Below are 142,907 nucleotides of genomic sequence, written 5' to 3'. Positions count from 1 at the left end.
AGTAATTTACAATCAGTAAACTATACCAGGATGTGTTAAGTTACAATTAACCTACTTTGGACACCATATTAAAATAAAGGGGCAGGGCTTCCCTGGTGGCGCAGTGGTTGAGAGTCCGCCTTCCGATGCAGGGGACACAGGTTCGTGCCCCGGTCTAGGAAGATCCCACATGCCGCGGAGCGGCTGGGCCCGTGAGCCATGGCCGCTGAGCCTGCGCGTCCAGAGCCTGTGCTCCGCAACGGGAGAGGCCACAACAGTGAGAGGCCCGCATACCACACAAAAAAATAATAATTAAATAAATAAAATAAAACAAAGGGGCTCCTAAAGGCTACCTGGGAGTAAAAGCTACTAAGTGCTTTATTTAACATTAAAAAGCCAACTGCATTTGGCTTAGAGTCTGCCAATATTCAAAGCAGCATAGAAGTTCTATCCATTTCTTCAAAGGTTCCTTCTAGAACCAGGGATCTAAAAAGACATTTAAGATAAACTAAGTAGTTTATGGTGGTCCAATGATTAAGACTCCGCGCTCCCAATGCAGGGGGCCCCGGTTCAATCCCTGGTCAGGGAACTAGATCCCACATGCCGCAACTAAAGATCCCTGCATGCCACAACTAAAGGAGCCTGCATGCTGCAACTAAAAATATCACGCATGCAGCAACGAAGATCTTGTATGCCGCAACTAAGACCCGGCACAGCCAAATAAATAAATTTAAAAAAAAAGATAAACTAAGTAGGAAGGCCTGACGATCAGAGGGTTGAGTTGGCCTTCTGAAGCTGTTGGTTCAGTCTTCCACATAAAGGTGGAGTTACCATCGCCCCACGATGATAACTAAATATTACTCCCCTCCGTAAAGTATCTCCTAAGATTAAACTAACATTAGGGGGGAAATCTCTTTTGAAAGGAAAAATTTCATCTGTAACTAGATCTCAAATTTCAAGCATCAACTTTATGTACAACATGAAAATGAATAGTAGCTAAGACCAAAAGACGAATATGATTCTTTTACAGGCAAACTCAGTTTCAGAAACAACATACACCCCCCCCCCCCAAAAAAAAAACAAAGTAACAAAAAACTCTGCCTAAAAGCAGTTTTGATAGTTCAGTTATACCTAAAACACTATGGGTTGTTTTAGTTCCAGAGGAGTAAGCAAGGTCGTATAGGTGACAAGAGACAATTTAGGCCGATGCATCCAAGTTCAATACTCAGACGCCTGCACCTTCTGTAATAAGGCAACTGCCAACCTCTTCCCCACACCTTCTTCCTGGTCACCTTACAAATGGAATCATAATCCAAAATGCATTTGCATATTTGTTGTTTGGAACACAAAACACTGTCCCACAGAAACAAAGTTATAAAGAGATGAAAAATTCCTACGTAAGCCCCCAAACCCCAGTTGATCTACAATCCTACAAAACCTAATGACCCTTTATAATTTTGTTTCTGAAGGAAAAGAAGTTAGAATGTCTAGTCAGGGATACCATTAGTAACAAAGTAATCCCTCTACTCCTGCCCATCCCAGCTCCTACAAAGCACTAACAGCTCTTCTACTCCCAACGAAAGAAAGGGCCTCCAAGGATGTGGATAATGCTTCAACCGGCCTCAGTGCAGCAGTTTCCAAAAAAAAAAGGAGTCTGTGTACATCTGTGTGCATTTTGGGAGTGGGGTCTGGTGGGAAGCTTTAGGGGTATCATCTTCTTTCAGGTAAGAAAAGCTTCTGATCCCTTGTAGAGCAGTTCCCAGAGGGCAAGAGATCCTACCTGTGTTTGAGCTATATGTAAACCAGATGTTAAAAGTAGGAGACAGCCTGTATTTTATTTTACTTCTTTAGAAGCCCTGTAACTGCACTGTCCAATAGGATAGCTATAAGCCACACGTGCTATTACTGGGCACTTGAAATGGGGCTAGTGTGACTGAGAAACTAAATTTTTATTTCATTTTAATCAACTTAAATGTAAACTTAAAATTGATGATGCTCAATTTGGTTATTGGAAAACTTTCAACTACGTTGGAACAACCTGGGTATGTGAATCTACTTTATCAACTAAAAGTTTTATGAAAACTGAACACTTCATGTATTTCTGGTAAAAATTTTGCATCTAAATTGAGATATGCTGTGTGCGTAAAACACACACCAGATTTTGAAGACTCAGCAGCAAAAAAGGAATGTAAAATGTTTCCTAAGTTTATATATTGATTACATGTTGAAATGGTAATACTTTGGATATACTGGGTTAAAGAAAATATGTTATTAAAATTGCTTTCACCTGTTTCTTTTTACCTTTTTTAAAGGTTACTTCTAGAAAATTACATTTATATTTATACTGGACAAGCTGCTTGTCTATAACATAAAAGATTTCACATATTCCTATAAAACTCTTACAGTATTCTAGTTCATATGTGTCTTATCTGTAACAATTGTAACTTTCCTTCTATGCTTTGCTTAGAAGAAAAAATATTGAAAGCAATTCTAAGCTTTTAAATTAAAAAACTTAAAATATATAGTTTTACTACACTTACTGAAACGTCAGAATGAAATTACACTATTTGAGTTGAAAGCGTACAGCTTATTGTTTTTAAAAATTACTATTCTGTCACATAATCTCTATAGAAAGGTATGTTTAAGAAGATTAAATCTAGTGATTCTTTAATGTAACTACCCATGATTATCCACCATCTGTTCAAAGAATGTGAAATTCATTTTGAGTCATATTAAGATCCTATCCCAGTGCGTATTTCAAAGGAAGTCCATGTGAAGTCTGACCTCTCTGATTTATTCTCTGAAAAAGTTTTAGTGATCCAAATAAACAATGTGGTGTATTCAGAGCCATACTGATCTATGGAAACGGACAGAGAAGAAGCAGATCTGAACATATATGAGGACTTGGTATACATTAAGATGGATTTTCCTATCAATGGGGAAAAGAGGGAGCTGGTGGGAAGTGGTGGATTTTTTCCGGATAACTGGCGAAGTCACTTGAAACTGATTTAGGTGGAAACTGTTAATACCTGTGAAACATTTAGCTCAGTGCTGGCACACAGTGAGTGAGTGATCAACAAATAATATTGTTATTTTCAGGAAAACTAATAAAGCTACATTCCCACCTCACTTCTTACACAGTAACAGATTCTAGATGGATTGAGAGACAATGAAAAAAAAAAAGAACCATAAAATATTCTAAAAGAAAATACAAATGAAAATTTTATCATCTTTGGTCGGTATGATTTTTGTAAGTATGTCTTAATAGCCAGATCAGAGAAAAAAAGATTATTAAATTAGATTACGTAAGAATTTAACATTTTTGTACTGCAAAAAAAATAGTATACTAAGTTGCAAGTCAAAAAAAAAATGGAGAAAATTACTTGTAATATGTAAGACAGAAAGATCTCTGAGGAAAACTCAAGCATATGTAATAAAAAAACAGGCCAATTAAAAAAAAAAAAAAAAAAAAAACAGGCCAATTATATAAAGAGGCAAATCACAAAGAGGAAACAAAATGGCCAGGGAACTTGTGAAGCACTGCTAGAAATCAAAGAAACACAAACAAATATGAGAGACTAGCAAAGAGAGAAAGGTTGTCAACACTTAGTAATGGCAGATGTGGGAAAATGGCCATTCCCTTCATGCACTAGTTACTGGTGGGCATGCAGACTGGGATAGGCTTTTTGGAGGGCAGTTTGGCACTATCTATGCAAATGACTCAGCAACTCCACTTCTACAACTTAATATTAAGGAGATGGTCTGGTAAATGTGAAAAAAACCCACTCAGCCTAAGGATCTGTACTACCGTGTTATTTACAGAAGTAAAAAACTGGAAACAACTATCAATTATTAATGGATTAACTAAATTACAGTAGGGTTATACAATGGAATACACACCTTAAGAATGTTGAAGTAAATTGGCATTTATTAGTTCCCTGGGGAAATAAGCCCCTTCTGAGTCCCCAGATAACAAAATAAGAGGTTTGTTTTAACAGTACGTTTGAATTATTTGTTACTTCTTCTCCATACTCCCTCATCTCCATTATCTGTGTTAACAGAGAGATGGTTGTTTACAGTAGAGGTTTGTAACCTGAGTCCACGAACCTCTTGAAATGTATGCAGATTTTTATGTGCATGCATATTTTACTGGGAAGAGAGTCAATGGTTTCATTAGTGCCTCAAAAGGTCTCTTAGTCCACAAATGGTTAAGAACCACTGGTGTATATAATTTAATGGGTCAAGTTGTTGTCTAACTGCCTTAAAAAACGTATTAGCTCACTGCCCATTAGCAGTAAATATTTACTTAGTATTTACTAAGTCTTGCCTTGATTGGTAGCCCAATTACCGTAAAATTTTGGAATAAATTTCTTTACTCACTTTGGAAGTATTTTTAAACACACACACACATGCTCACAATCCCCAAAAGCCCTCTAGCAGCTAAGAAACAAAAAGCGAATTAGAGAGCTTCAAACAAAATTATAATGTTAACTTTTAAGAGAAGTAATCATTTTTTACAGTCATTTGAATCTTACATACATTTGAGCTCCTTTACTGAGATAATTTTAAGATTTATGGACTTAGAAAAAGACTCACCTTTGTGAGGACAGCCAAGTTCTCAAAAACAAATAAAGGCTAGATAGAACACTATCAAGTAACTAGTTCTAAATGAAGAAAGCAATAAATCATTTCACATATTAATTTTAAAATATTCTGTAATTTACTGATGCCATATTGTGAAATATATAATGCTAAATTTGAGGTCCCAGTTTATATAATTTCTAAAGTATCTCATGGCTTGGTGAAGATGATTCAGATACAAAAGGGAAGAAGGGAATTATTCTAACTGGTCACAATAATATCACAGTGATAAAAGAGATTACAGGGAAAATCAGCAACTATAAATGAACTGAAACCAAGGGAAAACATAATTTTGGATTAAATGAGATTATCACATTTTCAGGAGGCAGAGGAGGTAAGAAGTGATAAGCAAAAAAGAATAATAAAATCAACAGGATTTATTTATGAAGGCATATTGGGCAATATACGTTTATAGCTTTATCTTTAATGCACAAAAATAATTATCTTCAAAAAATAATCATCATCAGACTTCCTTGGTGGTCCAATGGTTAAGACTCTGAGCTTCCACTGCAGGGGGCGTGGGTTCAATCCCTGGTCAGGGAACTAAGATTCCACACGCTGCTCGGCCAAAAAGATAAAATAAAAACTTCTATTTAAAAAATAAATAAATAAAATAATAATTATTATTATCTTCATGAATTGGAATGAACTACTTATGGATTTAGGATTAAAAAACACCAAAAGGTACTATATGATCTCTTTTATGTTTCAGTATTCCCAAAACTGACTTAAAATAAAATTCTGTTATAGGAAATTCCATTACAATAAATTACAAGGCACAATCGAAGTTAAGGTAGATTTTTGCTGAGTTGAGTTTTACATAAAATATGTAGGTGTTCTGCTGGGATCAAAAATACATATTTTTTTAAGATTGTAATTTTATTTGTTGCAAAGTAATAAGACCTACAGAGCTATGTACCACAATTCTCCTAAAGCATCAACTTGTAATTTATTTTCATTTTTCTTCCTTAAACTCCTTAAAATGTTAAAATGCTTTTAAAGCTAGATTTAGCTACAAAGAAACTATTTAATTTGAATTTAATTAAGGCAAAACACAGTCTCTTGTATTAGCAATGACATATACCCAAAAGAAAGTGTCTTTCACCAGAGATTTACTTTACCAGATATTCCCAAATGAATGTCATAATAAACACAGAGAAGTCATTAAGCATGACTAATGGAATTACAAGAAAAAGAAATCTATAAACCTAGCAACCTTTGTAGGTATCATCATGAGCGAGAAAGCAGTATAAAAGCAAATGTGGAGGGACTTCCCTGGTGGCTCAGTGGTTAAGAATCCACTTGCCAATGCAGGGGATACGGGTTTGATCCCTGGTCTGGGAAGATCGCACATGCCGCAGAACAACTAAGCCCATGCGCCACAACTACTAAGTCTGCATGCCACAACTACTGAAGCCTGCGTGCCTAGAGCCCATGCTCCGCAACAGGAGAAGCCACCGCAATGAGAAGCCTGCGCACCACAACGAAAAGTAGCCCCCGCTCGCGGCAACTAGAGAAAGCCCGCACGCAGCAACGAAGACCCAACGCAGCCAAAAATAAATAAATAAATAAATAAACAAAGCAAATGCAGAAAATATATTGAAATAATAACAATGTTCAGGGTTGCAAGAAGTTAAATGAGACCATTTTTTTTTCAGAAGTTGAATAAAAACAAACACCTTCAATATGAAATGAATGGTAACCTAGCAGAGCACATACACAAGTAAAATAATATAATTTATTTATTATATTTATAAACAGTATAATTCTCCATCAGCTTATATATAAAAATATGAAACATTCCACCAAATATAGGAAATAACTCAGTCCTCAAGTTATTTTAACTCTGAAAACATTAAATACAATTTAAATGATTTTAATACCGTTCATCAAAAAAGATGTCATATAATCATACCAAAAAAGTATATCATGCCAAATATTTAACATAAACATCACAAACTGCTTGTTTTTCTGCTCCTTAACTGAAAACAAAAACAGGTTTCTCATTCTGAGATAAATCAATATGCAAAAGCCATTTAAAAAATAACTTTTCCCCAGCTTTATTGAGATATAGTTGACATATAACATTGTATAAGTTTAAGATGCAGATGTAATGATTTGATATAAGTATATATTGTGAAATGATTACCTCAATAAGGTTAGTTAACACATCCATCGACTCACACAGTTACAACTGGCATTTGGTGAGAACTTTTAAGATCTATTCTCTTAGCAACTTAAAATATACAATATATCAATAGTATTGTTAACTATAGTCACCATGCTGTAAATTACATCACCCGAACTTATTCATCTTAATAACTGGAAATCTGTACCATTTAACCAGCCTCATCCATTTCCCCACTGTCCTCCCCTGGAAACCACCAATCTGCTCAGTTTCTAGGAGTTGGGTTTTTTTAGATTCCACATGTGAGTGAGGTCATACAATATTGCCTTTTTCTGTCTGACTTATTTCACTTAGTATAAGGCCATTAAGGTTCATCCACGTTGTCACAATGGATTTCCTTCTTTTTATGGCTGAATAATATTCCATGTGATCTCTCTCACATTTTCTTTACCCATTCATTAAAAATAACTTTTTTCTTGATTACAAAAGTATTTCCTATTCATTATTACCTATTTATTACAGAAAAATGGGAATACACTAGGAAGTGCACACATACATACATACATCCAAAATCCCACAACCCAGAAGAAGTCTTTTTTTAATGCCTATTCTTAATGCCTATATGTACATATATATTTCTTTTATGAGTTACTTCATAAAAGCTACTGCTTTTTTTTTTTTTTGAAAGCTACTGCTTTTATATTTGTCCTGTTCAAATTTACCAATATAATTGGAATGTAATGTTCAGTTCTGTCCCAACTAGACCTTTCACACTTGGATAGTAAAAATTCAAAACCATAAATTTTGACGTTACTTTTCTGGAACAAAATTTCAAATGTGCGCTTAAGGTAACAAGTTATCCTAAGGACGCGTTCCTTTAAAATTATGTGTTTTGCTCTGGTATTGCAAAAGAAAAGGATTATGCTTCATGGCCAACTCAGCATGTTCACTGCAGCCATACCATTCAGGAAGCCAAATATTTTCTATTTTGTTTTGATACCTTCAATGGTTAAGGAGTAAGGCCAATCTCTACACACATTACAGTGCATTTAGTATTTTTACTTGATATTTAAATTCACTTCAAGAAAAACTCATCTTTAAAATATGCCCACATTCAGGGTCTCCAAATATTGTTACCCAATTGAAAAATTAACAACAAAAGAACGAGGAATATTTGCACTGCATCCCTGTGTATTAGACCTTCCATACCTTTTGGAATAAGACTCTACAAAGTCCATTTCTCGCTATCATTCTTTCTTACTTTCTACCAGAAACAGATCACAAATCCTAAAAACATAAATCCATGGGCTGAAGTGACTGTTTCATTTTGTAAAGAGCTATATATTTCTGTAGATACATAGTATGCTACTTTTTTCAAGCCTAAAAGAGGATCAAAAGATTTTTACACACATGAAACAACAGGAAAAATAGAATTAGCATTATTTCTGAGAGAATATTTTACCTAGTTTAAACCATTAATGAATATATTGTAAAATGCTATATTATGAAGCTGATAAATCCCAATTTTTAGTACTTTAACAGATTAAGTGCTGAACAGTTTTTCTTTCTTTCTTTCTTCTTTCTTTCTCTACAATGATATTTTAAAATATAGTTTATTTAAAACATTTCCCCAGGTTTGGATTTTTAAAAATCCCACTCTTTACAAAAACATAGCGATTTACTACCAGCTATAGGCTCTGAATTTTAGACAATACAAAATATTTTTTCACAAACTTTCTCATTGACTCTCACCTAAAGGCTGGAAACTCCCACTGAAGGCTTTTTAAACTCATCAGACATATATTAAAAAAAACAAGAAAAACACCTTTAATTGTAGGATCTCAGTGACACAAACATAAGGAAATTCTGAGTTATAGATACTTCACATTAAGCTTTTTCCACTGACATTGTAACTTTTGTCAACATTCAAAGAAAATTCAACCCTGGTCAAAGGTGACAGTTTGACAACCCTGGAAGCTAACATCCTCTGTTTATTTGAGCAAGTTCATACTCTCTGCTCAGGAAATTGAAGGTTTTTTTCATCCCTGACTTGATCTCTCAAATTCAAATCACTGCACTTTAGGGTTGTGAATTCTGTCTCCAAGACTTAATGTCACAATCCACCTCTAAGAAAAGTGCTGATAGAAAACAAGCATCAGATATGAAAAGGAATATATTTCTGAGACTAGCTTCTAATGGTCTTTCCACAGCTCTAAACACACAATAAATTCAGTGGCCTTAAAAATTATCCCCCCAAATTAAAATTCTTAAGTCCTTCTAGCTCAAAAATCACAATTACTAGCTTTAAAACAAGAACAGGACCATAAACCCCTTCAAAATAAAGTTGTAAATAAAATGTGCTGGATACTTGCATTCTCAGTCAACAAACATGCAGGTCTCAAACCACACTGGCAAAGAAGATCCTTTTGTTTATAAATAGAAGCCAAAGAGACAGCTTATAGCCCTTCTCCTGTGATGTACATGGTAACGCTAGTAGGACAACAAAGGACAACTTATAGTTAAAATTAAAACTTTCTCAGGACTTCCCGGGTGGCACAGCGGTTAAGAATCCGCCTGCCAATGCAGGGGACATGGGTTCCAGCCCTGGTCCGGGAAGATCCCACATGCCGCGAAGCAACTAAGCCCATGCGCCACAACTACTGAGCCTGAGCTCTAGAGCCCACGAGCCACAACTACGGAGCCTGCATGCCACAACTACTGAAGCCCGCGCGCCTAGAGCCCATGCTCTGCAACAAGAGAAGCCACCGCAATGAGAAGCCTGCACACCGCAACAAAGAGTAGCTCTCACTTGCCGCAACTAGAGAAAGCCCGTGTGCAGCAACGAAGACCCAACACAGCCAAAAATAATAAAATAATTTAAAAAATGAAATTAAAAAAATTTTTTAAATTAAGACTTTCTCTGTTTTAATATAATTTCCATCAGGAATATATAAGTTGGAAAAACACCTATCATCACCATCATAAACTTCAAAAAAATTCCAAATATACATTTAAAAATTTCTATTAAAGAAACACAAGAGGGCATTTTGGGACACAAATTAAGAACTATAAGCCCTAAAGAAATCAAATGTCTCACTGCAAAGCTGCAGTTGCCTGCTCTCCTTCGCAGTGCAGTGGGTAGCAATGCAGCCTCTGGAATCAGCTCGGCCTGGGTCTGGATCCAGCCCTGCCATTAGCAGTAATGTGACCTTGGACAAATTACTTAACTTCTCTTTGGCCACTTCTTCATCTTTCAACTGAGGATAATACCCACCCCTCTGAGGATCATGAGTTAAAACGTGGCAAGAGCTTATAACAGTGTCTGCTTGGCACACTGTAAGTGAATGATGTTAGGTATTATTTTTATTCTCTTTCTACTTTTAGGTTTGGGGCATAATTTGAAGTATTTTAAAATTAATTTTCTGATCACTTTTTGAAAGATGGCATAATAATTATTATATAAATAATTAGTACACCTTCCCAGATGAGCTTACGGTAAGTAGAGCTATAGCCCAGGGTGGTAAATAGTTTTTTATACAAATCATGGATGTGACTGTTACTGGTAGCTTTGGCTTGATTTCCCATATGCAAAAAAAAATCCCCTACTAGGAAAAACAAGCAGTATTAGAGAAAACTTGAGTTTGTCCTGTTATCATTGCAGGGTAAAGCCAAAGCCACTTTTACTAGCCTGATGGGCGTTGAAAATATTAGTCACCAAATTAATCCCAACAAATAACAATAACTGAATGGCTCATTGATGTATTTCCCCTTGTCTTCCCCAATCTTTCTCTAACTAGTCAGAAAGGGAAGTTTTCATATCTTCTGAGAATCTCATTACTGCTCTCAAACCATACTCTATATCTTAGTATAATTAAAAAATGAGTCAGCATAAGGCACCTCAAAAAACTAGCAGTGAATAGAATATGGAGATATTTCTCTTCATAACAGAAATCTGGAAACGAATTTTTTAAAGAGTTAATCAGAGTGCCAAAGGCAATGGAGGCACAAATGGAGAATGACTGTTAGATTTTGCAAGCTAGCTTCCAAAAGATAAATGTTCTTTATCAATCAATATATGTATTTTTCACCTTAATAGTACTACAATACATGAGAAATGGAGGTAATTATTATAAATAAACTCAATGAAGAAAATATCCAGTATATGACATATAACTCCTCCTTTCTTGACTATGGGGTCGGGGGGAGGGATGGGAGGTCAAGATACTCTACATATTAACCTCATTTGCAAACTGCATTACTATGCAACACGCTAATGCAGTATTGCCTTTAGTGATGTGATCCAAAAGAAAGTTTAGGAGAGAGAAACTGCCCCTACACTGCAAACATGTTCGAATGCCAATTTAATTAGGAGTCTATTTAGTCATTACACTTCTTAGAATAAAGTTAGCTGAAGGCTAGGAAAAGGCCACTTGCTTCAATCACTGAAACAATACTATCCGTACTCCTTTCAAGGATATTCTTCCCCGCAAGGCTCCAAATAACTCATACCCCAACATTTGTATTAAAAGGGACCTACCACGTAAAAATTATCCAGGAGGGTCTAGGAAGAGTTTTATGGCTGAGGGTGATTCCTCCAAGTTCTACCACCACCATACCCTGAATTTCTCCTTGTGCTTATTTAACTCCTCCATGATATTGTGTGCCTTTTAGGTGAGGTCAGAAAAACGGCTACAGTCACTGCTAAATAGATGCTATAGCTTATAAACCTATGGCAACCCCTCTTGAAAGCACTGACATTCAAAGCTACACGTAACGCGTTTTCACTCTATCTTAGTGCTATGCATTTTTTAAAAAATTATTATTTATTTATTTATATTATTTATTTTATTTATTTATTTTTGGCTGTGTTAGGTCTTCGTTGCTGTGTGTGGGCTTTCTCTAGTTGCGGCGAGCAGAGTCTACTCTTCGTTGCAGTGCGTGGGCTTCTCATTGCCATGGCTTCTCTTGTTGCGGAACACGGGCTCTAGGCGCACGGGCTTCAGTAGTTGTGGCATGAGGGCTCTAGAGTGCAGGCTCAGTAGCTGTGGTGCATGGGCTTAGTTGCTCCACAGCATGTGGGATCTTCCCAGACCAGGGCTCGAAACCGTGTCCTCTGCATTGGCAGGCGGATTCTTAACCACCGCACCATCAGGTAAGTCCCAGTGCTGTGCATTTTCTAGGTACCTGGGAGGAAAACAGAAAGCAGCAGCCCCATTTTTCTGTTAATTGCACCTTTGCTGTGGTAGTTAAGATTCCTTCCAAGGCAGCTAAACCTTGAAGGGAGCTGGGAGGATTTGGGACGTCTTGCCTTTCCAATTGGGTACTCGGTAGAGCTGTCATGAAGCAGTACAATGGGTCAAAGACAAACCACGTGGCATCTGATGCTCGTCTTTATATGTTTAAGATAAAAATGTGACACCATGAGAAGGTTAACATGTGGACCTAATTTTGAAAATACAAACAGGAAGCACCCCCACCCCAATATTACCATTTTAAAAAAAAGGAAACCAAACTTCAAAGATACCTTCCAAGGAAGTCACGGGTGTGACCAAACTAACAAAAGTAATAAAACGTCATCTAAAACCCTGAAACCACCAAAAGTGAGGGTCTCCTTCAACTAAAAGTTGAACACGTGTAAATTACTCCTCTCTTTGATTAGTAAAAATAGAACACATTTAGATATGTAAAGTCCTCTCCAAACTGGCTTAGGTTTTTTAATAGTAAAAGGATCATCACTAATAAGAAAACATCCAATGTAAACAGGCTACTTAAAATAAGGACATGACAATTAACAGAAGGCAATTAAAAAATTTAATCACTGTGATGCTCACAATTTAAGTGCACAAGAAACTGTCTAATCAATGGAAACTAGATTGTTAAATTTGACTTTCTTATTCCTAGAAATAAGCATAAAACTGTTGTGTTTCCAACACTACAGAGGAAAAAAATACTTCTGATTTTAGAACGGCTCTATTAACAAAGCTCAGATTTAAAGAAAAATCTTTTCCTTTAAACACCACACAAAACTGGGGACAGTGATACTTTCGAACAAACTTTTAAACATTATTTTTATTAAGAAGTGCCAGAGTCAAGGTATTTTGAAACTTTATCATGCAGTAAAAGGATATTCTTCTGAAGATCTCAGTAACCTAGAAACGTCCTAACTTTTTAAAAGAATAAGTTTCAAATGCTCAAAACACATTAAGAAAAAACAGAAGGTTTTCTGCTTCCTTTCGTAGGCATAATGTGGTAATCTACACTCTAATAGAAGGGAGGAAATATGTGTCACTGGTAGTCCAGAAATCTGTGAATAGTTCATGAGATACATACATGTTTGTAGGGCACTAGAAGAGTTAAGCTTCCTCTGATTCTACCTTCAACCTGCAACCTACTCTTGAGCATGTTATTTCCCTATTTAGAACACCTTGCTTTTATAATAAGACTACCTGTATTACCTACACAAAAATAAGCCAAATGAACCACCACAAGCACATTTATAAACATATACTTAACACAAATCACAAATGCTTTCAATATAATTTGAAATAATTTTAACGTAACAATATAACTTGAAACAAATGGACGTAAGTACCCAAAGAGCAACAAGTGATGCTTTTTACTAGTCCTGATGTGGTTTTTGCATATGTAAATTAAATTTTTTAAAAAATCAATTGAGAGCAAGAAAATGGAGATGAAACGAGAAGTTGGGGCACAGTAGGAAGTGCTGACCGAAATATACATGTTGTAACACTCCAAACAAGGATAACACTTTTTCCCCCTTCCATCATATATATCATGAAGTACCCATTTAAGAAACACAGACACCTTAAATTTCTTAACACGATCCATACTAACAGCCTGTGGGCAAAAATGTGAATCCTGACCAGTGAGAAGGGGGGGATAATTTATTTAGTTGGGTATACAGCAAAGATTCTGTGCAGGTTAGCTCCAAGTTATGCAATAACCAAACTGCTTGTGATAGAAATCAACTCTTGTGTTTTTTTCTGATGTTTTGCTTTTTAAAAAAAGATCTCTCCATTCCTTCCCTGTGTGTCAACCAGATGCTTGAAATTTTCATCTTCCAAGGGCTACAGAAAACAAGTAATCATACTAGATAACACTTACCTGACCAAAGGTGTGGTGCTGTTTTGGTTAGACCAACAGACGTCGCAAACCGTCACATAATAAATTTTCTTAAAATCTGCAGCCCCCTTCTCCCATTTACAATATCAGTTCTAACTGTGATCTTCCAAGAGATGGAAATTGGTACCAAAACAAACAAAAAAACCCCAAAGCCTTGAAAAAAAGTCAATCAACAGAATTCCACCATTTGATATTATCAGAACTGATCTAATGTTCGTAGTGTTATGAAATTAGAAAAAAATGACTGGCACACTAAATAAAATACATCCTCTTCTAAGAACTACAGCCAATGAATAGGAACAATGTAACCAACATAATATAAACAAATAAACAATAACAGAAAAGTGTTGAGGAAAGAGGCAAAGTTCTATTATCTTAATTGAACGATAACAAAATTGAGAATAGTATACTCAACAGCTGAAAGCTTATTATGGCCCAGGCGGCTATCCAAGCCCTTTGGAAACCTAAGATACAAGCGGATGATAAACACCATTTGAAGACTGAGAAAAGGACCTAAGCTCAGTTTAATAATTTGGTGACACACTAGCCCTTTCAAGGGGCATTCCCCGAGGACATTCCAGAGACAATTTATGGAACTGTGTTTAGGCAAATGTCTACTGCTTCTCTGTGCTTAGGGAAGAGCACTAATCTGAGAGTCTTCAGACCGACATTTCAGTTTCTGAAGTACTAAACAGCTGCGTGAATGGAGCAGGCCAATCGCTCCACCTATCTGGCCTCAGTTTCCTCATTTGTACAATAAAAGAATGGAGCATTACCGTCGCGGTCCTTTCCAGCTCTAACATTCCACGACCCACTTTGAGCACTATTTATTTGATACGACGGTATCACATACAATGACAGGATCAGAGGGGTCGAGAAGAAAAAGATCTGCCATGGCTCTTTGGGAAAGAGAGGATCGCTATCTCTTTTTGCCCTTAAAATTCTTGTGGTTCTCATTAAGCTCCTCTTCCTAAAAGCTGGCGCTTGTTTTTCTCCCTCGCCTTTTCCATCACTGCTGGCTACAAGTGTCTGCAAACGCCTCTTGCTCCACACAAGTTCTTTCCTCTTTGATCTGCCTGACCATCTTGCCAGATTCCTTTAGCCTCAGACCAGCTTTGGTGACACAACGACTCCCCTTCCGACGCTGTGTATCTACCCCCAACACCAGGAGCACTTTTTAACTCTTTATCCCTGGCTAGAAAAAAAGAACGCACTGCGTCCACAGCCACACGCAAAAGCCGGGGCCTGGCGGGTCCCTGATGAGGGATTCTGCACCCCCGAGCCTGATCGAAACGTTCGTATTTGTCGTCTGGACTCCTTATAAGGCGCTGTTCCTTGAAGCTTGGCTAAAACCCCCCACCCCATCGGGCACCACCGGTCTCATCCCACCCCCAGGAGTCGCAGATACCCTTTTCTCCTTTTGAAAAAGGGAGAAAAGCGAGGAGCCGGCGGGCGCTATTCCGAACTGCAATACGAAGGTGTGAGGGGGCCGACGGCAGCCCACCCCGACACACGCGCACGCACGGTCTCTGCCCTCTGCCCCTTCCGGCCCGCCGCTGCCTCCGCACGACGCCCCTCGCCCGCCCCCAGCCTTCGCCCCCCGTGGCCCCCCTCACCCAGCGGCGCGGTCCCCGCGCCCGTCCTCCCGGCCCAGGGAGCGATGGCGGCGACACAGCGCGGCCCTGCCGGGCGTCTGGGCGGCCGGGGCGCGGGGCCCCGCCCGGGCCGGCTCCCCGGCCTCCCTCCGCGGGCCCCGCAGCTCCTACCTCGCTTGGCCCCTCGGGCGCCAGCGGCTGCCTCCCGTCCGCTCTCTGGCTCGCCCGCCCGCTCGCTCGCTCGCTCCCTCCCTCGGCCGGACCGCCGCGCTTAGTCTCCTGCGCTCGGTCCAGCCCGGGGTAACGGCTCCGGCCGCCGACTCTCCTCTCGCCCGGGCCCACGGGGGCGCGCGCGCCGCTCGCGCGCGGAGGCCCGGCCGCGCGCGTCGTCCGCAGCCTCGAGCGCGCCCCGCGCCAGCGCGCGCCGCTTCCTGGTTCCGCCCGGCGCGCGCTCGCGAGCCCCGTGGTCCCTCGCCCCCCCCCCCCCCACTCCGCGGCCGCCCTGGAGAGGCCCGGAACCCCCTCAGCGCGCTCTGTGGGGCCGGCGCCGCGCGCAGCCCCTCTTCGCGGAGCGGGGGCGGCTTTGCCGCTTGGCTCTCGGGCCGGGGCCGCGGGCCGCGAGCACATGCTGCTTTGTTTGGGTGGGGTCTGCTGGCCCGACTGTTGTGGTCTTGTTGATTGGCATCCCCCTCTGCGGCCCGCCCACCTCCCTTCGCCCGGGCTGAGGTCCGCGTTTTGGGTCCAGTCCCTCCCAGGCTGAGGTCAGAAGTCCATCGCAGACCCATCAATAATTGCCCCGGGTTTGCTCCCTGGAGGGCGTTTCAGCCTGGGCTTCTGCTGCTTACCACACGGAAGAGCAAGAGGAAAGCCTGAAGGGACACAGCAGGAGTTTACAACTGGCCCTTGCCGAGTAGATCCATCCACTGTTCCAGAGTGAATCTACGGGGGACAGGGGTGTCTGAGACCATTTCCCTCTCTGGGGAATCTTGCTAGCTCCCACCAGTGGAGCTACGGGAGGGACTCTCTCCTCTATCTGGAGAAAGAAGAATAAGCAGGATCAGCTCTGTAGGATCCAGAAGAAAGGGAGTCTCTGAGGGCCTTTTCCATGTAATGGGGAGGGGGTGCAGTGTCTGAGAAGGCAGCCTGAGTCACCCACTCTCCTCTCGCTACATTTGTGGAGCTGACCAGTGGTTTCCCTGGCAACCCTCCAAGGGCCAGCACCAAAGCAAGACATGTCAGATCTCCAGAAACCCAGTTGCAGGGGCAAAAGAAGAAGGACCCCACAGATGCACACAGAGCGTCCCTTCCCTACAATCTGATAATCTTCCTGTCCAGAGATGACCAAGATCTGCAAGTCCTCTTGTTCTCCCATAATCCACCTTTAGCAGCTCTTCCCAGCAGCCTTCCCTTCACCTCCAAAATAACACCAGCCACAAAGATCTTTGTGTCTGCAGCTGATCACAAACTCTTTCTCCCCCACCCAGGCTACTGCTTTTATCCCACATTCTGAGCCAACACCTGGCACGGTGCTTTGCACAGAGTAGGTACCGGGAGCTTGGAGGCCAGAGCACGAGGACAGGCTGGAGCAGGAAGCTGGACGGAAGCACCAGCCCTGAGCTCTCTGGCAACCCCTCTGACAGTTACTGTCCAGGAGGTTTCAACACTTAGGCACACCACATTTCTCTTTCCTGTAAACTTTCATACCTGCACACATGCCGTTCCTTCTGCCTGGAATGTCCTCCTGCCACTCAGTGTGTGCCCTTAGGTGACGCTTGCTCCAGGCAGTACGAACCTCGCCCTCCCTGTTTCCAACCACACGTTTATGCCCCTATTATGGCACCTCTCGTGCTGAAGGACAATTTCTTGTTTACATGTCTCTCTACCCCAATGGCACACAATATCCCATTCACCTTTAAATGCTCCCACCCCGTGCCCAGCCCGGAGCAGACACTCAATAAATATTTGAAGAACAAACCCTACACTCTAGGAATAGAAATGGAAACCAGGAGAACTGCATAGTAATTAAAAGCACAGAATCTAGAACCAGACTCATGGTCAGCTCCTTGAACCATGCAACCTGGAGCAAGCTTTTTGCCTTGATTTCCTCATTGTAATATAGTGACCTTAATAGGACCTACCTCAGAGCATTGTTGTGAGAATTAAGTGAGTTGGTACATGTAAGGTGATTCGAATGCTGTAGAGCACTATAGGGCTGGTAACTATTATTATTGTTTTTAGTAACAGCTAAGATTTACACCCCTCTTCCTAGGACTGGTCAGGTCTAGGATTCAATCCAGTTGCCTTAGCTGCTGGTCATCAGTGGCAGCAGGGTGCGAGTCTGAGTGCTGGGAGGGCGGGGCAGGTACATCTCATAGCACATCTGTGACTGACTACTAGGCACACAGCTAGATCTGGCTGGCTGTGTGCATAGACACCAAGGACAGAATGTTCTGGTGACTACCTCCACCGAACAGGAATGTTGTCAACCTGGGAGAGGAAGGCCCATCCAACACCTACCTCTCCCTACTTCCAATTCACATGAGGTGAGACCCTACCTGGGTCTCCTGGCTCTCCCGGGGCCTCAGGGAACATAGTCCCCTAAGTTGAGGGGACAGCAGACTGAGATGTGACACAGAAGGAGTCCTAGAAAGAAAGAAACGGAATGGGAAGGTAGGATCCAGAAAGACTCTACAGAGAGCCCACATGGGAAGCTGCCAGAGACATAGTTGCAAATACAGAGATGTCCACTGGTCAGAGAGTTGGGGTCATCTCTTAGCCCACCCTGGCCTGACCCGTGAGAGAGAGAGGCTTGAGGGAGAGCCTGGAAGTCTGGTGGGCAGCCCTGTCCAGGCGTCCCTTCTACTCTGCACCAGCCTCCTCTCCTTGCTCGCATGTAACAGCACGTGGCTTCCACAGAGAACAGCCCCCATGCTTCCCATCCTCCCTCAGCCCTGCCCAGCCACAGGGAGATCGTGAGGCTGTTTTCTGGAAATGTAGCTGAAACCACAACCACGATCCCCTCTGGCCAGAGACCCACACTCATGTGGCTTCTCTCTCCAGAACTCTCTGTACCTCGGGAATCAGATTGGTCCCTACCACACAGCAGCCACAAAAGGACACCTGCGGGAACTTTCCTTCTTCCATAGGTGGGTGCTTCCTCCCTATTAAGTCAATACAGGCCCCTGGAGCCTCGGGCACTCAGCAGACAGGAAGCAGAGACATCTCCAAGGCCCCGGAATAGAGGTTTGTCATAGCCAGTGGTTCATGGGGGCTCTGTCAGTACCAGGGCTTACTTCTGCCAGAGCGCAGGCAGAGAAAAGAGCTGAGTTTTACAGTGATATCTGGTTCCAAATCCCAGCTCTGCCACTTTAGCTGCTGTGTGACCTTAGTCAAAGTACTACACTTCTCTGAGGGCCTCAGTTTCCCTCATGTGTAACTCATAGAAGGTATAAGTTATGTTTGTAAACGTATAGACTCTTTCTGGGAGTACACACAAGACTGTAGTAACTGTAGTTGCCCTTGTGGAAGGGACCTGAGGAACGGGAAAGGAGAGAGACTAACTATTCACCGTATATCCTTTTAAATCTTCTGAGTTTTGTCTCATGTCCTATGCTACCTATTAAAACATTGGGAACATGAACATTTTTTCAAAGTAAAAAGTAGAGAGAGAGCGTTTGTGAAAGCATCATGCCTGGCTTGTGCAAGGCACTTGATAAATGAGTATTCTCTTTCTTTTCCGCAGCCATCTTGCTGGGCTAGGAGGGAGCTGGCAGCGGGTGTGGTGGTTGGTATGTGGGATGTGGGTGAGGGATGTGAATTTCCTTGCAGACCTGGAGATTCTTTCGCACTCCCTGTCTTGCTCCTCTGAGCCTCATCTGTCTGGGCTCCCTTCCAGCCAGAGTTAAAGGGAGGGCTCTCTGGAAAGCCCGAGGCACCACCACCCCCAACCCCCGCCTCCTGGGACGGGGTCATCGTGCCCTTTCCATCCAGAGTCCTGGGGCAATGCTGTAGCATCCAGAGAGGGTGGGGCTGACACATACGAGGGAGCAGAGTGTCACTCCAGCCAGTAGTTTCCTGACTTGCCAGGTGGGTTAGGAACTCAAAACCCAGCCCAGCACCAGGCAAAGATGAGGCTACTGCTGCCATGGGTGGGAAAACAGGTCAGTAGGACCAGAGCAGGCAGAGGCCAGGGCAGTGGAGGAGAGAGCCTTCTGGGTGCTGTGAGTCAGGATGTGTGAAAGGGAAACAGGGGTCTGCACTAGAGAGAGGGAACCGCTGAGCTGTCAGAGCTTGGGGAAGCCCCGTGCTGTTTTAGGGAGCTTCATTAATCCAGCAGTATTTATGAAGCCACTATGACAAACCAAGCAGTAAGACACAGGGCTTTAGGCAACTAGTTAGAGCCATAAGAAGAGGCCTGCCATACAGGATTGAGGCGCTCCAGGAGGGCAGATACTGGCTAAGGTCCCTGAGCAACTACTTACTATGCGCTCGGCTCTGTGAGTGAGTCTTCACAGCAATCCGAGGAGGTGAGTCTTGCTGTCCTTTTACAAAAGAGGCCACTCAGCTCAGAGAGGCAGACTCATGTGCCTGGAGTCACACAGCAGAGCCAGGTCTGCCTTTCAAAGAAGTAAAGTAGTTTCAGGTCACACAGCTGCTAAGTTGGCAAAGCTGGGATTTGGAACGAGACCTAACCCAGCTCTTTTTGCTGCCCACACTCTGGCAGAATCAAGCCCTGGCACCGACAGAGCCCCCTCTGATCCACTGGCTGTGACAAACCTCCATTCTGAGGCCCTTCCTATCTGTTGAGTGTCTGATGGCCAAAACCTCTGCGTTTTCCCCTCTGCCACACTGACCCTATGAAAGACGAGGAGGATGTCACCAGATGGCTAAGGGAGGAATGGCCTTCCAGGTAGAGGCAACAGAGGCAGCAAAGGCTTGGAGTTGAGAGAGGTCAGCGCGTTGGGGGAACTGCATGGCTGAAGCACAGAGCGAAGGGAAGGCTGGTGTTTGGGGTCCATCACAGCAGCAAATGAAGACCAGGCTGGTAGCCAGTAAGGAGGGGATGGGGCATTGGGCCAGTCATTTTGACTTCATATACCCCACTAGCTTCTGGGGCTGGGGAGCTGATTCTGGAGGCTGGGAGCAGGCAGGGAAGATGTGGGTGGGTTTGTGCCTGCAATAAACTAGAACGATGGGAAACAGGGCTAGAGAGCAAGGAACCTGCTCAGGTCATAACAAAGAAAAGTGTCAGAGTGATGGGGGATGGGGGGGGAAAGGAGATGCACAACCCCTCTCTCACGTAATGCCCAGAGGGCTTGAGGTCCATACTGGGCAGGCTAAGACACAAAAGATTTCTTGTTGGGCTGGAAGGAGGAGAAACTAGCTCAGCGGGAAGAGGGGCCTGGTAGTTATTGGGAATGAGAATGGGAGCCAGACCTGATCCAGGGCCGCTCAGGACAGTCACCAGGTCCATCACCTGCCCAGCTCAGTGCTCGTGGCCCATCTCTTCTCTCTCCCGGGCCTACCCCTGCTGCCAGGAAGGTGGACTCCTCTCTGCCTTCCTTACTAGGGAACGTGTGCTCGGCCCAGACATTTCACCCCCTCCTCTCCCTGTCCTGCAAGCTTCTCTCCCAAGGCAGGTGGACAGGGCAGCTGGGCAAAGGAAGGCCGGCTTTCCCCCTCCCACTCACTGGGTCAGTCCCGCACCCCTCCCTTCACTCCGTTCCCAGAAACAGAGGACAGTCGCTATGCCTCAGGCTGAAAGGCCTCGTGTTCCCTTGGTGACTTCACCGTAAGTTGACTTCCCTGAAGAGTGGTAGAGGACAGGGGACGGGGCAGGAAGGGTGGACAGGCTGCCCCGGGACCCGAATTCACGCCGAATTCCTCACGGCGCATGTACACTCTCCCTAGGTACCACTCTGTCTTCAGGGACAGGAATGGGCGGCATTTCCATAGGGAGGTACCAGGGTGAGGAGATTCCGGGAGAGGAGGGACACTGGTCTCGGAGGTACAGTATGTGCTGAGCATAGGCCTGTGTCCCCCCTTCCAGGAGCCTTAAGGGTGGGGGCTGGAGCGGAGGTGGAAGGTCCCCACAGAGGCAGGGCGGGGGTGAAGCAGGACGCTCAGGAGCCCACGGGCTTCAGCTTTGGCCATCCCCGCTCTGTTGGAGCACAGAGATACTTCCTGGAACACCTCTAGCTTTCCTGGGAAGGCTCTTCACCCCCCACCTCCCCTCTGGCTCCCACACAACAGGAACTCTCCTTGAAGAAGGGACTTGGAGCAGAGGAGACAAAGGCATCTCTGTACCATCTCCCCCCACCCCCAGGGACGGTTAGGTCAAGGTGACCTCAATCCGTTCTCCCCAAGGCAGGGGCATCAGCAGGGCCTCCTTCACACAGCTAACCTGGTCTCCAAGGGCCAGAAACAGGACTTGGGATCATTGCTCCCTTCCTGTATAACTCAAACCCACCTCTGTGTAACACACAGGTCACACTGCCTCACTCAACAGAGCAGGGGCAGGGACCAGCGTAGCGATGGAGGCGCCACGCTTGGTGCCACAAAACAACCATGGGCTAGAGTGAAGACTACGGTGTGCGCTCGGGGTAGGGAAAATTACAAAAGGTTGTACGGAGATCCTGCCCACAGAGCCGGGCAACTTGGATCCTGGTGCCAGCTGTGCATTTACTGGCCAGACTGCTGTGGACAGGACACTTTCCTGGACTAATCAAAGGGGAAAATTCTGGTTCTGCCCACCTTCAAGGCTGTTGCAAAGATCAATTGAGTTGAAGAGTTCAACCACGTTTGTACATGAATATGCCATAATTCAGTTCAAGATATGTGCATAGAGCGTGAACTACACACTAGGCTAGGGGGTACCATGATTCCTATGAAAATGCAGCCAGTCTTCTTTTGGGGAATGTCTTCCTGTGAGAATTTTTTTTAATCCTTCTTCATTCCCCATGTAATGCTGTGACTTGGAATTGTGGATGAGAGGCAGTTAGGGGCGGCAGCCTGGGACCCCAGCTCAGTCTAGACACGAGGAGGTTTCTGATCTTCCTGAACCCCCCATTCTCTATGCCTCAGTTTGCTCCTCTGTAGTCTGGGCCCGTAAAACCACCAGGGTGCTTTGCTTTGTGGTGGGAAATAGCAGAGACCAAACCAGGGGACTGAAAGCAAAAAGAAACCCCAAATTTGACAGTTCCGGGTAGTTGCGTTATCCGGAGCCCTAACCACAGTCACCTCTGCCCCCAGCCTAACGCTGACACCCTTCCCTCCTCCCCTCTCTTGGTTGGCCTTTGCCCATCCTGGGAAAGCTCCAAAGCTCCTCCCCTCCCACTGCATCTCAAAAGGAGAACAGAGGCACAAAGAAATGGAGAGCAACCCAGGCAGAATCAAACAGAGACCCAGACAGAGACTTAGAGAGAAAGAATCAAATGGAGAATCAAAAAGCAAGAGGAAGAAACATGCAACAAAGGACACCCGAATTCAGGGCCTCACAGAGAGGCCAAATGGGGAGAGATCCAGAGGTGCAGGGAAACAGCTGTCGCCACTGGACACAAGGGGAAGAGGGGGGCATGTGAGAGCTCTGAAGGCACCGGGGCACACCCTTTTAGGCCAATCCCTCCAGTTTTGTTCACGGGCACCCCAATGCTAGCCCTTTTTTTAGGACCCAGGAGGACCCACCCCCCTAGCCAAGCCCCGTCCCATCCAGCCAGGTGCGCAGGGCTCCCAGCTGGAACAGCAGGCCCCAGCAGGCCCTGGGGAGGAGGCTGGAGAGGCGACTGCCTGGAAGTGGGGAGGCAGGGCCCCCACTCTGAAGTTGGCATCCCCATCCCACCCTTTCCAAATGCCCAGATGCGGTTGCATGGCAAGGGTGGTCCTCTGCCTTCCAGACATGGCTCAGAGGACTTGGAAACTCGAGGAATCCGCTCCCACTGACTGACTTAGCCACCTGCTAACAGTGAGAGGCTGGAGGGCACAGGTGCCACATCGGGCAACCCACTGTGTCCTCGTGACACTGACCGGGTCACTTCCCCTCTCCAGCCTCTGTTTCCCCATTTGTAAAATCACCTTTACGTTTTTTTTCCAGCTCTGACACTTGGCTGTCACTCCAGGTGAGCCCCTAGCTGTGTGTCAGACCCTTCCCTGCCGGATCCGTTGCACAGAGTAGAGGAAGGAAAGAGGGAGAGCCATTGTGCTTCCTCCTCCCTAGAGCAAGTTTTCCCCAATTCCTTGAACCCCTTTACAGTTTTCAATTCCTTTCCTTGTGATCCTGCCAACTGAGACCGTGACCACACATGGAAGTGTGTCGGGGGTGGGAAGGGGAGACAATCCAGCTTCTGCAGCCTTAAACTTCGGGTTTTCTCTGAAGTGAAAGAATGAAAGTGGGGAAGTAGTGAGCGGTAAGAAGATGGGGGGGCACATGAAGGGGGGGAAGGAATGGAGAGAAAAGGGCAGGTCCAAGAAGGAATTAGGGTGGGAGGGAGAGAGGGAGAGGAGAATGATTGCCCCCAGTACATGAGGTCTTGGCCCAGCCGGCCCTGAGTGGGCTGCCAGACTGGCCCCTCCCTTGGTGCTGCCAATACCAGCTGCCAGGCATGGGGGTGGCCCCAGAGGAGAGGGAAGCTGGGTAAAGGGAATGGAAGGCTTCCAGGGCAGCCTTGCCCAACTCCACAGGCCCCGTAGGGGGGCTCTCAGGGAGGGGGCTGGGACCCAGGCAAGGCTCAGGGAAGGTGTTCCCTGCTCTGTCAAGGCATATAGGCAGTCCTAAGCTTGTGACGATTCAAGACACCCCTCCCTGGACTTTCTGAAGACAGGACCAGCCTCAGATGTGACTGGGCTGGGGTGAGTGGAGAGGCAGGATCATGTATGGACCATAGGCTGTGGACTAGGCCCTGTGCCCACTGTGGGACCCTACGCAAGCCCCCTCCCCTCTCTGGACTCCATCTCTTATCTGCATAGTTTCAGGGGGTTGAAACATTTGCCTGCCAAGGTTCTTTCTTTTTTCTACTGCAGGCGGGGGTGCACAGTGGCGGGAGCGATGGAAGGAGGGGCGGTGGGGGCCCCCTGGGTGAGTTGTCTTCTCTGGAATCCCCAGTCTTTCCCCTCAATACGCTTTGTCTCTGAGATTACAAAAGCTGTGTCCCCAACCCACACAAACACACACGCAAACACGCGCTAAACTTTTTAAATCTAGAGACTCACAGGATGACAAACGCCAGGGCTGGAAGGCTGGTCCAACCCTTCCCTCCTCCCTTTTTACAGATGAGAAAACTGAGGCCCTGCTTTGGGATTTCCGGAGCCCGGGATTTCCCAGCCCTACCACCCTCATCCTCCAGCCACTCCTGCGCCTCTTGCTCAGCACGGTCCGCGGCAGCTCCGCGGGGCCGCCGGCGAGGGCTGGCTGGGACTCCCGGGTGACCCGGCCATCGGGGCAGCCCCTGTGCTCGGCGCCAGCCCCGCCTCGCTGCCTGGGGCCCGGCCGCGGCCGCCGTCGCTGTGCACTCGCCGGGGAGGTAGCCACCAAGGGCGGAGGCAGGGAGAGAGCGACCGAGGCTGGGAGGGGTGTTGGCGAGAGCTCGCGCGCTGTGTATGGTCTATCAGAGGCAGCTGACCTTTGAGGAGGAAATCGCTGCTCTCGGCTCCTTCCTGTAGTAACAGCCGCCGCCACCGCCTCCGCCGCCGCCAGGAGCCCGGGCAGGGAGCGAGCGTCAGCCCCGCAGCCGGACGGCTCTGCGCGACCAGGTGGGTGGCCCGGCCGCGCGCCCCCGGCGGCGCGCGCCCAGAGGGCGCCCCTGGCTGCTGCCCCGGCCCCCTCACCGCGGGACCCGGAGCCCGACGGCCGTAGGGGTGCAGGGGACGGTCCCCGGGACCGAGAGGGAGTTTCGGCGCAGCGCGCAGCGCGGACGAGAGACGAGGGACGCGGGACGCTGATGCAGGGAGGGGGCCGAGGGTGGACGCCACCCTCGCCGGCAGAGGGCAGGGGGCGCTGTCGGACTGGACAGTGGGAGACCTCGGGGCACAGCTTGGGGGACGCAGCCCAAGAGAGGGAGTGTCTGTCTCCCCAGCCCTCTCTCCTTAACCCCAGCCACGTGCTTATGGTGACAGAGCCGTCCAGTGGGAACCGTCGGTGACGTTGCCCAAACGTTGGGCTGGAATATCCCCCGTTCCCAGAAATGGGGACTCGGGGTTCGAAGCAGAGTGGGGGGATTCTTGCAGCCCTCCCCAGAGGGCCCGTGGGCCTCCGCCATCAAGTTTCTCTTTCAGTTTCTAGCTGTTCCCACCCCGGGGAAGCCCCGGTGGGGCGAGGGGAGAGGAAGAGGGGGAGGGCACCTGCCTTTCGGGAGCCCCTCCCCAAGCCTCAGCGGGTTCCTCGCTGGAGGGAAGGGCGGCCTTCCCCTCCTCACCCTCTCTCTTCCCGCACAGGAAAGCGTGTCTGTGGGAGGGGAGGGGCCGGGCCTGACCGCGGTCCAGGGATGGGTGGGCATGGCAGGGCCAGGGGCAGGCCCAGCCCTCGCCTCTAACAAGGAGGCGCCTCTTCAGCCCTCTGCTCGTGCTAGGTGAACGGACATGGCGGGCTGGATCCAGGCCCAACAGCTGCAGGGAGATGCACTTCGCCAGATGCAGGTGCTGTATGGGCAGCACTTCCCCATCGAGGTCCGGCATTACTTAGCGCAGTGGATCGAGAGCCAGCCGTGGTAGGTGCCCCTGCCTGGTGCCATCCAGGCCCCTTGGCCTTTAGGTCTCCTCTTTGTGGTTTGGTGAGATTCTGGTCCTGTCTGTCCCGCTCTGTGCAGAAGGGGCGGTGTCCTTGGGAAAGGGGAACAGGGAAATGGGAGTCTGGGATTGGAGAGGGAATGTTTCTAGACTCTGGTGCCTGTGGAGCTGCCAGGAACAAGTCTTGTGGGCACGAGCCTTGGATTTCCACGTCCTTCTTGGTGCCTGACCTCCATGCCCAAGGAGGCACCATAGTAGGCTTGTCTCTCCTGCCCTGCCCCAAGGGATGCCATCGACCTGGACAACCCCCAGGACCGACCCCAGGCCACCCAGCTCCTGGAGGGCCTGGTGCAGGAGCTGCAGAAGAAGGCTGAGCACCAAGTAGGGGAAGATGGGTTCTTACTGAAGATCAAGCTGGGGCACTACGCCACGCAGCTCCAGGTGGGTATGAGCTCCGGGCATCTGCAGGGTGCGGTGTCCGCCTTCTCTTTCCAGCACCAGAACCCCTGGTTTTTTTCCTGGTTTGGCCACTGACTCACCGTATGACCCTGAGCTTATCGGCAACCTTTCTGTGCTTCGATTTCCCCCACCCCCTCTTTCTAAATCAGACCTGTCAGATTCCCCTTAGCATATTATAAAGCAAGAGGTGGGGCGTGTTTGTCCCCAAGAGAAGGGGGATGGGTGAAACTGCATTCTGGGCAGATCAAGCAGAAGGGATGGGGGTAGAGCAAGTCAAGATTCTGTTGTCAGAGAAAGGAATACTGACAGGTTCTAGAAATGAGGCAACGAGGCAGCCACACATCCCTCTTGCGGCTCTTTTAAAGGCTTTTCAAAGAGCTGCTGAAGTCGCGTGCAAGAGGAACAGAGTTGTCCTGGAGCCTTGAATTAAGGTCTTGGATGTAAGGTGTAGCTTCTCCTTCACCTGAGGATGCGGGGGGAAGGAATATAGGGGAGAGAGGGAGTTTTTGTGGCAGCAGGAAAGGGGTGAGGGTGGTAATCATAGTTGAGCATTTGTTGGAACTCACTTGAATATTTAGAGAGCCCTTCTTAAGTACCAGCAGCAGGGTGTCAGAAGAATAAAAAGTCCATCCCAGAAGAGGCAGGAAACACGAGAAACTTGGTGGGAAGAGGGGAGCAAAACAGGAACCCAGGGCCAGGACTATAGTGGACCTTGGCATTGGATGCCCTGGGTCTTGAGTCATCTGCTCAGTCGTTTGCCTCTGGACTAGTACTTAATCTCTCTGAGGATCAGTTTTCTCATCTGTGAAATGAGGATAACAGTTTCTGCTTATGTCATAGGGTTTCTATGATGCACAAGGTCAAAGGAGATGGCAGATTGGAAGTGCTTTGTAAACTGTTTCTAATGCACTGCAAACCAAATATGAAGATCTGTGAGGGGAAATCAAGTCAAGGAGAGATAGAGGTTCTGGTGACAGTTCCTGAGGCTTCCCAGGGGAAGCTGAGGCAGGGGCTGGAGGAGAGGAAGGGGTGGGCGTGGCTCTGCAATGGTCACGGTGGGAGCAGAGGATGGCCACTGGCAGCTGCTGTTGGATTCTTTCAGAACACGTACGACCACTGTCCCATGGAATTGGTGCGCTGCATCCGCCATATTCTGTACAATGAACAGAGGCTGGTCCGAGAAGCCAACAATGTGAGTGTCCATGGGTTTGGGGGGAGGTTTTGGGAAGTCCTTCTACCTGCTTTTATATGTTTTATAAACACGGGCATGAGAAAGCACCAAAGAAATAAAAGACATGGGCAAGTATGAGAGGCAGTATCACATGCAGGTGTAGACTGACACCCGACCCCCACTCCCCGGCTTCAGTCCCTGGCTCTACTACTTACTAGCTGTGTGACTTAAGCAAGTTACTTAACCTCTCTGAGCCTCTGTCTTTTTCTATTATAAAGGAGGACAGTCACAGTATCTACCCTGTAGGGTTATTGTGTGATACTATGTGGGCAAAGGATAGACAAACACAAATGAAACGGAAAAGGAAGCCCTAAAAACACACATACACGTCAGGAGATGCGATCTATGTCAGTCAGTGATGGCATTACACATCACCAGGGGAAAGATTTGTCATTCAATAAACGGGGCTGGAGGCAAAAGAAGAAATATCCTCTGGTGTGGTCTATGAGGGGAAGCAGAGCCGAGGTCTATGGCAGAAGAAGTAACCCGGCAAGCTCAGAGAAGCGAGGCCTAGCGAGGCAGAGCAGGGACTCGTCCCCCATGTTCTGAAATCATAAAGGCATCAGACATTGCTGGGACAATGGTACAAATGGTATATTATCTGCAATAAAGCAAAATGAATTTCATGAAATGATATCCCACAGGTAAAGACCACAGACTAGTGCCTGGAGCGAAGTCATATTTATTATTTACTTGTGGTGGAGACTGATTTCAAGAATTTGAGAGTTCATTCAGTAAACATTTATTCAGGTCTTGCTGTGCATCTGACACTGGACTAGGACGGGAAAAACAGATAAAGTCCTGGTCTCCACCTAAAGGGAATTCAGGCGATGATAGATTCTTTAGGTGTCAGCTGAGTGCTAAGCGGGCCTCTTTGGAAAAAGGATCCAACTCAGACTGGAGCAGGCTGGCTGGTGGAGGGGAGGGTGTCCTGAGGAAAAGGATGCCCGACTACAGTGGGGAAAGAGGGAGGAAGGAGGCAGGATGAGTTTTCTAGTCAAAAATAACAGCAGTATATGTGAGGGCAGGAAGGCGCGAGCCACCTTATGACATTCGAAGAATTGTAAGTGTTCAGTGCTACTGGGGAGAAGGGAGCCAACTGGGCAGAAGCCAGGTCACAGAGGGTCAACTGGTACAACTCTTGACTTGGTGCAATTACAGAGCTATCTGTAAATGTACAAATGAGTTCGGCTGCAATTAAGAAATACATGCCTACGATGCAGGTCATGGTTGGGGGTAAATAATTGTTCTCCCAGTCATCAAGCTGTTCTTCAACCCCTCTGATGTCCTGGGCCTTGGGGATTTTGTGGGGCACAAGACAGACAAGGTCCTAGGCCTCAAGGAGTTCACATCCTAGTGCAGGGAGGCAGACAAGAAAGAACATGCAGGCTTCCCTGGTGGCGCAGTGGTTAAGAATCCGCCTGCCAATGCAGGGGACACGGGTTCGAGCCCTGGTCCGGGAAGATCCCACCTGCCGCGGAACAACTAAGCCCGTGTGCCACAACTACTGAGCCTGCGCTCTAGAGCCCGTGCTCTGCAACAAGAGAAGCCACGACAATGAGAAGCCCGCGCACCGCAAGGAAGAGTAGCCCCCGCTTGCCTCAACTAGAGGAAGCCCATGAGCAGCAACGAAGATCCAACACAGCCAAAAATAAAAACAAATTAATAAATAAATTTTAAAAAAGAAAGAAAGGGGCTTCGCTGGTGGTGCAGTGGTTGAGAGTCCGCCTGCCGATGCAGGGGACACGGGTTCGTGCCCCGGTTCCGGGAAGATCCCACATGCCGCGGAGCGGCTGGGCCCGTGAGCCATGGCCACTGAGCCTGCGCGTCCGGAGCCTGTGCTCTGCAGCGGGAGAGGCCACAACAGTGAGAGGCCCGCGTACCGCAAAAAAAAAAAAAGAAAAAAGAAAGAACATGCAAGAAAAAGACCTTCGGTAAGGGAGGTCCTGTTTTAAATTGGCTCATCAGAGAGGGTCACTCTGAAAAGGTGCCACTGGAAGTGCCAGCAGGAAGGTTTGGTGCCAGAATGTTCCAGGGTGATGGAACAACAAATACAAAGGCCCTGAGGCAGGAACACGCTTATGTATTCAGGAACAGAAAGTAGCTGGTGTGCTTGGGCAGCAGTGGCGCTGCGGGTAGGGTAGGCAGAGGCTATCGGCTAGGGCCGTGGAGGGTGTGGAAGGAGTTTGGATTTTATTCTGAGAGCAGGTCATTGGAAAGGCCCTGAAGACTTGGTTGAAGGAATAGATCCGACCAGGTTAGTTAAATGACTGGATCCACAAAGCCCTTGTGGATGCCTCCCCTGTCACTTCACTTGGGGTCTCCAGGATGCCACCTGTGAGCGGTTCACACTTTTCCCTCAGTCACAAGAAGGTCTCGAGTGAGGACACAGATGATGTGTGTTCCCACAGCCTTGTCCCCCACTGTGTCCCCAGCACCTAGCACAGGTGGCATCATGGCACCGGGTCAGCGAATGACTACGAAGTGAGGGGTCATCATCATTAGTAGGAAAACCCAGGTAACTCCTGGGACATGTTGAGTTCTAGTCTCTCCAGAGAGAACTCAGATGGACCCTGTGTGGGATACTCTGGTGGAGGTTAGAACTGCAATAGAAGTTTCTTCCATGCTTTATGAAGATGCCATAGTCCGCCAGGTCACCTGTTTCTCTTCCTCCACCCCCATTCTGGCAAATGACTCTCCTTCTGACTCAAAGTACCCTTCCTTCTTATTCTAGATCTGGCATCTGGTGTCTGTAGTATTGGCATTCCCCAGGGCCTGAGGTTTTCTTCCATCCTCACTGCCCAGTTTACTGCTGCCCACACTCTCCCCTGATATGTCTCCAGGGTAGTTCTTCTTCTGGGATCCTGGTTGATGCCATGTCCCAGAAACACCTTCAGATCAACCAGACACTTGAGGAGCTGCGACTGGTCACGCAAGACACAGAGAATGAGCTGAAGAAGCTACAGCAGACTCAAGAGTACTTCATCATCCAGTATCAAGAGAGCCTGAGGATCCAGGGTGAGGCTGGTGTGGGAGGGCAGCGTGTGTCTGGGGGACGGGAGTGAGACCACTTTGTGAACTCCTGAAGGGTTGGGGCTAGATCCACGTCTGTCTCCCCAGAACCTTATCCGAAGCTTGGGAGGAGTAACGTTCCCAGTGATGGAGCCCCCGCTATGGGCCAGGCTCCAGGCTAAAAGCTTTGCATGCATTATTCACTACAACCTTTACAACAGCCCTAAAAAATAGGTAGTTGTATTATTCCTGTTTTGCAGATGATAAAACTGATGTTCAAAGAGAACACGTAATTTGGCCTGGGTTTCTTTAAATTTATTTTATTTATTTATTTTTGGCTGCGTTGGGTCTTCGTTGCTGCGCGTGGGCTTTTCTCTAGTTGCAGAGAGCGGGGCTACTCTTCTTTGTGGTGCGCAGGCTTCTCACTGCAGTGGCTTCTCTTGTTGTGGAGCACGGGCTCTAGGTGCACAGGCTTCAGTAGCTGTGGCACACGGGCTCAGTAGTTGTGGCTCACGGGCTCTAGAGCGCAGGCTCAGTAGTTGTGGCGCATGGGCTTAGTTGCTCTGCGGCATGTGGGATCTTCCTGGACCAGGGCTTGAACCTGTGTCCCCCACATTGGCAGGCGGATTCTTAACCACTGCGCCACCAGAGAAGCCCTGGCCTGGATTTCTTGCAAGTTGCAGAACTGGATCTTAACTAGAGATATGTCATAAAATCACTATATTTTAACCAATATTCAGTGAATATCTCAATGAATGAATCAATGAATGAATGAATATGGACAAAGTGTTCCCCAGTCAAAGGGAGGACTTAGGTTGGGAGTCCCCTGGTTGAACCAGGCTGGGGAGAGGTGGAACTCCAGGAATGCCCCTTCTTGAGCCTAATAGGAGGTAAAGGTGGGAGGAGGAGGTGACAGTGGAAAATTCTCCTGTCTCCTAGGTCTATAATTTGCTAGTGACTGCCATGATAAGGGTGTAGGGAAAGAAAAATTAACTCAGAAGAAATTCACCCCAGGTACACTTTTAAGAGTCTTGAAATGTGGCTCATCTTCCTTCACTTCAAATTGATCCCAGAGCTGTACCACCCCATCCTAGTGAGAACAAGAAGTATCAAACTGCCTTTTCCTTCACTCTTCTATTTTTGGTGTCTTAAGGTAGAACCATAGGTCATTGATTTTAGACCTTTCTCCTTTTCTAATGTATATATATTTAGAGCTATCAATTTCCCTCTCATCAGTGCTTTAGCTGCATCTCATCATTTTGGATATGCTATATGCTCATTATTCAATTTGAAATATTATCTAATTTCTCTTCTGATTAATTATTTTACCATATACTATTTAGAAGTATATTGTTTAATTTCCAAATATTTGGTGTTTTTCTAGATGTCGTATCATTATTGATTTCATTTTCATTTCATTGTTAAATTCCACTGTTGTCAGAGAACACACTCTATATGATCTCTTCTTGTAAATTTATTGAGACTTGTTCTATGCCCCAGCATATGCTCTGTGTTGGTGAATGTATTTTGTGGACTTGAATGTATGTTCTGAAGTTGTTTTATTTTAAGATAGCAATAATAAATTCAATAATGTTAACATATATAACATAATATATGATGTTAACATAATAAAGTTTAAAAAACCCACACCAAGTTTAGCGAGTAGAGTGGCATTGCTTTACATTTTTGCAAATCTCTTTAATGTTAGGCTTAATAGGAGATAGCTGGAGCTGGCTTTCAATCTGTTGTAACATCACATATCTTGTAACCTCTAGAAAACTCTGCTCTATGCTTATAAGTGAATAAGAGAAAAAAAGGTAAATAAGGTCCTATAACTTTATGAAAATAGTTCTGGCTTGGTGGACCTCCTATAAGGGTCTTAGGAACCCTTCAGGGATCCCTGGTTCACACTTTAAGAATCACTGATATATCTTTATTGACTTTTTTGCCTAATTGTTCTATCAGATGCTGAAAGAGAGGTATCAAAATCTCCTATAGTATTGTGTAATTTTCCAATTATTTATGTAAATATTTCTTTTATGTATTTTTGAAGCTTTGTTATTAGATGCATATACATTGAGAATTATTATGTCATTTTGATTGATTGACACCTTAATACTTATGGAATATCTTTCTTGAGCTCTGGTAACACTCTTTGCCTTGAAATCTACTTTATCAGATATTAGTATTACTCCTCCAGCCTTCTTATTCTATTTTTTACATAGAAACATATTTTTATCCATGCTTTTTAAAATTTGAAATGTAGACAGCATATAGTTGAGTCCAGCTTTTTTATTTATTCTGACAATCTTTGCTTTTAATTAAGGTGTTTAGTCCACTAATATTTAATGTAATAGCAATTGAGGTCCCTATGTTAATATTTATTTTGTTTTGTCCATTTTCAGTATTTGTTCCTCTGTTCTTCCTTTTAATTGTTTAAATTTTTTAAGATTCTATTTTAATTTAACTACTTAAGCCTTCCTCCTACCTTGCCCTGTCAGTGTTTTCTGTACCCTGAGACTAGCACATTGCCTGAATCATAGCAGCTGTTGAGGAAATGTTGGGGGGATAATTCTAGCAGCTCTTCTTCCGATCTGAATCCATCCCAGACTGACCCGAAAGAAAGGAAGGCCCTCCTGCTACATTAGGGAGCAGGACATTTCAGGCTATTATTTCTACCCAAGGCCGTTGACTGGTTGACAGTACTGATGGTCCTGTTCTGGGCTTTTCTGTTTCCTACTTGTGAGGTTGGGTTCCGATTCTGGTTTGGGTTTGTCCCCATCGTGCAATGTCAGTTCAGTCTCATTGATCAAGTGCGCCCATCAGAAACAGACTACTGATCTGTCTGTGCAAGGGAAGTCTCAGCTCCCTCCAGTGGAGCAGACAGCTGCCTCAAGTCTCCTGGCGTCCTTCCCGGAAGCGTCTCCAATTTGCCAGGAGAGACCTAAGTGGGTCACTTGCATAAGGAGGCTGGGCCTGGCGTTGGGATCCCCACCACCTCCCTGTGGGCGGCAGGATTCCGAGGTGGCTCTCCAGATTCTTCTGCTGTGTTCCTTACCTGCTCCGTCCCCCGCAGTCATGTTGGAGCCATATTTCTAAGTTCTCTTCTAGTTCTGGGCCTTCCTGGCTGTCTAGGGTTGCGTTAGTGTGTCCTTAGTTGCTTTTGTGCGTCCATAGGGCAGGGCCTCGGTCAGTGTGACATGGCCCTCAGAGGCCTGCCGGGAACTTGACCAAGACCTGCTGACCGACGCTCTCATCTTCTTGACTCAGCCCCAGTAAGACCGTGGGACGTTCCAAAAGCCTATTGGTGGGGGTAGGAATGCCAGCATCTAGGATGGTGATTGCCTGTGGAGGGAGGGATGGGGATGCCGGCAGGGGAGGGTGTACAGGTGCTTAACTGGGGAAATGTTTACTTCCTTAAGTGGGCTTCTTGATACACAGGTGTTCCTTGTATCATCCTTTCTATCAGTACTTGCCTGGGTCTTAAGTATTATATAACAGATTTTTTGAAAAGGCCTCGTCGGTGAGGCCTCGTTACCTTATTCCTGCCATCGATGAGATGCCTGACAGCTGGTGTGGAGAGAAGCGGCCTCCCTCTCTTGAGAGAATCTTGCTGCTTTCGTGTCCCCAGTGGCCCTGGACACTCTGTCTCTCTCCCTCTTCCGGCTGGTCTGCTGAGCTCACGGTGACCCAACCTGGACAAACATGTTAGGCCCCTTCAGCACCTGGAGAACCCCCCCCCACCTCCCCGAGGAGAGGCCCCTTCAGCACCTGGAGAACCCCCCCCCCACCTCCCCGAGGAGAGGCCCCTTCAGCACCTGGAGAAACCCCCCCCACCCACTTCCCCGAGGAGAGGCCCCTTCAGCACCTGGAGAAAACCCCCCCCCCACTTCCCCGAGGAGAGGCCCCTTCAGCACCTGGAGAAACCCCCCCCCCCCACCTCCCCGAGGAGAGGCTGCTGCGCTCAGCCCCGCGGAGCAGGGCCTTCCTGATGCGGCTCTGTCCTGTGAGGTTGGGGCTGAGAGCTGCTCCATGAGCCTTTAATCCCGTCCTGTAACCCATTGACTGTGAGGACTGACTCTCACCTGGAGCTGATGGTGCCAGGCAGCTTCCTGAGTATTTTCTGTATCATTTTTGCTCATTTAACGTCACAGCAGCCACTGGGGCAGGTGCCGTGATTCTCCCATTTTACACCTGGGGAAGCTGAGGCAGGGGAGAGTGAGGTGATTTGCCCGAGTTCACCCACCTTCTAAACGGCGAGGACACACTTCAGACCAGGCAGGGTGGCTCTAAGCCGGACCCCGCGTGGGGAGAGGAGGGCTGGGCGGGCAGGGAGGCCATGGGCTGGCTCCTCCCCAGCTGTACCCCGAGCTTCCGTCTCCCCACTCCCCAAGGGGAGCTCAGAGTCGGGGGGCCAGGGGACGGAGCCCACTCATCTTTGGGGGCTGTGGAACCCTGACGGGCCACTTGTCAGCTGTGTCCCCTCCAGGGTTTTGCCTCCAGAACAGGTGAGTGCGATTCTGCGGGGCTCCCTGCTGGACCCGGGGAGGTCATGGTCGTGGGTGTCCTGTGCCCTCCTCCAGCTCAGTTTGCCCAGCTGGCCCAGCTGAACCCCCAGGAGCGTCTGAGCCGGGAGACGGCCCTCCAGCAGAAGCAGGTGTCCCTGGAGGCCTGGCTGCAGCGCGAGGCCCAGACGCTGCAGCAGTACCGCGTGGTGAGTGGGCTCTGCGTCCCTCCCCTCCCGGGCGTGGACCTGAGGGAGGGAGAGAGCCAGGAGGAGAGCGGGACCCAGCAGAGCAGGAGGCCAGAGCCTTCCCCGCTGTGTGGGCACGCAGGGCAGAGCGGGTCGGCAAGGGGTGAGGGGAGGCCCTGTGGGTGTTCTGAGAGCCCAGAAGGGCCGCTCCGCCCGCCCGCCCCGCAGGAGCTGGCCGAGAAGCACCAGAAGACCCTGCAGCTGCTGCGGAAGCAGCAGACCATCATTCTGGATGACGAGCTGATCCAGTGGAAGCGGCGGCAGCAGCTGGCGGGGAACGGAGGGCCCCCCGAGGGCAGCCTGGACGTGCTACAATCCTGGTAATGGTAATGGGGGGCCAGGCGGGGGCGGCAGGGGCTCAGCGTGGTGCCACTGGCTGCTGTCCTGCTCCTGTGTTTACGTGAGCAGCCGGCTCCCTCTGACGGGGCACGGGTCTTATTTCACCAGGGGTCTGGTTCCTGATGCAGACTTTGGTGCCCCCGTCCTGTGCCACCTTCCCCGGGAGGGGCGTCCCTGGGTGAGGGAGTGGGGTGGGGCCAGGTGTGCAGAGCGACGCTCAGGCTGGTTGGACCCAAGTCAGGTCGCTCCTCCTGTGAGTTTCTTTGTGTTTCTGGGAGGCAGGGCAGCCGTGCTCTGCTCAGTGGACAGGCCGGGCGGCTAGGGCGCCGAGCCTTCCTGGGGGTGGAGCTGGGTCTGGGCCTTCTCCCCAGCCTGGGAGCCTTCTGGCTTCTGGCCTGGAGGAAGAGGGTGAAGGCTTTGTCCTTCCCTTTGGCCTCGGGGCTCCCGTGCAGGTGTGAGAAGTTGGCGGAGATCATCTGGCAGAACCGGCAGCAGATCCGCAGAGCTGAGCACCTCTGCCAGCAGCTGCCCATCCCCGGCCCCGTGGAGGAGATGCTGGCTGAGGTCAACGCCACCATCACAGACATCATCTCAGCCCTGGTGACCAGGTGATTGCTGCCTCTTGGCCTCGCCCAGGCCCCATCCGGTTGGCCTGGGTCGTGGGCAGCAGGGTCTTTAGAGACAGGGCGCTCTGGCTTGAACCCTTCTGTCTCTGCCTCACACCCTCATCCCACCCCCCTCTGTCGCCTGTTGCTGTGGCCTCTTGCTGTTCACCTTGCCCGGTTTCTCTCGTGGACACTGTATGGGCTTGTTCCCCGCGTTTCAGCTGTTGAGTTCATCTCACTGCCTCCCCTCCTGCCAGCTCCCCCGACTCGCAGCGGCCCCCCCGGGACCGGGGGCTGTACCACAAGCCCTTCCTTCGCCTGCTGTGCCCCGCGCAAGGCGGCCTCGGCACGCGGAGGGCGGGACCGGAGCGCCGTGCCCTGAGGCGTCACCTGGTCACTTGTGTCCCCGCAGCACGTTCATCATCGAGAAGCAGCCCCCTCAGGTCCTGAAGACCCAGACCAAGTTCGCAGCCACCGTGCGCCTGCTGGTGGGCGGGAAGCTGAACGTGCACATGAACCCCCCCCAGGTGCAGGCGACCATCATCAGCGAGCAGCAGGCCAAGTCGCTGCTCAAGAACGAGAACACCCGCAAGTACGTTGCCCTGCTCCCATCTGCCCCTCCCTCAGCTCAGCCTGTGTGCTACAGCAGGCGTCCTGGGTGATGGGGACAGCATGGCCTCCCCCTCCGAAACCCTTTGTCCTGCACTGCGATGTGGCCCCATGTCGCTCCAGTTCACTCTGTCCTGGCGTACACTTCGCACACACAGTAAATCAACAAGTATTTCGCTGCTGGGTGTCCCAGGACCTGTGCTGAGCAGTGAGACACAGCTGTGATCTACACAGAACTTGGCTCTTTCCCTGCCCAACCCTGAGACAGAAAATTAAAATAAAGCAATATCACAGTGCCTGCAGTACATGGGTAGTCAAGGAGGGCCTTTCTGAGGATATATTTGAGTGGAGACCTGAATGAGAAGGTCAAGAGTGTTTGGGGACAGCTTCCCTGGTGGCGCAGTGGTTGAGAGTCCGCCTGCCGATGCAGGGGACGCGGGTTCGTGTCCCGGTCCGGGAGGATCCCGCGTGCCGCAGAGCGGCTGGGCCCGTGAGCCATGGCCGCTGAGCCTGCGCGTCCGGAGCCTGTGCTCCGCAACGGGAGAGGCCACAACAATGAGAGGCCCGCGTACCGCAAAAAAAAAAAAAAAAAAAAAAAAAAAAAGAGTGTTTGGGGAGATAGGAAGGGCAAGTACAGAAGTCCCGAGGCAGACACTGAGCGTACGTGTTCAGCAAACAGACAAGGCAGTGGGCTCGCTTGTCCTGAGTGAGGCCAGGGAGGTGGGCAGGGGTTGATCTCGGGAATCTTTGTAGGCTGTGGTCATGATTTTTATCTCAGGTGCGCTAGAAACTGCCGAAGGCCCCCATCAATCTTAAATTTATTTATTTGTTTATTCATTCATTTATTTATTTATTGGCTGCATTGGGTCTTTGTTGCTGCCCGCAGGCTTTCTCTAGTCGCGGCGAGCGGGGGCTGCTCTTCGCTGCGGTGCACAGGCCTCTCATTGCGGTGGCTTCTCTTTGCTGCGGAGCATGGGCTCGAGGCACGTTGCTTCAGTAGTCGTGGCACGCGGGCTCAGTAGCTGTGGCTCGGGGGCTCAGTAGTCCCCACATCAATCTTGATACCCAAGGAATTTTAATGATAGAGACACAGGCCCCACCCTTGGCGACTTTGCTCGGGTGCTCTCAGGTTGATGAGAAAGCGAGCCCAGGGACACTCGGAGAAATGCTCTTAGGGGAGGGGCAGGGGCTGCTGGCAGGGCTTTCTGGAGAAGTCTGGGCCCAGGGTGCAGACAGGGTGGTGCTCCTGGCCTGGGCCCAGTAGAGATGGGTTCCTCTCTGCTTCGCAGTGAGTTCAGCGGAGAGATCTTGAACAACTGTTGTGTGATGGAGTATCACCAGGCCACAGGCACCCTCAGCGCTCACTTCAGGAACATGGTGAGGACAGGGCCCCGCCCATGGAGGGAGGCCTGCCCAGAGCCGAATCCTCTAACCAGCGGCTTTCTCCTCATTCCCCTCTGACCTCCTGCAGTCGCTAAAGAGGATCAAGCGTGCTGACCGGCGAGGCGCAGAGTCCGTGACAGAGGAGAAGTTCACGGTCCTGTTTGAATCTCAGTTCAGTGTTGGCAGCAATGAGCTTGTGTTTCAGGTGAAGGTGAGACCCGGCTCCCCCGTCTCCTTGCCGGCTGCCCGGCTGGCTTGGGAAAGCCAGAGACTTGAATCCTCACACAGGCTCAGTCCAGTTACCCCGTGATGCTCTCAGAAAACCTAATGTCACCCTGCTGGTGCCCATCTGCGAGGTTTTAATCCCGCACCAGCCCGCGGAATTTAGGCAATGGGCCAAGAAGAAGTATGCTGTGTTTTTGGTTTGTTTTTGGTTTAGTTTTGCTGGGAGGGGCTTGAGGAATGAGGGTTGGGGGTCTCTGCCAAGAGGAGGGCAAGACAGTGGTCATATGCCCTCACCCCTCATTCCCTGGATTCCCGTAGACCCTGTCCCTTCCTGTGGTTGTCATTGTTCATGGCAGCCAGGACCACAACGCCACTGCCACCGTGCTATGGGACAATGCCTTTGCCGAGCCGGTGAGTCCCCATGAGGCCCTCACCTCGGCCCCTCGGAGTTTCCCAGGGTCAGCCCCAACCCCAGGGCCCCTGCTGAGTGGCCTTCCCCAACCCTAGGGCCAGACCAGAGGTCAGGGGGCAGCTGGTGTGAACAGCCTGCCCTCGGCATGTCCTAGGCTCTGTCTGGGCTCTGGGTCAAGGGACTGGGGTCTCCTAGGTCTGTGAGTGTGGTCTTGGGGTTCTGGTCCCTGATCTCTCTCCCCAGGGTCCTGGTCTGGGTCTCCATCCCTGTATGCCCACCCCTCTGCCCCTGCCCCCAGCTCTTTCTTTCCCTTGCATTTTTGTCCCCTTTTCTGGACCTTTCTCAGTCCCCTCTATCTCTTGGTATCTGTGTCTGTGTGTGTGTAAATATCTCCTACTCCCTCAATCTGCCTTTTTTTCCTTTTTCTCTCCCCACCAGGGCAGGGTGCCGTTTGCAGTGCCTGACAAAGTCCTGTGGCCGCAGCTGTGCGAGGCGCTCAACATGAAATTCAAGGCCGAAGTGCAGAGCAACCGGGGCCTGACCAAGGAGAACCTCGTGTTCCTGGCGCAGAAGCTCTTCAACAGCGGTAGCAGCCACCTCGAGGACTACAACGGCATGTCCGTGTCCTGGTCCCAGTTCAACAGGGTGAGGGACGCCGCCCGCTGCCTGCCTGGGACCACCCTGCCACCCTTCCCCCACCTCACACACGGGTTACTGCCCCCGGTCAGTGGCCCCCCTCTACCCCCATCCCCCCTCTGCTACAACCAGGAGAGACGGGGGCTAGTACCCCAAGGAACGCAGGCGGCCATGAGAGCCAAAGCAGGACGGTGGAAGGAACCCGGAGCTGGGAGTCAGGGTCCCTGGTCTCTAGCCCTCGATGTGTTAACTAAGTTGCCAGGCCCCTTCCCTCCTCTGTGCTACGCTTTTCCCATCTGTAAAGCGAAGGGGTTGGGCAGGAATAACTTTGGAGGTCTCATCCAGCTTGGACAATTCTTTGCACCTCCGCCCCCCACCCCGTGGGGTTGTCCCGGACCCCTTTGTCTGCGAGACAAGAGGCCAGTGTCCTCTCTGGTTCCCTAGGATATGAGCAGGGGCTGTGGCAGTTTGCTGGAGTGTGGGGCAAGTCGGATGAGGAACTGGGAGAAGGTCTGGGTGAGGACAAGAGGGCACTGAGTGTTCCCTGAACCACCCATGACGACGGGGGCACAAGCCCTGACTTGAGGTTTCCTGGGGGCTCTCAGGAGAACTTGCCAGGCTGGAACTACACCTTCTGGCAGTGGTTCGATGGGGTCATGGAGGTGCTGAAGAAACATCACAAGCCCCATTGGAATGACGGGTGAGAGGAATGGGGTCTGGGAGGTCATGGGCTCAGGGGGCAGGGGCTGCTGCCAGCAGTGACACTGTATGCTCGATGCACCCAGCGCCATCCTAGGTTTTGTGAATAAGCAACAGGCCCACGACCTGCTCATCAACAAGCCCGACGGCACCTTCTTGTTGCGCTTTAGCGACTCAGAAATAGGGGGCATCACCATTGCCTGGAAGTTTGACTCTCGTGAGTTCCCTACGTGCCCACACTCTAGCCCCAGTGGCCCTGTCTTCCACTTCCTCGTTGCCTATTCTCCATCAGGCCTGCATCCTTAGGAGGTATCCGGTGGGAGACATGGGAACTGAGCTTGGAGGGTGGGAGGAGTGTTGCTCAGAAGCACATTCCCTCTCTGTTGTTTTCCACTGGGGGGAACCTAAAATCATTGGCCTCCTGGACTCCAGAACTGCTGGGCGAGTCCTTCTCTGCCCTGACCCAGCCTTGTTGGTATCTGCTTGCCCGTGGTCATTTCATTGCCCTATGCCGAGGAGCACAGGGGTGGGGTTGCCGTGCAGGCTAGTAAAAGCCCTGATGTCTCTGCCAGCCTGCCCTGAAGCCCCACAGCTCTGATCCTCCTCCCGAGGGCGGTGGGTTGTGGGAATGAGCTTGGCCTTTTCACAGCCGACCGTAACCTGTGGAATCTGAAGCCGTTCACCACGCGGGATTTCTCCATCCGGTCCCTGGCCGACCGGCTGGGGGACCTGAGCTATCTCATCTACGTGTTTCCCGACCGGCCCAAGGATGAGGTCTTCTCCAAGTACTATACCCCTGTGCTCGGTGCGTCCTGCCCAGATACTCCCGGGGCTAGGCAGTGGGGACGCCCCCAGAAGAGCCGAGGGGCTGTTTCCCCTGTGGGTGTTTGTCGGTGGGATGGTGCAAGGCACGTGGAGAGGATTTCAGGGCTCACAACTGAAGAAAGGGAAAGCAAAACCTCTGACCCAGCTTTCTTCCCTGCAAAGCAAAACACTGAGTGGGACTCACTTCTGTGCCCTTGGAGGAAGAGGCTGCAGTGCTGGGGGAGGAGCCATAATGCAAACCCACAGATAGTGGACTCCCATCTTGATCAGCTGCCCTCACCACTCTCCACCCTCAAACCTACCCTCAAGTTGAGTGTAGGAAGCAAAATGAGACTGAAGCCAGGGCCTGGGTGGTGTTTATTGGGAATCTGTGGGAAATTTCATCCCTGCTGAGGCCGCATGGCAATGTGGGGGGAGGCAGACTGCACAGGTGGGTTTCCACTCCCCTGGGAGCTCCCAGAGACTTCAGTTCTCATCACTGTTCTCCCCCCGCCCTCGGCAGCTAAGGCAGTGGACGGATACGTGAAGCCACAGATCAAGCAAGTGGTCCCTGAGTAAGTGTCCCGGGTCCAGCTCTGGTCTCCTGCTGCCTCTCTTCTCCTCTCACCCCCGCACCTGGCTCTCCATACCCATCACCGCCGCCCCTCCTGGGGAGGGAGCTGGGCTTGGTCACCAGGGCATCGGTACCCGGTACCCGGGGCCCCGCTCCTGCAGCCAGGGCCCCGGGCTCAGCGGGCTGTCTGTCCTTCCGCACCTGAAAAAGACACGAAGGTGGCCCCCGAGCCCCTCCCCGCTGAGGCTGTGCTCTGCTTCCTCTCGCAGGTTTGTGAGCGCCTCTGCGGACTCTGCCGGGAGCAGCGCCACCTACATGGACCAGGCCCCCTCCCCAGCCGTGTGCCCCCAGGCTCATTATAACATGTACCCACAGAAGTAGGTTGTGTTCTCCTGGGGCTCAGAGGGGAGGAACTGGGCACTTGGCCTCAGGCTGGGCACCAGAGGACTGGTGGGCAAGGAACCCAGAGCTCCTCTAGGTCTGAGATCACCCAGGCCGGGCCGGGCTCTGGCACGTGCCCAGGTGCAGGGTGGGTGAGATCAGCCAATGAAAAGCATAGAGCATTTTGAAACTACACGTAGCAGGGTCCCTGCTCTGGTGCTGACTAGCTGTGTGACCTTGGGGAAATTACTGAGCCTCTCTGATGCTCAGTCTCCTCACCTGTAAAATGGAGGCAAAAAGACCTACCACGTGGGACTGGGGTCAGGATTAAGTGAGAGAGTGCAGGTAGAGCATTTAGCACAGATGAGACTGTTATAAGGGCTTGATACAGGGTAGCTATGGATGGGGTAGTTGTTCTTAGGAGTTGTGTGGGAACAGGGTGTCAATTGCTCCTCTCTTGAGTTCCCAGAGAATTAATTCTCTTCCAAGCTGTGGGTGGCCTGCTGCCGTGGGAGGACCGCAGGCTTGGGAGTCACAAAGACCGGAATTCCAATCCTGACTCCACCTGCCAACCAGGTGGCCCTGAACGTTTCCTAACATGATTGAGTCTCAGTTTCTTCCTCTATAAAGTGGAGTAAATACCTGCCTTATGGGTGGCTGTGAGGGTTGGTGTAACGTGGTTGAAAGGCCCAGGCCTTCATAGGTGCTCAGTGAATGGTGCCTGGGGTTTCACGGGCAGCTCATTCACCCAACTACCTCATTCCCCTGAGATCGCTCGATGAGGTCGTGAGCGATGAGACTAGAACTGGGGTGTCTCCCAACAAGCCAGTGACTGACTTATTCAACTTGGGGTGTAAGAGTCTAGCCAGAGCGGGTCCTGCTCCCATGAGACTCTGGTCTGAGTGGGGAGCAGGCTGGACGCTGTCCTCCAGGAGCTTGGGGCTGTGAGGCATGCCAGCTCCCTCTGACGTCCCTCTCTCTCTACCAGCCCTGACCCCGTCCTCGACCAGGATGGAGAATTTGACCTGGATGAGACCATGGATGTGGCCCGGCACGTGGAGGAACTCTTACGACGCCCTATGGACAGTCTGGACCCCCGCCTCTCCCCGCCTACTGGTCTCTTCACCTCTGCCAGAGGCTCGCTCTCGTGAATGTTTGTTTGAACGCTGCACTTCTCTTTGGAAACGTGCAGGGTTCATATTCATTGTGATTTTGTTTCTGTATCGCTGTGCATATTGACGCCTTTGCCGGCAGCACGTGTCCACATGCATATGCGCACGTTTGTGTACAAGGTGTGCCTGCCTCGCCTTTGCAGTCCTAGGTATGTGGCTGCCTTTTTCTTCAGATGGAGGCATTCCAAGAGCCCACTGGGTCTGTCTGTTGTGGAAGAGACTGGGCTGCTTCTGTAGTTGCAGGTACGCCGGGCAGGCAAACCTATTCCTGCCAGAGCCTTTGTCTGCTCAGTACCTATTTGAATGGAATGATTCAAGAAGGGAAAGGAGACAGGTAACGTCTCTAAGCTCAAGTTTTACTCCTGAGTTAGATGCTTTGCCTCCCAAGTGTGTGTGCACATATATACGTGCATCTCCTCTCGTACAGAGCAACATACACGTTGGTCTCTTGGTTCTTCCCCTCAGGATGGAGGTTGGAAGAATCAAGAGACCAGTTCTGAGTGATATTCTATACTTTATCTAATGACTGTGGACACCAGGCTTTTTGTGAACTGAGAGCTAATCTAGGCCATCCGCGCTCATGTCCCTAACACGGCAGAAACGGGTCTTTTGCATCGGGCCTGTCAGAGCTGCTCTGAGGATGGAGTTCCTTGGCCTCTTGGTCCCCAGCCAGGGGGCTCCAGCTTCAAGTGTGTAATGCTGCTGCCCACATTCCTGCTCTTTCCGTCCCATATCCCCTTCCCTCCATCTGGCCCCAGCCTTCTTTCCTCACCTCTCTGTCTGCAACCTTGCTTACTTATGGAAGAGGTGGGGGTGGGGAGTGGGGGAGGGACTGGTCTAGGATGTGGTGAACAGGAGGCCCAGGACTTGCATTGTTGATCCCCAAACCCCTCCTGGAAAAAACCTGCAAGAGGCAGCACCAGGGGCTTGCATCTCACCTGTGGAGTCTGGAGGGAGGGGTAAAAGCTGCTCGAGGCCCACTCTGCTGGGAGGTAGAACCTGGAATAGGCCTCATCACAGCTGCATAACTGGCTGTGGTCTGCGAAGGCCTCGCTCCCGACCTCACATGCTCCTCCCTCTGAAGCTGCCACACGCAGCCAGGGGCAGCTGACAGCGGAAGGAGTGAGTCCCAGGTTGAAACGTCTCTCAAGGAAGGTGGGGATGGGAAGCATTTGTACAAAGGCTACACATTTGTGTAAACAGTGTTTTTGAATAAAATATCTTTTTTCATAAATTTGCTGGAATGGCTTCTGGGTCATGGGGACCGCTGGAGTCGTTTTGTTTCTCTCCTCCCGCGTAGCTGGTGCTGTAAGGTGTAGCTTGAAGTTGCCAGTCGGCTCCCATTTCTGTGGTTTTAAGGGTGCCATCCCCACCCCAATACTTTAAGTGCCTCTCAGAAGACTAGAGAACTTGAGGTCTTGGGAAAGGATGGGGCAGGAATTACCGGGGGCAAGGGAGAACTTTGGTCCCTGCCTCTCCTTGTCAGCTGCTGCTATAAGCAGTCTCCAAGGTGGCAGCTGAGCGCCAGCGCCCAGACCATTCTCAACCCCTCTGGATGGAAGATGGGGGGGAAGCTGCAGGAGCCTCACAACGGTCCTTCCTCCCCTGGCCTCTTCCCAGAGACCAGCAGGTGGCACCATCCCCCTGTTCCCGCGTTTTCAAACGGTCGGCCTGAGCCTGGGAGGGAGGCCGGGGCGAGAGGACAGCCTCCCCATTTGGCCCCACTGGCATCGGGGATCCAGGGACTGTCGCCGAGGGCCGGGGCGGGGGCGGGGAACAAGAGCCTACGACAAGGTTTCTTCAGGGCTCAAAGCGAGGGAAGAAGGGCTCGCAGCCCGCCGGGACAGGCGCAGGGGCCCGGCGCGGGGCTGGCGGGGGTGGGCGGGAGGGGAGGCAGCCGCCGAGCCGGGAGCGCGCTAATCTGGAGCTGCATCTCTGCAGGGGGAGGCGGCGCGTATCTCCCGCACCGGCTCGTCTCCACGGTGTTCGGCGCGGGGGGGAGGGGGAGCCAGGCGAGTGCGCGCCGCGGCCTGTGAATTATCACCACCCACGGCCCGGGGCCCGCAGCCGCGGCCCGTTAAGTGTTGACCCACGGAGCGAACTGAAGAGAAAGTGATAATGGAGCCAACTGTGGAAGGCGAGGCCTGGGGTGGTGGGAGTGTCTGCGCCCCAACCCCCCTTAGGTAGCTTATCTGACCCCAGACAGGACACCGCGGCTTGCAAAGGTCCCGGGAGGGAGGGCGGAGGGAGGCAGGAAGAGGGAGCAGGAAGGCCTCCACTCAAGCTGCCTCCGTGCGGGAGGGGTCGGACCCCTGGCTCCTCCAGGTACCCCTGAGCTGGAGGCTGGCGGCTAATGTTAAGATGGGAGGCGCTCGGTGCCCCAGAGGCGGGCCTGTGTCTACTCAGGCATGAGAGGCTAAGGCCACCAGCCCGGGGCCGGGGTCAACCAGCTCCTCTCAAGACCCAGGCTCAGCCTGTAAGACCCCTTCAGAGCTAAAGCAGGGGAAGAGGGACCACCCCGAGCCTCCAGCCAGACAGAGCTGCCGTGCCAGCAGACGGTTGCTATATAACTTTTATTTCTGGAAGGTAAAGTAGATACAGCAATATACAAAAAAGAAAGAAAGAAAAAACCCACAATAATATAAATTTTTACACTATTAAGTATACATTGAAATTTGAATGCAGTGGTCAGGACAGCATCTCACAAACCACCGTGTGGGTAGCTTAGGCATCCATGGGAATCCCTCGGCTGGGCAGGGGTCAGGCAGGCAGGTCCTGGAGCACTGCGTTTTTTAAAGGAGGGACCAAAACAAGTCTCAGCTCCTCTCAGGGCTTTTGCTATAATCAGGGTTAAAACCAGAAACACATGCGACCTAAAAGCCACAGGGTTTTAGCTTCTGCTCCAGCGAAGCCGGGATCCTCACCTGAGGTCCCTCGAGTTAAGCTAATTATGATCTAGAGAGTGTTGCTAAAGGGAGAGTGCTCCGTACCACCTATCAAACCCGTTTGTCTTGGAGAGAAGGTCTCGTCCCCCTCCTTCAAAAACTGGTGAATTTGGGTGTAACGCATAGCATTCCCTAGAAACTCTGGTCGACTGAGACAAGGTAGTTATGGACCACCCAGTCTGGCCGTGCCTCTGGGTCTGAGGAGGCCCCGTATCAGAGCCCACCTCTCACGCTGCTAAGTGTTCTGAGGTGCACAGAAAATGCCAGTTGTCCTGCCTCACCGAGGGGGGCCCCCATGTGGAGGAGAGGTCACCAGCGCTGGGGGAAGGCTGGGATGTACACTCCCTCACGTGAGGGACAGACCTCGAGCTTATCACTAAGCCTCTGCCCCTGGCTTAACCAAGTGAAGAAGTGATTACAGGTGCCGTAGGAAATCACCAAGAAGCTGGGATAAGAACCATAATCCCTGAGCTCAACTAGACCCTTGACTGGGGCCCCACAGTCTGACTCATGTTCGACCTGTAGCTCTCTCCCTCTTATTCCAGGAGGTCCTGAGACTAGGATGCCTAAAGCAAACAGGACACGGGACCTTTAGACATGGGAAGGAGCCATGCCACAAGAGGGGCTCAGGTAAACTGGGGGAGAGGAAGAATCATCCCATCCCTTAGAAGGCACCCACAAGAAACCACGCAGGCTCGGAAACAGGGGCGAAGTCCGGGGAGGAAAGGCGAGCAGGCTGTAAGTGCCCCTCTGCCCAGCCTCACCTACTAACAGGCCAGTAGGTGAAAGGGGAAAATAAAAATTTTGTTTATCAAAAAAAGTCTAAAATGTTTAGGGTCTCCTTCAACCTTCCTATATGAAAACCAAAGGCCAAGCCACATCTTCAGATGTCTGTTAAGGGCTGGATCTGAAGCTCACGTCAGGGTTTATATAAATTATCAGCCTGAAGAAAGCTGAATGCCTAAAGCACCAAGGAGGAAATTAACTGAGTTTTCTTAAATACAGAAAAGGCTATGCTGATACAGTGTTTTTTTTTGCCCTTTAAAAAACTTTTTTTTTTTTTAAGTTTAAAAAGAAACCTAGGGGCTTTGAAAGTCCTATCTTCTATTTGAACGTTAGCAAGGTTAAAAGTGCAATGCCAGGAGGATGTAGCTAGAGACAACTGTGGCATTAGCTTACAGAAATAGGCAGAGGGATGCCGCTGGCACCAGAGGCACTTGTCTGACAATGACAACAAGCTGCTGAGAAAGGCGGGCAGGGGGGCAAAAAAGACATTTCCTCTTTCTCCCTCTCGCCACCCCTTCCACACCCCCTGGTCACAGCCTCAGAGAGCGCATTCTTATTTGCATTTAGATAAAAGCATATCACCCACATTCACTCATTTCTGTATTTTAAAAAGTGCCCAGATTGCTCAAAGATAACCGAAATGAGAGACGACAAAAAAATCTGGAACCACAGAGTTGGGAGTTGAGCTGATCTGGGCTTGGGCTGTTTAAGGGCTGGTGGAACATGGGTCGGTGCCTCTGTCACCTCTCTCTGCAGCTTCCGTCCTCGGCTTCTCACATGGGGGAGGTAGCGCACTCCGAGGTCAGCTCCATGTCGAACGTGAGGGATTCTGGGGGGACACACAGGGAGAGCCAGTTCAGTCGCCTGAGCCCTACAGCTGGCGGGGCCCGCACCCCTAGCCTTTCGGGGCACAGAAGCTCAGGCTGCCACTGCCCTCTAGTCTCCTGCCCCTGTCCCTTGGTCATCAAGATGGGGTCAGAGAATCCAGATTCTCTCCCCTCCCTTCTGGAAGAGCTCAGCCTTCTTCCTACCTTAACTCATTCCCAACTCCCCAGGTTTAAAGAAGCTCTAAGGCTGCCCTGTTGAACACAGCAGGCTGGAGCCACTTGGGATGTGACTAGTCCCAACCGAGGCAGGCTGTGGTTATAAAACGCGGGGCAGGTTTCAAAGACTTAGTACAAAAGAAAACCTCATTCATTTTTTTCTTTTTTTTTTTTTTAGCTGCCCCGCACGTGCATCTTGCGGGGATCTTAGCTCCCCAACCAGAGATTGACCCCATGCCCCATGCAGGGCAAGCGTGGAGTCCTAACCACTGGACCGCCAGGGAAATCCCACACTCATTTGTCTCTAACGTGCAGAAATGCCACTATTTTGGATTTACTGGGCTAAAGAAAATACATTTGTAAAATTAACCTCACCTGTTCCTTTTCACTGTTTTTAACACGGCTGCTAGAAAATTTACTCTGGCGTGGGGGTGCACGCGTCTATAGGACAGCGCTGTTCGAGAACTCCTTCTACCAGTCCAGGTGCCCCTTGCCTGGCTGTGCGTGTGGGAGCATCACACCAAGGGGACTGACTTCCCTCACGGGGACAGAGTCCGGCAGCCATATACTCACCAAACTGCCCTCCTGCTGAGGGCTCAGCACCTTCACCATTATTTCCAAACTGCATCAATGAATCTAAAGTGCGGGGGGACATCGGCAGGTCAATGGTATTGCTGCAGGTCGTTCTGTAGGAAATGGGGAGCAGCAGGAGGGGAGAGGGCCGGGTTGACAAGACACAATGGAGAAAAAAAAAAAAGAACAAAACACACACACACAAGCCATCAAACTCTGGTCTCCAACAGAAAAATAAAAGCTCAAGCTTTTTAAACACACGAGGTCACTTTGAGGACTGAGCATAGCTCGGAGGGTTCCAACCCTTCACAAGAGAACTCTCACCCGGTGTCCTGTTCCCAGGGATAACTGAGGACATTAGAAATGGAGGCAAAATTGGGAAGGGAAGCCACTTACGGTGTCACACAGATGAACTTAGTCTTCAGGTATGGGGCAGCACCTGGGTAGAAGAAAACTCGGGCTTACTCACTGTGATTCCACTCTTGGGTACCAGGCAGCAGGAAGCCGGCTGCCTCCCCAGGGCTGACTTGAAACTCACTCCATCCTTGACCAGAGATTGTCTGGAACTTCCGTCTCCCCTCAGGGCTGCCCTCCCTCACTGTATACTCCGATGTTCCAGTGCTTGCAGCTGGAAGCTCGGTTCTTTCCCTCAAACCTTCCTGAGACTTTTCAGCCGACCCTGGTCCCACCCGAGCTCAGATGAGCTCCAGCCTTGTGTTCATTCTTCCCCTCGATCATGTAGAGTTTAACAGCCTGGATGTGGACTGAGGATTGTATTCTAGCCTGGTTGTATCTCTTCCGAGTCCCCCGCACGCAGGACTGAGCCCACGCAGTCTGGGCACTACGTCCTGCTCAGATACCGAAGTCACCGAGTCTTTAAGAGAGCGTGCAAACAGCTAATATGCAGTTCCAAAGCTGAGGGTGACACCTTCTGTTCCCATCAGCACTTATCTGCCTCTATTACATTTTTCGGTGAGGGTGTTAGTAACCCCCCAGTTGAATAACTACAGCACACAGAAGAGCCTCTCAGTGGGGAGGATGGCTCTGGACTGGGTGACAGGAGGCCTTACGTCTTCAACAGCTAAGAGATCCGGCCAAGGGCTTTTCTCTCTCGAGTATAAAATAAGAGGGAGGCAGAAGAGGGAGGGGCCCATCTTGGTCATTTATGATTCTTGTTCTACAGTTAGAAATGTGAAGACTGAAATAAATGAATTTTAAGTGCTAAATGCTTACAGCAAGAGGTCAAAGAGCCCTGGAGACACTGGCATGGAATTTGGGGGATTCAGGTGAACAAACCACTTAGGAGGCATGGAGCGGGGCAGGGTGGGGTGGGCTGAGAGAAGCACAGCTATAAAGCTTGGGGCTTACGGTGAAACTGAGGGATCAGAAAGTACAATGACAGCCAGAGAAAGGGCATTGCCGAGGGGCCCTTAGACTCCCATATGAGTTTATTTTTGGCCAAGAAATAGGTTAACTCAGTACCGAATCCAAAGAAGCTATCAAAGCAGGGTTCTGGTGTCTTATGAATCCATTTTGGACCAGACCTGAGGGGAGCTGACACCCCAGACAGAAAAGGGTTTAATTCCCTAACTGATCAACGTTGCTGAGAAAAACACCTTCGGCCTGAGATGCCACAGTAGAAACAAAGGAGAACTAAGACTAAAAGCTGATTTATGGCTCAGTACAAGGTTGTAAATGTACTTATCTAATTTGTAAGATAAGGAATTTGTCATTTCTACAGAGGAATGTCTCCCTCAAGCCATGAGGATATACCGTGTGAGCTTCTGAGTGAGAAGGAGGGAAGAGTCCTGGGAAGATAATCTAGGAGACAGATTTATCTCCTTGAGACAATAAAACCCTCAGGATGAGGGACCTCCCTGGTAACACAGTGGTTAAGAATCCGCCTGCCAATGAAGGGGACACGGGTTTGAGCCCTAGTCTGGGAAGATCCCACATGCCGTGGAGCAACTAACGAGCTCTCTAAAAATGGGCTCATACTTTAAAAAAAAAAAACAACCTTCAGGATGGGAACGGAGAGGAAATGGTCAGCTGCTCAACTCTGGAGGACCCCACATGCAGCCTGCCGGCACCCCACACCTGCTGACCCATTTGCCGTGCTCACACCCAGCCCCAGGAGGCAGACAAGCACTCAAGTAATTAGTTCTTTTCCTGTGACTGCCAGTCTTGCCCCTGAGGAAACACTGAGGTCTCCAGGCAGGAAAGGGCCTTGCCTCCCAGTCACATAGGAGGCTTGAGGGAGGGCGCAGCCTCAGACTTGAAACTTGGACCTAGAAAGCAAAATTAGTCAAGGGCCCAGCACTTGGACCTAAATGCCTTCTGCAGAAGGAACAGGGTAGTGTGATGGGGGTTGATAAACAGATCTCCAAACCGAAGCACAACGTGGGAGGAGAGATAAGGGGCAGACAGGAAGTGAGAGTTACGCTGTTACGCTGGCCTAGAGTGTGGCCAAGACTCAACCCCAGAACAAAGGAAAAAGGAAAGTCAATTGCCAATTAGCCCCAACTCCCTCTTCTAAGTCTCATTATTCTCACCCCAAGAGATCCCTCACAGGGAACTCCTGTGAAAAAGTGGGAAGGAAGCTGGTGGGTTTGTGTTTGTGTGTGGGAGAGCTCTTTGTACAAAAACAGTTTTTTCCAAAGCAACTGGGACAGGGAAGCCAACCTCAAAGGATCCCTTTAAACCACTACTGGCTCTGTGATTAAGAAAACTTAAATAAAAACAAAGAACAGCAAATTATAGTGTTCTCATCAGGATCTGGACAGAGAACCCAGTGTCCGAGCCCCAGACGCCCATGGGAACAGACTAGGGGGCTCTGCCCTCCGCGCTGGCGGTGGTGCTAGAGAGCGAGGGTTTAGTGTGGAAAATGTATGTATAACTTACATAAGCACATGGGCTCTTGCACATTAAAAAACATCTTATTTTCAAGAGCTGCACATTCAAAGGACCAATTCCACGCCCCTCCCACCAGTTGCTGTCTTTCCCTTCAATCACCACTCTTGTGCTCTTAAACCATGTTCCAGCGCTGCTAACACTCATTTCCTCCAGAAAGCCTTTCTTCATCCCTCTTGGCGCCGCTCACATTGTTCCGTGATGGGGAAAAGGAAACACGCTAGACTTAAGTCTGAATCGCAAACCTTCCAGCATCTGCTTTGTAAGAAGTTATGTGCTGGCTGGGCATCCTGTTTCTAGAGAATTCTGCCCTCGCTTTCTCTCCACGGTGTTTCAGGTATGGCTGGGTGTGTGTCTGCGGCTTCCCCCTTGAGACTGGTGCTTCTTGTAGGGCAGAGCCTGGTGACTGATTCCTCTCCTCTCTCTAACCCCGTCAGCCACCCCCAAAGGCACTCACTACAAAGCTCTTTCCCAGAAAGAGGTTCTTCAGGCATTTACCTTATCTGTCCTCCCAGGATCCTACCATTTCCCACTTTTCCCCAGAACTAAATGGCTGTCGTGGAAAATCAACAACTACCTGGGTCAGCTTCGGGATGCTCCTGGCTCTCTGGCCGGCAGTACTTTCCGAACGCCTCCTCCTTTGGAATGTCGGGGTAGAGATAGACCAGCGGAGACACGAGGATGTTGGTGGCATCCATGATCTTATAGCCCATGATGATTTCAGCAAACGACATGTTGTTCAGCTGCTGCTTGGTGTATGGTTCCACCGACTGGATCTGGGTCTTACCTGTCAGGGGAAATGGGAAGGGAAGACTCAGGTGATCTCAGAGAAAACTACCTGATTTATTTTCCCTCAAGGGGGAACGGCTTATGCCAACCCAGCGCTCGATACCCTGAATATCCTGCCCAGTCGCCTGGCACTGGGGAAATGTTCCGCTGGCTTCGGGAGAGGCTATCCAGCTGGGCCACAGGTAATACACTTGGATAACTATTTACATAAGATATATTAACAGGGTAGGAAAGAAAGGAGATGAAGCATGAAATTTAAATAGGCAAATATTAGTCCCTGGAGCCAGCAAAACAAAACTGGCAAACCAATCCTCCAGCTGGTAGAATTTAGAGAAAAGAAGTCACCCTGATGTGCCTTACAAGTCTGAGGCAGGGGGGCGCGAGGCCATCTCTGCCCACGAGGGGGCAGCCTGTGTCTGAAACCAGCAGAGGCGACGGCGGCAGCGGCGCTCACCACCAGGTGGGGTGGGGAAAAGCCAAGCGTACCGCTGATGTCCTTCTCCACCCAAGTGAAGGTGACTCCTCCTTCTTTGCTGCTTTCACTGAATCTCAGCAGGAAGGTGCCTGGGGGCTTGGTGCTCAAGATGGCCCGCTCCCTCTCCTTACTGATAAAGCCCATTATGTACCTGGAGGCAAAGAGGAGAAACACCAAGATTTGGGCTGAGGGTTGCCCTGCTATTGGCCTGCTGGGAGAGCAGGGGACTTGTCACACCTGCGCACCCTGCCAGACACAAGAGTTCCAACCTACCCTTCATTCCAAAGGGCCAGGATGTACTTTTTCACAAGGTCAATGATATTGTCCAGCCAGACCCAGAAGGAGAAGCCTTTGCCGGCCATGTTTTCCTGGAGAAAAGAATAATGGGAAAGCCAAGTCCACCACCATCCCAGGCTTTTCCTTCTTAGGGGTGAGGTGCCACCAAAATCCTCAGGCCCATCTAGCCTCAGGCAGGTGCTACTGGCCGCTGGACCAAGAGCCTAGGGCCTTCAGGCCCAGCGTCCTCCATGACCTCCCAGCAGGTAATGCACCCCTCCCCCTCCCCCTCCCCCTCCCGTGAGGCAGCCACACGGAGTTCACACGGTTGCTTACTTTGCAAAATTTAGCCCACGTGATCTGACACCCTGAATAGTTCACACCAGGTCCTGAAGGAAAAAAATAATAAAGTAGTATAATTTTCAGTTTTGGATCAAGATCTTATTTCTTCAAACAGAACACGTGCACAACTGCCCCCCGATAGGCCCTGAAACCGTTGGTTTTCGTGTATTTGAATGTTGCCACTGTTGTGTGCAGATGGTGCACCCGTCCGTCCCACACCCGACCCCATCATTTGACACCCCCCAACCCCAGCTGTTGTTTAGTCCAGCTGCCCTTACTAGCCTCGTGTGGTGGTCCGGGGACCAGCAGCACACACTAAGAAGCTGACAGCTTGAGTTACAGGGTCACATGTGGTGGCAGCATAGAACAAAGCATAGGTAGCATGCAAAGCATTCTACTAAGGCTTTGTTTCCAGGGAGAAAATTAAAAACAAGCCTACGGTTTCTTGAAGAAACAGACAGGGATACCAAGCTTCTAGCTCTAACACGCACTTAAAATATCTTCCAATGGTTGGATAAAGTAGTGCCCTGGAAGGGTGAGGGAGACAGCCACCAAGAGAAAAGAAATCTGCCTCCCGCCTCATAAAAACAACCCCCAGGATGCACACCTCCTCTGTGTCCTGACTCCCTGACCTGCTGGAGCACATGTGTTCTGGCCCCGGCACAGCACCTTGCTCAGTAAACTCTTCTGAATGAACAGCCCCATGGGCCAGATTCCTTTTCCGAGGAGGGTGAGGGGAGAAGAGGTAAAGCGCTGACCTAAGAGTTTCTCCGCCAGCGTTGTCAACTGCTCGATGCTCAGCCCGCGCTTGGTGGTGGAGGAGAACTGCCAGCTCAGCACCTCGGCCACTTGATCCCACGTTCCAATTGGGGGCTTGGTGAAAAAGTTCACGTTCTATTGGAAATGACACGTTTACCCCTTTAGATGAGAGGGCGGTGCCTGATGAGCTGCGCTAGGTACTGTGACAGCCCCAAGGCACCGAGAAGTCTCAGGAAAAATGGGGGCCCGACTCACCTTGGGGTTGTTCGTCAGCATGTTATACCACAGGATGGATGCCCAGGCATTGGGCATCTGACAGATGTTGGAGATCACCACAACTGGCAAGGAGTGGGTCTGTGGAGGGAGCGGGGAATGAGCTGGGAGGCAGAAGGCCCTCGTGGTTTCCCAAACCTCTTCACGCATATCCAGCATATCCCGCAGGGTTTGGAATAAAGGACAGGCCGTGGTGGAGCACACCCGCTTCCAGCCCTCAGGGAGGAGCGGGGCTGAGTCAGCTCAACAGCCAGAGCGGAAAGAATGCCGAACTCGGCGGCTGTCTGAACATCACCAGGAACTTGTAAAGCTAACTTGCTCACGGTGGACTCACAGTCCACGGATTCCCCATTTAAAACACCTGCAAGGCATCCTCCACGAAATCGAAGCTGTACCTGCCCATTAAACAGAGAGGTCCCAGGGATCAAAGACTAGGGTTCCTCCTTTTCCCGGTGTATCTTTAATTTAAAGATCAAGAAAGTTGGGGAAAGAGCATGTAAATGCCATGATTGTCTGTATACTAAAGACATTGGTTGTTGAAAGACTGTTTTGCCCAAACTTTATAAAGTCAGCTATGATCAATGTCTAAATATGAGTTTTTATATCAAGTTTGCTGAAAGCTGAGTAGACATGTATCTTCTAAGCACTCAGGCAAGACTTTACTCTCAGGTGGGATACTAAGTATTTTGGGGAGGAAGAGAAGCAAAAGTAAACAGTGCTTAGCAAAGAGTCACCATTCCACCTTCTGGAGTAAAAACCTCAACTAGAAGAAGTCTTGTCCTGAATTACCACTGCGTGCAGCCCTACCCAGTTCTGTCACAGAACCCACCTCTAGGTCAATCTTGAGGCCTTGGTGATACACCTCAGTCTCAAAGGTGATCAGGTGCAGCTCTTCAGTCACAATCAGGGAGGCCTACAAGAAGAAGAAGGACGCTGTTCCTCAGAGAGCATGGTATTCAGTCCTGACGCCACCACTACACCATCCAGAAGGGCAACCCACCAGGTGGCCACAGACACAACTGGGGCACGTGGTCTCTTCAACACTATCACTCTCCAGTGCTATGGGCCTCAACCTGACCTCCTACTAGCTTTATTGTGATACTAAGGAGATCCAATAGGTTATGTATAAAATGGGTAAGGCACAAAGAATGACAAAACAGTGAACACCTGTGTAGCCACCGCCCAGTTTAAGGGAAAGACCATCACTACTGAGGTTCTCTGGGCACCCTTCCCAACCCCATCCATCCCTGTGCCTCCTCCCTCAGAATTAATGGCTATTTTGTCTTTTGAGTTCATCATTTCCTAGCTCTTCTTTATGGTTTTACCACATTTATACCTCTAAACAATGTATGTGTGGTTTCGTTGGTTTAGTTCCATCTTATATATATGGAATCACACCCTGTGTATTCTTTTGTGACTTGCTTTTCACATCCATGTAGCTGTGTGCACCTGCAATTTCTCCATTTTCACAGCTGTATAGTATTCCATCACCTGACTATACTGCAGATCATTTATCCACTCTAGTGCTGATGGCATTTGGTTTGTATTTAGGGCTTACAATCAGGCTGCTCTGACATTTTGTACATATCTCCTGCTACCTATGTGCAAAGATTCCTCTATTGTTAAATCCTGGGAGTGGTACTGTTGGTTTACAGGGTATGTTCATTTTTATAATGCCCAACTGTTTTCCAAAGTGACTGTAACAATTTATACTCCCACCAGCAATATAGCGACATTATTTTGAATGAGAATTGCCAATGAATTATTAGAAATTCCGATTCATATTTAAAATGCTTTTTCTAATTACAAAAGTAATACACGTTCAGTTTAAATGCAAATATTACAGAGATAGTACAGAGTAGCCCTGGATAAGAACAGCAGCACTGTTTGGTAGATATTCCTCTAGAATTTTGTAATGCAGACATGAACAGACAAAATACAGTGTAAGTTTTTTTAAACAAATATACTAATATACTACTCAAATTATTTTACATCTTTTTTCCTAAATAAATATGCCACATACATTTTCCTGTATCATTGCATACCTCACTTTTTAACTGCTGTCAAGTACTATAAATTCATTTTTTTTTGTTTTTTTTTTTTTCAAAAGGCCTGCTACGTTCTAGAGAAGAGGGTAACAATAGCTCAGGGGACAAATATCAGAAAAAGAATAGGGTGTCACAGTTTTATTTTAAAAATATTTAAAACTAGTTTTTGGTCACATTTACCTTTTTTTTTTTTTTTTTTACCTTTTTTTTTTTTAAGTTTATTCTTTTTTTTCTTTTTTGGCCATGCCACGTGACTTATGGGATCTTAGTTCCCCAACTAGGGATCAAACCCAGGTCCATGGCAGTGAGAGTCCTGATTCTTAACCACTGGACCGCCAGGGAAGTCCCTTAAGTTTATTCCTAACACTAAGAGTCCAATAATCTGAATAAATGGGAGGCAGAGAAGAAATAAGGGGATTCGTATTGCTTTGTTCTTTTTCTTTCGGTAAAGTGTTTAATTCGGATTTGTTGAAACCTTCCATCCTGCCTCAGTGACCAAAACAGGTCACCAAAAGCTGAGCCAAGCCATGTCAGTGCACAGAAGTTGGAAGGGGAATTTGGAAAGTCCCAGGCAAGGTGGAAGGCTTCTTTTCCACTACACGGGTGTGGGCAAGGGACTTTCCACTCCTTAATGATGAGCTAACTCCCCGGACAATCAAGGAAATGCTCCGAGCCAGAGTACTCCAAGGCATGAGTGACTTCTGATGTGTCATGTTGGCCTGTGGTGACTGCAGCTGGTCAGGTGTCTCTACGTCTGGGCAGTAAGAAGGCTCTTTTTCTCTCCTGCTCAAAGAAAACCCTCCTATAGTTTGGCTTTCATCCCCAACAAAACTTACGTCGCAGTTGGCTCGGCCCCCGTTACCACATCTCTGCTCTCTCAGGGTCTGTAAGAAAAGCAAAGAGCATCCCCTGTCACCTGAGGCTCTCCCCTAACCACTCCCCCTGCCAGAGGCCCTGGGAGAAGGTGAGTCCAGGCTTCTCCCGTGTACCAAGTGTTTGAACTCTGCGGAGAGGCTGCCGTTGTTAGACTCTTCCATGTTCATCACTTTCGTGTTTGTGCCCAGGATGTTAAATTTCCGGGATCTGAATCACAGGAGAAAAAAACCAACCACATAGGTGAGCGAGTGGTCAGAGGACAAAGTTAGATTAAACGGGAACACAAGGAAGCCTCCAGGCTGAACTTACCCTCTGAGAGCTGCAACATCCCCGGAGTCTCTGTTAAGAACACAAACCAGTGGTAACAAAAAAGGCCCTGAGTTTCTTCAAAAGACTACTTTGAACACCTATAATTTATTCTGATGGAAAAACTGCTGTTCTCCTGGGGATTTCTGTAAATGACTCAATTACATTTTCTATGTGAAATTAACAATCCTATACATGCTGAAGTAGTAGACACAGCTGGTTGCCTACCCAAACTCTACTCCCCTCTTCCTAACAGAACCTTGACTCTGTCAAGTATCTTTCCCATCCCCACCTCCAGGGGATCCTGATCATGAAGCTCACCAGAACAGAGCATGCCCACAGTGCAGCAGTCCAGGGGTGAGGACAGGACCTTTACTGTCTCAATCAGATTGGGAAGGATTCTCTCTCAGGCTGTACTTACATTCCATAGCTTCAGCTGAACATGAGCAAGGAGGCATGTGGCCTTAACTACCACAAGCAAACATGCAGCAACCCACAAGGGAACCCTAGACACTTATGGCCAGTGACACTTATGGTGGCAGAGAAGAGAGACGGAAGATTCTGGGTCCTTGACGACATCAACTGAGTCACTGATCTCACCGTCAGAAACCTGTTCTAACTTTGCATTTCTAGTTAAACTGGGTTGCAAATTTCCTTATTATTTAAGCCACACTGGGTTTTCTGCAGAGGTTTACTGTTACCTGTAACTCAGAGCATCCCATTGATGTAGCTGAAATATTCTTCCCAGTGTGTTCCCTGTGTTTTTGAATATTTCGTTTTTTATATAGTCACCATTTCTCAGTGTTTTCTTTTCTTTTTAAAATTATTTTAGTTCTGTTTAAAAAGTCCTTCTCCATTGCTATATACTCACTTATACTTTTAGAAAAACAGCTACTATTTATTAAACAGCACATTCTGTGGGAGTTTACAGATTAAAATGGATCAACTTTTAAACCATTCAAAAGATACCTTTCCATATACCACATTTTATTTTATTTATTTTTATTTATTTATTTTGGCCATGCAGCTGTGGGACCTTACTTCCCTGACCAGAGATTGAACCCAGGCCCTCGGCAGTGAAAGCTCAGAGTCTTAACCACTGGACTGCCAGGGAATTCCCCATATATCACATTTGAGAACTTAAAGTTCTCACTATCAGAAAATTTTCCCTCATGTCTAGCCTATATTTACTTTTTTTTCCACATTCTTTTTTTTTTGTATACCTTCGATATAATTGACAAATAATAAACTGCATATATAAAATGCACAATTTGATGAGGTTTGATATATGTATACTATACACACCTGGGACATCAGCCCAATCAAGATAATGAACATATCCAGCATCCCCAAGTTTCCCCACGCCCTTATGTGACCCATTCCCCAATCCCACACTCCACCCACCCCTGTCCCCAGGCAACCAATGATCTGCTCTCAGTCATGATAGATTCATTCGCACTTCTAGAATTTTATATAAGTGACAACATGAAGTATGTACTGTGTTTTTCTTGGTCTGGCTTCTCTCATTCAGTGTACTAATTTGGAGATTTATCCTTGTGTTGTGGGTATCAATCGTTCATTCCTTTTTGTTGGTGAATAATATTCCGTTGCATGGATATACCACCAACTGTTTATTCACCTGTTGATGGACACTCGTCTATTAACGAAGATTCCTGTACAACCCTTTGTGTGGACACATGCTTTCATTTCTCTTGGGTAAATACCTAGGAGTGGAATGGTTAGGTCATAGGGTAGGTGCATGTTTAACTTTTTAGGAAAGTGCCAAGTTGTTTTCCGAAAGTGGTTGCCATTTTTACCACCATTATATTATACGTTTGCTGTGCTTTTAAGATATATCTAGAATTTATTCTGATGGACAGTGAAACGTTTAACTTCTTACTCAAATCCCCCCAATACCAAGTTTCCCTAAGACGACTTACTGAATAATCCACGCTTCCCTCGCTAATTTAAGATATCAATTAAAACGTATATTAATTCCTTATATAAACCTGAAGTCTATTTTTGGACTTTAGATTTTGCTTCAATGATCAGTTTATTCCTGCCCTGGTAACACACTCATTTAGCAACTGAAACTTTGTGATACATTTTAATATTGGGCAAGGCAGCTTCCCATGCCACCCCCCATAATTTTTATTTGTTAAAAAAATTCTTTTGAAAAAAAAAAAAAAAAAAAGTCTTTTGGAGAGTGAATAGCAAAAGAACCACCATTCTGGTGGTTGTCAGGCGCTGGAGGGAGAGGGAAATGGGGATTTGTTCTTCAATGGATATAGAGTTTCAGTTTTATAAGATGAAAAAGTTCTGGAGATCTGTTGCACAACAGTGTCCATATACGCAACACTGCTGAACTGTACCCTTACAAACGGTTGACATCAACTATACATCCATAAAAAAGAAAAGAGGGGCTTCCCTGGTGGTGCAGTGGTTGAGAGTCCGCCTGCCGATGCGGGGGACACGGGTTCGTGCCCCGGTCCGGGAGGATCCCACATGCCGCGGAGCGGCTGGGCCCGTGAGCCATGGCCGCTGAGCCTGCGCGTCCGGAGCCTGTGCTCCGCAACGGGAGAGGCCGCAGCGGTGAGAGGCCCGCGTACCGCATAAATAAATAAAAATTAAAAAATAAAAAAAAAAAGAAAACAAAAAATATGAGGTAAATTTGAACAGTAACTGGATATTTGATGCTATTAAAGAAGTATTTGGGGCAAGATTTTAAATTGCTAAGATGGTAAATTTTATGTTTATCACAATTCAAATAAACAAATCCTTTTTAAAAACTATCTCTGCTTATTTTTTTCATCTAAGATATAACTTGAAAAGCAAGTCAAGAGTTTTTAAAAATCCTATTCACGTTTTGGTTGGTTCTATATTAACTGGGAAGAATCAACATCTTTATAATAAAATTAAGTCTTCAATCCAGAAGTATGACTTATCGCCTCATTTTTAAAAGGTCACTTCCTCACTAAACTTTCAGTGTTCTTCAAGTAGGTCTTAAATATTTCTGTTAAGTTTATCACCATATATTTTTAATTTTTGTTGCTTATTGTGAGATCATTTTTCTATTATAATTTCTAACTGGTTGATGCTAATTTATGGTTAAAGTAATCAATTTTTGCTTATTTATTAAACTTACCACCTTCCTCAAGTCCCTAATTTCATTAGTAACTATTTTCCAATTCATTTTCATGAAATTTCCAGATAAACAATTATATCACCTACATTTTCTCTTTTTTAATCTTTTCAGAGGGTAAGTGCATTTTAATTTTTTAAAGGTACTGTCAAATTCTGAAAAGGATTCCATTATGTGGTAAAGTGTGAAACAGCAACAAAAATCAATTTTCCCATATATTCTCAGTTTTATATAATATGCATACATTACATTTATAAGTAAAAAAATGAATAAAGAAAAAGAGGGACTCGAGGTGACAATAGCAATCGCAACTCAAATCTGTGCCGCCAGCTTCGTGGTTTTGTTCAGGCACATAAATGACAATGCACAGCAAGGCTTTTGAAAACATTTTAAAGAAACGAAGATCTCTGAACGAAGATAAAGCCTCTAAGTTCACATGATGTCTGTAAAAGTTCCCATTTCTCTGTCCCTCATTTGAAAAAAAAGAAAAAAAAGAGCTAAGATAAGGAGTACTTACTTGTCAATGCACACTTTAATTTTAAGCTGATAATTTAGCTCAGGAAATTTGACCAGCAATCTATCTCAAAAAAAAAAAGAAAGAAAGAAAGAAAAAAAAAGTTTCAGAGCAAAGAAAAAACATCCAATTAAAAAAAAAAGTCACTAGGCTCCCCCAGCAACTTCTAGTTGAAGTAATATGAAATTCATTAACTCTTCAATTCTAAAGAGGTAAGTCATAATCCCAAATTCCTCTTCCCACGAGTGCTGGGTTTGACCTTAAGTCAAGCATCAGGCCAAAAGGGACTGAAAGAAAGCCTAAGAACTAAGAACTTAGATAAAGTTGTGAGAGATTCACCAAAGGATAATGAAAGCCATTTCATGAAAAATATTACAGGAATACATGCTCTGCAGGTGGTATTCTTTCTATTAAACCTGAAACCTAACACCATACTACCTTTCTGAGGAGGGAAATTTCACTGCAGAAGGGCAAACCCCAGCTTACCTGTTCTGACTTGAATGTGAAAGTAACACTCCACCTGCAGGCCCCTCACCCATCTGCCCTGTGGCCTCTTAGCTTCTATTATCACTAAGCTTTATTCTTTCCCTTAAAATCCTCAGGGAAAAGTAGGCTCAAAGAACAAAAGATAACTGGCATTATTCTGCCCCTTTTGCAGGAGAGATGGAGATTCCATATGGCTTAAGACTTTAGGCCTGGAATCTTAGGAATACAATGGGCCTGAATCATAGGAATATGCCCAGGTAACCTCAAAAAGATTACCATTCTTTAGCTTTTGACAGGAGAATCAAAGAGCAAGCTGATATCATGCCAACAAGTTCCATACCCATCATAGTACTGCCTGTGCGGATACAGAACAACCCTGGCCACCAGCTCTGTTCTGGCCCTGAGAGTGACCCTTGATACAGTATCTGCCAGAAGTGGAGGTTCCGTGGCCCACCTGACTTTAGTTGTAAACTGGACACCGGTCTTGATGACTAATGGCCGGTCGGGATGCATAGGCATGCAGGGCTGCCGCTCTACCACGAAGGCACTGGAAGGGAAAGAGAAGGGCAGTGGTTCACACACAACTCAGTGGGTCAGTCCCTGTCCTGTTCCTCGGAAGTCAGCCAATCTCTTGTTCAATGACATTTTGGGGAGGGGGGGTGGAGGGCGGGGGTGATGGGGGAAAGGGACAGGGACTCTAAGTTACCTTTTCATTAAGTTTCTAAACAGCTCTACAATTCTCTCCTCCAGCATTGGCCGGTGCTGTACAATGGGATCCCCTTTGTAGCTCACTTTCTGCTGCAACTCCTCCAGTTTCTTAATTTGTTGGCGGGTCTGAAGTTGAGATTCTGCCAATGAGGTTATCCTGCCAATAAAATAAGGAAGACACCAGTTACCTAAGTGCGCGTACACAGGTGAGTTGGAGAAGGGGAAGGGAATACAACAGGTATAAACACCTCTACGCAGTCCCCTGACATAAGAAAGGGGCATATTTTTCATTGTGGGAAGATATGCACAGCATAAAATTGACCATTTATAAATGCACAGTTCAGTAGCACTAGATTAGAAAAGGGAAACTTATTTTTGCCTTTTTTGGGGTTTTTTTGGCACATGCTGTGTGGCTTGCAGGATCTTAGTTCCCTGACCAGGGACTGAACCTGGTCCCTGGCACTGAAAGTGCTGAGTTCTAACAACTGGACTGCCAGGGAATTCCCTATTTTGCCTTTTTAATTTTTTCTTTTTTTTTTTTTTTTTTTTGTGGTACGCGGGCCTCTCACTGTTGTGGCCTCTCCCGTTGCGGAGCACAGGCTCCGGATGCGCAGGCTCAGCGGCCATGGCTCACGGGCCCAGCCGCTCCGCGGCATGTGGGATCTTCCCAGACCGGGGCATGAACCCGTGTCCCCTGCATTGGCAGGCAGACTCTCAACCACTGCGCCACCACAGAAGCCCCCTATTTTGCCTTTTTAAAACAGTGCCTTCCTAAAATTTTACATTTCAAAGAGGAAGGCAGGCATAGAGGAAGAAGTGTCAAAACTTATGCCACTAGGAGGCATTAATCGGGTTACCATTGGAAAGTGACAAACATTAGAACCCAGGTATGGAGAACATGAAATAAGGAATTTGATGCTCACTTTCCTCAGCCTAACTTGTCTTTGTACCCAAATGTGAGGACTGGGGAAGCGCAGGACATCAGACAGCCCAAGAAGATGGGTTTGAGCCAGCTCTGTCCCTCACTATCTGTGCAAACTTGGCCAGGCCCCTTCATTCTCGTGGGCCTTGATGTCCCCTTGCCTGAGAGATGGGGGATTGAACTGCATGATCCCCAGGAGCCCTTTCAGCCTCACCTACCATGGATCAAAGGATGTGATACTATGTTTCAAAATATTGATAACATGCATATAGATAAAGTACACGGGGAGACAAAGGCTGATTAAGTCTGTCCCCAAGAATGGAGAATATTAGTGCCTCTCTTTGATGGCCCCCGACTAGTTTAGTAAAGACCCCAAAGAGAGAAGGTGGAAGGCAAGGGGCGGGGGAGGACGGCACCAGGACTTCTGAGCTCACTGACTCCCTTCTGGCATCTACATTCTCCATTCCCAGAACTTAAGCTTTTTGGTTCCCTGGTCAGGAAGCATTTAAAACTGCTCTCAGTAAATCAGCAAAGCTCAGGGTTAGTGAGGATATGAACAAACGGGCATCTCATGTAGAGCTGTCCTAAATTTCCAGTTTCATGCTCTGTGTATCTGGGTTCCCATTCATGTCAAGTTTCTCCCAGTTTAAGCTGGTGCCGCATATTCATCATTGGGCCTTGCACATCAAGGGTGCTCCATCAAGATTCTCTGAATGAATGAAAGTAAAAGAGCGGATTATAGAAGAGCATATAAAGATTGATCCTACTAATGTGAAATGTATAGATTTCTATCTTTATATATACAACAGATGTCTAGAGCGACAGGCACCAAAATTTTAACTCTAAGTACCTCTGCATGATTTGATCTTTAAAGTCTTTTCTTCTCTTTATTAACATCCTGTATTTGAACTTTTTCCCCTTATAGAAAGCATGTCATTTGAGAGTATTAAAGTAACTAAAATTTAAAATTTAGTCCACGTGTTAAATACAGTTAAACCAAAAGCTTTATTTCAATTAGTCAAATATATTTAACATATAGCAATATAGGGACTTCCCTGGTGGCTCAGTGGCTAAGAATCCGCCTACCAATGCAGGGTACATGGGTTCGAGTCCTGGTCCGGGAAGATCCCACATGCTGCGAAGCAACTAAGCCCGTGCACCACAACTACTGAGCCTGTGCTCTAAAGCCTGTGAGCCACAACTACTGGAGCCCGCGCATTAGAGCCTGGGCTCCGCAACAAGAGAAGCCACCGCAATGAGAAGCCCAAGCACCGCAACGAAGAGCAGCCCGCGCTCGCTGCAACCAGAGAAAGCCCGCGTGCAGCAACGAAGACCCAATGCGGCCAAAAAAAACCCAAATAAATAATTTATTAAAAAAATAAAATATAGCAATATAAGTACATTTTCATTAAAAAAAATTGTCCAAGTAAAGTAAAAGCTTTAACCCTTAGACTAAGTTTGAGTATGTTAAAGTCCCCACCCCTGAAATGTAGTAGCAACTCTTTAGGCCTGCAGTTCTGACCATAATTTAGCACAGCTTTCTAAAAAGAAAGGAAAAACTTCTCTTTCCTGTTTTACCAGTTTTCTAGCCGATCTAGGCAGATGTTGGGAGGGCCTCCAATGCAAGCAATCTGCTGCCGCCTCTTCCAGTCCGCCAGCTCTTCATCCGTGAGAGTTTTCTGTACGTACTCCATAGCTGACAAAAGCCCTGCCAACTCACTCACGATGCTCTGGTTGGAAACCAAAAACAAAGTCAGAAAACATTTCCTCAGACCGTCTCTCACCACAGTCTTTAGTCAATGCCAGAGAAGGAACTCATTAGAAAACAAGCAAGTTCTTCCCTGAGATGCCCAAGTCCTGCACGTGAGGGAGGCAGGGAGGTGGAGGTGTCCACTGCTCTTACTCGCCGCATCTGGTCCAGCGCAGTAAGCATCTGCTCGAGCTGCTGCATCTTCTGCCTGGTCACTGACTGGCTGTTTCCATTCAGGTCTTGCATGTCTGAGAAGGAAGGAGAAACTCCTTGAGCTGACGGAATACTCCTATCCTCAGTAACTAGGCTCCCTTAAGCGCCAGCAGCCCCTGAGCACCCACTCCCCTGAGTCTGAACAAGCAAGTCCTGAGACTCAAGGAGCACAAACTCACTTTCTACGGGAGATTTTAACGTCTCTAATATTCACTTGCCTCCTTGACTCTTGAGGGTTTTGTAGTTGAAATCAAAGTCATCCTGGAGATTCTCTACCACTTTCATTTTCTGTTCTAGATCCTGTTTAAAACAAACCAAAACAGACGTAAAAAGGATTTCCCTGGGGAGAGGGAAAAGGAAGTTTCTGAATAGGATTAAAAACCTCACAGAAGATACAGGCAGGACCCACATGCAACTTCCCCAAGGAAAGTCTTCCTGCCCTAGACCTGCTTCACCTGGACACGCTTCCGGACATCCTGCAGGTGTTGCTCCAGCATTTGCTGCTTCTCCGTCACCACGGCGGCTGTGGGATGGTTGGCCTGGCCCCCTTGCTGCCAAAAAAGGGAGCCGATGTACATGTGAATGCTGGAGATACGGGGAGAAAAACAGCTCTGTCTAGTCCCCATTCACCCCCACTACCCTTCCTGCTTGGCCTGAGCTGCTGCTGCCACTGTGAGGGGAAAGGTGGTTATATGGCAGCCGGTGCTCTCCAGGTGCTGTTGGTTTGGTGCCAAGAAAGCTCTCACACTTTTACCTGTATCCTTGGCTTTTTACCTCTAGGTCATACTATAATCCCACTCTACGTATTGCACTAGGAGACTACATGTTGAGCTAAGACACAGCCCCTACCTTCAGAAAACTCATTCTAGGTAAGTATATATATTAAAAAATTCACAACAATTTATGACAGCAGATGCTAGATGCCTATTTTAATGCATCGGGCAGGACCTACTGTATAGCACGGGGAGCTCTACTCAGTATTCTCTAATAACCTATATGGGAAAGATTCTGGAAAAGAATGGATATATGTATGTGTATAACTGAATCACTTTGCTATACACCTGAAACTAACACAACATTGTAAATCAACTATATCCCAATATAAAATAAAAATTAAATTAAAAAAAAATAATAAATAAATGCGTTGGGCAGGGGGACTTCCCTGGTGGTCCAGTGGTTAAGAATCCATGCTTCCACTGCAGGGGGCAGGGGTTCGATCCCTGGTCGAGGAACTAAAATCCCGCACTCCAGGAGGTGAGGCCAAAAAAAAAAAAAGCATGGGGGTGTCCAATACATTTCTGTGGGATAATAAAAAAACCCTTCTGTCCCAGGGTGAAATTCCCTATCAAGAGATATTATCTCAGGGGAGAAGGGGAGGCTGGTGCCTTGAAAAGGTCGAATTGCACATGAAACTTACAAATAAGTTTTGTCAAAGTAATAGGACGTCTTCGGACAAAAAAGACCACGTAAAAGCTGCAAGTGACCAAGACAGTGTGCTACTGGCATAGGATGGAGATATCAGCCAATGGAACTGAATTGAGAGTCCAAGAAAGACATTATATACCCAGTTTCCCAAACTAGAAATTCTGGGTTGTCTTTGATTTCACACTGAGCCACCAAATCTTCCTGGTTCTATATTCCGTAATCTCTCCAACTGATATCTCACCCCACTGGCTCAGTTCAAGCCCTGACTGTTGATCCCTTTGCGTCTAATCTCGCTCACTTCCAATCTGCTCTCTACACTGCTGCCAGAAGTCTCCAAAATAGATCGAAACATGCCAGCTTTAGAGGGAACCATACTCTCCTTTTCCAGTGGACCCTGTCCAAGCCCACAGAATACAGACTTCCCTTAGAAGTTCTGGGAAGGCGACCTCCACCCTTACTCTCTTCACAGGGGGAGTGACTCATTGGATTAGTGAGGTTGGGAGAAAGACTCTAGCACATGGAGATCTTCGAAGGGGCCAGCACTTAAGCTGGTACCTCTCTCCTCCCACTCTTGCCTTCCTGGGGCACTCCTGGGGTAGAAGCGAGGGCCTGGTTTCTAGAAGCAGTTCTAGAGGCCTATGTCTCTGTTCAGCGGGCATTAGTGAGTGGGCTTTGAAGTTCCATAAGGATGACTGGGGCAGTGCTGCCCCTGCAAACTCAGTCTGTCACCCCAAGACCTGACCCAGGGGACAGGTATCTAAACAACAAGGACCTACTGTATAGCACAGGGAACACTGCTCAATGTTATGTAACAACCTAAATGGGAAAAGAATTTGAAAAAGAATAGATACATGTACATGTATAACTGAATCACTTTGCTGTACACCTGAAACATTACAAATCAACTGTACTACAATATAAGTAGATAGATAGATAAATAAAGCCCCCACGGTTACCCATCCAAGTCACGTATTTGGTCTTGTTTACCAACAATACAGCTGGTATTTTAATCTGCATTCAACTCCCATGTCTATTTCTAAATTGGTACTGCACTTACAGGGAGAAAATAGATGTGATCAGTCATTACCCACAGAAACCTGCTTCTGATACGTTAGTAAAATCTATTGGTTCTCCACTGCTTCCAGGTATAAACGTCCCAGCCCAGCACAGACAGATGTTTCACGCAATCCAACAACTGAAACCTTCCCTCCCTGTGCTTGTGTCACTGCAAACTACCCACCCTTCCCCACACATAACGTGTTTCCACACTGACTCCGGGCCCCCTGTCCACTCAGCCTAGCACAGCTGAACTCACTCACCTTCAAACCCGGTGCAAATGTTTGCTCCCCTGTGAAACCTTATTCAACTTCCTGAAGCAAAAGTACTCACATCCTCCTCTACGTCTTTCTCCCTTGAAGTGTTTGTGCACCTATCACCCAATTAGACTGAGAGCCCTGGGAGACAAGGGATCACACTCACCTGTCTTCCTGTCTCCTCGGGCTTTACCCACGAAAGGCAGGTGGGAATATGCGAGATGATGTAAACAGACAAAACAACAGTGAGGCCTGGGCTGAGGTAGCTCTCTATTACGGGCTGCAAACTTTTTGTCTAAGGGCCAGGTGGTAAGTATTTTTTGGCTTTTTCGGCCATACAGTCTGTATGACTGTATAACTACCCAGCCCTGCCACTGCGGCATGAAAGCAGCCAGAGACAGTGCATACGTGAATGTGTGCGACTGTGTTCCAAAAACACTTCATTTACAAAAACACGCAGCAGGCGGGATTTGGGCCCTGGGTGTTGTTTGCCAGCCCCTGATCAATACGATTGGGACCATTCTTGGGACACTTACTGCTTTTCTAACTCTCATGGCAAAGTTAGTGCCTCTATCCAAATGGGCTTAAATTGATTATTTTTATCTTATGGAACAGGATGCAAACATAAAGGTTCTCCACAACAGCAAACTCTAGTGATACACAGACAAGTGCCATTTGGCTAACCTCCCTGACGCCCGAGTCTTGAACAGTGAGTATTATCAGTTACCCCCTCATCCACATCCGAGTCTATCAGCTTTCTGCTTAAAATTCTTTAGTTGGTCCCCATTTCCTACAGATGTGGTGAGGATGAGGATGAGGAGGATGAGGATGAAGATGAGGATGATGATAGCAGCAATAGAAAACAGTTAACATTTATTTCGTATTTATGTGTCAGGTACTGTTCTATGCATCTTACACACAGGAATTAATTTAATTCTATGAAGTCGGTGCTATTATCATTCCCAGTGGAGGAACACAGAGAGTCAACAGTTTGCCTGAGGTTACACAGCAAGTGGCAGAACTATGGCATTCAAACCCAGGAGGTCTGGGCCCAAGGCCCTTGTGGTAAACTGCTCTTCCAAGGCCAAATTGCCAGGCATGAGTAACTAAGAAGATGGTCATGATGTGGCCCTTGACCACCTTATCTTCCTTTACCCAGTCAGATGCTGAACTTTCTACACTTCTCCCAAGAATACATGCAGTCCTGTTTCTGTCTGAACACGATCTTCTTTCTCCCTACACTGTGGTCTCCTTACCATCTGCCTGAAGCCCATACAATAAGCATTGAGTCTCGGCTCAAACAGTACCTCTCCTTTCTGTATGATGCCGTCCCTGACTCTCTCAATTAGTCTTAGATGTGTTTTCTTCTTTGTTCCTGCTACATTTTTGTCTTTAAAAAGAAAAAACTGGGGACTTCCCTGGTGGTGCAGGGGTTGGGAATCCGCCTGCCAATGCAGGGGACGCAGGTTTGAGCCCTGGTCCGGGAAGATGCCACATGCCACGGAGCAACTAAGCCCGTGCCAATGAAGACACAATGCAGTCGAAAATAAATTTAAATAAATATAAATAAATAAAAGAAAAAATTGTACACCCATGTTCATAGCAGCATTCTTCACAATAGCCAAAAGGTGGAAGCCGCCCAAGTGTCCATCAACAGATGAATGAATAAATAAAATGTGACAGGGCCACACAATGAATAGTATTCAGCCTTTGAAAGGAAGGGAATTCTGACACCTGCTACAACATGGATAAACCTTAAGGACTTTATGCTAAGTGAAATAAGCCAGTCACAAAAAGACACACACTGTATGATTCCATTTATATGAGGTACACAGAGTAGTCAAATTCATAGAGACAGGAAGTTAGAATGGTGGTGCCAGGGTCCAGGGGGAATGGGGAGCTACAGTCTAATAGACATAGAATTTTAGTTTTGCAAGATGAAAAAAGTTCTGGAGATTGGTTCACAACAATGTGATGAACTTAACACTACTGAATGCTACACTTAAAAATGGTTATGATGCAGGAATTCCCTGGCGCACCAGTGGTTAGAATTCCACGCCTCCACTGCAGGGGGCATGGGTTTGATCCCTGGTCGGGGAACTAAGATCCCAACCATAAGCTGCACAGCACAGCTAAAAGAAAAAGAGAAGGGATGGTAAATTTCATGTTATGTGTACTCTACCATATTTTTATTACAAGAAGGGGGAAAAAAAAGAAAAAAAATTCCCTGATTATATGATATTAAAGAAAACACCTCAGGGAAATTAAATAAGTCTCCTGTAACCAACAACATTAATGCTTCGGTATATATCCTTCTAGACATTTTATCATACATTTCAATAATATATGCATATCATATACATGTCTTTCCTGTTATGAAAATCTTTGCTTCCATTACATTGTCATGTAATGGAGGGTTATTATTGCTATTGTATAAGAGAACTACTGATTCTTAAAACATTTATCTTGAACACAATCACTTTTCTGAACCCTTGTTAGTTCCAATAATTGTGTTTTGTTTTTTTAAAAGTTTGTCTTTTGCTTTCCAACATTAACACTCCCTTTTTCTGTCTTATTACAATGGCTGGATCTGTCAGAAAAATACCAATGGCAGGAGGCACCCTCAATCTTGTAACTGTTTTTAATGAGATTAGTGCTTCACCACTGTACATCATGTTCCCTTTGGTTTCTGACAAATATTCTTTTTTTTGTTAAGAAAGTTCCTTTTTTTTTTTTGCAGTACGCGGGCCTCTCACTGTTGTGGCCTCTCCCGATGCAGAGCACAGGCTCCGGACGCGCAGGCTCAGCAGCCATGGCTCACAGGCTCAGCGGCCATGGCTCACGGGCCCAGCCGCTCCGCGGCATGTGGGATCCTCCCAGACCGGGGCACGAACCCACATCCCCTGCATCGGCAGGCGGACTCTCAACCACTGCGCCACCAGGGAAGCCCGAAAGTTCCTTATTTTTAAAATCTAGAATGGACACTAAATTTTGTCATCTAACAAAAATACAATTTTTCTTCTTAACTTACTAATTTAATGAATTACATTAATAGAATCCCTAATGTTAAGCCACCCTTGCATTCCTAGAATATAAACCATGCTTTGTATACTAAGCAGGATGCAAAAATCCTAACCTTTTCTTTACTTACACTGTCTTTTTAGGTCTTGATATTAGCATTATTCTAGCCTCATAAAATAAGCTGGAAAAATAAAATAAAATAAAATAAAATAAAATAAGCTGGAAACATCTCGTTTTCTCCCCTACACTTTGGAAGAGTTTAAATGATACTGGAACAATTTGTACCACAAAAGTTTGTTAAAACTTTTAAACCATCTGGCCTATTGGCTTTTTTGGTGGGATGGGGAGTGTAATTTTTTTCAACTCTTTTTCAATATATTTTTATGGTTATTGATCTAATTAAGTTTTTTCATTTTTTAGTATATTTTAATAATTTGTATTTTATTGCATTATAAAGTTGTTTGATTTTCTGTTTCTCCCAGACTACAACCTCCTCTAAAGCAGGGTGCCATAACAACCAGCACACAGTAGGATACACATACACATATACACATAATAGATTAGACGATCTAGATAGATAGATATGACTATCATATATCAATATGTGTTCCCCCAATGGGCCTGTTAGCATCACATAATCCCTATTCCCTAAACTAATTGTATCTCTAGCTCTAGTGAGATTATTCTCAAACTTAACCACAAAGAGAAATGCATATGAACCTGAATGATTCAATTCCAAACCATCCCCCCAGGTGGCTCCCAAGAATAATACATTGTCATATCCTTCTGGTGCAAATGTGAACTGTTCCAGCCTTTGGGGAAAGCAATCCAGAACTATCTATAAAAAATTTATATATATTTTATACACACACACGCACACACCCCTTGACCTAACAAGTCCATGCCTGGAAATCCATAGTAGAGAAATCAAAGCATGAATATATAAAGATATATAGGGAGGCATTGCACTAGTGTTTACAGTGGAGGAAAAAAAAAACCCAGAAAGAAGTGACTGTCTATCGAAGGGGTAATAACTGAATAAACTACAGCAGATCTATACCACAGAGTATTATGCAGCAAATTAAGTGAGTTAGCTTTATACTACTTGACTTAGAAGCATTTACATGACATAATTAAATGAAAAAAGCAAGACGCAGAAAAGTAAACCAATTTAAATATAATGTGTGTGTGTGTATTTTCTGTAGTTTATGGGAGCCTGGAGAAAGGTATGAAAATATATATATCCGACTATTAATGTTGGATTCCTGGGAAAAGACAATGAAGAGAGGAGTGAATAATCATTAGAGAAATACAAAACAAAACTACAATGAGGTATCACCTCACACCAGTCAGAATGGCCATCACCAAAAAAATTTGCAAACAATAAATGCTGGAGAGGGTGTGGAGAAAAGGGAACCCTCTTGCACTGTTGGTGGGAATGTAAATTGATACAGCCACTATGGAGAACAGTATGGAGGTTCCTTAAAAAACTAAAAATAGAACTACCATATGACCCAGCAATCCCACTACTGGGCATATACCCTGAGAAAACCATGATTCAAAAAGAGTCACGTACCACAATGTTCACTGCAGCACTATTTACAATAGCCACGACATGGAAGCAACCTAAGTGTCCCTCGACACATGAATGGATAAAGAAGATGTGGCACATATACACGATGGAATATTACTCAGCCATAAAAAGAAACGAAATTGAGTTATTTATAGTGAGGTGGATGGACCTAGAGTCCGTCATACAGAGTGAAGTAAGTCAGAAAGAGAAAAACAAATACCGTATGCTAACACATATATATGGAATCTAAAAAAAAAAAAATGGTCATGAAGAACCTAGGGTCAGGACAGGAATAAAGACGCAGACATAGAGAATGGACTTGAGGACACGGGGAGGGGGAAGGGTAAGCTGGGAAGAAGTGAGAGAGTGGCGTGGACGTATATACACTACCAAATATAAAAGAGACAGCTAGTGGGAAGCAGCCACATGGCACAGGGAGATCAGCTTGGTGCTTTGTGACCACCTAGAGGGGTGGGATAGAGAGGGTGGGAGGGAGACGCAAGAGGGAGGGGATATGGGGATATATGTATACGTATAGCTGATTCACTTCGTTATGCAGCAGAAACTAACACACCATTGTAAAGCAATTATACTCCAATAAAGATGTTAAAAAAAAGAGGAATGAGGGACATTTCAGGTCTTTGTTTTTTAACTTTCTTTCTTGTAATTTTCTGTAATGTTTTAAAGTTTTTCTTAAAAAGTAGAATGCATTTTATATGCAGGAAAAAAATGTTATTTTCATTGTATAAAACAAAACCCAGGGACTTCCCTGGTGGTCCAGTGGTTAAAACTCTGTGCTTCCAATGCAAGGGGCGCAGGTTCAATCCCTGGTCAGGGAACTAAGATCCCACATGCCACGTGTGGCATGGCCAAAATAACCAAAAAAAACCCAAACAACAACAAAAACCAAAGAACCCCAAAACCCCGAACACCCACTTCTCCCCATAGGTCAGTGCACATCCTAAAGACCCTGGAAGAGCAAGCACATCTTTGTACACACAAAGGAAGCACATTTCAACAGCACTTTGTTTCTTCCCAGGCCTCACCTGGGCTGCAGTGGCTGCAGTTTGGAGGAGGCGGGACTCTTCCCACAGGCACCGGGCCACAATTCGGGCAATCTCCATTGGCTTCTCAAGGTATCTGCTCTGTACGTAGAAGAGAAAGAGAATGAAAAGTGGCAGCAGACTAAGGAGATGCGGACTGAACTTTGCTAACTTCCTCATAAATTAGGGAAAGTGTGACATTTACTACATGAAACAACACAGCAAAGACCTTAGAGCCTGGCTGCAAATAGTGGGAGATGAAGGGAAGAAGAGAGGAAGAAAGGCAGTAATGAGGAGCTGTACTTCACTGAGAGAAGGCTTGGTCGTCTGTCTTTGGACAGTGTGTTATCCCAGTCTTACAGGGAGGCAACTGACTTTGTCAAGGAGTATCCATTTATGGTCGAACCTTTAACACTGAAAAGTAAGAGTCATCTTCCTAGTCATCTGCCCTCATCACAATCATGTTATTAACATACTAACATAACACGATTAACACAGCAATCACATTATTATTTCAGTGAACCAAAGAAGTGAATTTCAGGCGACGATACTCAAAGGGCTAGTTACTTCTCCTCGGATGTAAAGTACAAGATATGTTCTCATTATTTAGCCAAATGAGAAAAGAAACTTTCAGGAAAGAAAGATAAAACCCTCCTCTGAGGGTTCAGTTTCTCATCACACCTGAAGGAACTGCTTGATTCTTCGCAGGTTGTGCTGATAGAGAACATTGGACTCTTGCAAGAAGCGGCTATACTGCTGGTCAATTTCACCCAAGAGATTATGAAACACCAAAGTTGCATGTGATTCTTTGCTGGCCGCATATGCCCTAGGAAAAGGAAGAGGATAAAGAATGATGATTCTCAAACCTACACACGGGGCTTCCCTGGTGGCGCAGTGGTTGAGGGTCTGCCTGCCGATGCAGGGAACATGAGTTCATGCCCCGGTCCGGGAAGATCCCACATGCCGCGGAGCGGCTGGGCCCGTGAGCCATGGCCGCTGAGCCTGCGCGTCCAAAGCCTGTGCTCCGCAACGGGAGAGGCCACAGCAGTGAGAGGCCCGCGTACCGCAAAAAAAAAAAAAAAACCTACACACGCACACATACATACACATGCATGCACGCAGAAATCACCATCAAGGAGGAAAAATCCCAAGGCAAACCTGATGCTATAACCCACTCATCACTTTAGATGCATCTTGCTCAGCAACCATGAATGTCATCAATTTAAAAATTATCAACAATTATTCCAGATACTATTAGCCACTGTCATAGTTCTATATTTATCAAATACTTGAGTGAACAGGTATGTTGTTTTGCTTTAAATTCTCAGTCAACTCTGTGGTCAGACTTTTAGTAGCAAATAAGCCATCCCAACCTAGGGTGGCCTACTTCTGACATCTCTGTATCACCTCTCTGGCCCCTTACCAAATTCTGGAAAAACTAGGTCAGGGGCCTGAATTAAACCAAAATTAATAGGTGGATCTGAATACATTAAAGTGAAGGAGGGACTTCCCTGGTGGCCCAGTGGGTAAGACTCCATGCTCCCAAGGCAGGGGGCCCGGGTTAAATCCCTGGTCAGGGAACAGATCCCGCATGCTGCAACTAAAGATCCCGTGTGCCTCAACTAAGACCTGGAGCAGCCAAAATAAATAAAGAATAAAATAAATAAATATTAAAAAAAAAAAAGTGAAGGAAATAGTTGTTGGGATTCTGTACCATTATCTCCTCTATGAACGAGTCTATTTCTCTGACTCTGTGTTTCTTTCCCTTAATGAAAGGGGAATCAGAAGTACGAACCCAAACTTTTACCCACAACAGAATTCTCATTCAGATAAAAAAAATTCACTTCGCTGTGCGGCAGAAACTAACACACTGTAAAGCAATTATACTCCAATAAAAAATATATATATCTATATATATCTATGGCATGTCCCTGAAGTGTCAGAACACACAGAGCATCTCATCAAGCAAATGAGATTAAAGTCAGGCTTCAAAACATCTACCACCAAGCAGGCTGCTTCAATGTGCCAAAAGACAGCTGCCCAGATGCCCTTCTAATGTAGAAAATGTTTTTCCAAGACTAAAATGACCTCTCTATCTTCTGTTCTCTTTTATCCCATCACCTGTACCCATAAGCTTTTCAATGAAATAGTTAGCAAAGAGTTAAGTTAGAGCAGATCATGTCTCTTGTCTCAAACTAAAACCTAACAATTTGGGGAGTTGCTCAAGAAGGACTTACCAATCTTGACTCTCGATCCAAGGGGCTAGAAACTGCCGTAGCTCCATCGGGAAGCTGTCACTGTACAGCTGATGAAGCTGCTCCAAGTACCGTGTGTCCAGCTGCTGTAGCTGATTCCATTGGGCCATTCTGCTGGAATCAGGGGTCACACTGCAAACCAAAGGTTTATATGGTCACTACAAGCCCCAGTAAGGGGAAACAATCTATCCAACACAGGCATCGGGTCTGTGATTAGGGATAAAAGGTGCTTTGTAAAGGATCTTCCATGTTTCTCCCAGTTCAAAACAATACATATACATTCAAATCTCTACCTCTGGAACCACATCGCAGCTTCTTTCTCCTAAACCAGGATGACAATGTGGGCATGATGTCATGTTTTAGAATCCATTATCTCTCAGAGGTATGTGAAGCTGAGAAATTACTTAACTTCCAGATTTCCATTTCCTCCTCTATCAAACAGAGATCATAATTCCTACCCCTCAGGGTTACTGAGATAATATTTCTTGAGCACCCAGCTCAGTGTCTAGCACACAACAGATGCTCAACAGATGTGAGTTCCTTTCTTTCCACTCTACACTCCTTTTAGGTGGACTGGGAGGTAGAAACACAGTAAACCTAAGTTTGATCTTTAAGAACAAAATGTGGGATATGGGTGTTCAGGGAGGGCAGAGAGCTAATTCCAAGACTACAGGTTTAAGCACATAAGCAAGGACCTGCCTGGGATTCTCCCACTCAAAAAAAAGAGTAATTTTGTTTCTAAAATTTCTCAGTCTGGGATGAGAAAGAAGAGAAGCTAAAAACCAGGCATTCAGGTTGTCCCCAGGTTCAGGAACACCCCAGGGAAACGCTCAAGGAGAAGCCAAGCTAGCTAACCACCTTGAGTCCTCTTTCTGAATAGCTTGGGGTCATGGAAATAGCAATACAGACCAAGTAGTCTTAAGAAGCTGTAAAAAATAACTATGAGTAGGAGCCAAAGACTAAAGCATATATGGATCAAAGTATATTGAGGGCTTCCCTGGTGGCACAGTGGTTGAGAGTCCGCCTGCCGATGCAGGGGACGCAGGTTCGTGCCCAGGTCCGGGAAGATCCCACATGCCGCGGAGCGGCTGGGCCCGTGAGCCATGGCCGCTGAGCCTGCGCGTCCAGAGCCTGTGCTCCGTGACAGGAGAGGCCACAGCAGTGAGAGGCCCGTGTACCGCAAAAAAAAAAAAAAAAAGTATATTGAGATGGTTCTCTGGGACAGTGAGAACATTTACTGAAAGGTAGACTACATACAAATACGTACACTTTACTAGACTGCTTGATTTATTTCTTGGAGAAGGCATGAATAAGCACCTAATTACTGGTCCTTTCATAAAAAGGACTGGGCAAACTGGTGACAAAACCGACAGGTCTTGTGTTCTCAGAGCAGCAAGTTAAATGATCACCAAGCTGTTCAGAATCTGGGGTCCTTACAGAATTCAAGAGGGCTGTGCTGCTGTTCTCCTTCTCTTTCTTGGGGGTCAGAAACAGCATACCCCCTTGCTACTGCAAAGGTGGCATCAACTGATCAAGCTTTCAAGCACATATTCAGGAAAGCAGGATCAGTCCCCTCACGGCAGTCTTTAATTGAACGATTAAAAGTCTAAGGCAGGGACTTCCCTGGTGGCGCAGTTGTTAAGAATCTGCCTGCCAATGCAGGGGACACGGGTTCAAGCCCTGGTCTGGGAAGATCCCACATGCCACGGAGCAACTAAGCCTGTGCGCCACAACTACTGAGCCTGCGCTCTAGAGCCCGAGAGCCACACTACTGAGCCCATCTGCCACAACTACTGAAGCCTGTGTGCCTAGAGCCCGTGTTCCGCAACAAGAGAAGCCACTGCAGCGAGAAGCCCGCTCACCACAATGAATAGTAGCCCCTGCTCGCCGCAGCTAGAGAAAGCCCAGGCGCAGCAACGAAGACCCGATACAGCCAAAAATCAATCAATTAATTAATTTTAAAAAAAACTAAGCACCATCCAATAGAAATCTAATACAGGCCACATATGTAATCTTAAATTTTCTAGATGCCATATTTAAAAAGTAAAAAGAAAGAGGTAAAATTAACTTTAATAATACATTTTCTTTAACCTAATATAACCGAAATGTTATCACCTTAACATGCGATCATACAAAAACTATTAATGAGATACTTTACATTCTTCTTTTTGTACTAAGTTTTCTAAACCAGTGTATGCTTTACACTTATGCCACAGATCTAAAGTATTCCCCTCCTCAAGTACCAAGGGCTTAAGTTCCACTGGTGAAAAAGTTCAGTAAAGCAAAGAGATGAGAATGTCAGGACGAGGTATTTGCCCCACTCAGGCCAATATGTTTCCATAAATAAACTAAATCTTCCAACAACATTAGAGGGGAATAAGTTAAGCTTCCTAGGTGCTTGGGATTTTTTTAACAATGTCTTAGGCACCTCCCGAGCATTTTCAGCTACCACTCCTTTGCAGTCGCACCCCCAGCCCCCCATCTCCACCCCCAAGATTAACCTGCCACAGGACCGATGCGATGCTACCTGGGCAGTGGTACATGTATGCTAAACACTGGCTAATGAAAGCAGTAACTGAAGCGCATGCTACATGCTGAAGCATTGTAACCATGTCGAATTTTACTCTCAACAGGAAATCAAAGGCCTACAACCACCATGGAGAACAGTATGGAGGTCCCTTAAAAAACTAAAAATAGAACTACCATATGATCCAGCAATCCCACTACCGGGCATAGACCTGGAGAAAACTATACTCGAAAAGATACATGCACCCCAGTGTTCACTGCAGCACTGTTTACTATAGCCAAGACATGGAAGCAATCTAAATGTCCATCGACAGAGGAATGGATAAAGAAGATGTGGTATATATATACAATGGAATTACACAGCCATAAAAAAGAATGAAATAATGTCATTTGCAGCAACATGGAGGGACCTAGAGATTATCATACTAAGTGAAGTCAGACAGAGAAAGACAAATATATGATATCACTCATATGTGTAATCTAATTTTTAAAAATGATACAAATGAACTTATTTACAAAATAGAAACACACACACAGACTTTGAAAACAAACTTATGGTTACCAAAAGGGAAACGTGGAGGGGAGGGATAAATTAGGAATTTGGGGTTAACATACACGCACTGCTATATATAAAATAGATAACCAACAAGGACCTACGTATGGCACAGGGAACTCTACTCAGTATTCTATAATAACCTATATGGGTAAAGAATCTGAAAAAGAATAAATATATGTATAACTGAATCACTCTGCTATACACCTGAAACTAACACAACATTGTAAGTCAACTCTACTCCAATAAAATAAAATTTAAAAAAAAATCAAAGGCCATTAGAACTCTCTTACAATATTCACATTAGGGCCCAGTTAAAAATCTGCCTCAGCCATAAAAAGGAACGAAATTGGGTCATTTGTACAGACGTGGATGGACCTAGAGACGGTCATACTGAGTGAAGTAAGTCAGAAAGAGAAAAACAAATATCATGTATTAACGCATATTTGTGGAATCTGGAAAAATGGTACAGACGAACCAGTTTGCAAGGCAGAAACAGAGACAAAGATGTAGAGAACAAACGTATGGACACCAAGGGGGGAAAGGGCGGGTGGGATGAACTGGGAGATTAGGATTAACATATAAACACTAACATGTATAAAACAGGTAACTAATGAGAACCTGCTGTGTAGCCCAGGGAACTCTACTTCACTTTGCTGTCCAGTAGAAACTAACACAACATTGTAAAACAACCATATACCCCAATTAAAAAAAAAAAATCTGCCTCCTAGGCTAAAAGCACCATGATCTGTCTTGTGTTTCTCAGGACTTGATTTGCATAGACATCTGCGTAATATGCCAATTTATGTAGATTCTACTGCATGTAAATGTAGGAAACTCCAGACCCACATAATTCAATACAGTAGTCAGTAGCCATATGTGGTTACTGAGCACTTGAAATGTGGCTGGTTTCAAACTGAAATACACTAGATTTTGAATACTTAGTACAAAAAAAAAAGTAAAATATCTCGCTAATATTGAAATGTTAATATTCTAGATATATTGGATTAAATTTTATATATATATTTTTTACTTATATATGTGTGTGTATATATACATACATATATATATATAAAAAATATATATATATATCATATATATATATTTTTGGCCACGCCACACAGCTTGCAGGATCTTAGTTCCCTGACCAGGGATTGAACCTGGGCACCGGCAGTGAAAGCGCCCAGTCCTAACCATTGGACCTCCAGGGAATTCCCCAAATAAAATATATTATTAAGATGAATTTCACCCATCTCTTTTTTTTTTTTTTTTTTTTTTTTTTTTTGCAGTACGCGGGCCCATCACTGTTGTGGTCTCTCCCGTTGTGGAGCACAGGCTCCAGACGCGCAGGCTCAGTGGCCATGGCTCACGGGCCCAGCCACTCCGCGGCATGTGGGATCTTCCCGGACCGGGGCACGAACCCATATCCCCTGCATCGGCAGGCGGACTCTCAACCACTGCGCCACCAGGGAAGCCCTCACCCATCTCTTTTTACTTCTTTTAATGTGGCTATTAGGAACTTTACATATGTGGCTTGCATTCTATTTTTATTGGACACTACTGCTCTAGATTATGTAACCCCAAAGCCATGTTCTAATAAAGGATTTAAAGAAATAGACACCTACTTTTCATAATAAACCCCCGTGTTATGAATCAATTGGAAAATAGACTAATAAAAAAATAGACTAATTATTTAATTGCTGACCTTGGATACAAATGTAGAGCCATCACAGTCTGCTCCCTGAAGTTCCAAATTAAAACTATAAAGCAGTATCACACTATACCTGCTCAATTATGGATTAACAATGTAGTCATGCACGAATATTTGCATTTTCAAACTCATATACCATTAAAAAATTCCAAGTTTTTGAAAATTTGCCAATTCGTTTCTAGTCCATTACTCAAGAGGGTTTTTGTTGTTTGGGTTTTAGTTAGTTTTAGTAAGTAGTATAATAATCGGGCTATTTCTTAAACCAGAAACCAGCTAACAGTATTTTCCATAAAATTAAGGGACCAAAAATGACTGATGTCATGTTCTACTTCTCAGTCTAATCACTGTAGGTAATACTTAATAGCTATTCTATATTAAAAAAAGAATCATTCTAAATTAAAGCCGAAGGGCAGGTAGTATTTTCAAGGAGAACATGGGCAAACAGTGATTTCCTTACCAGCTGCTTAGCTACAAACCATATTTAACTAACAGGAACCACAGGGCAATCAGACCAATTGCTCTTCATAAGAACTCTAGATCCTCAAGAGATCAAAAGCCAAACTGTCTAGGAAAACCATTGCCCACTGGCTTTGTGGTAATTGTCTTACTGGAAAAAAACTTTTTTTAACAATCTCAATTCTGGTTTTTCAAATTACAAGTTAATCTGAAGAACTCTACTAAATTCTAACTGAAGTATTTCTTATCTATGGAATAATTCTAAGCCTGACCTAATAACCACTTTCACTGAACTCCAGAACACAGAGAGCGATTTGCACAACAACATGAGTGCCCAGCACCATTCTGAGTACAGAGGAGACAAGTCAATTCACTCCATACAGTGGCTGGCTTAGGGCAATACATTCTCTTAATTCTCTCCAGGCGTTTACTCAGATTAAGGTTCACAGATAGTAAAGGAAAGGTGAGTGTGATCCTGTTTTCTACAACCGAAAAGAAAAGAACAATAAAAATGAAACAGCAAGTCACCAAAGACTTTCTGGACTTTTCAAAACAGGAATTTCTCAACCTCTTGGGGTAACTTACTAAAAAGAAGTCATAAGGCAGATGACTACTGTCTAACGGGGAACTTATTACACAAAAAAGGTCTGTCCAAGTCACAGTTCTCATTTATACACTTCAATCTAAAGAAACCAAGGGATGTGTTGAGAACCACAAGTCAAGACGGCTTACAAAAGGCTTCATTACATCATTCCATAAAACATCTTTTAAAATTAACACCTGCTCTTCACATGCAGGCACCAGTGGATTTACAACAGGGGTGAGTGAGTCAGGGGTGAAAGTGAGAGGGATGAAAACCAGGTGTATACAATAATCCAGAACAGAAAGCAATCTAAAGATAATTTCTGTTCTACCTTGCAATGAGTCCCAAGATTTTTCTTCGGGTGTTAGCCATACTCTATATAAATACCTGCGTTTAAAATAGAACATACTTATTCATACTTGTATATTATCTGTTGCCTACACTAAGCTCCTCTTTGCTGTCAGGAAAGGTCCAGTGACTAAGGCAACCAAAGTATAAAATAACATAGAAACGGTACTAATTTCTACTGAAACCAGTCCTTTTAAGAAGACGTTTTTGGGACTTCCCTGGTGGTGCAGTGGTTAAGAATCCGCCTACCAATGCATGGGACATGGGTTTGAGCCCTGGTCCGGGAAGATCCCACATGCTGTGGAGCAACTAAGCCCGTGCACCACAACTACTGAGCCCGTGTGCCACAACTACTGAAGCCTGCGCGCCTAGAGCCCGTGCTCTGTAACGAGAAGCCACCACGATGAGAAGCCTGCACACTGCAACAAAGAGTTGTCCCCACTCGCTACAACTAGAGAAAGCCCGCAAGCTGCAACAAAGAACCAATGTAGCCAAAAATAAAGTAAAATAAAATAAATTAATTAAAAAAAAAAATCTGCGCTTCTACTGCAGGGGGCACGGGTTCGATCCCTGGCAGGGGAACTAAGATCCCACATGCCTCATAGTGTGGCCTAAGAAAAAAAAAAACAGTAATAATGTTCACTGTGGAAGATTTGGAGAAATACAAAAGCAAAAGATAAAATCACCCATATCGTATCATCACACTGTCTAGAACTACAACTGACATGTTGGACATGTTGATATAATTCCTCTTAATCTATCTCAGGGTACATCATATATATATGTTTTATTTCTTTCTGGAAGTTAGGATCATAGGATTTTTACAGCTTTCTATTCTCTTTTAACTCTTATTTCTATACAACGGGATTTCTGTTTAAAGCCCAGAGAACAACTGTTTGGTTTCTATTAGTGTTTTCAATATAATCCTGAAAATTCCATTAAGGGTCACAGAATTTATTTATAATTATAAGCTCCAATTTTTTTGTTCTCGCCATACCACATTCCAAAAATAATATGAGGTAGCTGCAAACTCCTTAAAGTAAATTAGGGAGGAGAAAAAAATGAGGAGAAACTAAAAGGCAATTAACGCTAGACAAAGACACTCAATCTTCATAACATTTTCACTGTTGGATTAAAGGTGTAACGAATGACAGGGAGTCCACATTTAAATATTATAGCTTAACTATTTCAGCACTGATAATTACCCTAGACATTAAGACTTTGGAATTTCAAATTTAAAAAGATAATTCGAAATAAGTACGCTTGTGTAGTAAATATGTAATTTCCTTGCTTACAAATCCAAATAGTTCCTTTGTAAAGTTTAAGACTAGATGTTTGCCTTTAATAAAAAGTCTTTGCAGAGATCTAGTTTTGATTTCCTAAAAAGACAAAATATTAACACTTGAGTGCCCAATCTGAACTAACCTCATTGTAATATTCAAATATATTCAATTACAAATAATAGGATTTGCTTTAAAGTCAGAAACAAACACTTCTTTGCAAAAAATGGACATTGAGATATAAGAGAACTTGAATTATAGTTCCCTACTAAGGTGGCAAAATTGAAAAAAGAAAGAAGTACTAAATTACTGGGGAGCAGAGCTCGGAGAAGCGAAAGAACAGTTTTAATGATACTCTGGAGCACATTCAACCCCCCAAATTCTACTATCCCTCATTCTTCTTATCTCACTTTAATTCTTGGAAAAGTTCAAGAATCTTGTGCTGAGCACATGATTTTTTCCATTCCAAATCCTGACCTGTGTAAAGTCTTATCACTAGTACTACTTTTGTATAGTTATCTAATTTAAATCCAGAAACACAGAGAGTAAAATGTATCAGGTTTACAGTTAAGTGTAAGAGGCGGAGACTACCAGGAATGCTAACAGCAAAAAGGAAGGAAAACCTAGTGCCTTGATCCATGAAGGATAATCAGGATGTTAAAAACAAAACCAAAAGCACCACCCGAAATCTAGTGCTCACGCAGCTACCTCTGAGAAAAAGATTCTGAAAACTGTGAATTGTCAAGGCCTCTTATTTCAAATCTAATAGTGTTATGGAATTGACAAACAAAAACAAAAACGGACATATTCTCCAAACTTCATTTGGGATAGGCAGCATATTTTTTTTTTTTTAGGCAGCATATTTGATCACAAATATTTCAGATTAAAAGAACAAGAGCATAACAAACATAATTCCCTCTCTAAACTGAAAGTAACACAACTAGATGCGCTTTGTCAATTACTGAGTGCGAAGTTCATGGTTGAAGTTGCCTGAGAACAGGTCTGAGCTCCAGATAAAGACCACAAAACAAACCAAATTTGAGCACCACGTGGCCCCCCACTTTGCCACACGTCCCCTCCGCCAACCAGACACGCTCCTCTGAAGCGGTGTGGTGTAAAGCCAAGTACCAAGAGACTTGACCTTGGATGGGCCTGGGTGCGAGCCCTCCCTACCATTTATCAGCTGTTTGTTTGGGAGATATTACTTGACTACATAACAGCCTTCTCCTTTAGTAAAATGGGGAAGTAACCCTCTTTTGAAGGATTGTTATATCCGTTTAAAAAAAATAACAGATGTACAGCATCCTTCCTATATGTGCTGGGTACACCTCATTGCCGTATTGTTCCTTCCCCTCATGGCATCCCTTTCGTCAGCATTTCTTATACTAAATCCATTTCCTCAATGCCCTGGGAAACATAGATTAATTAATCGGATTAGTCCTGTTAAATGATAAAGTCAGCTTTCCCTGCTTACATGCATTTTAATGGGTCTTTGTAACATCCTGAGGGAGGAGTTAGTAATGCTGTGATCTGGTGTGAGTGAAGGGGAGAGAGGGATGGGTTGGTGCCCTGATCCAATATCTCCACCCATAGTTCACCTAAGGATAGCTCCAGGTCCTAAAAAGACTAAAGGTGAAAACACCAAGTGATATGCAAATGAATGAAAAAGATGAAAAATAAGAATCTTGGTTTAAGAGCAGTCCAAAGAACTAATGGTTATTGCTAATATTTATATAGCACTTACTGTGTGCGAGGCACTTTTAAGTACTTGACATATTTATTTATTCACTTCATCTTCACGACAACCCTATGAGATAGACACTACTTTTATACCCATTTTACAGAGGAGGAAAATGAGGCACAGAATTTTAAGTGATTCACCCAAGATCAGACAGGTAGTAAAGGCATGAAGCTGGAATCCTAACCCAAATAAGTCCGTTTTCAGAATTCCTGAACTTAATGCTACAGTGGGAGTTTTCATTGATTTTAAGTAATGCATGAGTCAACCATAATACCAAGCCAGTGTGATCTAATGATATTTTAACAGACATATATAGCATTTGAATGAAAGGATCTATTAGTCCAGCTGTAACTGGCCCACACCTAGTGATATTCTAATTGTATCACAATTTAAATGGTGCATTAAAAAACAAACACATTCAGGGAGGGGCAATCAGGGTGTGAGGAGTCCAAGCACTTGAACGTTTTGCCCAGGAAGACTTGGGGAGCAGTAAGTGAGGTTAGGAGAGAAAAATATAAATTACGAAGAGTGGCTTTTCAAATACCTGGAGATCTGAAAGGGTAAATCACTCCAGAATCAGGATCTGTTTTCCCACAACATCTACTCCTGGATTCTGCCCTCCGTATGCAGAGGTTCCCGACCCTGGCTGCAGATCAGAATTACAAGGGCAGTTTTTGTTTGTTTGTTTGTTTGTTTGCGGTACACGGGCCTCTCACTGCTGTGGCCTCTCCCGTTGCGGAGCACAGGCTCCAGACGCGCAGGCTCAGCGGCCATGGCTCACGGGCCCAGCCGCTCCGCGGCACGTGGGATCTTCCCGGACCGGGGCACGAACCCGTGTCCCCTGCATCAGCAGGCGGACTCTCAATCACTGCGCCACCAGGGAAGCCCAAGGGCAGATATTTTTTAAAAAATAAAATAGAGATGCCCGGGAACCAAACCAGATGCCAAATGGGAATACTGCTGAGGGTGGAAACCAGGTTTCAATACTTAAAAGCTCCTCAGACAATGCTAAGGTGTGGCCAGACTGAGAACCTTGGAACAAGAGCAGAATCAGGTCTCACCCAGGATGCACATCACAATCACCTGAGGGGCTCTGAGATGCTGGAGGCTGGTCCTTACTCTACATGTACTGAATAATCATCCCCAAGGATGGGGTCCAGGCAGTTGTAATGAAGCGGAGTCCTGTGGAGACTGCATCAGGGAACTATAGCATGAGATGAGGCTGGAGAAGGCTCTGGTGTAAGCCATAAAAAGAAACAGGAACTCTCGCCCAAGGGTAATGGGGAGATCTGTAGAGTTTTAAGCAGACAAGTGACAAGTCTGTAAGCAGATAGGTTAGGGGGTCCCTGCAGAAGGTGAACCAGGAATGGCTTTCTCAACATAAGAGAAGCCATTTTGGCCTAAGCCATTTTGTGATCTACGCCTGGTTGCAATGCTTGCCCTTGAACAGGTCTCAGTAATTAATGATCTTAAGAGAGCACAGGAGTGCACAACAAAGAAAAGGTAGTCAAAGAACAGCGAAGTAATAAAGAAGAGTCCTAGTTCCTCCTCAAGAGACATACATGACAATATATCTTTGAGTTCTGCAGGAACTAAGGCCCCCATCCAGGTGAAGGATAGAACAATGATGTTGACCCTCCTGACTTCAATCAACTAAAGCTTGGACTCTGTAGACCTTCGCCCTAATTCTATGCTGAATTCCCCTCTGCCCAAGCCCCTTCATGAATATGCATGTCCCTTAGCTTAAAACTTCCCTGAGTTTGCTGTTCCGGGAGACACTGCTTTGGGAAAGATCCTGATGTTCTCCTTACTTGGACCTGAGCACTGTGACTCCGTAACTTGCACTTGTAACCTCTATGCCAGACTGCCTGCCAGCCTGAGGACAGAAAGAGCCTGGGCTTTTGATCACCAGTGTGTCTTCCCTTCACTCCCGCAGCATCCAGCAGGATGCCCAGCTCATAACAGATACTCAAAAAAAAAATGGAATGAATAAACCACTGGTATGAATTACAGCTAACACTGACCGCATAAGATTCTCCCAGGCAAGGACACTGCATCCAGTAAGAAGTATTCTGAGAAGCAGACCAACTCTTTCAGTTTTGCTGTTTGAAAAATTCAAGGATGACCCTTCAGTGACCTTTCAGTAAGAGTAAAACCACAGCAACTCTCCCAGTTCAAAAACATACACCAGGGCTTCCCTGGTGGCACAGTAGTTAGAGGAGTCTGCCTGCCAACGCAGGGGACACAGGTTCGAGCCCTGGTCCAGGAAGATCCCACATGCCATGGAGCAACTAAGCCACACGCCATGGAGCAACTAAGCCCGTGTGCCACAGCTGCTGAGCCTGCGCTCTACAGCCCGCGAGCCACAACTACTGACGCCCACATGCCTAGAGCCCATGCTCCACAAGAGAAGCCACTGCAATAAGAAGCCCGCGAACCGCACCAAAGGGTGGCCCCCACTCACCGCAACTAGAGAAAGCCCACGCATAGCAACAAAGACCCAACACAACCAAAAATAAATAAATAAAATAAATAAATTTTTTAAAATATATAAATAAAAATTAAAAAAACAAACAAACATACACCAGCTTCACACTGTCCCACCCAAAATCTTTACCCCTGGCTAAGGCTCCCCAACTCCTCAGCCAACTTTGGCCCCTCCAGCTCCTCTCTCCAGCCTCAAGATGACTTTCAAAATGTCAAGTCAACTCATCTCCCCCTCGCCCTCGCCTCCACCCCCACAGACTTTGCTCCTTTCTCAAAGATGCTCTTGCCTAAAATGTTTTTCCCCTTGGTGGCACTATATGTCCCTTTTTTTTTTTTACATCTTTATTAGAGTATAATTGCTTTACAATGGTATGTTAGTTTCTGCTTTGTAACAAAGTGAATCAGTATATGTCCCTTTCTTGCCTCCGCTGGAGAGGCATTCCCTAACCCTACCCATAGTCCAACCACTGCTTCAACTCGGAATGCCCACAGTACTTAGGTATGTGGCTGAGGCTTTTTTTTTGTTTTGATTCCATCTCCACCATCTGACCCTCACATATATCATTCTGATACCAAATTTAAGACACCAAATGAGTATTTCCTTTATAGCTTCCTTTACTCACACATATAAACACCACCTCCACTGCAAAAGTTCCTACTGAACACTCACCGATGGCTACAATACTAAAAAGGATGGCACCAATACGCAACCGCATCTAGGAAAACAAGATTAGCTCTACCCTGTATGATTGGTTACCTAGAATTTCGAGGTTTTTCTAGAGAGAAGCAAAGCATCCTTCCAACGAACTTTGAATGCTGAGCAACTCACCCTCACAGGAATCAGAGGCAAGCTACCAACTTTTACAAACAGTTTGGCCTTTGAGAAACAACTGTTAAGTTGAGCAAGCAAACCATCATGTCAAAATTTCCAGGCTTGAAGGCAACAAAGGGAGGAGGAGGGCAAGTTGCTGGGGAAAAAAGCCTGTAGGTACTGTTATCTTTGGTCAAAGCCCAAATAAAAGAGTCGAAAAGCATCCATTGATCTAGAATGCTATGTAAGTTAGAAATAAATTCTTTTAAGACAGACAAATAAAGCAGAGAAAGGGAACTTAAATTTCTAAATCTCAGTGTCACAGACCCACAATATAGTTCAACACTTATTGAAGAGAAGGAAGAGACTTTTCTTGAATTTATCCAGGTCACTTTCCCTGGAAGAGATATTAAGGTAATCCTGGTCACTTAGCATGGAGCACCGTATAACTGGGGCTGAGAATCCATATCCATGGATCCTGTGTTAGAACTCCTTCCTTCAAAGTAACTATGGTTTGGGGGCAGAACCTCAAATTCAAAGGGCATTTTTGGTGGTTGCCACACACATTAGAATGCCTCCAATTCTCCCATACTACTCCTGTTGGAAGAAGGGGTCTTTGTTCCCTGTCCTTGAATCTAGCTAAACCCACAACTGCTCCAACCAACAGAAGTATTGATATGCAACTATAAAGGCCTGATTCTCTCAGAAAGCTCATTTTCCAGAACCCAACCAACATCCTCTGAGAAACCCAAGGCCAGAGAGGTCACACGGAGGCAGCTGGTGTACAGTCCCAGCTGAGATCAGCCTTTGATTCATCCCGGCCCAGGCATCAGATATGTGAGTGAAGCAGCCTCCGGATGATAACTGCCCCCAGACGTTCAAGCCTTCCCAGCTGAGGCCTCAGACGCTGTGGAGCAAAGACAAGCCATCCCTGCCGTGCTATCCAAATCCCTGCCCACAGAATCTGTCAGCACAATAAAATGGTTGCTGCTTTATGCTACTAAATTTCAGTTGGTCTATGGCACTTGGTGACCAGAACATTTTTACTAACATAGTGATGGAATACCATCTTGATAGAGTCCAACTTCCGTGAGAAAGGAATTTGGAGTTTTAAAGGGAAAGGCTTTGCTGTTAAAACTATTTAACTAGTTAATCTCTTCTTTCCTTTATGTACCCATTTTCTAAATGATTCATCCAGTCTCACTCCTTCAAAATAACATCTGACAATCCCCAAATTTACATCTCCAGCCCTAGCCTTTCCCATGAACTCGAGTCCTCTATCTCACTGCCTACTCAATATCTCCACTTGGGTGTCTAACAAGCATCCCAAATTTAATGTAGCCCAAACTAACCCTTTCATTAAAAACCTCTCCCTGCACTTCCCTGGTGGCGCAGTGGTTAAGAATCCACCTGCCAATGCAGGAGACACGGGTTCGATCCCTGGTCCAGGAAGATCCCACATGCCAAGGAGTAACTAAGGCTGTGAGCCACAACTACTGAGCCTGTGCTCTGGAGCCTGTGAGCCACAACTACTGAGCCCGTGAGCCACAACTACTGAATCCTAGAGCCCGTGCTCCACAACAAGAAAAGCCACCACAATGAGAAGCCTGTGCACCACAACAAACAGTAGCCCCTGCTCACCGCAACTAGAGAAAGCCCGCGTGCAGCAACGAAAACCCAACACAGCCAAAAATAAATAAATAAATTTAAAAAAAAACCCACTCCCAGCCAACTTCCCCTCCAATCTTCCCCATTTTAGCAAATGACACCTCCACTCTTGCATGTGCTCACACTAAAAACCTTTAATACAAGCTGACTCCTCTTCCTCCTTCACTCTGTTTCTCTCCCCCCAACATCCAATCCATTAACAAATCCTGTGGACTCTACCTTCAAAACATATCTAGAGGGCTTCCCTCGTGGCGCAGTGGTTGAGAATCTGCCTGCCAATGCAGGGGACACGGGTTCGAGCCCTGGGCTGGGAAGATCCCACATGCCGCGGAGCAACTAGGCCCGTGTGCCACAACTACTGAGCCTGCATGTCTGGAGCCTGTGCTCCGCAACAAGAGAGGCCACGATAGTGAGAGGCCCGCGAACCGCGATGAAGAGTGGTCCCCGCTTGCCGCAACTAGAGAAAGCCCTCACACAGAAACAAAGACCCAACACAACCAAAAAATAAATTAATTAATTAATTTTAAAAAACCATATCTAAAACGTGAGCAATTCTCACTACCTCCACTGCGACCATCTTAATCCAAGCCGCCATCAGCTCTTACCTAAACTACTGTACTAAACTCCTAACTGATGCTTGATGCTCTCACTCCTGTCCCTCTACAGTCTATTCTCCACATTATAGATCTTCTCAAAATATAAGCCAGATCATTTCATTCCTCTGCTCAAAACCCACTCAGAAGAAGATCCAAACTCCCACCATGGTCCACCAGAGAGTCAGTCCATTCTGCCCTGGGTGCCTCTCTGACCTCTCCACTGCTCACTCCTTTGCTCACACCTCTCTCTTTTCTGCTTCTGGAAAACATCACACCCATTTCTGCCCTAGGCCTTTTGTACCTTCTTCTCTCTCCTGGAAAGCTCTTCCCCTGGACAGCTACCTGGCTCGCTCCCTCACTTCATTCAGGTCTCTGTGCAAATGTCCCTTGACACCACTATCTAAAATAGCACATCTACCCCTGCGGAATTTTTCTTCACATACTCATCACCATCCAATACGCCACAGATTTCTTTTTTGTTTCTCTCCTCCATCGCCACCTGCTAGGGATGTGAGCTCCATGAGAACAGACTTTCTTCTGTTCACTGCTACTTCCCCAGTTCCTAGAGAATGCTCAAATAATTGTTGAATAAAGGAATGAAAATTAATAAGTTAAAAAAATCTGTAACATACTTTTAGCACAAAGACTGAAATACCTTAAGCAGCTAACTAACTTCACATAATGGCATAAGCTAGTCTTCCTTAAGCATGATCTAATAGGTACAATAATTCATAAAAATTTTCTATAAGTGACAAAGCAAATATGTAGTTTCCCAACAGAAGAATTTGTATGAAAATGTAAGCATCAAAAAAAAAAAAAAAGAAAATGTAAGCATCACAATTTTTTTTTTTTATTATAAGGCTTTTCCTATCAAGCTAAACTGTTACACAGTAGAGCTGTTACTCCTTAAATCGCAATAATGAGACTTTAGCTCCCGGCCGCCATCTAAAAGGGAACATTACATGACATGAGCCTGTTGGTAGTACTGGAGAACCGAAGAAATTATATAACTAAATACTGACATATAGACACTGAAATGAGGTATCTCATAAAACATAAAACCACTCGGATGAGTAAGTTTATTCTGAGATATTCCCAAAGTGAAAGGTCTACGACCCAACCTAGAATCAACAGTAAATCTCTTTACACAGGAAATCTATTGCCTGCTTTTCAGTGTTGTGCCCTCAAGACACTTGGGCTCCAACTCAATAACAAAAAGCATATAGTTGTTGCTATTGTTGTTGTCATTTAAGAGCTCTTAAAATATATAAAATCCAACCTCTTCACTTCACAGGCACGGAAATAGACCACTGACATGACCGTTGGGAACAACATCCAATAATCAGTCTCCTGACTTAGTCTAGTGTTCTTTCCACCACAAAATAGGACAAGGAGTAGGTCAAGCCTTCAATTTTACAACTAGAAAAATACGGCTAGAATGGTAGGGAAAAGTCTGATTACAAAGAGAAAAAAATCTTCTAACCAGGCAGAAAGAAAGGGTCACAGTTGCTATTCTTCTGAAGAATATGTTGGGGTCTGAAAAAAAAGTTTATCACATACTGTGACCTCGGTAGACAAAAATGCACAGAAACAAAATATATCGTTTTCTCAGAGGTCTTCTTTTATTTTCTTCCTCAGTTTTATTGAGCTACAATTGACATATAACGTTGTATTAGTTTTAGGTATACAACACAGTGATTTGAAATGTGTATATTGTGAAATGCTTACCATTTCACAATATACATTAACATCCATCACTTCACAAAGTTAGTTTTTTTTCTTGTGATGAGAACTTTTAAGATCTACTCTTTCACAACTTTCAAACATACAAGGGAGTTCCCTGGTGGCCTAGTGGTTAGGATTCTGGGCTTTCACTGCCGTGGCCCGGGTTCAATCCTTGGTCGGGGAACTGAGATCTCGCATAGCTGTTCAGTGCAGCCAAAATTAAAAACAAATCAAACAAAAACTGAACAAACTAACAAAAACCATACAATACAGTGTGGTTAAGTATGGTCATCATGCTATACACTACATCTCCATCTCAGAGGCTTTCTAGCCAACTTGTAACATTTAAAAGGCCACATGTAGAGGTGTCACTGGTTTACTGAACATTTGAGTGCCTCTTTCCCAGGTGCTTTGCTAAGCCCCAAGGAACACAGAAATGGAGAATTCATAGTCTCTCTGCCAGAGTGAGAGGAATGCACAAGTTCAGGGTGTACTCCTGGAACGTAACTCCAAAATAACAAGGTGAATGGTGTTCCTGGGACTTGTCCAAACTGGTCCCTCCTGTCAAGGAAGATACAGTTTTGAAAGAAAGGCAGACAAATAACAAGGTAATTACATGGAAATGGAGTGGTGCTATACCTTACAAGGTACACTGGCTTTCCAAGGTATAGTAGTTCTGCAGGTGAGCTGGTAATGCTAGAGAGGAAGGGGCAGCCAGTCCAAGCAGAGGGACCAGCGCATGTGCAAACACAGGGGTGCTCAAGAGGACGTGACACAGATCTTCTGGTTAAACATGACCCACAGGCCTTCTAAAGTGACAGTAAAGCAGGGGCAATGGGTACAAACCCACAAGGACAAGGAATGGGAAATGAGATGACAGTGGACAAAAGATGTCAGTAAAATTCTGGAATCCAGAAAGCAGAGTGATGGTAACTGCCTAGCACAGCTGAGAAAACTGAACAGTAAGTGTATGCTGTATAACCCTGAAAAAGCTCAAAGTTGGAGGTGGTAGATATGGTTGAAGGGAGGGATAAGAAGTTTGGCTAAAAACAGGAGAATTGGTTGAAAAATCTGTATAAGAAGCATTTAGATCCTCGAGAAAACTACCTTTCTCCGAAACCAGCAGAAGACAGAAAGAATACTTTTGAAGAAAACCTCCAACATGAGAGAAAGAGATGAACAAAAGAAAAGAGGAATTCAGGAATCAGAAAATACTAGGCGTATACAAAAATTCACAAAACTATAAGTAGTATCCTCAAAGAGAGGATTATATTATATATGTCTCAGGAATAGGATAAAAATGAAGATGAAAATGGCAACTGAGAAAGGACTCTTGAAATTGAGAATGACACCCAGAATTTAAAACTAAATAGATGGGTTGAAAGAGCCAAGGAAACCTCCTGGAATATAATCCACAACAAAAAAGATGGAAAATAGAAGCAGAGGGGAAACAAAACACAACTCAGATGATCTGTCCAAAAGATCTAATATCTGACCAAGAGGATTCACAGAAAAAGAGAAGGGGAAAATGGTAAAGTGGGAATTATCAAAGAAATAATAAGAATTTCCCTTTCCAGATTGAAAGGGACCCATCTAGAACCCAATCCAATGAATGAAAATAAACCCGCATGAAGGCACATTCTGTGAAATTTCAGAACAGTGGGAATGAAGAAGTCATACAAACTTCCAGAGAAAAGAACCAGGTCTCTTGGAGAGGATCAGAAGTCAGAACAGCATCAAACTTTCAACACAGGGACTTCCCTGGTGGCGCAGTGGTTAAGAATCCGCCTGCCAATGCAGGGAACTCAGGTTTGAGCCCTGGTCCTGGAAGATCCCACATGCCGTGGAGCAGCCAAGCCCGTGCACCACAACTACTGAGCCTGCGTTCTAGAGCCCGCGAGCCACAACTACTGAGCCCATGTGCCACAACTGAAGCCCGTGCGCCTAGAGCCCGTGCTCCACAACAAGAGAAGCCACTGCAGTGAGAAGCCCGCGTACCACGAAAAGAGTAGCCCCCACTCGCCGCAACTAGAGAAAGCCCACGCGCAGCAACGAAGACCCAACACAGCCAAAAAAAAAAAGAGACCCAGATTGCAGCAGGATGATGGGGTGAGAGGGATGCCAAGAAAATGATGAATAGATTGTCAATGTGTTTAAATATCTGAAGTAAACTGCCAGGCATTTGAGACAACTGCTGGAACATTTGGGGAAAGTTAGCAATAGGTATAAGAAAACTAAATCAATTTTTAAGATAAAAACATTAACTCCAGAAAAAACAAATATTTGCATGAGAAAGGAAATGTAATCATAGTACACTACTTGGCTTATCAGTGAACAATACTTATTTAGTCAAAATAAAATGCATGATTTAGTGGTTTAACTAAAGTGGTTTAAATATGATGATAAAAAAATTTAAAAAATAAAAATTACGATTTCATTGTGAGGTATGGGAAGGAAGAGCGGTGGTGAAAGAAAACCTTCACCAATGGTAATAGGAAGTCAAAAGGTGTCTAAGATTTGATATTTCAAAAATAGTAGCGTATCAGGGGATGGGGAGATAAACTGGGAGACTGGGACTGACATATACACACTACTATATACAAAATAAATAACTAAAAAAAACCTGCTTAGAGTACAGGGAACTCTACTCAACACTCTGTAATGGCCTATATGGGAAAAGAATCTAAAAAAAAGTGGATATATGTACATGTACAACTGAGTCACTTTGCTGTACATCTGAAACACAACATTGTAAATCAACTATACTCCAATAAAAATTTTTTTAAAATAGCAGCATAAGCTTATTATCTAGACGCATAGAAGTAAATACCCCCCCCCAAAAAAGCTAAATGCTTTCAAAGCAGCTGTCTCTGGGAAGCAATACTTGGAAATGAGAATGGATGGGACAGAAGACTATTGTTTTCAACATGAGTCTTTCAGTACTCTTCAATTTCTAAATTATTTGTATGCATTACTCTGGATAAAAATTTAAACTGTTTTAAAGTGAAATGCTTAGTACCAAAATAAAATAAAATTGAGGCAACATCATTTTATCTTCTCTCAGAAGGAGCCTACTTACTCGAATCACTGACCCATTCATTTGTTCATTCATTAAAAAAAAATACAAAAACCCTTCAGTAGTATAGAGTGGTAAACAGGACAGACAGGTCTCTTCCCTCCTTGAGATGGAGGAAGACAGACAAGTAAATGAGGACGACAATTACCACTGGTGATAAGAGCAGTAAAGATGTAGGATAGTGAGTGACTGGGGTCATACTTCAGATATGGCATCTGGAAGGATGTAAGCTATTTGTTCTGACTCCTAAAGGAAAAGGGACCTTATTATGTTAAGAATCTCAGATTGGAGTTTCCAGGACCAAAGAGAGTGTAAATTCAAATCTTAAAATGGACAGGCCTATGCTTAGGAATTCTTTCAGACTTGGCTGACTCCTTACCAAGAGCAAGACCCTGTCTGCTGCCTAGCGGGGCTGTTAAACTAAACATCTTTAGCAATGGGGATAGGGAAATGCCCCCCACACCCACACCCATCATAGGCTGACTTCTCCCTTATTCTGGTGCGATTCCGTTTGATTTTTGCCTCTGAAGATTTCCCTAATTTCCTGGAGGGTTCAGTGTATCCAACATTTCTTGGTGTTTTGTAGGGGAGGTTTTCAGGGTATCTAGTCTACCATAGAGCAGGACCAGAAGTCAGGACGAGACAAGTAAAGGAATTTAAGAAAACTTTAGAGGTAGAACCAGCAGCAGGACTTGCTGATGATTTGAAGAGAAGCAGAGGTATGAGAGAAAGGGGGAATTAAGGCTATTCCTAGGTTTTTGGTTTGTACCATGGGCTAGGTGGTGATGCCATTTACTTAGATGGGGAAAGCTGAGTGGGGAGAAGGGCACAAGCTTGTGGTCAGAAAGCTTAAGAGCTATGTTTCTTGGGGGGAGGTTTAAATTAGGAGTATGGGATTAACAGATATATACCACTATATATAAAGTAAACAACAAGGATTTACTTTATAGCACAGGGAACCATATCCAATATCTTGTAATAACCTATAATAGTAAAGAATCTGAAAAAAGTTATACATATATTTAACTGAATCACTTTGTTTTACACCTGAAACTAACACAATACTGTAAATCAACTACTTCAATTTTTTTATTTATTTATTTTTTGGGCTGTACCACGCGGCATGTGGGATCTTAGTTCCCCAACCAGAGATGAAACCTGCGCCCCCTGCATTGGAAGCGTGAAGTCTTAACCACTGGACCGCCAGGGAAGTCCCCAACTACTTCAATTTTTTAAAAAAGAGTTATGTTTTGGACAAGATAAATAGGAGATAACTACAACTGCCCAAGGGGAAATGTCAATTAAGCATCAGGACACAGGAATTGGGAGCCTGGAGACACCTGGGTTGGAGATACGTCCTTGGTAGTCAGTCAGTCATCAGGATGGAGATGATAAAGTCAAAGTAATGGATAAAATAACCCAAGGACAGAATATAGAAAAAGAGGAGAAAAGAGAGCCCCAGACAGAGGCCTGAGGCACTTCAACATTACTGTTCAGGTAGATGAACCAGGAAAGGCAAGCAGGAAAGACCAGCAAGACTGAAGAAAAACCAGGGAAAATGTCACAGAAGCCAAGAGAAGAGAATGTTTTAAGAAAAAAAAAAAAAAGACGCTCAGCTGTGTCCAATACCACTAAAAGGGTGAGCAGGATGGTGACAGAGCAGTATGCCTTCAACTTGGTGACCCTCCAACCCACCATTCTTACTCCTCCCTTCAGTTAGGATCTAGCAATATTGCTCCTTGATATTTACCCAAATGAGCCGAAAACTTATGTCTATACAAAAACCTGCACATGAGTACTTACAGCAACTTCATTCTTAATTGCCAAAACTTGGAAACAATCAAGATGTCCTTCGATAAGTGAATGGATAAACAAACCATGGTATATACAGACAATGGAATATTATTCAGCAATAAAAAGAAATGCACTATCAAGCCTTGAAAAGACATGGGGAATCTGAATGAATGTTGCCAAGTGAAAGAAGGCAGTCTGAAATGGCTACATACTGTATGATTCCAACTGTATGACATTTTGGAAAAGATAAAACTATGCAGATATTAAAAAAGATCAGTGGTTGCCAGGGGTTTGGGGGAGGGATGTATAGGTGGAGTACGGGGGATTTGTAGGGCAGTGAAACTATTTTGTATGATATTGTAATGGTGGATATATGTCATTATACATTTGTCAAAATTCCTAGAATGCAAACAGAGTGAACTCTAATGTTAATAATAATGTGTCGGGCTTCCTTGGTGGCACAGTGGTTAAGAATCCGCCTGCCAATGCGGACACGGGTTCGAGTCCTGGTCTGGGAAGATCCCACATGCCGTGGAGCAACTAAGCCCGTGCACCACAACTACTGAGCCTGCATGCCACAACTACTGAGCCCACGAGCCACAACTACTGAGCCCACGTGCCTAGAGCCCATGCTCTGCAACAAGAGAAGCCACCACAATGAGAAGCCAGTGCGCCGCAACAAAGAGTAGCCCCCACTCGCTGCAACTAGAGAAAGCCTAAGTGCAGCAACGAAGACCCAACACAGCCAAAAGTAAAACAAATAAAATAAATAAATTTTTTTAAAAAGTTAATGTCTTTGGGCTTCCCTGGTGGCGCAGTTGTTGAGAGTCTGCCTGCCGATGCAGGGGACACAGGTTCGTGCCCCGGTCTGGGAAGATTCCACATGCCACGGAGCGGCTGGGCCCGTGAGCCATGGCCGCTAAGCCTGCGCGTCCGGAGCCTGTGCTCTGCAACGGGAGAGGCCACCACAGTGAGAGGCCTGCGTATCGCCAAAAAAAAAAGATAAATCTGACCCCATAAAGTTTCAATTACATTTAAGAAGGAAGATAAGCTATCTCCCCAATTAGACAAGCTTTTCTATGAAAGTCTTATCAAAATGAACACTATACTTGGAAAAATAAGTGACCTCATTGTACATTATAATTTTGCATGATGTGAGCGCTCTTCAGAGAACAGCTGATCTTATCCATTAGCATCTACACAAGCAAAGGTTAAGAAAAAGCCTCAATTACTCATGAAATTATAATCTGACAATGTAAGTGAGGTAGTGGACATGGCTTAGAAAGAAAAAGAATAAATACTTATAAAGATAATAATTTAGAATTTAGAAACACTATTCCAGTTTAGGTTGGGGTTTTTAAGTCTTATTTCTGCTGTGTGATCTCTGACAAATAAATTTCTCTTTGAATTAGTAATACAAGCAATTACAAGAAGAAAGGAAAATGAGAGCTTTACTTACATTACATGTACTAAAGTAAAAGACATGTCTGAAATAGAACACTTCTTATAGAATTTAAAGACAATTCTTTACCAGAATTGTCTTTAGAAGTTAATCCAATCCTTCAGAAACTGTCTTAATATGTTCATGGATAATCTATCAATAAAACCAAACTGAACATTAATCTGGTAAAGTGATGCTTTTGATAGTCATAATCTATTTGATTAATATTCAGTTCCATAAATACTAAGAAGAACAAACAGAATAAAAAGAAATCTCCAAAGCATTTTTACTTAGTAGACCACATATCTACCATTTACCTTCATCCTCAAAACAACAATGATTTCTAAACCCTGTGGATATGACTTCACTAATCTGAAGACTTTTATAGCTTATGATTCATTAGGGCAGCATTTCTCAAACCAAGGACCACCTGTATCAGGGCTGCCTGTTAAAAATGACACTAGATCTACTAAACCAGGCTCTAGAACAGAACCATAGAATCTTGTTTCTTAAACAAGTATCCCAGGGGTTCTTATGCTAAAACCTTTAGACCAAGTCTCAAACTTTTTGTTCTCAGGACCCCTTTATATCCTTAAAAATTGGGGGGCTTCCCTGGTGGCGCAGTGGTTGAGAGTCCGCCTGCCGGTGCAGGGGACGCGGGTTCGTGCCCCGGTCTGGGAGGATCCCACGTGCCGCGGAGCGGCTGGGCCCGTGAGCCATGGCCGCTGAGCCTGCGCGTCCGGAGCCTGTCCTCCGCAACGGGAGAGGCCACAACAGTGAGAGGCCCGCGTAACGCATTAAAAAAAAAAAAAAAAAAAAAATTGGGGACCCCTAAGAGCTCTTCTCTATGGAGGTATACCAATGTTTACTGTATTACAAATTAAAACTGAGAAATTTTAAATATATTAATTTATTAAAAAAGCAATAAACCTATTACATAAATAACATCTCTACGAAAAATAACCTATTTTCCAAAACAACAACGGCAACAAAATGGAAACTGGCATTGTTAAAGTTTTGGAAATTTCTTTAATGATTTCTCTAATGCTTGGCTTAACAGAAGACAGCTGGATTCTCACAGCTCTGTTTTTCTTTCAGTCTGTTGCAGTATGTTGTTCTGGTTGAAGCGTAGAAGAAATTTTGGCTTCATACTAATTGGAAAAGGAGGAGAGTATCTTAATTATCTTTGCAGATAAGTTTGGATATTCTTTAATATTACACCAAAACTTGACAAGTAGTAGTTTCTTTTTTTTTTTTTTTTTACGGTATGCGGGTCTCTCACTATTGCGGCCTCTCCCGTTGCGGAGCACAGGCTCCAGACGCGCAGGCTCAGCGGCCATGGCTCACGGGCCCAGCCGCTCCACGGCATGTGGGATCCTCCCAGACCGGGGCACAAACCCGTGTCCCCTGCATCAGCAGACGGACTCTCAACCACTGAGCCACCAGGGAAGCCCGACAAGTAGTAGTTTCTTAAAGGTTAGATGCAATGCAGATTCTGAAACCACAGCAATGAACTCTTCACACTCAGTTACATTAAGATCCATTAGTCTATCTTGCATTCTGAGTAGAATGTTTTCCCATGCATGATTTTGTAATGCCATGCATTAATCATTTGGAAAACACTACTTCAGAGACATGCAGACCTTCCAAATGCCAACACATTTCATTATAAACTATCACAAAATCACATTTGTTATTGTCAAAAAATTAGATTAATTAATACTGGGAAGCCGTCAAAGTCACAGTAGTGGATACAAGTTTTCTCACACTCTAATTTATCATCGAAAGCTTAAACTTTATCATCGGTAACAAATAGTGTCAATTGTTTTCCTTGAAGAGAAAGCTTCCCTTCATTCATTTTTGAGAAAAGTCCTACCAATATCCCCATCAGTCTGTCAATCATTCTTTCAAGTAAAAATGGTGTTTCATGAAAAAAGCAGCTAGTATGAGATCACAACTCAAACAATACCACAGTGCTTTTCTACTGTACTTCTCTATGCAGAAGTGGTTTAGGCATCCCTTCCATTTCATTGCAGAATATCAAAAAGACATCCTCAAGAGTTGAGAGATAATGAAATTAATATTGTTCACTGTTTGATCACAGACATTATTAACGGAAATCAGATTTTTTTTTTCCTGAGAGTGCACTGAGTACAATGACTACTAGTATAAGTGCAAATGCCAACTACATAAAAAACACAAATAATGCTATGAAAATAGTTTTTTTTTTTTTTTTTTTTTTTGTGGTACACGGGCCTCTCACTGCTGTGGCCTCTCCCGTTGCGGAGCACAGGCTCCGGACGCTCAGGCCCAGCGGGCATGGCTCACGGGCCCAGCTGCTCCGGGGCACGTGGGATCTTCCCGGTCCAGGGCACGAACCCGTGTCCCCTGCATCGGCAGGCGGATTCTCAACCACTGCGCCACCAGGGAAGCCCCTGAAAATAGTTTTGATCTCAAAGACCCACCATGAAAGGCTCTGAGACCCACCGGGGTCTGCGGACCACACTCTGAGAATTGCTGCTACAGACAACTCAAACGGAAGCATCAATGAGCAAACTATCCATGGGAACAATACAAAAACAAAAACCCCACCACCACTGGCCAAAGGAGCAGCAGGAGCTTACACAAAACAGTGTATGGTGATTTAAGGATGGAGCCGTTGACATTAATAGAAGCTGGACCTTGGTATCATAGGTATATGAACAGCAAGCTTTAAAAAATATTGGGGGGGTGGGTAGGGTGTGCAACAATTCCTACCTGCCCAAGTAACAGACACTCACTGGGGTTTCATATTTAACGAGGTAGCTAGGGACGTTCCTGGTGGTCCAGTTGGTAAGACTCCATGCTCGCAGTGTAGGAGGCCCGGGTTCGATCCCTGGTCAGGAAACTAGATCCCGCATGCTGCAACCAAAGACACCTCATGCTGCAACTAAAGATCCCACACACGGCAACAAAGATCCTGCCTGCCGCAACTAAGAGCCGGCGCAGCCAAATAAATAAATATTAAAAAAAAAAAATGAGGTAGCTAGACTTCTCCCCAGAATTAAATATACGTTTAAGGAGGGAAATGTGCACTCTGTTCACTGAAAAGCTACATTTCTAAGCAGTATGCATATGATGATTAAAACATTAAAAGGATACAGGTACAGATTTATTCATACGTGCCTCAAGACAAACATGATGATACTTACAACACTGCTTTCTGTCTTTAGATTCTGCAGCCTACGCCTATCATTAGGATATTAAATAAATTATGACATCCATAGCCTAGAAGACTACTATGAAGAATTTTTTTTAAAGCAACAATAAACTGAAATTTCCCCTCCAAGTTCTCCTGAGATCACAATACTGAATATTTCATCCCACCCTAAATCCACACTATGCAGATCTTAAAAACACGAGGTGGACATTCACACGGAATATTTCCTAAGATAAACAAAGTGACAAAAAGTAAGATACAGAGTTACGCGTATAATTTGCTACTATCTCTGGAAGGAAAAAGAGAGAGAGAATAACACATTTGCTTGTATAACACGCACAATGACTCTAGAAAGATAAGTAAGAAATAGGTAACTAGCTGTCCCTGGGAGAGAGAGTTCAGAGGATAAGGTGAAGGGGAGACTTTCCACTTACTGTACTAATTAAAACCCCACCCCCCCAAATAAGAAAACTGAAATCTGGAACTGAAAAACAAAACTGATACATCCTTGCTGCAAATCTGTGGTTAAGACTAGCATTCTTAACCTATCTTTCCTAAGGAAAGAGGAAGCAGGTTCATCTCATTCTCCATTACTTGAGAGATACTCACTGGGTTAAAGCATGGAACTCTCATTGCCAAGCTTAGGGTACCCTGAGGTAGAAGGAAGTCATTGGAATCACACAGCTGTACACCGGGCACTTCTGACCCAGGACACCTCAGATATTTCTGCAGGATTTTTTTTAAATTAATAAGCTTGACTTTTCAGAGCAATTTTAGGTTCAAAGCAAAATTGAGTGGGAAGTACAGAGTTCACCTAACCTCCCTCACCCCCACCCCTACTGACATCCCCTACCACAGCAGTACATTTGAGAAACAGGAATCTTAAATGGCTCCATGAACCTAGGATTCTTCAACGTAGTAATTAGGACCCTCAAGTGTCCCAGCTGCTTCTACTTACAGGCCACTCTCATTTATGTACTCGAATGAAAGGGGACAATAACACGTGGAATTAAGAATAAATATTGAGGGGCTTCCCTGGTGGCTCAGTGGTTGAGAGTCCGTCTGCCGATGCAGGGGACATGGGTTCGTACCCCGGTCCGGGAAGATCCCACATGCTGCGGAGCGGCTGGGCCCGTGAGCCATGGCCGCTGAGCCTGCGCGTCCGGAGCCTGTGCTCCGCAACGAGAGAGGCCACAATAGTGAGAGGCCCACGTACCGCAAAAAAAAAAAAAAAAATCCCCAGAAGAATAAATATTGAGATTTGGCTTCAGAATGCTTTGATTATTCCACCTGCCCCTGTGCACAAGAGAGTGACCATCCTAATTACGTTCTATTTTGGTTAATGTTTCAATAAACTTGCTTTCCCTAAACCTACTGATAAAAAGAGGCCCAAAGGCAAAGTCGGTCTGAGATTAAATATTTATTGTGTCTAAACCACAAGTAGAAAGAAATTCGAAGGCTGACGATTTTAATGCTAACTCAATGGATGATTGCACTTTGCTTGGTTTAGAGGAGAGGTAATTACACAGCTAACATCTGGGGTTTGAGGTTTTGAGGACTACATTTGGGTGAACTGGGGGGTGGGGGTGAGGAGAGAACAAAAGGAAAGTCTCCTGATTTTAGACTCTGTCAAGAAAAGCGTTTGCTCAAAAGTAAAAACAAAATTAACATTAGAAAAGAAGCGAAAAACATGCATTTTAAGAAGCTTTCACCTAAGCAGGTGCTCAAGGTCACACTCAAATCCTCCAATTCTCATAACAAGAATGCGAGGTCAGGCTGCCACAAACTAATAAAATCAATCAACAAAGCGGGAAAACAGTCAGTTCACAGCAGACCAGGCAGGGTTTTCCTAAATCGGGCTCACCTTCAATAATCTCAATCAGTCTTCAGAAACGGCTTCTACAAAAACTACCCAAACATCCCCCTAATAATTTGCACTCCTCCTCCACAATAGGGAAGCCATTTATTTACCAGAAGGTTTACTTTCTCTTTCAAACTCTGCTGGCTTCCTCCTGCCCCACATTCGGCCAAGAAACAGCCGGGAGGCCTTTTCTCTCCAGCCTTCTCTGACCCCAAACTGGAGAGCTGGTGCAAGAGAACCCGTTTCATGAAGGTGCTGAGTGGCTCTTCTTAAACCACAAGGCTGTTCTGAGTATTTGTTTGCAAAGGAAAGTTACAAGACAGGAAAGCAAAGCTAGACTCCTCCAATGAAAACACACGCACGCGCGCGTGCACACACACAGAAGTGAAGGGACAAATCACTTCCCAGCCTCGTACAGATCATTCACTCTACTTAGGATGATGCCTCACCCCCCCAAGCTGCATGCTGTCCCACCGTCCTTGCCTGACTCCTGTACCCCTGAAACCTTTCATATTATCTGCACTTTTTGTATCAAGAAGAACTCCAAGGGACTGTTCAAATCCTAAGTGGTCATTAAAATTTAATGTGTTGAATATTACTTCAAATAAATGGGCCACAATCAGAAGACGCAAAGAGACATATGTATGACAAGGGCATCTGTGTAAACAGGAATTTATGGTTTGCCTTGTCTATTCCTTTTACGTGATAGACTTCATTTCCTCCGCCACAGTGTAAATCCCCCTCATCCCTATTCATTTAGTTTTTTTCCTATTAGGTTAGAATCTCCTGATTACTCCTTCTTTCCTCTGGGTCATTAAAGGTTACTGTGAATCATAACTGGCCTGACTTTATAGTTAGATAGATATTGCAGGTTTTAATAATAGTAATTATTAAGCACTCCAATTTTAGCTATCTCCCAAGCACTGTGCAAAGTACTTCATATACGTTGCTTCAAATCTTGCTCAATCCTCACAAATCCCTTACAATTGGACCTGGCATTTGCATTTTATGGACAGAGAAACTGAAACCTGGAGAAGTTAAAGCAACTGACCCAAGATCTAAGAGGTGCTGGATCTGGGATTAAAGCCCAGGAAGTCTGATCTCATCGCCATTCTTTTAACTCTTATTGCAACTGTGGACCATGAAACCCTCAAACTCACTGCCCAAGCATTTCGACACTACAGTAACAGTTACCTTAGGAAAGTTCAAAACATAAGTTCCTTGTTTGATGTAGTTAAAAAGTCAGAGAAAAGTTCAGTGATTAGGGAAGTCATTTATTCATATGGATGGGGGGGCGCAGCAGAAAGGAAAGCCAGACAATCTAAACCTTATTTTATTTGGGGGGCAGATCTGCCTTCCTTATTATTCTTTTATTAGGCTGTTAAAAAGGAATTTGTGGGGTTTCCCTGGTGGCGCAGTTGTTAAGAATCCACCTGCCAATGCAGGGCACACAGGTTCAAGCCCTGGTCCGGGAAGATCCCACATGCCACGGAGCAACTAAGCCCGCGCGCCACAACTCCTAAGCCTGCGCTCTGCAACAAGAGAAGCCACCACAGTGAGCAGCCTGTGCACCACAGAGAACAGTAGCCCCTGCTCGCCGCAACTAGAGAAAGTCCACGCACAGCAACAAAGACCCAACGCAGCCAAAAATAAATAAATAAATTTATAAAAAATAAAAATAAAAGGAATTTGCAATAAAATTGTCCAAGATAAATTGGTAAGTAGAAAAAGCTGCAAAAAAGCTGGAGAAACATACACCAAATAAGACATATATATAAAATATACATAGTTTGTATTTCTACAAATATAAATTTATTTACAGTAGCATGCATTACTTTCATAAACAGGACAAAACAAGTTAATGACATTTGAACCCAATTATTAACAGAAAAGAAGGGCTAAGAGCCGTAGCTTCCTTTCCCCTCAGTTCTCCTAAATTAAGAACTTCTACCTATAGCTCCCTGAACACATTATGCTGTTTTAAGCCTCTGCACACTCACGTTCCCTCAGCCTTGAATGCAACTATTCACCACTCAGCTTTGTTGGGAGAATTCCTACCGATCCTACAAAACCATTTTCAGGTGTTCCCATGTGAATACCCCTCTAAGGTAAAGCCTTTCTCTCACCCCTAAAAAGAGTTAATCTCCTGGTAATGTGTACCAGGCATTATGCTAAGTATTTTACCTGCATTATCTCCTGGAGTCTTCAACAGCCCTAGGAGATAAGTACTGTTATCCTATCCTTTCACAGATAAGAAAACTGAGGTTCAGATTCTGACTAGGAAGTGGCAGATCCAAGATCCAATCCCAGATGTGTCTGACTCCAGAGCCTGACCTCTGAACCACTGTGCTATCATCTTCCCAACCCTAAGTCCATACTGATGCAGCACATACCCCGGCCCGACAACACCACTTCCGGTTCTGTGAAAACAGGGACCATAGTGCATTATCCTTGGATCCTGCCTAGCACAATAGTTAGCTCTCAATATATAATATGCTTGCTGATCTGAACCGAGTTGTGATAATACTGATATAGGAGAACTGACCATAACAGAAATTTTCTTGCATATGCTATTCCTTTTAAAAACTGGAGACATTTCAAACAACTTACCACCAAAGTACCATCTAGCATTCCTGACAGAAGTGCCCCATAGTAAGCCAAGGTTCCTTGTAACAAATGTGTAACCACAATATTACTTTTTTTCACGATAACCAACAAAGACTGAAGTGTGAAGTAGCCCAGGGGTGTCATCCTGCTGGACCTCACCAAGGCTGCTCCAGGACACCAGGAGTTCTCCAGGATCTGGGGATGTCCTTCAAATGCTCTTTGGCTGGTTGTTATACATGACCCAAAAGTTATGATAAATTTTTTTAAATATGGAAGACAGAAAATGTGAGTGGACATTTGTAGCCAATTAAAAATCCTCAAAAAGCACTTCTGCACTTAATAACACAAATCCAATAAGTCAGGACCCCTCTTTTTGAGTGCTGGCCCAGTGTATAAGGTCAGCTTCAGTGACAACTCCCCTAGGGCAGAGGCCATATGTACCGACTTACTTTGTACAAGTTAACCAAGGTCAGGCATGGGGTAGGCACTCCATAATTAAACACCAGTATTCAGCCTCAAAAATCTTTAAATTCATTGGTCTTGCATTCAAGACCTCTTATATGCAGGCACTCCTTCTTCCCTACTTACCTTCCTAATCTACCAGGATTTTGTTTGTGTTATATCACCATACCTCCTCACCCCAAATTCTTTATAACTGTCAAATGCCAACCATTATTTGGGCCCCAGATCAAAGCTCTCAGTTAGCAAGAAGACTTCTAGACAACTGCAAGCCTCATAACCAATCCTTCTACTGAAGACCTGTAGCGCTTAGTGAAGCACCGTCCAACAGAACTTTCTACGTTAATGGAAATGTTCTATATCTGTGCTATATGTTTTTTAATATATAATAGCTACCTTGTTGGACAGCACAGGCTTAATGTCTCACCACCTCTTTGAGGAAAACATGTTGCACTACATGGATAAAGCATTTATGAAGCTGCCTCAGTAGACCTCAAGTTCTGTAAACAAGGCGTCTTGTTCCTCATAGCAACTTCCACAAAGTTGTAAAAAGTAAATATTTGTTGATTTGTACATCACCTCTGAGAAAGCCATAAGATTAAAAGGTGCCAGACTCGGCATCTGTAATGATGGCCACCACCTCTGCCCCATCTCACCATCTGAAAGTCAAGATGTGCAGAGGCAGGGAGGAGAAAGCAACTTTCTGGAGACACAAATGACCACTGATCAAGCCACAAGGCACTTCGGTTTAAATGACATTTAGGTCATGACTGTCCTTCACCTACAAACTTGCCTAAATAAATATCTCTTTCCATTAGCAAACAGCTAAATTCTGATGGTAAATTATGCACACTATAACGTTAGCTACTTGTGGGGAGGGACAGATTGGGAGTTTGGGATTGACAGGTACACACTGCTATATTTACAACAGATAACCAACAAGGACCTACTGTATAGCACAGGGAATGCTGCTCACTATTCTGTAATAACCTAAATGGGAAAAGAAATTGAAAAACAATAGATACATGTATATGTATAACTGAATCACTTTGCTGTACACCTGAAACTAACACAACACTGTTAATCAACTATGCTCCAATATAAAATATTTTTTTTAAAAAAAGTTACTTCCCAAGTTAGCCATAGCAGTTAGATAGGAAACAAAACAAAACAAAACCTAAAAACCTAAGGAAACCCCATTTGTACATCATTTTTCACCTGTTTATTAAATATCTCCCTTGGAGTCTTACAGACTACTGGTGGTATTTCATTGTCTAGGTATATGTCAGAATTTCACTGACATCTTTCCCAGCAGGGCCTACAGTCACGCTAAATCAAGATCTAATACTTAAGCATAGATAGTCAAAAGCAAACAAAATATACAGAAGGTACAAATTCCACCACTATGACACTCTGCTGCCCCAGGCAAGTGTTTTGCTCCTTTGATCTCAATTTCCTTATCTACAAAACAGAGTTAAGGTTATATGAACTATCTACCCTTTGTGGGTCAAGTCATAACTGTGGATATTTCTACATGGCTATTCTTCCCAAAAGAACTACATATAAAAGATTTATGAATTTTCTAGTGGTTCTTTGTGGTGGATACGCTAGCAGATATAGAGATTAATAAGATCAAGTCTCTAACATCTACATTTTTTGTCTTGTTTTGTTTTGAAGATTTCTTTCCTCCATCCCACTGTGCAAATGTCACTGCAAAAATTCTACTAGTACCCCAGTCTGGCACATGTAATAAGGAAATAAATGTGTTGACTCAGGGAATAGATATATTTAATATAAAACAGAAAATTGGCTGAATGAAGTCATAACACAGTTTAAATCCACATATAAAAGATTGAGATAATTTACTGTTCTGATTTATTCAAACCAATGCTGTATCAGCCCAGCCAGCCAAAAAATTACAACCCACACACAGAATAAATATACCCTTTAGATGCACACACAATAAAAACCAGCAGGGACACATTACATACATTTTTAATACGAATAAGTGTGTCAGTACCATACATCCACCTGATATAACACAGAGCGATGTGGACTAAACATGGGAAAAACAACTTGGGTGATGGTTTGAATTTTGCTAACTTAAGTGCAACCACACCCCCAAACACAGGTAAAGTTTGCACACGTGACTTTGCCAAGGCCAGCCTGTCTTCGTTTCCCTCTCCTCTGCATTTACCCAAGATGTTGGCTCTGAGACAGAAAACTCCCACTCTGGATTGGTTCATTCTGTCCTATGCAATTAAGCAACACGACAATCCAGTAAACGCAAGGGCTCAATTATTTATCATCTGGCCAAGTTTACTAGGTGTTTATAAAAGAACAATGTCAAGGAGGAAATAGGTTTATTTCCCTCTAGAGCTGGCTTGATGGGGGTTTTATTCTGTTTTTTTAGAAGGGGGAGGAGGGAATCACGACTTTAACCTAGAAAAAGACGGGAGGGAATTTAGAAAGAGTACAAGACTGTCAATTTCCCTACAGGAAACTTGATTCTTATGCAATAATCCTACCCACAACCAACCAGTCCATGAGGCTGTAGGGGGAAGACTCCTATTCCTACCTCCTCCAGGGGGGCACAGCTGGCTCCTAAAGGAGCGGGAACAGGGCAAGGCGGAGGAAATGGCTCAGCCGGGAGCCGCCAGGCCCCGCCGGGGGGCGGGGAGGAGGCGCTTGCCAACCCGCCCCACCAACCTCTGTGGAGATCTCCGCCGGCGTGACAGTCGCTCCTGTGGCCGGAACGTCCCCAGAGCCCCAGGGAGCAGGAAGTTGGGGGGCTGTCCCTCACTCCTGCCCCCCCCACCCTAGAGTGCCCTCGCCCCACAGTCCTCCCCCTCCAGCCCATTCTCTCTTCCTCGGCGTCTCCCCTTTCTCCAAAGAACGAAACTTCCTTCCAGCGCACCCTGTCCCTTCAGAGGCCGGCTCCTGTCATCCCGGGGAGCTGTCCCTTCAGAGCTACCCTCCGTTTCTCCTCGTATCCCCCCGACCCACTGAAGTTTCCATCCACTACTCCCCCAAACGCCCCAGGGGCTCCCAGCGCCCGCCCCCCGCCCCCGCCCGGGGATGCCCAGGCCTGGAGGCCGTCGGGGGGCAGCCCCACCCTTAATCCCCTTCACCTGCTGCTCGGGCTGAGGCCCGACTGGCCGGGGCTGCGCTTGCGCCGGGGTGCGGGCCGCGGGGTCCCTCAGGCCGCGGAGTCTCGCCTAGCAAATGTTGGGTAAGCGCCGAGCTGGGGTTCTTGTCAAGGATCCGGTTCGGGCTCGCTCCCTCCGCGGCGACGTCAGAACCCCAGCCTCCCCCACTAGTCTACGCTGCCCCAGCTCCGGAAACCGCTGAATTACAGTCCCTCCAGCCAATCCCCGCCCAACCCCGCCGGGCCTTGACACGCCGCTCATGCATAATTCATGAGACAACCAGTTTTCTCGGCCACCCAGAGGCCCTGGTGAGTGTACTGTACAACCGATGCCCCACCCACCGGCCAATAAGAAGAGCCTCTTGGAGAAAGGGCGGAGCCAATAGAAGGCTGGGAACGCCCCTGTTCTGGCTGTTCCGAGGGCTTAGTGCTCCTCCCTCCGTAACAGCAGGAGAAGAACCAAGGCCTTGGGCAGAGAGACCCGGGGGGAGGGAAGGAAGATGACCGGAATGTCCTGCTGAAAACTCAGCTGAGTTCCTGGCAGTGCGTGACGTCAAGACACTTTAAATGGCCCTGATGCGGCTCTCTTCTGCCTGCTCTCCCTTTTCCCGGCCCTTGACACCACGTGGGGGCGAGGTCGGGAGCCACTTACCACGTGGGAATCAGCCAGTTAGACAGTCCCCAGGTATCGCCAGATCCTCTAGGGGCCCAACGCCTGAATTGGGTTTCTGGGCACAGCAAAAAGAACATGGGTGACTCCCGCCTGCTTTGAACTTCAGTTTCTGCGTGAGTCGGGACACACACACCCGGAAACATGACGTGGAAATAGAGTAATTACTAGAGTGCGTGGGGAGAGGGTAGTGGATTTAACCCAGTCCTGCGTTCCGTCTTCGCTTCGAGCATCAAAGGCCAACGGCTCGCACACTGGCCGGTTCAAGGGAATGAGGAGACAGTACAGATGAAGAATGACACACATACACATTGTTTTTATGCGTCTGAGTTGAAATACTTGAAATGGTGTGCCTTTTTCTTTTTCGCCTCATCTACTTCGAATGCAAGTTTTACTGCATTAAAACTAGTAGTTTATAGGAAATGTAGACATTTTACCTTACATAATAGAGGATGTACTTTGCATAATGGTGTGATTTTGTGTGTGTGTGTGTGTGTGTGTGTTAAGACTATCAAGGTTTTTAAAAAATAACAGCTATTAGTGTTTGTTTGTGTTTGTTGTGTTTGTTTAGTACAAAGAGGTAGTAAGATGAAATCTAAAAAGGGCCAGTTATCTCACCACCCAAATAAACCCTGATGACAGTTTTTTCAATGAAAGTCACACGTTTGTGGTTAGAAAATTCAGACAGTTAAGAAAAGTCAAAAATTAAAACTGAAAATCTCCCCCCTTCCCCCACCAATCCTTCTCCCCAAGGATAGCTATTCTTATTAATTTCTGGTGAGAAAACCAATGACTCCTAACCGTTGGGGGATCATAGATACTTCTGAGAGTTTGCTGGTGACTATGGAGTCTAGTCCCAGAAATATTCAGCATGAGCTTTTACTCACAAATTCTCCTGGTTCCCCAATTTAGACCATTGGACCACCTTATATGCAAGTGAGAGGTGAGAGCAACTGATAGGGTCACTCATGGTGAGACTGAGAGTTTCCTATTGCCCTCCTGTAGACCCAGCCCAGCGTGGAAATTGCTATATGTGTCCGTAGTGTGTGTGTGTGTGTGTGTGTGTGTGTGTGTGTGTGTGTGTGTTGGTGGCTGCATTTATCTTAATCTTCACTTCAGGACAGATATCCCCCACCTTCCACTTCACCTAAACTCTGCTTTAGCTGTACTCTCCCATGCAGTTGACTACCTCCTTAACAATATAGGGTCTGGGACTTCCCTGGTGGTGCAGTGGATTTGAGAGTCCACGTCTCATAACTTTGTTCCATCCACCCAAACCCTGCCCTCCTCCCTGACTCCTCTGCAGCTGGCCTTTGTTTCCCTCACTGCCCTCCGCTCAATTCACATGGAACATCTAGCCCTGAATCTATCTGTTCCACCTACAAAAGCTCCCTCCAGCCCAGCCACTGGCCTTTCTCCATACCGCCAAGGCTGCCCTTGGCTTAAAGTCAGCAGTTTCTCTCACTTGAGCCAATGCTTTGATCTGAACTCCCTTTTCCAGTCTCATCCCCTCCATCCCACACACCCGAAGTTCCCACACTGAATTTATCACCTTCCTCCAAACATTTCGACACCTTCTGTAGCTTCATGCCTTTGCAAATCTCCTTGCTTCCACCCGGAATATCTTCTCTTTCCTCATTCTCTACCTGAGAACTCTTACCCAGTCTTCAAAGCCGGGTTCCCACATCACCGCCTCCAGGCTTTCTGAGATTCTTCCTAGCAAAATTGATCTCTTCTGCTGGACTCCTTTAGTAGGTTGTTTCCCCATCCAGTTTGGCATTCTCCACATTGGACTCTAATGAATCCACTTGTTAGCCTACTTCCTGATAAATAAAATTAATGATTAACATTCATAAAACAATCACCACTTTCCAGGAACTGTGCTAAGCTTTTTACATAGATTATCTTGTTTGATCCTCACCAAAACCCTGTGAGGTAGGTACTGTTATAATTCTCATTTTCCACTAGGAAACTATGGCCGAGAAAGTTGAAAGACTGGTCCAGGGTCCCACAGATAGAGACTACAGGCAAACTCAGAATGAGAATCAGGTCTGGCTGCCTCCAAAGCTTGGACTCTTTGCCCACATATGCTTGAAAACATTTCCCCTAAGCTTCTGGTTCCTGGAAGCCAAAACCCTTTCATGCTCGCTTTCGTAATCCCAGCATCCAGCCCAGAACTCACCTAAGCCTGAGTCAATGAAATATTAATAAACTTGTTGAATAATCATATTAGCAACAGCTAACACATGGAGTGTTTACTGTGCACACGTCCCTGCTTCTGAGCATGTATTATGTAACTCATCTATTAACTCATTTAATCCTTAAACTAACTCCATGAGGAGGATACTCTGATTTTACAGATGAAGAAAATGAGGCTTATCCAAGGTTAAGTGACTTACCCAAGAACACAGAGCTGGTAAATGACAGTCAGGGTTCAAACCCAAGAGTGTTTTTTTTGTTTTGTTTTGTTTTGTTTTCACGGTACGCGGGCCTCTCACTGTTGTGGCCTCTCCCGTTGCGGAGCACAGGCTCCAGACGCGCAGGCTCAGCAGCCATGGCTCACGGGCCCAACCGCTCCGCGGCACGTGGGATCCTCCTGGACCGGGGCACGAACCCATGTCCCCTGCAACGGCAGGCGGACTCTCAATCACTGCGCCACCAGGGAAGCCGGTTTTTTTTTTTTTTTTACTCATTTTTGGCTGTGTTGTGTCTTCGTTGCTGCGTTCGGGCTTCCTCTAGTTGCAGCGAGCGGGGGCTACTCTTCGCTGCGGTGCGCGGGCTTCTCATTGCAGTGGCATCTCTTTTTGCTGAGCATGGGCTCTAGGCGCACAGGCTTCAGTAACTGTGGCGTACAGGCTTAGTTGCTCCGCGGCACATGGGATCTTCCCGGACCAGGGTTCAAACCCATGTCACCTGCATTGGCAGATGGATTCTTAACCACTGCACCACCAGGGAAGTCCCCAAGTGTGTTTCATTGGAAGCCTGAATAGCTGCTCTTCCTTGACTTCATCTCCAGGCTCAAACTTCCTTTTGGATCCCCAAGGAAGGAAGGGTCTAAAGGAGGGGAAAAGATGATGCCCCCACCCTCTACCCATCAAATGAATAAAGGCAGAGTGCAGAAGCCCAGCCCATTCAAGCCCATGGTGGTTTATAAACATGTCTGCAAATCATTTGACACTTCTCCCATCTAAAGGTAGACTCTCATTCCACATCAGGAGTGACTCCCTTCTAATAAATAGAATACAATGGATTTGATACTACATGACTTCTGAGGTTAGGTCATAAAAGGCGATACAGTGTCCACCTGACTCTTTCTCTTGGAACACTCACCCTTGGAACTTAGCCACCATGTTGTAAGGAAGCCCAAGCTATATGTAGCGACCTTGTGAAGGTGCTCTGGCCAATAGTCCAGCTAAGGCCTAGCTGACAGCAAGCATCCATTGTGAGTCAGCCAGACTCCAGATGATTCCAGCCCCCAGTTTTCAAGCCACCCCGATGGAGGCCAAACAGAGCAGAAATGAGCCATTTTCGCTGAGCCTTACCCAAATTACAAATTCATAAGCAAAATAAATGTTGTCATTGTTTTAAGCCACTAAGTTGTTTGCTTGGTTTTTTCTTTAATTGAGGTAACACTGGTTTATAACAATATATGTTTCACGTGTACATTATATTTCTACTCCTATATACCCTATAGCCTACTTACCACAAGAAATTTAGTTTCCATCCATCATCATACAGTTGATCCCCTTTACCCATTTTGCCCTTCCGCTCTGGTAATCACTACTCTGTTCTCTGTATCTGCCTGTTTGTTCTCATTTGGTTTGTTCATTTATTCTGTTTCTTTCTTTGTTTATTGTATTCCACATATGAGGGAAATCATTTAGTATTTCTCTTTCTCTGTCTGACTTATTTCACTTAGCATAATACTCTCAAGGTCCACCTGGGTTGTTGCAAATGGCAAGAATTCATCTTTTTATGGCTGAGTAATATTCCATAGAGTGTGTGTGTGAGTGTATGTGTGTGCATGTGTGTGTGTATACCACATCTTCCCTATCCATTCATCCTTTGATGGGCACTTAGGTTGTTTCCACATCCTGGCTATTGTACATAACGCCACAATTAACATAGTGGTGCATATACCTTTTCAAATTAGTCTTTTTGTATTCTTTGGATAAATACCCAGAAGTGGGATTGCTGGATTATATGTTAGTTCTGTTCTTAATTTTTTGAGGAACCTCCGTACTTTTTCCCATAGTGGCTGCACCAATTTACATTCCCACCAACAGTGTATGAGGGTTCCCTTTTCTCCACATCCTTGCCAACACTTGTTATTTTTTGCCTTTTTGATAATAACCATGCTAACAGGCATGAGGTGATATTTCATTGTGGTTTTGATTTGCATTTCCCTAATAATTAGTGATGTTGAACATCTTTTCATGTGCCTATTGGCCATCAACAGGTATGTCTTCTTTGGAAAAATGTATATTCATCTTCTCTGCCCATTTTTATTTTTTTATATGTATATATATATATAATTTTATTGAGGTGTAGTTGATTTACAATGTTCTGTGATTCCATAATTCTTTTTTTTATACACCTTTATTGGAGTATAATTGCTTCACAATGCTGTCCTAATTTCTGTTGTACAACAAGGATGTATGAGTTCTTTCTATGTTTTGAATATTAATCCCTTGGATATATCATTTGCAAATATCTTCTTCCATTCTGTAGGTTGTCTTTTCATTTTGTTGATGGTTTCCTTTGCTGTGCAGAAGTTTTTAGTTTGATGTAGTCTCATTTATTTTTGTTTTCTTTTCTTTTCTTTTTTCTTTTTTTGTCCATGCCATGCAGCTTGTGGGAACTTAGTTTGCCAACCAGGGATCGAACCCAGCCTGGCAGTGAAAGTGCCAAGCCCTAACCACTGCACCTCCAGGGAATTCCCTCATTTGCTAATTTTTGCTTTTGCTTCCCTTGCCTGAGGAGTTATATCTAGAAAGATATTGCCAAGACCAATGTCAAAGAGCATACTGCCTATGTTTTCTTCTAGGAGTTTTACAGTTTCAGGTCTTACATTCAAGTCTTTAATCCATTTTTTTTTTTTTTTTTTTTTTTTTTTTGCGGTACGCGGGCCTCTCACTGCTGCGGCCTCTCCCGCTGCGGAGCACAGGCTCCGGACGCGCAGGCTCAGCGGCCATGGCTCACGGGCCCAGCCGCTCCGCGGCATGTGGGATCTTCCTGGACCGGGGCACGAACCCGTGTCCCCTGCATCGGCAGGCGGACTCTCAACCACTGCACCACCAGGGAAGCCCTTTAATCCATTTTGAGTTGATTTTTGTGTATGGTGTGAGACAGTGGTTTAGTTTCATTCTTTTGCATGTGGCTGTGCAGTCTTCCCAACATCATCTATTGAAGAGACTGTCCTTTCTCCATTGTATGTCCTTACTCCTTTCTTGAATATTATTTGTCCGTATATGTGTAGATTTATTTCTGGGCTCTCAATTCTATTCCACTGATCTATGTATCTGTTTTACTGCCAGTACCATGCTATTTTTTAAATTAACTATTTATTACTTATTTATTTGGCTACACCAGGTTTTAGTTGCAGCACACAGGATCTTCATTTTGGTGTGCAGGATCTTTTAGTTGTGGCATGTGTGATCTTTAGTTGTGGCATGCAAACACTTAGTTGTGGTAGGCGGGATCTAGTTCCCTGACCAGGGATCAAACCTGGGCTCCATGCATTGGGAGCACAGAGTCTTAACCACTGGCCCACCAGGGAAGTCCCCAGTACCACGCTATTTTGATTACTATGGCTTTGTAATATATTTTGAAATCAGGAAGTGTGATACCTCCAGCTTTGTTATTTTTTTCCTCAGGATTGTTAAGCCACTAAGTTTTGGGATGGTTTGTTACACAGCAATAGGTAACTGATAAGTGTCCATTTATCACTTCAGAGAGACTTAGGAACTATAATCTAGATTAGGAACTGAGACTGATGAATTAGCAGTAAAACTCTAATTCAAGAAGGCGGCCTGGGGCTTCCCTGGTGGCGCAGTGGTTAAAAATCCACCTGCCAGGGCTTCCCTGGTGGTGCAGTGGTTGAGAGTCCGCCTGCCGATGCAGGGGACACGGGTTCGTGCCCCGGTCCAGGAAGATCCCACATGCCGCGGAGCGGCTGGGCCCGTGAGCCATGGCCGCTGAGCCTGCACGTCCGGATCCTGTGATCCGCAACGGGAAAGGCCACAAAAGTGACAGGCCCCCGTACGGCAAAAAAAAAAAAAAAAAAAAAAAAAATCCACCTGCCAATGCAGGGGACACAGGTTCGAGCCCTGGTCTGGGAAGATCCCACATGCCATGGAGCAACTAAGCCCGTGCGCCACAACTAATGAGCCTGCACTCTAGAGCCTGCAAGCCACAGCTACTGAGCTCGCATGCCACAACTACTGAAGCCCACGTGCCTAGAGCCTGTGCTCCGCAACAAGAGAAGCCACCACAATGAGAAGACTGCGCACCGCAACGAAGAGTAGCCCCCACTTGCTGCAACTAGAGAAAGCCTGTGCACAGCAACAAAGACCCAATGTAGCCAAAAATACATAAATTACATTAAATTAAAACAAAAAAGAAGAAGGCGGCCCGGCAAGGAAGAGAAGGTTTAGAGAAGACTCTCAGGGGTGGCAAAGGGGGCAATGGGCAACTTGTGTGGGTGATGAGACCCCCATGGGACTCAGCAATAGAAAGGCTCACACAGGGCTGCCCGACTCACCCTCACTAAAATCACAGGGAAGAGCAGGTCTGTGCAACATGAATTCCTTGGGCTCCTACTTTCTGTCTGCAAAAATGCTTCTCAGGCATCATCATGCAAGCAGCTCTCTTCTCTCTTGTCTAAAGAACAGTCCTCCCTACTCACTATTTTTAAAGGCTAAGCGCTTTTCCTATGCTGCTTAAAACATCATTCTTACCATGTCATTTCCATGGGGCTTACAAAAAAGGAGTTCTCCTTTCTCATCCCTTTCAAGGCCCCGCCTATCCCACCAAACTCGCTCCTGCTTACTAAATTCCAGCCAGTCCATTTCCATCTCAGGGCCTTTGCACATGCCCTTCTTGTTTCTTCTCTAGCTCTGGCATGGCTAGTTCCTTCTCACCCTTCTGGTCTCACCTGCTCGGAGAGACCTTGTCTAACTACCTCCACCTAAGGTTACTCCTAGGAACTTCAGTTTCTATCTCTATGTGCTGTTTCTTGTGGAACTCTTATCATAATTCTCATTTTATTTATCTGTTTACAGTTTCATTTTTAAAAATTATTTATTTATTTATTTGGTTGCATTGGGTCTTAGTTGTGGCAGACAGGCTCCCTAGTTGCAGCTCACGGGCTCCTTAGTTGCAGCTCGCCAGCTCCTTAGTTGTGGCAGGCAGGGTCCTTGATTGTGGCTCACTGGCTCCTTAGCTGCAGCTCGTGAACTCTTAGTTGCAGCATGCATGTGGGATCTAGTGCCTGGGCCAGGGATTGAACCTGGGCTGCCTGCATTGGGAGCATGGAATCTTAACCACTGCACCACCAGGGAAGTCCCTGTTAACAGTTTCTTATCTGTCTTCCTCATTATACTGTCAGTTCCAGGAAGATGGATCTTGACTGTTTACTGCTCCCTTATTTCTCCTGTTCAGGGCACATAGTAGGTACTCAATAAACACATGGACTAAATGGAAGTCCTCTTGGTCCCACCCCTCCCCCTCTGAGCTTTATCCGTTCTCCTCTCCCTCCGGACCTTTTCCATTTATTCCCTCTCTCTGTCTCTGAAGATGCTCCTTCTTTCCCATCATGGCCCCCATGTCCTCACCCCCACTTGCTGCACCAAGGTGGCTTCTGCCCTCTCCTCTCCATAGGACAGGGCTCTTAAAGGCCACTAGGGACCTCCTCCTTACCAAAGCTGATGTCTTCTTCTCGGTCATTCATTTTATCTAACTTTGCTGTAGAATCTGGTACTGCCGATCATCCCCCTTCCTCCCTCCTAGACATTCTTTCCTCCCTCAACCATCACAATGGTTAACAGAAGCAATTGCATTAACTAGAAAGCTGATGGAAGCTGAAGTGAGACACACAGAGTTTGAATCCTGGCTCTGACACAGAATAAATAGTGCAACCCTGGGCAATCAGCACCCTCATCTTCAAATCGAGAACCTAATTCTGACCTTGGTAAGTGTGCGTTAAAGCGTTCTTAATTGGATGATACTCTCAAATTAAGTGTGCAACATGACAAATAAGAGCCAGGTCATGGCAGTGTCCACTGCTCAGGCAGCCCACCTACACAGCAGTGTGACCCTGGGCCAGTTGCTTAACCTCTCTGATCCTCAGTTTCCTCATCGACAGAACAGAGACTATGAGAGCACCTACCTCATAGGTTGTCGTGAAGATTAAAGGAGGTAACCAGCAAAGCGTTCAATACAGTGTTAGCTATGATTATCTTATGCAAAAAAAAAAAAAAAAAAAACAACAAGGACAGTGTGGGAGAAACTTATTGGAAAGAATCTGAGATCTCTCTCAAATTCCAATAAAGACTTGAACGACCACACCTTATAAAGGACAATTCCAGGAACCTCACCAGAAGGAGTTAGTGGAAGTCCCACTAAACTCTGCCCTTCCCTTGTCATGACTTGACTTGAGGCTCCTACTGAAATGTTCAGTCTCTAACTATGGCAACAAATGCCTTTGAAGGGTAAGCAAATGTTCCAAATGTTTTTAATCACTTGTGTTTTTATGCTACCACTTCAAGCATTCTTTTTCATTTGATTCATCTGACTGAGATTAAATATCCAATTTCCTGGTAAATGTAGGCTCAAAATTCTAAATTGCTGGCAGAGAAGATTGCATTGGCCCAGACAGGCATCCTTTACTAAGCAGCTATGGACAGGGGCAGGGGACCTGGTCACCCAGCAGAGACAAAGCCCTGGAGGGAGGGGGCAGGGGTTTTCCAAGCAGAGGGACATCCAATACACATCTGAATTACGTGAGATCATGTTTATGAAAGTGCCCTGCACCCAGTAAGATGTCCTTCTCCCTCTCCAACCATCCCACAGTCTACTTTGCTGTTCCCCCAGCCCCCTCCATCCTCTAAAGGTGGGCGCTCCTGCTTTAATTCTAAAATCCATCCTCAAAAGAATTTTAAAGACAAAGATAAATAAATAAAGTAAAATCCATCCTCTTCTCTCCCTAACTCCCTCTCTCCCTTGGCAAACTCATTTATTCCTAGCACTTCAAAGACCACCCCTCTTCTGATAACTCTTTTATGCTGAGTCTTATAAGGTACAGGTAAACTACTTGCTCAGGTCCACAGCAACTTCCTCTGTAAAACAACTCCTACTTTTTCTTATCTATAAAGCAAGACCTTTTGGGAATTCCCTGGCCGTCCAATGGTTAGGGCTCCGTGCTTTCACTGCTGAGTACCTGGGTTCGATCCCTGGTCAGGGAGTTAAGATCCCGCAAGCCACACAGCCAAAAAATAAATTAAAAATAAAACAAAACCCTTTTTGGTCTAACATTCCATAATTCTCTTAACCATTCCTCAATCATGCCTTCAGCGTTCCTGCCTCTTTGCCTTTCCACACACTGTTCCCTTTGCTTGGAGGACTTTCCCTGTCCCACATCACTACTTATATTTAATTAACATGTATTGAGTATCTGCTATGTCAATAGATACTTCTTGGGTCCTGCCTGGCTCACAATAAGTCCTCCTTTCCTGGGAATTGCCCCCTTCACTCCCCAATCATATGCTGGAATGGGTCCCTTCAGCCATGTCTGTATTCCATGGTCCTGTCCTCCTGGCCATAGATTATTAAGTCTGGGGTGAACACATGTTTACTGGTTTAATCAGATTCTCTATGCCAGGAATTTGGAATTTGAAACTGAGAGACACAGAGCCTGGGAGCCCATGGAGCTGAGTTGCATTAATGTCAGCACTTTCAAGAGGGCCATCCATCAACTCCCTCTCAGAAGTCCCTGGAGATCCCCTGATTCCTACTCTTCCCAGCCTTGGAGTCCATGGGATAACTTGGCAGGCTTCCCATATAAGTTCCTTTTTGCTCTTTTGGCCAATGTTCTTTTCTTATGCTTTCAACCAAATAACAATAACCAGTGCAATCGTATATGAGACACTGTTAGGCTCTGGTGACACAAAAATCAAGTAAAATATGGTCTCTGCCCTTCAGCAACAAGTATTTAAAATCCTACCCTGTATTAAGGATTGTAATTCAAAAGCCCCCTTTCTCCTTAAGTTTCCCCATATGCCCCAAGCGGATGAATCTGTCTTCGATGTATTGATGTTGCATTTTGTTTTACCTCTCTTACAGTCATCACTTGGAGTTATTTTGAATATCTGCCTCTCCCACTAATTGCAAACTGTTTCAGATCAAGAGCTAGATATGTCGTCTTTGTAGTCTCTCAGCTCCTAGCACAACATCACAAACAGATCATCGGGAAAGAACACCTGTCGCTTTGTTGGCCCCTTAGCCTCTCTCCTTCCTCTGACAGCAACCCAATTTTCCTTTGGGAAATGAGCCTTCCTCCACTCTCGGTTCCACCTTGCAAGTGGGTTCTAGAAATGGTACATGACCTAGATTTGGTCATGAGGCACAGTGATTTGAATATGTGACCTATCAGGGCCATATCTGAGATTCTGGAAAGAGTTGGAAAGAAACCCTCTTAACTGAGGTTATTGAGCTGTTCAGCCATAAGCCTGCAGCTATGGATGGTCATCTTTGCCAACACATGTGGAAAATCTGACTGTTAATGAAACAAACACAGCAGAGAAGAGGAGGCAGGAAGAGAGAGAAATTCCTAATGACATTACATCAGAACTTGCAACCAGACACCCCTGGACCTATCACTGGGAACTTTTTCAATTACATTAATTCCCTCTATGTTTGTTTTCCACTTTGGTTTTTTTGTATGTTTGTTTGTTTTGTTTTAACATCTTTATTGGAGTATAATTGCTTTACACTGATGTGTTAGTTTCTGCTTCATAACAAAGTGAATCACCTATACATATACATGTATTCCCATATCCCCTCCCTCTTGCGTCTCCCTCCCACCCTCCCTACCCCACCCCTCTAGGTGGTCACAAAGCACAGAGCTGATCTCCCTGTGCTATGTGGCTGCTTCCCACTAGCTATCTATTTTACATTTGGTAGTGTATATATGTCCATGCCACTCTCTCACTTCGTCCCAGCTTATCCTTCCCCCTCCCCGTGTCCTCAAGCCCATTCTCTACATCTGCGTCTTTATTCCTGTCCTGCCCCTAGGTTCTTCAGAACCATTTTTTCTTTTTAGATTCCATATATATGTGTTAGCATGCGGTATTTGTTTTTCTCTTTCTGACTTCCTTCACTCTGTATGACAGACTCTAGGTCCATCCACCTCACTACAAATAACTCAATTTTGTTTCTTTTTATGGCTGAGTAATATTCCATTGTATATATGTGCCACGTATTCTTTATCTATTCATCTGTCGATGGACACTTAGGTTGCTTCCATGTCCTGGCTATTGTAAATAGAGCTGCAATGAGCATTGTGGTACGTGACTCTTTTTGAATTATGGTTTTCTCAGGGTATATGCCCAGTAGTGGGATTGCTGGGTCATATGGTAGTTCTATTTTTAGTTTTTTGAACCTCCATACTGTTCTCCATAGTGGCTGTATCAATTTACATTCCCACCAACGGTGCAAGAGGGTTCTCTTTTCTCCACACCCTCTCCAGCATTGTCTGTAGATTTTTTGACGATGGCCATTCTGACTGGTGTGAGGTGATACCTCATTATAGTTTTGATTTGCATTTCTCTAATGATTAGTGATGTTGAGCATCCTTTCATGTGTTTGTTGGCAATGGGTATATCTTCTTTGGAGAAATGTCTATTTAGGTCTTCTGCCCATTTTTGGATTGGGTTTGTTTTTTTGATATTGAGCTGTATGTAAAATTTGGAGACTAATCCTTTGTCAGTTGCTTCATTTGCAAATATTTTCTCCCATTCTGAGGGTTGTATTTTTGTCTTGTTTATGTTTTCCTTTGCTGTGCAAAAGCTTTTAAGTTTCATTAGGTCCCATTTGTTTATTTTTGTTTTTATTTCCATTTCTCTAAGAGGTGGGTCAAAAAGGATCTTGCTGTGATTTATGTCATAGAGTGTTCTGCCTAAATTTCTGTTCCTCTAAGAGTTTTATAGTGTCTGGCCTTAAATTTAGGTCTTTAATCCATTTTGAGTTTATTTTTGTGTATGGTGTTAGGGAGTGTTCTAATTTCATTCTCTTACATGTAGCTGTCCAATTTTCCCAGCACCACTTATTGAAGAGGCTATCTTTTCTCCATTGTATATTCTTGCCTCCTTCATCAAAAATAAGGTGACCAGGGCTTCCCTGGTGGCGCAGTGGTTGAGAGTCCGCCTGCCGATGCAGGGGACACGAGTTTGTGCCCCGGTCCGGGAAGATCCCACATGCCGCGGAGCGGCTGGGCCCGTGAGCCATGGCCGCTGAACCTGCGCGTCCGGAGCCTGTGCCCCGCAACGGGAGGGGCCGCAACAGTGAGAGGCCCGCGTACCGCCAAAAAAAAAAAAATAATAAGGTGACCATATGTACTGTTTGTTTTGTTTCATTTTGTTTCTTCTGCTGAAGCCAGTTTGAGGTGAGTTTATGACACTTGCAATAAAGTCTTATAATTCATTCAACAAATGTTTATTGACATAGAGTTCTGTGGAAGCCCTGAGAAGGGAATGATCAGTTTGGCTTGGGTGGAGCTGGGGAAGAGGTTGGTTTACGCAGGGACGTTGAAAGAGGGAGGCCATTCCAGAGAGCGGAAACAACCTGAGCCAAGGCCCACGGGCCTCAAAGTGTGTGGTCCATTTCCTTCTTTTCTTTTTCTTTTTTTTTTGCCCGTGCCACGGGGCTTATGGGATCTTAGTTCCCTAACCAGGGATTGAACCTAGGCCCTTGGCAGTGAAAGTGCGGAGTCCTAACCACTGGAGGGCCAGGGAAGTCCCTGTGGCCCGTTTCTGACCAGCAGACTCCTAAAGAGTATATTGAAGAACAAACAGTAAGGCAGGGACCAAACTCTCAAGGGATCCTGTGAGCCATGCCAAGGAGTTTAACCCTTTGGTCAAAGGAGGACATTTAAATCGTAAAGTATGTTTTCATTAAAAAAAATCTATATGTCTATATTTATATCTGTATCTATCTCTATCTCCATCTCTAACTAGCAGTAATGTGGGGAATGGATTGGAAAGAGAATCTAAAGTCATTTCAAATACTCCACGTGAGAGCAAATGAGGTCTGGACCAGTCCAAGATTGGCTGCAGCTGTCTTCTCCTGACCCCAATGGAAAGTTACCTCTTAGGGATAAGGACTTTGGAGGCACCATTTAGAGACCTGATAACTCAATCTGAGGCTGCAGAGGAACTTGCTTAGATCCCAGGTGTGACCTAAGAACGCTGCCTGCCATTATCAGTAAACAAAGGATGTTGCAGCCATCAAGCCACCATATTACAACTGCTCCGTCAGTGAGCCCTGAGGGAACTCAGGATAGAAACAAAGAATGCCCGCCATCCTGCAGTCAACTGCTGCAGCCACCCCCAATGGTGCACCCTGAGGAGACTCAGGATGAGAAAACACAGGATACTGGCCCCAATAGCTGAGGTGCATATCAAAGGAATGATTTTAATGAGCCCAGATTTTGCATCTTCCCATAGGCAAAACAGCTCTAATTTCATTAACTTGAGATGCCTGGATTTCTTTAATTAACAGTAATCTTTTGATGTTCTAACTACCTGGCCTTTTTGCAAAACTCCTATATATCTTGGCTCTCCCTCTCGCCTCTTCGGAACAGTCTCTCAGTGTTATCTGAGATGCTGTGTCCCAGGCTTGAAGCCCTTAGTATGTCTGCCGAATAAAACATAACTCAACTTTTAGGTTGTGCTTTTTTTTTTTTTTTTTTTGGTCAACACAGGTAACATTTGATGGGATCCTTTGAGAGAAAATACCGCTAGTTTATTGTCTGATTCTAACCCATGGAAATAGTGTTAATGATGGATGGGCAAGTTCACGACTGGTTGGTAAAAAAGATGCTTCATGGGAGTGCGACCTTGTAACGTTCATCGGTGGGCAGCTATTTCTTTAAAGCCTCGTAACTCCCTTCAGTCGCAAGAGAAGAAAAGGAATAATTTCTGATGTGGGGAGAGCTTCTGGGGCTGCGGCCCCACGCTGTGACATAGAACTGCGTAGGGAAGTTACAGCAAAGTAACTCGGCTGGTATTGAAAGTGTGGTGGACCAGTGAGGGAGGTAGCTTGTAGAAACAAAGTGGGAGGGGCCAGGAGCCTTGTTGCTGTGGTTAATAGAAGTAAACAACAGCTTGCTATCCCAGGGCCCTTCCTCGTTTCCCTCAGGCTTATCTCTCCGCCTGCTGGGGTGCTGACGTCATTCCCTGCTTCTCACAGCTGCACCTCTACATCCCAGAGGAAGGAGGATCCTTAGTGGGTTTCTCCTGGCTTTCCTGGCTCCCAGGCTCTGAATTTTTGGCCTCAATTTTCATTTCTTTAATTAATTTTTATCAGAGTATAGTATAATTTCATTTCTTTTTTTAAATTAATTTTTATCAGAGTATAGCTGCTTTACGATGTTGTGTTAGTGGTCATGTTTTTTGGAGGAAAGCCGACTCTTTCTGGGGGATTTAGAACTCGAGACTGCTGTGCTTGTCGCTGGGGGCGGAGGCAGGGGAGTCCAAAGGAAACGTATGGCCCCTGAGGAAGGACTCAGCTTGTTTGAGGTAGCAGCAGGAGGCAGGGATACAGCCCCAGAAATGACATTGTTTTTATTAGGGACGCCACTCCCCCAGGTGATTCTGATGCTGGCAGAACCCACATGATGATTTGTGTCCATTGCTCTAGGAAATCCGTAACTTGCGGGCAGGTAGGGCAGGCTGCTCATGGGGAAGACAGGCTGTACAGACAATGAAAGAGGTGCCCAGGGACTTCTGGGGTGGTCCAGTGGTAAAGAATCCGCCTTACAATGCAGGCGACGCAGCTTTGATCGCTGCTCAGGGAATTAAGATCCCACATGTCGCAGGGCAACTAAGCCCGCACGCCATGACTACTGAGCCCACGCGCCCTGGAGCCTACACGCTACAACTAGAGAAGACAAAAAACCTGCATGCCACAACTAAAGAGAAGCCCACGCAGCACAACAACGAGCCCGTGCGCCACAACGAAAAAGATCCTGCATGCCTCGACAAAGATCCTGTGTGCCGCAACTAAGACCCAACACAGCCAAAAATAAATAAATAAATAAATAATAAAATAAATCTTAAAAAAAAAAAAAAGTGGTGCCCATTCCAGGGCTGTGGGGAGAATTAAATATGCTGTGTGGTTATGACTGGCATCTATACCATGCACTGGAATCCCTTCTCTATGACATTCAGGCCTCTGAGTCAGGGCCTCTGACTTTTCCTCTCCCCTAGACTGCCTCCTCTAGGTCTGATTTGGCAGCGTGAATCTGGGGGAAGCTCAGGCTGAGCAGAGTTAACTGGGTGGGTCTGGAGGACTAAAGCTCTGACAGCGAGAAGCGGATCTAGACAGTACGAGATTACAGACACAGTTAAACAGACTAGAGCCAGGCTGCCTGACTTAGAATCCCAGCTTCACAACTTACCAGCTACGTGGCCTTAGACCAGTCACTGTGTGTGTGTGTGTTTTTCCATTTCTAAATGGGGATGATAACAATACCCCACCCCCACTCCCCACCCAGGTAAGTGAGGCCCGTTTAAACCCAAGGTCCTCTCTCTCACTCTTTCCCTCCCTGGTTCCCTCCTGTCCTCCTGGAACGCATCCTATGTGACTGCCTTCGGAGAATACAATCCAACACAGATCCTTTTAGAAAAGCAGGTTTATTGGTCGGGCTGCTCACCAGGACACAGCAACACGAGAGGCTCCCCAGAGCCCACAGGAAACTGTATCTGCCCACAACTCAGGCCCCTTCAGCCCATCAGCACCAAGGGACCTCGTCCCACAATCCCCATCCTCCCTCAGCCAATGTGTCTCCAACCATCCAGAAGAAAGAAGGGAACCAACAGAAAAAAAAAAAAAAAAGCAAAGCTTTGTATTGTAAAAAAGATGTGTCCCCAGGCTCCCTCCCTCCACCCCTTAAAAACAATTCGCTGCAATTCTATAATGCAGAGCAGAGAAGATAAAGCACAGGAGGTAGGGGGCGAACGAGGGAGCCTTCAGCCCTCCTCTTCCGGCTGTGACTTGGGGGTGAGGGGGTCTGTCCTTGCTTCTGACAAGCCACCGTTACTGGGGAGGAACAGGGGGACTAAAGTGTCCTGAGGAGAACCTGATCAGAAATCAGGCTTTTGGACTGGAAGCAGCACCCCTCTCAACCCAAAGAGTCAGGAGAGGAACCCACAAGGCCAAGGAAGTCTTGGCAAGTTCTGCAGCTTTATTATAACTAGCTCTAGGGAAGGATCTTAAGAAACTGCCAGGAGTGGGCCAAGTCTGGGCTGCTCTACACACAGGAATTCTATACTCTCCTCCCCTCCCCTCCAGCTCTCAGCTTGGTGGCCTGGCCTTTAGCACCCAGTTCTTTTCCCCGTCCGTCTCCCTCCTACCTACCAGCTCTCTGCAGCCTGGCGCTGCCCTCTTCTGGGACCCTAATTTTCTGGGCTTTGAGAAATGGGCTGTCCCTGGAGCACCATGCCCAGTGGAGGCATGGGGTGGGGCTTACCTCTCTCTTCTTTGGATCGCGGATTTCTCACATTGCCCTCCCTTCTTATCCTGAAAATGGTCCTGCTGTCCTCGAAGAACCCCAGTAAGGTGGGATTCTTGTGTTGTTTCTCACGCTGCTAACGAACATTCTCTTTTCACCCATTTCCACCTTCTACTATTTCCTGTTCTCTTTCAAAGCCATAGCCATGTGCTCCTGGGTGCAGATGCGTAAACAGTAAGTGCCCCCCGCCCCCGCTCCCCAAGGGCTCTGCCTGGCTCCAGCCTTCCTTATTGGCACCTTTTGCAGATACAGCCTGTGCTAGACCCCCATCCAAGGTCACGGCTCACTCTGCCCTCTCTCCCCCGACACTGCCCCAGATGCTCCCCAAAGCTGCTTTCACATCCTTCCAGTACGGGGTCTCCCATGTGAGCAAGGGGCCTCTTCAAGATTCACTCTTTCCTTTCACGGTAATTTTGGCTTTGAAGCCGCCAGGGATCAGGATGAGAAAGAAGAGCTCAGTGAGCAGGAATGACAGCAGCTGGGTGTGAGTGTTACGGAGAAGTGCGGGGAAGGCAGCTTGCCCAAGGGGGGCCCAATCATGGAAACGACAGCAAGTTCCTCTAGAATCCCCGACTTAGATCCCCAGGACGTGCATCACCGCCCTCTGCATTTCCACCCAGCATATGCCTAAACTGGGGCTGTCCATGGGGCAGGCTGCCTCCCCCTCCCGTCTTAACAGCCGTTAAGACTCGGAGGAGTGCTACTTGAGGGGAGGTGTTCTCAATTTAGAAATATCCCAGCCCGTTTGGGGCAGAGAGAGAATGCGAAAGAGAAAGTTCGGAGAGAGAAAGGAATCGGGGCGGGGGCGGGGAGAGGCGGGGCGGCGCGGCCTCCCGGGCACAGCCCGGCGCCCCGCTCGCTCAGTCGCTGTCGCTCTTGTCCACCAGCACGGCGTCCGACTCCTCGGTGATCTCCAGCAGCGTGTGCACGTCGGGGCTGCTCCCGCGCAGCAGGTCGGCCGCCTCGCCGCGCTCCGCGCCGCCCTCCTCTTCGTCGGCGCCTACCTCCACCATCTCGGTGGCCTTCAGCACCTCTACCTCGCCCTCGCGGATCTTCTTGACGTGGAAGGTAAATGGCGGCACCCTGTAGACCGCCGTCTTGGAGCGCGCGTAGACCACGTGATCGGGCGTGAAGGACTTCCGCAGCTTGTCTCGCGAGGTCTTAAGCTTCTCCCGCCGTTCGGCGGGGACGAGGCGCGTGCCCAGCTTGTTCATGCGCTTCTCCAGAGTGTGCCGCGTCTTCTCCAGGTTCTCCTTGGTCTTGAGGCGGGTCCTCTCCAGGTTCTCGCGGGTGCGCACCTTGGTCTTCTCCATCTTCTCCTTGGAGAAGGCCTTCTTGAAGTCGTCCACGCGCCGCAGGCCGCTGCGCTTGATGCGCTCGGCGCGCGACTCCTCGATGACCTCCTCCACCTCCACCGCCTCGTCCGACGACAGCTCGAGCACCGCCGCGTCGTCCTCGGGCCGCTCGCCCTCGGCCAGCTCGTCGCCTTCCTTCTCGGGCAGCGCCTCTGACTCTTTCAGCGACTTGCCGATGCTCACTTTGGCCGGCAGTTTCACTTCATCCTAAAGGGAGATCAGAGCGAACAGATGAGGGGGCAGAGCCGGAGAACTGGGCTGGGACTTGGGGGGACGCCGGGCGAACCCGGGGCTGGGCGGTGGCACCCGTGATCCTGCGGAGTGCGTGGTACCCGTGAAATCGGCCTGGACTTGCTCGCCGTTGTATCCCCAGCGCCTGGCACAGAGCTGGACACTTCGTGGGCGCTCAAGAAATATGTATTGAATGAATAGTAGCTGTACAGACAGGGCGAGGAGGGAACCGAGCTTCGCATCGGAGTCTGGCCTATGTTTTCGCACTTCAGTTAAGTATCTCTGCGGCCCTCCAACCGTCTCCTTGAGCCCTGCGACTACCCATTTTAAACCAGTCCTTACCCTTTGCGTCCCAGGGACCACAACTTAACTTTGGAAATGGGCAGAGCGCCCTCTGGTGCACTGAGCCCCACACTGCCCAAGCCAGGCCCAAAACCAAAGGGCAGAGTCGGTTTAGGTTGAGGGGTGCGGGTAGGGGGACGACCTCAGTCAATCTCAGGCGGCCCCCAAGTAGGGTAACTTGAAGGCAAGTTTACCATAAAGGGAGTGCGTTTCCCAGACTTCGTATCATTTCAGAAGAACCAGTATTAGGGAAGCAGAGCTGTGGCCCTATCTCCCTCCCCCGCCTCATACTGTTTGGCTCCACCAGTGGACATTCTCCACCCTCATGTAGAAATTGAGGAAAGAGGAGGAAGCTGGCTGGGAGCCAAGGACATGTTTTCTTCCCAACCTGGACGTTTCTTCTGGTTCTGACGTCCCTGCCTTGGAATGGAAGGGAGAGATTGCTTTTCCATTCTTGCTCTTTTCCCCCCAAACAGGAGCTCAAGGGACCAGGAGTAGGAGGACAAGAGATCCTGAAGCTCAGAGCCAGTTCTTCCCTCTTCCCCTGGGAACACCTAGCACCAGCACTGTTTTCCATTCCGGGAAGATTTTCCAAGATCCTGACTCTGGACCAACATTTCAGAATCTCAGGATCACCTCTAACCAGAAGGTAGGGGAGATTGAGCACAGACAGGAAAAGGGGACATAACCCAGAATGTAAACAGGCTCTCCTCTTTGGCCCAGACTCTCTTTAGGGACTCCCTACAAAGGAATGATAGGCAGTACTTTTTCTAAAGGGTTTTCTAAAGATTGCAGAATTGTAAGAAAACCCCATCTGAGAAAAATGAGGCAACACGAGCTGACCCGTCCCATGAACATACACACACACACGCACGCACATACACGTATACGTTGACTGCTTGGTATCTCTGTACCACCTGCTACAGAAATTCCTTCCCCAGCCCCCAACCTCTTTCCTCTTCCCTCCCATCTACATCCCCACAGAGTTTCCTGGTTTACATTGAAAACTAGGAACACCTCCTCCCAACTTCCTTCCCTCCCTGTCAATATTATTAGCAGGGACAAAGAGGGAATGCTGGCTCCACCTCTTCTCCCAAACTGGGCACAGGCTCTGCTGGGCACCAAGCCACCTCAACCTCTCGTTACTCAACTACATCTCCCAGCAGGCAAGGTGACCAGGGCTCAGGGCATGCTGGGACTTGTAGTCTCCACCTGCCACAGCTGACTGGGTACTATCATGGGCATCCTGTGGCAGTCCGTCCATCCTCTGTTTCTTATCACTCATGGAGGCATTGAAGGGGTGTTTTCCTTGCTCTGAGTGTAGGAGGGTCCCAATCTCTCTTAGCAGTCCCTCTGATTCCCCGTTGTACCCTTTGGGTCTCCCTTTTGCAATCACTTCTCCCTGCCTGCTACCCGAGCGCTCTCTCTTACACACCATGTTAGGACTCTCTGTCATCTAAACTCCCGGCTACTTCTTCATCCATCTCCACCCAGAATTTACCGGCAGCCCTAGTATCAAAAAATGTCAGCTCTGATCTCTCCTTCACAGCCTCCTAGTCTAAAAACCCACCCACGCTCCCCGACGTTTGAAGGAGAATGCCTCCTTTCACCAAGCTCAGACTATGTGGATGAATTAAGGGAAGGATTAAGCTTGATGGGTGGGAAGTAGTCAGGAAACAGTCCCTGCTGCTGGAAAACAGATCCACATTGTCTCCCTGCCCCACACCAGCACCCCTGATTCTCCCCTCTGCTCCACTCCAACCCGTAAAGGCTGAGCTGGCTGGTTTTCCTGGCCTCTGGCTTCCTGGATAAAGGTCTTTGCCAGCTGAGTTTGAACGTGAACAAGGCTGGGGAGAGAGTTCCAGAATTCTTGTAGCCAATCGTGTCTTCCTAGTGCCTGATGAAAGGTCTCAAATACAACATCAGGGAGCAATCTCAGTGAGGGGAGGTTTATTCCCGGATCTGGGATTGTCTCCCCCCAGTCCAGAAAGGTACTTGGAAGCCATTCATTGTAGGCTTCCTCCAGAGTGATGGCTTACACCAGAGGAGCTGCCTTCTTGGTGGAAGGTCAGGGGATAGGGGAAGAAACTGTTTGACCTAAGTCCCGGATAATATCCAGTGGATTGGCGCTGGAGAGGACATACCACCATGACTTTAGCTTTTTGCCTCCATTAATGGATTTTGTCTTTTCTCCCCGTTTCCAAGCCAGGTTTTCCCTATGACTCACAGCTTTGGCGTGCTGTCTTGGGCCCACCCAGTTGGCCTGTTGCTACAACAACCAGCAACACAATCCCAAAACACCTCCCCCAACCCTGGGCACAGAGGCTGGGCACCCCTGTGCCACCCCTACTTCCCTGGCAGAGCTCCTAAGCTAAAGGAGGGGCCTCAGGGTGGCAAGGAGAGAGAGCTCTGTTTGTTCTGTTTCTACATTTTTATTAAACAAAACCACCAGTCCCAACAGGCTTGGTTTCCAGAGTTACCTTTAATGACCAGGTCTGAACAAAAGCATGCACAGCTTCCCCTGCCCCCCACCAAGCACACACAGCTCCCCAACCCAGGAAAGCACCAATCCAGGATGAATTTTAGAGGAGCCCCAGGATGGCTTCCAGCCCCTTCCTCTCCACTCCCTAACCCCGCTATATGAACTTAAGATCCTCTGACTTGGGAAGATTTTTATATTATTATAATTTAATTGAGCACCTACTATTTGCCTGGTCCTTGGCCAGGCACTTCACATTTGTCAGGGAGAAGGGACAGGTGTCATATGGCTCTGGGTAGAGCCTCTCTTGACTTAGTTCTGTACCCAACCACTGCCTGTGAATGGCCAGAGAAGACATTGCAGAGGTCATTCAGGGACCCAGGATCTGGATCTGCTCAGAGACCATGTTAGAGGAGGGTGCAGATGGGGAGAGGTGAAAGAGAGGGCAGTCTTAAAAACTCAGGACCTCCACTTTAGGTTGCCAGGACAAGGGGGTGAAAGACAGTAAAGGTAGAAGGCTCCTTCTTTTCTGCTATAGCATGATTCTCAACAGGGGGCATGTTGCCCCCAAGTGGGTGGAAATTGGTTCTTGCGGGGGAGGGCACAAATCTTAGATATTGCAATAGTTTGTGGGGCTCCAAAGAGTCCTGATATATAGTATACCTGTAGTGTTAAAATTTCATGGGAAATAGATAAGTAATGAGAACCTGTTGTATAAAATAAATAAAGTAAAATAAAATTCAAATAAAAAAAAAATCTCATGGGGGAGAGGACAATTAGGGGAAAAAAATGTCTAAAAGGACTCCTTAGGAGAACGATATTAAACAAACAAACAAAAAGGTTGAGAAACACTGTGCCATAGGGAGGCCAGAGCCAATGAAAATGTACCCCCTTCTGGCCTCCTGAGTTGGCAGCTTTTGGGTGCCCCACCCAAGGCAGGATCTGGCAAACATACGGGATCTCTTTGCAAAACACTTTCTAAAAAAAACTGGAAAAAAATAAGTGTCAGTGTTTTCCCGAACTGTAGAGAGCGGGTAGAGAGGGCACAGAACAGACCCCAGGCCTGGGCTTCATGAGGGCCCTCTCCGAAGAGGCTTTGAGCCAAACTGGTCTGTCCCTGAGGAGGAGGCAGGGGGGACGGGAGGGGAGGGGGAATCAGAAGTGTGGGCAGTTGCAGGCTGTCTCATGCAGGCAGCCGTGGGTGCGGCTCAGGTGTGGTGTCTGGAGCATCTACTGTTAAGACAGAAACCAAGACTTAGGGGATGGCCCTTCCCATCACCTCCCACCCCATTGCCTGAACTCCCCGTAATGAGAGAGTGTTTTCACAATACCCATCACCCAGTCACAAGGGACAGTGGCTTGGAGGAGACCAGCCACCCTGGACTGGCCACTGCTAAGCAGTGAGCTGGGGGTGGACTGGGTGTGTGACACCCCATGCCCACGACCCCATGTGACCCAGGAGACCCTAAGTACCCCCACCGGCTGTTGGCTCCTCTGGGGTGGGCAGAGGCCCAGGCTCTGGGTAATAGGGCAGGGTCCTAGGTGTCTGGTCAAAGGGTGGGAGCTCAGGCACTGTCTCAGGCTTCAGGTCAAAAGGCTCAGTCTCAGGCAGAAGGTCAAAAGGCACGATCTTGGATGCGGCCAGGTCTGAGGGTACATTCAGCTTCTTCTTGGGCTAAGATGAGGAAAAGGGGTTTAAGTGGCGCTTGGGATGGGTGTGGACGGAGTTGGGGGAAGGAAGCCTTGGTTGGCATGCAGAGTTGGGGCTGGTGAGTAGAGGGGAGGGGAGCACACAAGGATTAGGATGGAAAGACACCACAGTTTAAATGCTTCAACAAGAGGGCCCCAGGGCCGAAAGGGGAGGGACAAACCCAGGCCCATGAATTAATAACCACAGTTTAATCAGAACCACCTCCCTGCCTCCCTCTAGAATCTTCTCCAGTCCCATCCTTGGCCTCCTACCTTCTACCCCGACCCTGCTGTGGTCGTGGGATGATGCTGTTGGAGGTTGCAGTGATGGGGGAAAGAAGCTGCTGGGGGCGGGGAAGGAGTTTTCTAAGAGGCCACTTGTTAGACTCCAACTGGGGAGTCTCCAAGGAGTAAAAGAGAAGGCAAACAACTTCACTGTCTTGAGTCAGATGCTGCTGATCCCAGTTATTCCCCAGGGCAGGGTGGGCACGGGTGCCGCCCCGGATAAGGAGAGGGAGAGGCATGGAAGAGGGACATCCTGGCTATTTCCCTTTGGCCACATCCCCACCTCCTGCCTCCCTTGCCACCCATCCCCCCACCCACTTATAGGCTATCAGACAGATGCACAGAGAAATCAGGATCAAAAACAAAGCTATTGATATTTTGGGGAATTCCCTGGCGGTCCAGTGATTAGGGCTCTGCACTTCCATTGCAGGGGGCATGGGTTCGATCCCTGGTTGGGGAATTAAGATCCTGCATGCTGCGCGGTACGGCCAAAAAAAATCCCCCAAAACCAAGCTGTTTTTACAACCAGTGGGCCTATGTCCTGAGGCACCCAGCAGCAGCTCCCAACTCTCCCTCCTGAGTGGCTGAGCTGCCACTCTTGCTTTGGACAATCAGGAGAAGTCAGGGGAGAGGGATATTTAGGGGCACTACCAGACTCCAGCGACAACAGTGTTGAGTAAGGCGTGCAGCCACAAATACCCAAAGAAGCAGGTGCCCACCATCCCCGTAGGATACAGGGAGAAGGGGTGAGTGGCAGGGAGGCTGAGGAGAAAGGAGCCAATGTGGTCCTCTCTTAGCCAGGGGACACCCCTGCTGGCCAGGGAGCTCCACTCCTTATACCCAGCACCCCTCTCCTCCACTGCCATTGGTGACCACACATTGCCTCTGCTTCAGCACTGTTTAGCTGAGCAGCTAATGACCACCAGCCGTAGCCACTCAGCTCGCGCGCGCGCGCGCGCGCGCGCACACACACACACACACACACACACACACACACACACACACGGCAGCCCCAGTGCCAGGACTGTGCAACTATCTCCCTCAGAGAATGAAGGAGCCAGAACTAGCTTAGGGCTAGCCTCCTCCCCGATTTCTTCTGCACAGCCCGGGAACAGAAGGGGGAGGCCGGGAGCAGAAAGTGTAGCAGAAGAAGAGGTACACCTGGGCTCTTGCCCCAGCTTTGACCCCCAATCACTTGAATGACAGTAGGCAAGTGACTTCCCCTCTCTGGGCCTCAGCTTCCTCCACTACAGAATAAAAGAGCTGAAGTTGATTATCTCCAAGGCATCTTCCAGCTCAAAAAGTCTACAGTGACAGAGTGATGAAATACTCACCATGGTATGGTTCAAAATAATAGAACAAAGCACCACTCATCTCTGCAGTTGGTTGCCTAGCAACAATATTCCCTTTCCCTATCAGTTGCGCACTCTGTGCCATCTCCTCCCTTTTTGATTTTGACCTTTACGATAGTCAGACTTTATTTGCTTTAAAAAGAAAAATCAGAGGGAAGAATATGATCTCCTTTGGTCTTAGGAATACGTCTAAGAATATGCTCCCATGCTCCCTGCTTTGGATCCAGTGACCAGGAAAAACAACCCAAAGCTAGCTCTTTGGAGGAAGGGTATGGTAAACACTCTCTCCACTAGGCCACCGGGGTAGGGGGTGAGAGGGACCAGAGCCCCAAGTTGGGAAGAATTTTGGACAAAAGTGTGGGGTTCTTCTGGAACCAGATAGCCCTGATTTGCTTTGAGTCCAGGAAGGAGCTATAGGTTGGGTTAGGATTTGAGGAGGAGAAGCCAGCAGGCCCTCGTTCCAGTCCTGGTATCCTCCCCTTTAATGCCCATGAGCCACCTAAGCCCTTAAATGCTTCCTGGTCCTGTCCTCAAGCGCTTGGAGCAGGTCTGATGGGTCCATGGGTAGGACCCATGCCTCATCAAAACTGCCTCATCAAAACTACTTCGGAAAATGTTTAGCCTCCCTTTCTGGATTCTAGAAGAACTCTAACAATATCCAAATTAGTCGTCGTCTGGGAGAATTGGCTTCTTAATGACCACAGCTCCTCCTATTGCATGGTGCCCACAGTTGGCCTGATCTTCCCAGCGGTTCTCAGTCCACTACCCCTAGCTACTAGTAGAATTCACTTCTCTCGTTCACTAGCTGTTGCCTAATGAGGTGTCACCTGACAGGATGGGATGCCAACTGCTAGTTTTTGTTTGGGAGACAGGAAGGGAAATGCCAAAGAAGGACAGTAATGACTCAGAAGTGGGTTCAAGGTGAGGGCCCTGATACCCTGTGATGGGAAGGGCTGAATTTCGTGTGTGTCTGTGTGTGTCTGTGTCTGTGTAGGGAGGTGTCAAATGCAAACATAACCCGTGAAATCATTATGTCTAGCAGTTCCCTGAATCCGGGTGGGGTCACACAAGGGATTCCCTCCTTTATCCCCCAGGAAGAAGGTGTGGGAGGCCAGATGGCTTGATCCCACAGCTGAGGCCTTCCCACCCTTTCATGCTCCCTCCACCTCACCCCCCCTTGCCACATCACCACCTCCCACGTCTGCAGTGGGGAATACCGTACCACTTCCCCTGCTCCCACACTGGAAAACTCACATCATCCCAGGAGGCCTTTTTCCAAATCTCTCTGCCTGGCCACCCAAACATCCTACCCCCTCAGCCTGAGTTTATCGTAAATGTTGCTGCCCCCAGTCTTCCCTATTAGGTCTGCCAAGGCCCAGAGCTATTTTTACCTCATTCTCTTCCCAGGCCTGCAGATCTCAGGGAGGAGCAGCCTCCAACTTCCTCCAGAAGCTGAGTACTCCACCCCCTCGCCCCCACCTGGAACATCTGCCCTGCAACTCAGGGAAGATTCCCTGTTGCTGGAATCTTTTCCTTACCTCTGAGCTCCTCTGTGGGTCGGGACCACTTTAGGTATTAGTTATTTCTCCTGTGGCTTGGGGGCTCAGGGTCCCCAGCTTGAGCTCTTCCTTCTCCCTCAACTCTCTGTCCCCCACTGGCCTTGACGCAGTCAAAGCCACCCTGTGATTAGACCCCCTCCCCACGGCAGACACACAATATACAGACACACAATCCGTGCCAACTGCCGAGAGGCAGTAACAGAGACACGCTATTGGCCTCTGCACAGAAGTCTCTCTCCATACCTGTCCTCTCAGAATCTCCATCTTTGACATAAGGAGGTTTACCTCCAGGCTGAGAATTTTCCCAGGTTCTGTGGTCTGGAACATTTCAAGTGAGAAGGGTCACCCATCCAAGCCCTACATGGCTCCTCTCTACCACACCAGGCTCTGGAGAAAAGACAGAGCTGGCTTGCTGCCCCACACCCCTGCCCTGTTCTCCTTGCTTTGATGTACCCCAGCACTAGGCAGTTCTCTTTAAAAGTCACACCACACACACACGCACACACACACACACACCATCCTACTTCCTCGGAGCAGTTAAATTAAGTAGAAACAATTCTGGGCAAATATTTTCTATCAGATAGTGCTATATGGGGGAAGCAAACTGCTTAAAGGCCAAGTACCTCTCAGGAGGAGTCCCTGGGTGCTGGTGGGTTGGGGGAGCGCCACTTCAGCCTCTGTCCCACCACCACCTCCTCAGATAAGTGTCAGCTCACGTATGTCTACTGCCCCCAAACCTGTCCCAGTCTGCATTTCTCTTAGCTCCACCACACTGACCAAGCCAAGGACCTCACCACATCCCTGATGGTCACTCAGAACTCAGTGTACCAGGGCCGCTGGGCAGTCAGTGAAACCACAGCTTCCTGACAGAAGTCCTCTCCCTGGGGGGATGTGGGAAACGTGGCCGCCTTTTCTTTCCATTCCCTTCGGTAGGGGCAGGAAGGGGAAGAGGGGACATAGACTAACCCTTCCACCCCCACGATCTCACCTCCTTGGGTGGGAACATCAACCAGGCCCGCGGGGAGCAGAGAGGAGGCAAGGCTGGGCACATTCCCACGCCATCAAAGATCACGGAGCGCTCGGCTCAGACCCACCCCTAATGGGATTGGAGAGGCAGAGTGGAGAGGAACAGCAATGCTGAGATTCCCAGGTTTACATGGGGTTAGGATACCAAAACTCCATTTTCATCCGGGCGGGAGGAATGGGGAGAGGTGTAAAGGAAGCAACAAGCTGTCTGGGCGGAGCCTGGGGCGCGCCAGCCTCCCGCCGCCTGTCCTCCAGCTCCTCGGCCGCCCCCGCAGGCATGCGGGGTGACTCACGGCGCTCAGATCGCGGGGCCCCGGGTGTGGGGAGCTGTCCCCTCCCCTCCACCAGACCCTCTCGCACTCCTCAGGCCGCGGGCCACCCTCCCGCCGGCTGCTTCCAACAGACTGAGGGTACATGCACGCCGCGGGCTAGGGTGTCCACAAGGGCCGAAAGTGCCGCGAGGCGGGAGCAGATCGCAGCGAGGGGGCGGCGTGGGCGGCCTAGGCTGATGCGGGGTCCGCGGGGGCGTGCTGGCAGTCGCGTCCCTCGCCTGGCGCAGCCCCCGCGGTGCGTGCCTGAGCCCTGAATCACCCGCTATATCGGGCGGGCAGCGCCGGAGGCCCCAAACACGGGCCGCGCCGCCAGTGTCCGTTTACAGGGGGCCCCAACGGCCGCCAGGCACCGCGGCTCTCCCCAAAACTTCCTCCAAGTAGGAAGACTTTTGACAGAGCCATGTCGGGAGCGATCTGCGAGGGGCAGTGTCCCCGAGTCCAGCCCCTAACTCGGTTCCGCTACGCGTTTGACACCAGAGGCAGGGGCTGGGTGAGGGAGCGCAGGATGCAGAGCGCGCCCCTCTGTGCGCTCCAGGAGCCCGCCGCCCATCCCACTCCACCCCAGGAACGCTCGCAGGAAGGAGGGCGGGTCCCCCGAGCCGGGCCAGGCTGGCGGGAGAGCCGCGCCTCGGGTAGGTCCCCCCACCCCAAGCCCCGGGCGGGGGACGGCGGGCCTCTGGGCGGGGTCCGCCCGCCAGCTCACCTGGTAGATCATGACTTTAAAGTTGCGGCGCCGCAGCAGCTCGGCCTCGTTGACCTCCAGCTTCTTGATCTGGCCGGCCTGGCGTTCCAGGCTGCCGCGCACGGTCTTCACGTTGACGCTGACCTTGCGCACCTTCTCTAGCAACTTGCTTACGGTGTTGCTGGTGGTAGCGTGTGCCTTGCCCAGCTTGCTTAACTCCCCCTGTATGCTCTGCACGGCGCCCTCCATCTCCGCCTGCCGCTCCTCCAGCTGGGCTTGGGTCAGCTGGATCTGGTCGACGGCGCCAATGATTTTGTCCAGAAGGCTCAGTACCATCACACCGTTCACCTGGTCGGATTTGATCAGCTCCTCAGAGCCGGCCCCCGACGGCTCCTCCGCCGCCGGAGTCCCCATGGTGGAGGACCCCTGGTCCCCGGCGTCGGGGTACCCGGGAAGCGGCTGCTCGATGATGTGGAGCTGGGTGTCCTCCATGGCTGCCCGGAGCCGTGCGGGGCCGGCCGGGTGGAGCTGGAGCTGAAGCGGGAGACCCGGAGAAGAGGAAGAGCGGGAGGGGGCAGAGCGAGAGAGAGCGGATAGCGGAGGAAATTCGAGCCGCGTCCGTGCGCACCGGGATGGCGGCCAGAACTGTGGGGCGGGGATCGGTGAGTTGCCCAGCTCCCAGGCCAAATCCCGGAGTCTCGTCCCCCATTGGCTGGCTCGGCCCCAGAAAGGGAGGGACCGGGGCAGAAGGGGAGACCGATGCTAGGGAAGGGGGGGCGACCCAGGGGGACCCAAGAGCCGAGCGCCCCACCCTTCCCAGGATGGTTGGAATAGTTGGAGCGGGAGACTAGGGCCTCCGCTGGTAGCGGAGGCGGCGGGAGCGGGACTGGGGCGGAGGAATGTGAGCTGCGGTAGGAAAACAGGTCCTAGAGTGTTGCTCTACTTTTCCCTCTCGCTCTTTTCGCTCACCAGCTAACCCACCTCCCCCTTTTTAAGTTCTAGATTAGGTCGTCAGGTGGGACACGATATCCTGAAGTTACGTGCAAAATATTGTAGTATTTGCCTGTGTCCAGTTTTTGAGAGGGAAAGGATCCATGGCTTCCACAATCTTTTCAAAGGGGCCTCTAACTACCCACCCCACGAAGTTACCCACCACTGTTCTAAAAGGTTGGGGGTCGTTTGCGGAAGGGAAGGGAGAACTTAAGTTAGAGTCACAGCGGTGGTAAGCGTAACCAAGCTCCTCTAGGCTCCTCTTAGAATTATTCTAACAGAGGAAGATTAAGATGGGCAATAAAGTAAAAACTAAAGCTTTTTACTCACTAAAAATCACCTTTCCCTGTGTTTCCGCCTGCCCCAGAGACCTGGCTGACACTCACCTCAGAGAGCAGGATTGGGAGTCATCCATCTCTCTGGAGCCCAGAGACTCGCGCTCAGCAATCTGAGATATCAAACGCCATCTGCTCACTGGACGGACCAGAAACGGAGGGCAAGTGACTTACCAGGAGGTTACCAGCAGGTTAGCGTCGGCTTGGCACTCAAACCAGGTGTCAGGACTCCTCTCTTGCACTTTCCGCCTTAGCAGGCTGTATCTTTCACTGGGTCAGGGAGGAGCAGACGCTCACCCGAACGTGCCGCCAGCCTGTCGGCCTAAGGCTTAACTACAAACATTTTCAACCATGATGGGTACCGAGGAGCAAGCAGGCAGTTCTGAGCAGGATCAAGAAGGGCCCTTAGCTCAGAAGTCCGGGGGAGAGAGAGTGCCAATTCTCCCCCATTTTGCTCTCTCCCACAGCACTGGAGCTGTGCGTTCCCTGAAGCAGCACCAGCCCCCTTTCCCCCAGAAAAGCTGCAAACCTTTTCCCTGGTTAGGAAACCAACCTTGGGTTTCCCCAGCTGGGTAGATGATGGTCTTGGCAAAAGGTCAGTTCTAGTCTGGCGTGCGTTATCATTAGGCAGAGTGAAAAACTGCTTGGGGGGGACCCTGGGCCCTATTAATCCAGTCAGAGAAGCCACCAACCCAGAAAGGTGCTGAAGAGCTCACTGCCTGGGATAGCGTGGGATCATCCGGAAGAGTCCCAACAGCTATTGAACAAAATATTTCCCCTGACACTTCAATAGCTGTTTCCACAGAAACAGGTGGCTTTCGTATCTGAGATTCAAATAGAATGAACTGGTATATAAATCACATGTATTTATATACTAGAACTGACAGATTGCCAATTTATTTTAGAATTTGAGAGAAAATGTGTTTTAGCAGTTTAAGTTCCTTCCACTGAGGATTGATAAGACTTCTAGAGAGGAAGAAGAGTGACAGTAGAGAACCTTACTGGACCTTCATAAGGTTCTTTTTTTTTTTTTTTTTTTTTTTTTGCAGTACGCGGGCCTCTCACTGTTGTGGCCTCTCCCATTGCGGAGCACAGGCTCCGGACGCGCAGGCTCAACGGCCATGGCTCACGGGCCCAGCCGCTCTGCGACATGTGGGATCTTCCCGGACCGGGGCACGAACCCGTGTCCCCTGCATCAGCAGGCAGACTCTCAACCACTGCGCCACCAGGGAAGCCCATAAGGTTCTTTTTAAAATTGATTAGATTATTTTCGTAGGTGACACGTAAGGTACAAATTGCAAATAACACACAAAGAAATATAGTGAAAAGAAGTTTTCCTTCTATTCCTGCCTGCAGCAAACTAATTTCTGGCCAAGGAGACAACAGTTGTTATATTTTCTTGTGGAATCTTCTATAGAAAGTCTCTGCACACCATATATATATATATAAGCACTTTGCTTTCTGTCAGTTACTAGTATATCCTGGTGATTGCTCCATATCAGTGCATGCAGAGCTGCCTTGTTTTCCAATGTAGGGATGAATTGATACTATACTTATTTAACCAGTTCTCTATCAATGGACATATACACATTACAATTTAAACCTCACTTGGTGGGGGAGGGGTCCTGAAGAGGAGTTTTAGTGGTTGATTTGTTTTTGTGGTTGCATGCTTGCTAAAAGGAATCAAGTCCATGCCATCTGATTTTCCCATCAGGAAAGTATTTCTAGTCTTCAAAAAGGAATGTCCGTATTTGTGGAGTCTCTGACTCATTTGATGCCTCTTTAACAGAGAAGAATTTCACAGAAAGAGCCCTACCCTCCCTGTTTGCCTATGTCCAAGAGAAGTATTTGCACCAGACAAAGTTTCTCTCCTGTTCCTCTTCTTACTAAATGCCAGCTAAATCCAACAGGGGGCGTGCTGAGCCTTGGTGCACCAGCTTTATCAACACCGACACCCAGAACTGGAGCCAAACAATCCTTCCCAGAGGACTCCACTCCATTTCAGTGAAAATAAGCGGTTTCTCTTCATTTGGAATTGTGTTCAGCATGCCATAGCTTGTATTCAGGGTTGATGCTTTGCATTTTCCATTGCTCACTCTATTTGCTGAAAGGCACAGTGTTCCACTGTGTGCTTTCAGCTGGTGAGGCAGGGTCTGTAAAAGGGACAGAGAGACGGAAACAAACAACCCTTTGGCCCAGAAAAAGAACACCAGGATGCAACCCTGTCAGCAGCTGGAATCTCACATCTCTCTATCGTGTTCCTCTATCCATCCATTTGTTCAGCAAAGTGTGACTATTTACCAGGAGCCAGCTACTGGGCTGGGGACTTCAATAAAGCCCAGTCCCTCCTGTTGAGAAGCTCATAGCGTAGCATGAGGAGACAGATGCACAAAGAGTTTCTGATACAAAGTGGAAGGTGCTCTGGGAAGGTTCCCACTACTTCCTGGGAGAATAGGGAA

The 142,907-nt window shown here is 46.6% G+C and overlaps 3 protein-coding genes across 17 annotated transcripts; 1 reads left to right on the top strand and 2 right to left on the bottom strand.

Moving 5' to 3' along the window:
* Positions 1–25,129: 25,129 nt before the first annotated feature.
* On the top strand, positions 25,130–44,043 carry STAT5A (signal transducer and activator of transcription 5A). 4 transcript variants are annotated; one of them, XM_065896911.1, is made up of 20 exons: positions 25,130–25,230; positions 25,554–25,686; positions 26,046–26,183; positions 26,487–26,643; positions 27,764–27,853; positions 30,736–30,910; positions 35,488–35,618; positions 35,826–35,977; positions 36,449–36,604; positions 37,014–37,193; positions 38,500–38,587; positions 38,682–38,804; positions 39,137–39,229; positions 39,669–39,875; positions 40,472–40,566; positions 40,652–40,782; positions 41,215–41,370; positions 41,893–41,944; positions 42,213–42,320; positions 43,313–44,043. In XM_065896911.1, the coding sequence occupies exons 3-20, from the start codon at positions 26,056–26,058 to the stop codon at positions 43,473–43,475; spliced, it is 2,385 nt and encodes a 794-aa protein (XP_065752983.1). In that variant the 5' UTR covers positions 25,130–25,230; positions 25,554–25,686; positions 26,046–26,055; the 3' UTR covers positions 43,476–44,043. The 4 variants fall into 4 exon arrangements, with proteins under 4 accessions (XP_065752983.1, XP_065752982.1, XP_065752984.1 ...); XM_065896910.1 differs by lacking the exon at positions 25,554–25,686 and having other exon boundaries at positions 25,172–25,230; positions 43,313–43,597; XM_065896912.1 differs by lacking the exons at positions 25,130–25,230; positions 25,554–25,686; positions 27,764–27,853 and having other exon boundaries at positions 26,056–26,183; positions 43,313–43,475.
* A 2,007-nt stretch (positions 44,044–46,050) lies between these two features.
* Positions 46,051–110,478, bottom strand: STAT3 (signal transducer and activator of transcription 3). 12 transcript variants are annotated; one of them, XM_065897897.1, is made up of 24 exons: positions 110,316–110,478; positions 76,245–76,394; positions 74,689–74,833; positions 74,011–74,109; positions 66,088–66,183; positions 65,851–65,932; positions 65,573–65,667; positions 65,248–65,399; positions 62,746–62,904; positions 62,494–62,586; positions 61,557–61,616; positions 57,901–57,930; positions 57,705–57,798; positions 57,552–57,599; positions 55,497–55,580; positions 54,650–54,748; positions 54,394–54,529; positions 53,630–53,682; positions 53,291–53,385; positions 53,029–53,168; positions 52,328–52,540; positions 49,240–49,282; positions 48,844–48,956; positions 46,051–48,056 (listed from the first exon to the last, which is right to left on the bottom strand). In XM_065897897.1, exons 2-24 carry the CDS (start codon positions 76,370–76,372, stop codon positions 48,001–48,003), a joined length of 2,313 nt encoding a protein of 770 aa, XP_065753969.1. In that variant the 5' UTR covers positions 76,373–76,394; positions 110,316–110,478; the 3' UTR covers positions 46,051–48,000. The 12 variants fall into 12 exon arrangements, with proteins under 12 accessions (XP_065753969.1, XP_065753979.1, XP_065753970.1 ...); XM_065897907.1 differs by having other exon boundaries at positions 48,844–48,906; XM_065897898.1 differs by lacking the exon at positions 110,316–110,478 and having other exon boundaries at positions 47,977–48,056; positions 52,331–52,540; positions 76,245–76,376.
* An 18,173-nt stretch (positions 110,479–128,651) lies between these two features.
* Positions 128,652–139,615, bottom strand: CAVIN1 (caveolae associated protein 1). Its single transcript, XM_065897750.1, has 2 exons — positions 139,145–139,615; positions 128,652–129,353 (listed from the first exon to the last, which is right to left on the bottom strand). The coding sequence occupies exons 1-2, from the start codon at positions 139,613–139,615 to the stop codon at positions 128,652–128,654; spliced, it is 1,173 nt and encodes a 390-aa protein (XP_065753822.1).
* Positions 139,616–142,907: the final 3,292 nt, after the last annotated feature.

Source organism: Phocoena phocoena, chromosome 19, assembly GCF_963924675.1.
Source record: "Phocoena phocoena chromosome 19, mPhoPho1.1, whole genome shotgun sequence".
NCBI lineage: Eukaryota > Metazoa > Chordata > Mammalia > Artiodactyla > Phocoenidae > Phocoena > Phocoena phocoena.
This window is presented reverse-complemented; position numbering and strand designations above follow the sequence as displayed.

What these genes read in the sequence shown, in the direction of transcription:
- STAT3 (XM_065897897.1), bottom strand. Translation starts at nt 76,372, where the DNA reads ATGGCCCAATGGAATCAGCTACAGCAGCTGGACACACGGTACTTGGAG. An exon ending in GGGGCCGAGCCAACTGCGAC is followed by an intron (nt 55,581 to 57,551) that starts GTAAGTTTTGTT and finishes TTCTTCTTGTAG; the next exon opens with GCCTCCCTGATTGTGACTGA. An exon ending in CTCAGCAGGAGGGCAGTTTG is followed by an intron (nt 48,057 to 48,843) that starts GTGAGTATATGG and finishes GTGTCCCCCCAG; the next exon opens with AATCCCTCACGTTCGACATG.
- CAVIN1 (XM_065897750.1), bottom strand. Translation starts at nt 139,615, where the DNA reads ATGGAGGACACCCAGCTCCACATCATCGAGCAGCCGCTTCCCGGGTAC. An exon ending in TTAAAGTCATGATCTACCAG is followed by an intron (nt 129,354 to 139,144) that starts GTGAGCTGGCGG and finishes ATCTCCCTTTAG; the next exon opens with GATGAAGTGAAACTGCCGGC.
- STAT5A (XM_065896911.1), top strand. Translation starts at nt 26,056, where the DNA reads ATGGCGGGCTGGATCCAGGCCCAACAGCTGCAGGGAGATGCACTTCGC. An exon ending in AGAGAGCCTGAGGATCCAGG is followed by an intron (nt 30,911 to 35,487) that starts GTGAGGCTGGTG and finishes GCCCTCCTCCAG; the next exon opens with CTCAGTTTGCCCAGCTGGCC. An exon ending in AAGCCCCATTGGAATGACGG is followed by an intron (nt 40,567 to 40,651) that starts GTGAGAGGAATG and finishes CGATGCACCCAG; the next exon opens with CGCCATCCTAGGTTTTGTGA.